The 121,896-nt window shown below is 52.4% G+C and overlaps 8 protein-coding genes across 19 annotated transcripts in view; 3 read left to right on the plus strand and 5 right to left on the minus strand.

The window, feature by feature from the left end:
* Positions 1 to 4,787, minus strand: part of TRIM28 (tripartite motif containing 28) — a 6,284-nt gene extending 1,497 nt beyond the window's left edge. The window contains exons 1-12 of the mRNA XM_010332375.3: positions 4,355 to 4,787; positions 3,912 to 4,024; positions 3,550 to 3,682; positions 1,687 to 1,822; positions 1,489 to 1,605; positions 1,296 to 1,410; positions 1,023 to 1,169; positions 811 to 925; positions 626 to 732; positions 485 to 521; positions 353 to 398; positions 8 to 260 (exon numbers count right to left, since the gene is read on the minus strand). Of these exons, the coding sequence (XP_010330677.2) occupies positions 8 to 260; positions 353 to 398; positions 485 to 521; positions 626 to 732; positions 811 to 925; positions 1,023 to 1,169; positions 1,296 to 1,410; positions 1,489 to 1,605; positions 1,687 to 1,822; positions 3,550 to 3,682; positions 3,912 to 4,024; positions 4,355 to 4,694 (1,659 nt within the window). The 5' untranslated portion in view covers positions 4,695 to 4,787. The remainder of the gene's footprint in view (positions 1 to 7; positions 261 to 352; positions 399 to 484; positions 522 to 625; positions 733 to 810; positions 926 to 1,022; positions 1,170 to 1,295; positions 1,411 to 1,488; positions 1,606 to 1,686; positions 1,823 to 3,549; positions 3,683 to 3,911; positions 4,025 to 4,354) is intronic.
* A 19,563-nt stretch (positions 4,788 to 24,350) lies between these two features.
* Positions 24,351 to 30,357, plus strand: ZBTB45 (zinc finger and BTB domain containing 45). Of its 4 annotated transcripts, XM_039466019.2 has the most exons (4): positions 24,705 to 24,813; positions 26,311 to 26,995; positions 27,164 to 27,589; positions 29,574 to 30,357. In XM_039466019.2, exons 1-4 carry the CDS (start codon positions 24,811 to 24,813, stop codon positions 29,828 to 29,830), a joined length of 1,371 nt encoding a protein of 456 aa, XP_039321953.1. In that variant the 5' UTR covers positions 24,705 to 24,810; the 3' UTR covers positions 29,831 to 30,357. The 4 variants fall into 4 exon arrangements, with proteins under 4 accessions (XP_039321952.1, XP_039321953.1, XP_010330675.1 ...); XM_039466018.2 differs by lacking the exon at positions 24,705 to 24,813 and adding an exon at positions 24,351 to 24,422 and having other exon boundaries at positions 26,311 to 27,589; XM_010332373.3 differs by having other exon boundaries at positions 26,311 to 27,589.
* Positions 30,358 to 31,957: 1,600 nt separating this feature from the next.
* Positions 31,958 to 52,287, plus strand: SLC27A5 (solute carrier family 27 member 5). Of its 4 annotated transcripts, none has more exons than XR_743966.3 (10): positions 31,958 to 33,056; positions 33,407 to 33,616; positions 34,307 to 34,465; positions 40,494 to 40,618; positions 41,193 to 41,387; positions 41,475 to 41,565; positions 42,186 to 42,384; positions 42,637 to 42,734; positions 45,720 to 45,823; positions 46,767 to 52,287. XR_743966.3 is itself a non-coding variant. In XM_003944435.4 (10 exons), the coding sequence occupies exons 1-10, from the start codon at positions 32,372 to 32,374 to the stop codon at positions 43,321 to 43,323; spliced, it is 2,070 nt and encodes a 689-aa protein (XP_003944484.1). In that variant the 5' UTR covers positions 31,958 to 32,371; the 3' UTR covers positions 43,324 to 44,895. The 4 variants fall into 4 exon arrangements, 3 of the variants coding, with proteins under 3 accessions (XP_003944484.1, XP_010330667.1, XP_010330668.1); XM_003944435.4 differs by lacking the exons at positions 45,720 to 45,823; positions 46,767 to 52,287 and adding exons at positions 42,927 to 43,057; positions 43,147 to 44,895; XM_010332365.3 differs by lacking the exons at positions 45,720 to 45,823; positions 46,767 to 52,287 and adding exons at positions 42,927 to 43,057; positions 43,255 to 44,895.
* ZNF446 (zinc finger protein 446) lies at positions 46,342 to 50,345 on the minus strand. The gene is made up of 6 exons (XM_010332367.3): positions 50,004 to 50,345; positions 49,738 to 49,927; positions 49,383 to 49,477; positions 47,848 to 47,932; positions 47,557 to 47,646; positions 46,342 to 47,396 (listed from the first exon to the last, which is right to left on the minus strand). The coding sequence occupies exons 1-6, from the start codon at positions 50,343 to 50,345 to the stop codon at positions 46,846 to 46,848; spliced, it is 1,353 nt and encodes a 450-aa protein (XP_010330669.1). The 3' UTR covers positions 46,342 to 46,845.
* A 1,950-nt stretch (positions 52,288 to 54,237) lies between the features above and the next one.
* LOC101031052 (zinc finger protein 324A) lies at positions 54,238 to 62,338 on the minus strand. The gene is given in 5 exon segments (XM_039466017.2): positions 54,238 to 55,914; positions 55,916 to 57,210; positions 59,251 to 59,367; positions 59,792 to 59,918; positions 62,211 to 62,338. Coding segments are annotated over 4 exon segments (1,605 nt in total). The 5' UTR covers positions 59,913 to 59,918; positions 62,211 to 62,338; the 3' UTR covers positions 54,238 to 55,842.
* Positions 62,339 to 69,784: 7,446 nt separating this feature from the next.
* On the minus strand, positions 69,785 to 86,134 carry ZNF324B (zinc finger protein 324B). Of its 2 annotated transcripts, none has more exons than XM_010332371.3 (4): positions 85,350 to 86,134; positions 74,276 to 74,402; positions 73,760 to 73,876; positions 69,785 to 72,429 (listed from the first exon to the last, which is right to left on the minus strand). In XM_010332371.3, the coding sequence occupies exons 1-4, from the start codon at positions 85,476 to 85,478 to the stop codon at positions 71,033 to 71,035; spliced, it is 1,770 nt and encodes a 589-aa protein (XP_010330673.1). In that variant the 5' UTR covers positions 85,479 to 86,134; the 3' UTR covers positions 69,785 to 71,032. The 2 variants fall into 2 exon arrangements, with proteins under 2 accessions (XP_010330673.1, XP_010330674.1); XM_010332372.2 differs by having other exon boundaries at positions 75,998 to 85,437.
* A 300-nt stretch (positions 86,135 to 86,434) lies between these two features.
* Positions 86,435 to 98,671, plus strand: ZNF132 (zinc finger protein 132). Of its 3 annotated transcripts, XM_003944432.4 has the most exons (3): positions 86,435 to 86,519; positions 88,736 to 88,904; positions 91,398 to 98,671. In XM_003944432.4, exons 1-3 carry the CDS (start codon positions 86,457 to 86,459, stop codon positions 93,281 to 93,283), a joined length of 2,118 nt encoding a protein of 705 aa, XP_003944481.1. In that variant the 5' UTR covers positions 86,435 to 86,456; the 3' UTR covers positions 93,284 to 98,671. The 3 variants fall into 3 exon arrangements, with proteins under 3 accessions (XP_003944481.1, XP_074241854.1, XP_074241855.1); XM_074385753.1 differs by lacking the exon at positions 88,736 to 88,904 and having other exon boundaries at positions 86,451 to 86,519; XM_074385754.1 differs by lacking the exons at positions 86,435 to 86,519; positions 88,736 to 88,904 and adding an exon at positions 89,330 to 89,627.
* Positions 98,672 to 110,224: 11,553 nt separating this feature from the next.
* ZNF584 (zinc finger protein 584) lies at positions 110,225 to 119,411 on the minus strand. 3 transcript variants are annotated; one of them, XM_074385756.1, is made up of 4 exons: positions 119,212 to 119,411; positions 118,322 to 118,407; positions 112,757 to 112,885; positions 110,225 to 111,727 (listed from the first exon to the last, which is right to left on the minus strand). In XM_074385756.1, the coding sequence occupies exons 1-4, from the start codon at positions 119,325 to 119,327 to the stop codon at positions 110,751 to 110,753; spliced, it is 1,308 nt and encodes a 435-aa protein (XP_074241857.1). In that variant the 5' UTR covers positions 119,328 to 119,411; the 3' UTR covers positions 110,225 to 110,750. The 3 variants fall into 3 exon arrangements, with proteins under 3 accessions (XP_074241857.1, XP_039321950.2, XP_039321949.2); XM_039466016.2 differs by having other exon boundaries at positions 118,322 to 118,448; positions 119,212 to 119,311; XM_039466015.2 differs by having other exon boundaries at positions 118,322 to 118,472; positions 119,212 to 119,311.
* Between the last annotated feature and the right edge of the window lie 2,485 nt (positions 119,412 to 121,896).

A 121,896-nucleotide genomic window follows, 5' to 3' on the forward strand; every position in this document is an offset into this window, starting at 1 on the left:
GGCATACCTTGACAATGGCCATGCCAGCCAGGGGTGGGGCACCAGGGGTTCCTGCAGGCACAGTCCCTGGCTGGCCGGCAGCTGCAGCAGCAGCGCCCCGTTCAATAACGATAAGGTTGTAGTCCTCAGTGGTACTGCCTGGGAAGACCTTGAAGACGGGTGGCTGGCTGTCGGCAGTGAGGTCGAGGTCCAGGCGCTCAAGGCTCACTCGTGGGACCTTGCGCATAAGGCCGCTCACCTCGCCCTCACCTGAGCGGGACCTGTAAGTGCAGAAACCTGGCATAAGCACAACTTCACCCTCCATCTACCTCCACCCATCCATTCTCCACCCCAGGGGAACTGCCATGCTCACCGTTTCACACCTGATACATGGGGCTCTGCACTTGAGTAGGGATCATCTGCTTAGAAAAATGGAGAAAGACTGGCAGGTTGGGGTACAAACAGCACTGAGGCCCTTCCCCAACCACCAGGCAGACCCACTCACCTGACCCAAAACCATAGCCTTCCTGCACCTCCATAGGCTGTGAACAAAGCAGAGCCCTCTGCCTCAGTGGAACAGGAACCCTACTACCCTACTGAACCCCATTCCCTGCCCAGCCCTCCCTGGGTCCTCTCTCCTGTTCACCTGGCTGCTGCCAGAGCCCTGCTTGCTCAGCGGCCCTGGGGCTCTTGGAGGGGCCATGGGTGCAGGGCCTGTCGAGTTAGTGCCAGGACGCTCTGCCACAATCTTGCCTGCACAAAGAGAGAAACAGAAGTAGGTGCAGCACGTGGGGCGTTAACAAGGTAGAGCAAGGTAGAGCTGGGACCCACCGAAGGCCTCAGCACTCTTGGTCCAGGCATTGAGGTCCCACTGAAACTTCATCTCGCCGTGTGGCTCCACAGGATCCACAATCATCTTGAGGGCCCGGTGCAGCTGGAAGTAGATCTGGTTGGGAAAGACAGGCAGGGGAGAATGAGCACACCGACCACCAACAGGGACGCGCGGCACTGGGACCCGCCGGCCAGGAGCCCCCGGCACGCACCAACTTCTTAGACAGCAGGAGGGCCGTGTTGTTGTCGCTCTCCAGCGCCCAAGAGGCAAAGCGCAGGATGTGCTCCTGGTGCTTCTGGATCTTGGTCATGGTCCAGTGCTGCCGTTCCAGGCGCTCCTGCTGCCCCTCAGTCACTTTCTGCAGACGGAAAGGTGTAAGAGGTAAGCAGAGAAGGCAGACAGCACTAGGAAGGCTCCTCGTCCTGGACAGCATCATGCATCAGCAGAGGGGGCTGAGGGACCCTCTCGCTGGCACAAGGCTTACCTGGGCATCGTTGACCAACACACGGCCCCGCTTATTCAGCTCCTTCATGATCTGAAGGATGGCCATCTTGACATCCACTTGCACACGCTTCTGTACGTCAGACACCTGGCGGATCCTAGGGAACAGAGCAGGTCAGGCCAGGAAAAGTCTTGCTGCTCTGGGCCATTCCCACAGCCCCAGAACTGACACTTACGAGCTGCGAACCTCCTTGGTGCTCTTCTGCAATGTGGCATGTTTGTCCCCAAGGCGCTTCACCAGTGAGGCCAGGAGCTTACGCTGGTTCCTCACTGCATCCTCTAAGAACTGGTATCTGAGAGCAGACAGATGTGTTCCTGAACACTGAACTAGGGAATGGGTGGCACCCACCCACCCTCTATGCCTTGGGACTCACTGGTGGTCCTTGTGGGCATTCAGCTGGCAGTCTCGGCAAGTGAGAGTATCACAACTCTCACAAAACAGCACAAGGGGTTCATGCTTGTGTACGTTGCAATAGACGGTACGTTCACCATCCCGAGACTTGGCTGGCCCTGGGAAGTGAGAATGATAAAGATGGACCTTGCCCTTCACCACCCCCAACTCAGGAAGCAGACTGAGCTTGGGACACATTTCCTGCCTGTTCTGTGACACTGGGCCATCTACTGGGAAGATGTAGAGGGTGTGGCCAAGGAAGAACACAGGCCTGCAGGCCCAACTCCTTGCTCCAAGAATCCTCTGCCCCAACATTGCTGAGAAATACATCCCTTTCTTCTAGTTTCTGAAGGTGACAACGATGTTAGGGTAAGGGTAACAACCTCTGGAAAAAGAGGGCTGCTCCCACCTTCCTCACACTGTTGCCCTCTCTACTAAAAACTTCTCCCAAGTAGACATACTCAGAATTCTGCCTATAAACCACCCTGGACTTTTTTCCTTTCCTTTCAGGGTTAACCTCCTCCCTCTTCCCTGACAAAAGAACACCAGGGTCTCTCACTTTTTTTTTTTTTTTTTTTGGGGGGAAGACACAGTCTTGCTCTGTCACCAGGCACCAGGCTGTAATGCAGTGGTGCAATCTCGGCTCACTGTAACCTCTGCCTCCTGGGTTCAAGCAGTTCTCCTGCCTCAGCCTCCCGAGTAGCTAACTGGGACTACAGATGCGTGCCACCATGCTCAGCAAATTTTTACATTTTTTAGCAGACACGGGGTTTCACCATGTTGGCCAGGATGGTCTCGATCTCTTGACCTCGGCCTCCCAAAATGCTGAGATTACAGGGGTGAGCCACCAAGCCCAGACACACCAGGGTCTCTTACAAACGAAGGGCCCAGAGAAAACCTTGCAAATGTCAAACCAGAACCCTCAGAATGGTGGTCGCACATCCCTCTCGAGCAGGATCTTGGTGCTCAGAATAATCCCACTCAAAGACCAACACATTAGTAACCTCCAAAAGCTGTTTCCCCATTAGAAAACTGATCAAGCACACTGGTCCCAACATACCAACCAAATCCAAAATAGGTAGCATCCCCAGAGCTCACTGGGCAAAAAGACTTCCCCAATGCCACCCACTCCTGCACCATCCCTTGCCTGGAACATCTGGAATCTAGGACACCATGCAGTCCCTGCCTATGCCTCCTGGCTCCTCAGGCCCCACAGCCACCATCTTCTCACCATCTTCCACCAATGCTATCCTCTGGGATGGGAAGAATCACAGTATGGCTAGCAAAAAGCCACTCATGGAAGAAATCTGGGCCAAAAACTGGGCTAGAGTCAAAAGACTCTCAGGTTCCTTTCCAAATCAAAGCTATGTATGTCTACAAAAAGCTGGAAACGCCAAATCAAACCTAAAACACTTCCAGAAATCATCGTCACTTACAGTCCACAGAACCACAAAGCCTCACTTTCCCTAGCAGTGTCTGATACCAGATGTGTGCCAGGGAACCACTAACCCAGTAAGCGCTTCACACCATGCCTTTCCCTGTTTGCACGTGCTGGGACCTTCACCACCAGGACTGAGAAGTCCCTGATAAGCATCCTTAACCCCTTTGTACCCCCCCTGCAGCACAGTAAGATCTCCCGTCTCCCATTCCTGTTCCCTCCCACCTACACCCCAAAGACTACACACCACAACCCCAGTTTTCCTGCTTTTGTAGTTCTGCCCCCAGGCCCTTCAGATGGCACCTCCTAGAGAACTCTAGAACCCATCCACCAGATGCAACCAACATTATCAAAGCAGCTGAGGGCACACTGGAGAGCAATTTCAATAGCCCCCTCAGCCTCACGTACCAGTAGAGCGCACAGTGTGGTCCTTGGTGTACTTCACCCGCTGGTGTGCCTCTACACAGGTCTCACACAGAGGCTCCGAGCACTCCACACAGTAGCTGGTGGCTGGGGCATTATCCTCACAGCTAGTGCAGCACTGCCAGACAAAAGACAAGGTAAGAGAAAGCAAGACAACCTGATAGGTCCACATTTTCATTTCAGGAAACACAACCCGAGATCAAGATTAGTCCCTGGACCCAGCCTAGGCAGCCCACCCAGAGCCTTGGGAAAAGGGAGGTAAGAGCCTGGAGCTGGTGCCAAGCTCCTCCTGGCCGCATGTCCCCTCCCCATAAGCTCATCCTTGTGGATGCTGAGGTAGGACGCACCTGGTTCGCATCCTGGGCGTCGGTGGCAGTCTTGCTGCCGCTATCACGCATGAAATAATTCTCCACGATGTCTTTGGAGAAGCACTGTTGCTTGCACACGGGACAGTCCACCACTTCGAGAGGCAGGGATGTGGGAGACTGTTACAAGTTCCCACCCAGGCTATGGCCCGCCACATCCCCCTGCTGGGGGGCCCCGACCATTATCCCCCAGCGAGCCAGCCCCTCCCCTCCCTCAGCCTTTTTTTCTACAACTTAAGTCAAATGTCCCATTTCAGCGGCCAGCCCAGACCCACGTTCCTATGCAGAACCCACAAAGTACTCCCCGCGCCCTGTCCGAGTCCCCATCATCTTGCCCAGGTGGCATCCTCATCTTTGCACCCAGTCGGAATCAAAGGCAGAGAGTGGGGGAGGGGTGGTCGGAGCCCTGACCACCTCGTACTTACCTGCGCCGTCTCCTGCCGCCCCGCCGTCCCCCGAACTGTTGGCGGAGGCGGGCGCCGCGGGGCCTAGGCAGGCACTACAGGCCGAGTGCAAACAAGGCAGCAGGCGGGGCTCCCTCTCGGGTCGCAGGCGCTCTCTGCACACGCCGCAGTGCTCCAACAGCTCCAGCGCCTCGGCGCCGCCCCCCGCAGGCGACGACGCCGCGGCCGAGGCCGACGCCGAGGCTGCGGCCGAAGAGGCGGTGCTGCGCTTTTCGCCGCCAGCGGAGCCCTCGCCCGGGCCCGGGCTGCCAGAGGCGGCCGAGGCCGCTGCTGCCGAGGCCGCCGCCGCCGAGGCCGCCATTCACACGCCGCCGGGGGCGCCCGGGGGGGAGGAGGGGCGCGGGGCCCGCCGCGCAGGCGCAGACGCGCTCGCCGCCAACTGCTGGGCCGCCGCCGCCGCTGCCGCCGCCGCCGCGAGGCCGATCGCCGCCACGCGCCTCCTGGGCTGCTGCCCACCGCGCGCAGAACGCTGTTACGACACGGCCAGCTGCTGCTTGCTCACTTTCCGAATGCGCCGCCCGCGCTGCTTCCCCAGCCACCGCCGAAATCCACACCACGCGCCACAAGCACAACCGCTCGCCCGCGCGCTGCTCGCAGAAAGAGCCGCGACCGAGGGGCGGGACAGAAATAACTGGCGCCGACGCCGCCGCGCACGCGCACGGGGCGCCGCACGCCCGGGGGCGGGGCCCAGGACGTCGATGCAGGGAAAAGCCCCCAGTACGCACGCGCCCACTCCGGGTCCTCGGCGGGGCTCCGATGGGAGCGGGGCGGGGCATTGTGACGTCACTGCCGCACTGTAATCCGCCAGCGGGGCGTGCGCACCTTTATGGAGTGAGAGTCCCCTCTCGGCTCCACCTCCAGACCACACCGAGGCGGGTCGCTGAGCGCCCAAGCGCATGGGCAGTCCGTACCAACCCCTCAACCAGCGTCTCTTCGCCCCGCGTAGTCTTCTCCAGCCTCGGCGTCGCTGAGAGTTCGGGATACGGGGCGGGGCCGAGGGGGAAGTGGGCGGGGCCAGGATCGAGTGCGGGGCTGCGCCCAGCGCAGAGGGGAGGAGAGTCTCCATCCTGCGAGGAGGGAGGCAGCCCCCGTGTGAGCGCAGACGCTGACTTTTGGAATTTAGCCACGTTATGGTTAAACTTGAGAAACACAGAGAGTGGGGAGGAGGTGAGGGGAAAAAAAAAAGAATAAAATAATCATGATGAGAAACACAGAAACTTGCAAATCAAATCTGGATCACGGCTGGGCGCCATGGCTCATCCCTGTAATCCCACCACTTTGAGAGGCGAGTCGGAGGCTCCATTTAGCCCGGGGGGCCGAGGCGCAGTGAGCTGGGACTGTGCCACTGCACGCCAGCCTCGGTAACAGATCGAGAAAAATGCTTTTGTTTTGCTCTGTCGCCTAGGCTGGAGTGCGGTGGCGCGATCTTGGCTCACGGCAGCCTCCGCCTCCCGGGTTCAGGCGATTCTCCTTCCTCAGCCTTCCGAATAGCTAGGATTACAGGCGCTCACTACCACGCCCGGCTAATTTTTGCATTTTTAGTAGAGACGGGGTTTCACCATGTTGGCCAGGCTGCTGTCGAACTTACGACCTCAGGTGATCCACTCGCTTAGGCCTCCCAAAGTGCTGATATTACAGGTGTAAGCCACTACGCCCGGTTCCCCCCCACCCAAAAATGTACATCACAAGAGGCTACAGAGCAATGAGGGTGAAATCCCACCCAGCCCCCACACCAGGCTTCTCTGCATGTTTTGGTCAGCAGCTACCCTGACTTTCACCCTTTTCCAGGTGGGAAAACAGCCTCAACAGTGGAGAGTCCCAAGGAGGGAAGGAAGCAGGCCTTTGTGGGGGGAATCCTGTCTGAGGGAAGCAGGGTCTGTGTGGGGAGTAGAACCCCGTCTGAGGAGGGAAACAGTGTCTGTGTGGGGAGAATCCTGTCTGAGCAGGGAAGGAGGGTTTATGGGAGAACCGTCTGAGGGACGCAGGATCTGGAGGAGAGGGATCCTAAGGGGAGAAGCAGGGTCTGTAGGTAGAGGCGAAACCGCCTGGGGACTATCAGCGCGTTGAAAACCTTGAGGCGGGTCCTGGGGAGCGGGAGGTGGGGGGCTGGGGAATTCAGCCCCCAGTGCAGGGTCCCTAGTGTCCGGCCTCCGGGCCAGGTGACAACGGCTGGGTGGGGGGCAGGTGGCAGCATCTGGAGAATGTTTGGAGGCCGGGAGGACTGGCGCGAACAACCATGAAACCCACTCGCCACTCCCGAGGTGCACACAGGTAAAGGCGGCGAGCCGGGCGGGGCGTGAGCGTAACGGGTCACAGACTCCCCAGGTTCCTCTCCCAGGTGCCCGCACGTGGCGGCTGCACGGGCACGTCCGCCGCTGGGCCGGGTGTGGCCTTTGTTCCTGACGGGGACTTGGGGCCGCGGGGCTTTGTCCCCGCCCCTGCCTTTGTTCCAGCCCTGGCGCGCTGCCCCCCAAATCCGGGCCCGCCCCCTCCGCGGCATAGTCACCGCCTCCACGCCCAGCCTGCCCCTTCTGGCGCCACGCCTCGCGAGCCGGCCCGCCCCCTCCAGCCCACCACCCTGACTAGGCCCTAGCCCCGACCCTCGCTTCCTTCCTCTGATAATGGGGGCAGTTGGTGGCAGAGGCTGACGCAGGAAGATCGAGGCTCAGGGGTTGACTGTAGTCCGCTATGATCGCGCCTCTGCACTCCTGCCTGGGGCGGGAAAGCGAGACCCTGTCTCTTTAAAAAAAAAAAAAAGTTGAAGCTGGCATGCAAAGGGCAAAGTGTGGGCATCATTTAGGAATAATTGGGGTGGCTGGGCACGGTGGCTCACGCCTGTAATTCCAGCACTGTGGGAAGCCGAGGCAGGCGGATCACCTGAGGTCAGGAGTTCGAGACCAGCCTGACCAATATGATGAAACCCGGTCTCTACTAAAAATATGAAAATTAGTGGAGTCTGATTACATGTGCCTATAATCCCAACTTCTCGGGAGGCTGAACAGGAGAATCGCTTGAACCTAGGATTCACAGGTTGCAGTGAGCTGAGATGGCACCACTGCACTCCAGCCTGGGCAACAAGAGCGAAACTGTCTCAAAAAAATATATATATATTTGGTGAGCACTTTCCATAGTCCTTGGTCCCGGTCCCAGCTACTTGGGAGCTACTGGTCCCCCACATCACTGGAGAGTAACCCACACCTGCCCTGGCCTCTAGAGCAGACAACAGTAACAGGGCCAGAAGATAAAATAGCTGGGCATGGTGGCTCATACCTATAATCCCAACACTTTAGGAGGCCGAGGCAGGTGGATCAGGAGGTCAAGAGATTAAGACCATCCTGGCCAACATAGTGAAACCCCATCTCTACTAAAATATAAAAATTAGCTGGGCATGGTGGCGAGAGTCTGTAGTCCCAGCTACTTAGAAAGCTGAGGCAGGAGAATTGCTTGAACCTGGGAGGCAGAGGTTGCAGTGAGCTGAGATGCAGGCTGGCGACAGAGCTAGACTCTGTCTCAAAAAAAAATAAGAAATAAAATAAATAAAAATAAGGCCGGGCTTGGTGGCTCACGCCTGTAATCCCAGCACTTTGGGAGGCCGAGGCGGGTGGATCACGAGGTCAAGAGATCGAGACCATCCTGGTCAACATGGTGAAACCCCGTCTCTACTAAAAATACAAAAATTAGCTGGGCGTGGTGGCGCCTGCCTGTAATCCCAGCTACTCAGGAGGCTGAGGCAGGAGAATTGCTTGAACCCAGGAGGCGGAGGTTGCGGTGAGCCGAGATCGCGCCATAGCACTCCAGCCTGGGTAACAAGAGCGAAACTCCGTCTCAAAAAAAAACAAAACAAAAAAAATTCACACAACATCAAATTTATTTTAACCAGTTTAAAGTGTACATTCAGTGGCATTTCATACATTCACAATGTTGTGCAACTACCACCTCTATCTATTTCCAAGTCATTTTCATTACTCCAAAAAGAATCCTCAGTAACCATTAGCACTCACTCCACAGTTCTCCAACCAGCCCCTGACAACCACTAATCTACTTTCTGTCTCTGTGAACTTTTTAACTTTTTGGTGGAGGCTTATGATATGTAGAGATAAATGCAGGGAGCACCTCAGGTAACCCACTGTGATAGCAAAGAACAGGACGTCTATAGCTCCCAGAAGCCCATGTCCCTTGTAGCTGCCACCCTAACTTCACAGACAAGCTTTGCCTATCCATGAAACACATGGGATTGCCAGACGTGGTGGCTAATGCCTGTAATCCCAGCACTTTGGGAGGCTAAGGCAGGCGGATCGCCTGAGGTCAGGAGTTCGAGACCAGCCTGATCAATATGGTGAAACCCCGTCTTTAAAAATAATAATAAAAATAAAGATTTAAGTTTAAAAAAAAAAACACATGGGGTTTTACTTCTCCATGCACATGTGTGAGGCCATGTTTGACCTTAGTTCGTCCCCTCCCCTTGTTGTGTAGAGTCTCATTATATGAATAACCTTCAGTTTGCTTACATCTTCTCTTGACTGCATTCTCCCTCCTGCCTGGGCTGTTATTAACACAGCTGCTACAGTGGGCAATACCGTATGTGGCTTTTGGCTGGGTGTTTTTTTAACTGTAATGAGGAGCCAACAGAAGGTTTTAGCAGAACGTGGCATGATCTGATTCCCATTTCAAGGGTTCCAGTTAGGGAATGCGTGGAAGCAGGACGGAGAACAAAAGATGGGTGTCCAACTAGATCTTCTCAATTGCTCTTTGGAATCACTATGATTCCTCTGTTAGTTTCCTGTGGATTTTGTACATATTACCACAAACTCGGTGGGTTAAAACAAAAATTTATTCTCTCAAAGTCCTGAAGGCCAGGAGAGGATCCTTCCTTGCTTCTTCCAGTTCCAGTGGCTCCAAGATTTTCTGGGCTTGTCACTGCATCCACTCCAATTTTGAAAGCTAACATCTTCAAATATCTCTGTTCTCACTTCGTATTGCCTGTCTTCCGTGCATTGTTGCTATGGACTGAATTGTACCCCTAAAATTCATGTGTTGGAGCCCTAATCCCCATTGTGATTATATTTGGGTTATAATTAGGGTTAGATGATGTCCTGATAGTGGGGCCCCCATAATGGGATTAATGCCCCATAAGAAAAAATGCCTTTAGGAGGCCGAGGCAGTTGGACTGCCTAAGGTCAGGAATAAGACCAGCCTGGCCAACATGGTGAAACCCTGCCTCTACTAAAAATATAAAAATGAGCCAGGTGTGGTGGTGGGCACCTGTAATACCAACTGCTCGGGAGGCTGAGGCAAGAGAATCACTTGAACCCGGGAGGCGGAAGTCGCAGTGAGCCAAGATCACAGTGCACTCCAGCCTGGGCAACAAGAGCAAAACTCTGGCTCTTCAATGGCACCCATCCAGATTAAAAAAAAGAAAAAAAGAAAAACCTCTGTCTCAAAAAAAAGAAACAAAGAAAACGAAAAGAAGAAAAGAAAAAATGCCAAAGAGCTCCATCCCAGCTTCCCCCAACCTAGCAAGAGGACAGTCCTCAGAATAAAACCTACTTTGCCTGCCCCTTGATTTTAGACTTCTCCTTCCAAAACTGTGAGAAATAAACTTCTATTGTTTGCACCATGTAGTCTATGTTATTTTCTTTTCTTTTTTTTTTTTTTTGGAGACGGAGTTTCGCTCTTGTTACCCAGGCTGGAGTGCAATGGCACGATCTCGGCTCACCGCAACCTCCGCCGCCTGGGTTCAGGCAATTATCCTGCCTCAGCCTCCTGAGTAGTTGGGATTACAGGCACGTGCCACCATGCCCAGCTAATTTTTTGTATTTTTAGTAGAGACTGGGTTTCACCATGTTGACCAGGATGGTCTTGATCTCTGGACCTCGTGATCCACCCGCCCCAGCCTCCCAAAGTGCTGGGATTACAGGCGTGAGCCACCGCGCCTGGCCTGTCTATGTTATTTTCTCCTCTGCCTCTCGCTTATGATTCATGTTAATTTACATGTAGAGCCCACCAAATAATTCAAGATAATCCCATTTCAAGATCCTAAGTCACAATTACAAATACCCTTTTTCCCAATAAGGTAACACTTCCAGGCTCCAGAATTAGGATGTATATATTATTGGGGCCGTTTTCAGTTACTTCAATCCCCATTTCACAGATGAGAAAAATAATTATCAGAGAGTAGAAGGGGCTGTCCAGAAGTCCACAAGCTGTATGAATCCAACCCAGTCCTGGACTTGTCTGTTCCCTTCCCAAAGCATCCTGCAGCTTCCAGAGAAAGGAGGGAGGGGAGAGGACAGGAGACATTCAGAGCCCAGAGTATCATCTTTTTCCCTGATCATAGGAACCAGGACTCCTAGGACTGTACAGGGATGGAACTATATAGGGAAAGTCCCAGCTGAGCCTGAAACACTTGTTACATTACAAAGGAAGAAGTGCCCAAAGAATGATGGAAATATGTTAAAAGGACATAGATGCCAAACCTGATCAAACAACTGGAGCATCAGAAAGAACAGTGACTGTCATCGGCTGATGCACAATGAATCCACACTACCCATGAGTGCTTAAGTGTTCTCAAAAAACTGAGATCCAGAAAAATAAACCATCTGTCACCATATGATGCTGATTTTAAGCCAGCCCCTCACTCTGAGAACTTGGCATCAATCCTGCCTTCCCAAGGGGAACTGTATTTCAGGGGAACACATGGCTCCAGTTCTTGCTTGCTTACAGAAGAATGCCCACCGATAATTAGATGCTACAATTTTAAAAAGCCTAATTTTCCAACCCATAATGAAATCCCTGCACTGGCCGGGATTATCTACCTACGTTATGAGGTATATGGAGGGTGTGGTATCAACATGGCTGCTTAGGGGAAACCCATAAGTGGACAGGGGACAGTCCGGCTGTCAGTGCCCCACATTAAGGTTGGTGATGTGCAGATCTCACCCTACAAATGCTGTATATATTTCATGGCATATAAATTAGACATCAATACAACTATTCAAAAAGGAGGAGATGAGGTTCAAAGAAGATATCCAAATGGCCAATAAATGCTCCACATCAGTGTTCATCAGGGAAATGCAAATCAAACCACAATGAAACACTGCTTCACACCCACTAGGATGGCTTAAAAATAACTGAAAATGACAAGTGAGAGTGAGGATGTGGAGAAATTAGAACCTTCATACTTTGCTGTGGGAATGCAAAATGGTGTAGCCACCATGGAAAACAGTCTGGCAGTTCCTCAAACAGTTAAACGTGATCCAGCAATTCACCTCCAAAGTATATACCCACGGGAATTGAAAACAGGTGTTCAAACAAATCCTTGTGCAGAAATGCTCATAGCAGCACTATTCATAATAATTAAAAGTAGGGCTGGGCACTGTGCCTCATGCCTGTAATCCCAGCACTTTGGGAGGCCGAGGTGGGCGGATCACCTGAGGGCAGGAGTTCAAGATCAGCCTGACCAACATGGAGAAACCCCGTCTCTACTTAAAATACAAAATTAGCCAGGCATGGTGCCTGTAATCCCAGCTACTCAAGAGACTGAGGCAAGAGAATCGCTTGAACCTGGGAGGTGGAAGTTTCTGTGTGCGGAGACAGCGCCACTGCACTCCAGCCTGAGCAACAAGAATGAAACTCCGTCTCGGCCGGCCACGGTGGCTCATGCCTGTAATCCTAGCACTTTGGAAGGCCAAGGCGGGTGGATCATTGAGGTCAGGAGTTCAAACCCAGACTGGCCAACCAATGAAACCCCGTCTCTACTAAAAAACTACAAAAAAAATTAGCCAGGCGTGGTGGCAGGCACCTGTAATCCCAGCTACTAGGGAGGTTGAGGCAGGAGAATTGCTTGAACCAGGAGGGCAGAGGTTGCAGTAAGCTGACATCCTGCCACTACACTCCAGCTTGGGCAACAAAGTGAGACTTCACCTCAAAAAAAACCTAAAAGTACAAACAACTAAAACGTCCGTTAGCTAATGAATTAATGAATGAATACAGAAAAGTGGTATATCCATACAATGGAGATGTGCACGTGCCCACGCGCATATGTATGCACGCATGTATGCTCTCATGGCAAGGTGTGTCATCCAGACTAGAGTGTAGTAGTGCCATCATGGCTCACTGCAGCCTCGACCTCCCAGGCTCAAGTGATCTTCCCGCCTCAGCCTACCCAAGTAGCTGGGTCTACAGGCATGCACCATTATGCTTGGCTAATTTTTTTTTTTTTTTTTTTAAGATGGGGTTTCACCATGATGGCCAGGCTGGTCTTGAACTCCTGACCTCAGGTGATCCACCCACCTTGGCCTCCCAAAGTGCTAGGATTACAGGCGTGAGCCACCGTGCCCGGCCACTGCTTGGCTAATTTTTATATTTTTTGTAGAGACAGGTTTTGTCATGTTGCCTAGGCTGGTCTGAAACTCCTGGGCTCAAGCGATCCACCTGCCTCGGCTTCCCAAAGTGCTGGTCTTATAGGTATCATGAGCCACCATGCCCAGCCATAATGGGGTCTCATTCAGCCATAAGGAGGAAGTACTAATATGTGCTACGACACAGTTGAATCTTGAAAACCTATGCTAAGTGAAAGAAGTCAGATACAAAAATCACATATTGCCTGGTTCAATTTATATAAAGTATCCAGAATCAGGGGTGGGTGCTAGGGGAGCCAGAGCATTAGGAGAAATACCTAATGTAGATGACGGGTTGATGGGAGCAGCAAACCACCACGCACCTGTATACCTATGTAACAAACCTCCACATTCTGCATATGTATCCCAGAACTTAAAGTATAATAACAATGAAACAGGCCGGGCGCGGTGGCTCAAGCCTGTAATCCCAGCACTTTGGGAGGCCGAGGCGGGTGGATCACGAGGTCGAGAGATCGAGACCATCCTGGTCAACATGGTGAAACCCCGTCTCTACTAAAAAGTGCAAAAAATTAGCTGGGCATGGTGGCGCGTGCCTGTAATCCCAGCTACTCAGGAGGCTGAGGCAGGAGAATTGCCTGAGCCCAGGAGGCGGAGGTTGCGGTGAGCCGAGATCGCGCCATTGCACTCCAGCCTGGGTAACAAGAGTGAAACTCCGTCTCAAAAAAAAAAAAAAAAAAAAAAAAATGAAACAAATTCCAGAATCAGCACATTTATATAGATAGAAATTTAGGTTAATGGTTTCCAGGGACTGGGAAGAGGGGAGAAAAGTTTTTACTTTGTAGCGAGAAAGTTGCTTTAGAACTTGATAGAGGAGGTGGTGGTTGTACAGCACTGTGACTATACTAGAAGGCACTGTATTATTCACTTTAAAATGGTTATTTACGGTCAGGTACAGTGGCTCACACCTGTAATCCCAGCACTTTGGGAGGCTGAGGTGGGCAGATTACCTGAGGTCAGGCGTTCTAGACCAGCCTGGCCAAAATGGTGAAACCCCATCTCTACTAAATTTTTTTTTTTTTTTAAGTAGCTGAGTGTGGTGGCGGGCACCTATAATCCCAGCTATTCAGGAGGCTAAGGCAGGAGAATCACTAGACCCCAAGAAGCAGAGGTTGCAGTCAGTTGAGATTGCACCACTGCACTCCAGCCTTGGTGATAGAGTGAGACTCCATTTCAAAAATAAATAAATAAATAAATAAATGAAAATGGTTACTTATTTATTTTTTGAGATAGGATCTTGCTCTGAGTGCAATGGCACTATCTTGCCTCACTACAGCCTCAACCTCCTCAGGCTCCTATCTCAGCCTCCAGCGTAGCTGGGACTACAGGTACATGCCATCATGCCTGGCTAAATTATTTTTGGTATTTTTTTGATACAGGGTTTTGCCATGTTGCTCAGGCTGCTCTCATACTCCTGGGATCAAGTGATCCTCCTGTCTTGGCCTCCCAAAGTGCTGGGATTACACATGTGAGCCACAACATCCAACGCCATCCTTGTTTTCAAAGGATGCTTCATGAGCTTAAAAAAGGAGTTCATCAACTGGGCGAGGTGGCTGTTGCCTGTAATCCCAGCACTTTGGGAGGCCAAGGCTGGCAGATCACCTGAGGTCAGGAGTTCGAGACCAGCCTGGCCAAAATGGAGAAACCCCGTCTCTACTAAAAATACAAAATTAGCCAGGCCAGTGGCACACACCTGTAGTCCCAGCTACTCAGAAGGTTGAGGCAGGAGAATCGCTTGAACCCAGGAGGCGGAGGTGAACCGAGATTGTGCCATTGCACTCCAGCCTGGGCAACAAGAGTGAAACTCTGTCTCAAAAAAAAAAAAAAAAAAAGAGTTCATCAATGTCTTTTTTATTTGTTTTCTTACAGAGTTTTACTCTGTTGCCCAGGCTGGAGGGCAGTGGCACAATCTCAGCTCACTACAACCTCCACCTCCCAGGTTCAAGTGATTCTTCTGTCAGCCTCCCAAGTAGTTGGGATTACAGGCATGCACCGCCATGCCCAACTGAGTTTTGTATTTTCAGTAGAGGCGGGTTTTCACCATGTTGGTTGGGTTGGTCTCAAACTCCTGACCTCAGGTGATCCACCTGTATCAGCCTCCCAAAGTGCTCGGATTACAGGTGTGAGCCACAGTGCCTGGCCCAAGGTCTTTTTTTTTTTTTTTTAATAATTACTTTTTAGGCCGGGCGCGGTGGCTCAAGCCTGTAATCCCAGCACTTTGGGAGGCCGAGGCAGGTGGATCACAAGGTCAAGAGATCGAGACCATCCTGGTCAACATGGTGAAACCCCGTCTCTACTAAAAATACAAAAAAAGTAGCTGGGCATGGTGGCATATGCCTGTAATCCAAGCTACTCAGGAGGCTGAGGCAGGAGAATTGCCTGAACCCAGGAGGCGGAGGTTGCGGTGAGCCGAGATCGCGCCATTGCAGTCCAGCCTGGGTAACAAGAGCGAAACTCCGTTTCAAAAAAAAAAAATTACTTTTTAAATTTTTATTTTATTAAAGACAGAGTTTCACCATATTGGTCATGGTTGGTCTCGAACTACTGACCTCCAGTGAGCCACCCACCTCAGCCTCCCAAAGTGCTGGATTTACAGGCATGAGCCACTGTGCCTGCCTGGTCCAATGTCTTAAACACAAAGCAGGCAGAGCAGAGAGCAGCCCTTGTAAAGAGGGAGGGGTCAAAGTCAGGGTGTGGCAAGTCTGGGCTGATCCTTCCTAGACTTTGGCCCTGGCCACCGGGGGTCCAGCAGGAAGATGGCTGGGAGAACAGGGCTGGGTGGCTGTTCTGCCTCAGTTGCCCGCTTTAGTAGGGAAGCACTTCTCAGACTAGCCACCCCTGAATGGAAAACACTGAACCACTGAACAATCTGACCAGACAAAATTCACAACATCCAGGTGGCACAGGAGCCTGAGACAAAGTGACAGGGCTGGAGAGAGCAGGGACCAAGATTTCATGTTGTGTGATTCCACTGACAGGAAATGTCCAGAACAGACAAATCAGTGATGACAGATTATTGGGGACAGGGGTGAACACTCAGTAAATGGGCTGAGCAATTTCATGGGGTGATAGAAATGTTCTAAAACAGGAGAGTGGTGAAGGTTACACACACAATAGACTACAAATGACCGAATTGTGCACATGGAAAATTATGACACAGTTTGTGTCTGCAGGTGAGAAAGGCTGTCCCTGGGGGCCGTAAAACAGGAGGTGCCAGGCTTACACCTACTGTGGGTGGTGGAATTCCTCACTCCAGGGCAGGGTATCAAGGAGCAGGGGGTGCAATAGAGAAAAACTGATTAAATGGAGAACGATTTTAACCTGGCTTCAGTGGATGTGTTATCTTCTCGTGATGAAGCTAGAGCTTCACTATGGCTTTTTGGGATGGAACCATCCAGGTATCCCACAATAGGGGATTGGGACTTTCCCCTTAGAGCTTTACTCAAAACAAATTTTGTGGCCGGATGTGGTGGCCCACACCTGTAGTCCCAGCTTCTCAGGAGGCTGAGGTGGGAGGATCCCTTGAGCCTAGGAAGAGGCGGTTTCAGTGAGCTGTGATCACAATGAAGAGGGAGATTCAGGCATCTCAGATCAACTTCCCTTTTCCTAAGACTGTAAACTTCCCCTTTTCATTCCTAAGACTGTAAACTCTTTTCATATGTAATTCCTAAGACTGTAAACTGAAATCCTTTTCTTTCTTTTTTTTTTTTTTTTTTTGAGATGGAGTTTTACTCTAGTTACCCAGGCTGGAGTGCAATGGCGCGATCTCGGCTCACCGCAACCTCCGCCTCCTGGGTTCAGGCAATTCTCCTGCCTCAGCCTCCTGAGTAGGTAGGATTACAGGCACGAGCCATCATGCCCAGCTAATTTTTTTTTATTTTTAGTAGAGACGGGGTTTCACCAAGTTGACCAGGATGGTCTCGATTTCTTTTTTTTTTTTTTTTTTTTTTTTTTTGAGACGGAGTTTCGCCCTTGTTACCCAGGCTGGAGTGCAATGGTGCGATCTCGGCTCACCGCAACCTCCGCCTCCTGGGTTCAGGCAATTCTCCTGCCTCAGCCTCCTGAGTAGCTGGGATTACAGGCACGTGGCACCATACCCAGCTAATTTTTTGCACTTTTAGTAGAGACGGGGTTTCACCATGTTGACCAGGATGGTCTTGATCTCTCGACCTCGTGATCCACCCGCATCGGCCTCCCAAAGTGCTGGGATGACAGGCTTGAGCCACCGCGCCCGGCCAGAGACCCTTTTCATATGTTAAACTATGAACCTAAGATTCTTCAACGTGTAACATCTAAAGTATAAGCCTATATAAAGAAGGAACCTTCTTTTGTTAGGGGAGCTTGGATATTAGGCAAATATGCCACCTGGCTCCCGGCCGAATAAACTCCTTCCTCCAATATTTGGTGTCCGAGACGTCCGTTTCCCACGGCCGCTCCTGCAACACCACCACTGCACTTCAGGCTGGGTGACAGAGTGAAACCCCTCTCTCAAAAAAATAGTAATAGCTGGGCATGGTGGCTCACACCTGTAATCCCAGCATTTTGGGAGGCTGAGGCAAGGTGGATCACCTGAGGTCAGGAGTTTGAGATTAGTCTGGCCAACACGGTGAAACCTTATTTCTACTAAACATACAAAAATTAGCTGGGCTTGGTGGCAGCACCTGCAATCGTAGCTGCTCGGGAGGCTGAAGCAGGAGAATCACTTGAACCGGGGAGGTGGTAGTTGCAGCGAGCCGAGATCGTGCCATTGCACTCCAGCCTGGGCGATAAGAGCCACACTCCATCTCAAAATGATAATAATAATCATCATCTTTTTCTGTGTGTGTATACTGTAATCAGAACAAAACAGGAACACTGGTAATTTGATCCTGTGAATGGTATACAATCAATGCTCCAGTCTGCGCTATACTGTCCTGTGTTTCCTGGGGTTTGTTTTGAGATGGAGTTTTGCTTTTGTTGCCCAGGCTGGAACGCAGTGACAAGATCTCGGACCACAGCCACCTGTGCCTCCTGGGTTCAAGCAATTCTCCTGTCCCAGCCTCCAGAGGAGCTGGGATTATAGGTGCCCACCACCACATCCAGCTAATTTTTGTACTTTTAGTAGAGACAGGGTTTCACCATGTTGGCTTGGCTGGTCTCAAACTCCCAAAGTGCTGGGATTACAGAGGTGAGCCAGTGCACCCGGCCTGTTTCTTGTTTATTTATTTATTCATTTCTTCTATTTTATTTATTTTTGAGACAGAGTCGCTCTCTTTAGCCAGACTGGAGTGAAGTGGCACCATCTCGGCTCACGGTAACCTCTACCTCCTGGGTTCATGCAATTCTCCTGCCTCAGCCTCCCGAGTAGCTGGGACTATAGGTGTGCACCACCAGGCCCAGCTAATTTTTGTATTTTTAGTACAGACTGGGTTTCAATGTGTTGGCCAGGTTGGTCTCCATCTCTTGACCTCGTGATCTGCCTATCTCAGCCTCTCAAAGCATTGGGATTACAGGCGTGAGCCACTGCACCCGGCCTTATTTTTAATTTAATCTATTTATTATTTTATTTTATTTTTTGAGACGGAGTTTCACTCTTGTTACCCAGGCTGGAGTGCAATGGCGCGATCTCAGCTCACCCCAACCTCCGCCTCCTGGGTTCAGGCAATTCTCCTGCCTCAGCCTCCTGAGTAGCTGGGACTATAGGCACGCGCCACCACGCCCAGCTAATTTTTTGTATTTTTAGTAGAGACGGGGTTTCACCACGTTGACCAGGATGGTCTCAATCTGTTGACCTCATGATCCACCCGCCTCGGCCTCCCAAAGTGCTGGGATTACAGGCGTGAGCTACCGCGCCCGGCCCCTTTTGGGTTTTTTAAACTCTTCAAAATTAATCTAAGTGCACAGTACAGGTCAAAGTGCTGGGACCCTGGAAAAGCAACAGTGGTTGTTGTGTCTTGATTATTGTTTCAGTTTAGGTCTCCTTCCTGAGTTGTCCACAGGGCTCCTAGTATATTCTTCCTTGTATTTTACATATGAAAGCACATTAAGTCTTTTCTCTTCTACCCCCACCTGCCTTTGTTGAGAGCCCTCAATACCTGTCTGGATGCTGTTACTTTTCTGATAAATCCCAAAGGCACCACCCATTGCTTCTACCACCTCCCTAACTCCACTGGATCCTGGGGCTGGGCCTCCCTCCAGCCCCTCCCTAAGCTGCAGCCTCAGAGGCCTTTCTGGAGCATACAGGGGATCCTGCCACTGCCCCTTCCCCGCCTCACACGGTCCCCATGTCTTCTCTGTCCCATCAGAAGGGCTCGAGTCCTCTGTAAATTCTTTTAGGCTGACTGATGGCACTATGGACTGCATGGTAACCTCTGTGACCTGCACATACACCTCCAGATGAGTTCCTGGAAATATAAAGTCTGAAGTAACTGGAAAACCACAAAAGGGAAGAATGACCAACCCCTGTGGCACCCAGTTAACTTTGAGACATTCTTCTCTCGTTCCTTATTCCCATCCCAACTGATAAGTCAACTGTGCTTACTAATGACCTTGGTCAACCTCCTGACTGCAGACCCCATGAACCCCTCCCAGCTTGCAAAAACAGCCCTGAACTGTAACTTCTGTAACTTTCCACTGCCTACCCCAAACCTCTAATATCAACTCCTACCCCACGCCCCCGAGCTGACTCTCTTTTTGGACCTCAGCCCACTCACACCTTGGTGAATAAACAGCCTTGTTGCTTACACAAAGCCTGTTTAGGAGGTCTCTTATTCAGAGCAAGTGTTTTAACATCTTTTTTTTTTTTTTTTTTTTTTTTTTTTTTGAGACAGAGTCTCACTCTGTCGCCAGGCACCAGGCTGGAGTACAGTGGCACAATCTTGGCTCACTGCAACCTCCACCTCCCGGGTTCAAGCAATTCTCATGCCTCAGCCTCCCGAGTAGCTGGGACTACAGGCGCACGCCACCACGCCCAGCTAATTTTTGTATTTTTAGTAGAGACGGGGTTTCACCATGTTAGCCAGGATGGTCTCGATCTCTTGACCTTGTGATCCGCCTGCCTCAGCCTCCCAAAGTGCTAGGATTACAGGCTTGAGCCACCGTGCCCAGCGTGTTTTAACATGCTAACTGCTGCTATTTGCCCTTCTAGGGACCACTCCTTAGCCTTTACTCCTATCTGCCTTGTACCAGGAAGGATTTCTGCAGCTGTATGCCTAGTGCCTGCTCCTGGGTATACTCATTTAGTATTTGAAATGCCTCCCTAAACACTGGGCATGGATCATGGAACCTGTATTCCACACCTGGCACAATCCAAACCAACTAGGATGTGGCCGGGTTTGTGGAGACAGGGACTTGAGTGTGACTGCCACAGAGGTGAAGCCTGGACAAAAAGCTGGCCTAGAAGGGATGGAGAAGGGAGGGAGGTTGGGACCTTGACTGAGATGGAATCAGGCACAGCTGAGGTCCTAGAAGACTCCTTGGTGGAAGCTGTCTGTTCTCTGACCCATGCTGTCAGAGTGGCCCTGCCTTAGCCAGCTGAGGAGTCCCAGTCACCCTGGAGCTCAGTTTCTTCTGCTCCCTTCACATCTGTGGTCACTGTGCTCTCACACAGTCTTCCCTCAATGGCCAGCCATTTCCCATCTCAGGCCTTAGGCTTAGCCGGGAGGTTTTAATATTTGCAGGCCACATTTTTCCCCTCCCTAGCTTGTTAAACCTGTGTTCTCAGGTACAGGTTTATTCCTTAAAAAAATGCCCCCACAACCAGTGATAAAGTCTTTGGGTATATATATATATATATATATATATACACACAACACATACACACACACACACACACACACACACACACACACACACAGATATATATTTTTTGAGATGGAGTCTCCCAGGCTGGAGTGCAGTGGCATGATCTTGGCTCACTTCAACCTCTGCCTCCTGGGTTCAAGGGATCCTCCTGCCTCAGCCTCCCAAGTAGCTGGGACTACAGGCACCCACCACTACACCTGGCTAATTTTTGTATTTATTTATCTTTTAAGATGGAGTTTTGGTCTTGTTGCCCAGGCTGGAGTACAATGGTGCAATTTCGGCTCACTGCAACCTCTGCCTCCTGGGTTGAAGCGATTCTCCTGCCTCAGCCCCCCAAGCAGCTGGGATTACAGGTGCCCACCACCATACCCAGCTAATTTTTGTAATTTTAGTAGACACGAGGTTTCACCATGTTGGCCAGGCTGGTCTCAAACTCAGGTGATCACCCGCCTTGGCCTCCCAAACTTGGGATTACAGGTGTGAGCCACCACACCTGCCCAACTTTTCTTTCTTTCTTCTTTTTTTTTTTTTTAGACGGAGTTTTGCTCTTGTTACCCAGGCTGGAGTGCAATGGCACGATCTCAGCTCACCGCAACCTCCGCCTCCTGGGTTCAGGCAATTCTCCTGCCTCAGCCTCCTGAGTAGCTGGGATTACAGGCACGCGCCACCATGCCCAGCTAATTTTTTTGTATTTTTAGTAGAGACAGGGTTTCACCTTGTTGACCAGGATGGTCTCGATCTCTTGACCTCGTGATCCACCCGCCTCGGCCTCCCAAAGCGCTGGGATTACAGGCTTGAGCCACCGCGCCCGGCCTTATTTTTAATAGAGATGGGATTTCACCATGTTGGCCAGGCTGGTCTCAAACTCCTGGCCTCAGATCTGCCTGCCTCAGCCTCTCAAAGGGCTGAGATTATGAGATTACAGGCATAAGCCATGACACCCAGCCTTGTGATAAGATCTTTAGAGAGAACAACCCAAATGCCTGTCAATGAAAGACTGGAAAAGAAAATGTGACACATATACACCATGGAATACTATGTAGCCATAAAAAACGATGAGTTCGTGTCCTTTGTAGGAACTTGGATCAATCTGGAAACCATCATTCTCAGCAAACTGACACAAGAACAGAAAGCCAAACACCGCATGTTCTCACTCATAGGTGGGTGTTGAACAATGAGAGCATGTGGACTCAGGGAGAGTAGCATCACACACTGGGGGCAGTTGGTGGGGTAGGGGAGAGACAGTGGGGCTGGGGAGGGATAACATGGGGAGAAATGCCAGATATAGTATGATCTTAAAAGAGAAAAGCAAAACAACTTGAGGCTCTCACCTCCCTTGGCTGCCTGACAGAGGTCAGGGTCTGGGTTTCTTTTTCCTATGTCCTTCCAAGCTTCTTGGGCCAGGTCTTCACCTCTATCTTGCCCTAATCCTCCAGGCCTCATCCCTTGGGGCTGAGACTTCCTCTAAAGCCACCCATGGCCAGGCGTAATGGCTCACGCCTGTAATCCTAACACTTTGGGAGGAGGCTGACGTGGGCAGATCACGAGCTCAGGAATTCGAGATCATTCTGACCCACATGGTGAAAACCCATCTCTACTAAAAATACAAAAATCAGCCAGGCGTGGCGGTGTGTGCCTGTAATCCCAGCTACTTGGGAGGCTGAGGCAGGAGTATCACGTGAACCTGGGAGGTGGAGGTTGCAGTGAGCAGAGATCACACCACTGCACTCCAGCCTGGACCACAGAGAGGAGACTCTGTCTCGAAAAAACAAATAAATAAAAAATAAAGCCACCAGTGTCGTCTCTTTCCTACCCTGAATCTGTTCCCTTCTGCTCTTCCCTGCTGTCAGAGCAGCTACTGTTTCCTACTGGGACTCCTGCATTTGCCACCCCACTAGGTGCACTGTCTTCCCTACAGCCCCTTAAACATGCTAATGGGACATAGCTTTCCCTCCCTCAACACACTGCAGTCCTGCTACTCAGCCCAAGGTTCACTCATCTGTCTTGCCCAAGGCGGGGCCACCCTCCCTCCTCAAAGCCCTCATGTACACCTTCCCAACTACCCTATGCTCTTCTCAAAACTCAGCCCAGTGAAAGCTGACTTAGGGGGCCCAGAAGGCCATGGTGTGAGTCTGAACAAAGACAATGATGGCTGGCTATCAGACTTGTATTTTAATGAGGTTTCCCACCTGGCACATATTTTCGTCCCCCTGACCTCCAAATACCACATCTATAACACAGCAACTCAGTAGTTGCACTGGGTGGGGGACAGGCATCCTGACCTGGTCTCTCTTCTGGAGTCTTTGTTCTAGTCATGCATTTGGACAGTTGGTTCTTTCACTCCTGAGACCCCTCTGTCCTCTGAGGTGCGGGAAGTGAGAACTGCTCCTGCTCCCTGAGGAATGAGATCACGAAGTGGCCTGAAAAAGGCTGGGAAGGCACAGAAATGAAGCTTTCAGCAAGTGGGAAATGTGAGGAATGCGTTCATCAGATGGGAAACAAATAGCGGCATTTACTGGACTCTGTGGAGGCCCTGGGTCTCAGCAGATGTATTTGTTTTATATCGTTACTGTAACAAACTACCAGAAACTCCAAAGATTAAAACAATATCCAACTATCAGCTCACCATTCTACAGGTCAGAAGCCCAGGCAGGTCTTCTGCGGGTCTCATAAAGGCTGAAATCGAGGTGTGCAATGGACTAAGCCGCTACCTGGAGGCTCTGGGGAATAACTTGCTTCCAAGCTTATTCCGGTTGTGGGCAGAATCTAGTTCCATGCACTTCTAGGACTGAGGTCTGTTTTCTTGCTGGCTGTTGCAGCTCTTCTCAGATTCCCAGGACGACACCCGTCCTGTTGCGTTCCCTCTCATGGACCTCTCTACTTTGAAAGCCTCTGGAACCCTTCTCCTACTTCCTGTTTTAAGACCAGCTAATGATTAACCTTAATGATTAGACTTGTCTGCAAAAACCCTTTCACCATGTAGCGTAACTATTCGTAGGTGAGATGATCCTATTTACAGGTTCTGGGGATTTGGGCACGGAATCTTGGAGGGGGCCATTGTCGGAATTCTGTCCCCCATACCAGATTAACTTGCAATGTCCCAGAATGTCACAGGGCCTAGCTCAAGGGAGACACAGAGCAGGGTGAAGCAGCTGTCTGCTCCCGTGTGCGTGGTAGCACAAGGTGCCAAGGCCGGGGTGGGGGTCTGCTCCCCGATCCCACCCTCGGCGGGCTGGCCAGGAGGGGCTGTGGTAGGGGTAGCTCGTCTGCGCCTCCTGACGGCCAGGGAGCGAGACCTAAACTCAGCTCTCACCCGTGTCACGGGAACAAGGCCACGTCCCCGGTTCGCAGCGGGGTTGAAACTGGCCGGAAGAGGTCGGCGACTCGCGCCGCGAACGGCCTTCCGGTCCTCCGTCGCAGGGCGTCCGCGGAGTGACCGCGCAGGCCCCGCCGCACGCAGGATCTCCTGGGCGACGCCGGAAGAGCGCTCCGGTCCAGAGATTCCTCGCGTCGCGGCAGCCCCAGCCTCTTTGACTTTGGTTCCGACTCAGAGGAGAGCCGGAGTGCGGACCGGCGGGAGCCGATCGCCATAAACATACCGGAAATGTGCTTCGGCCTAGGGTTTCCCCAGCGCCGCCGCGGCCGCGGGCTTCGGTTCCGTCGGCGTCGCGGCCCGGAAGTGCGGCCTCGGAGTCGGTGGCCACGGCCGGGCCTGGTGCCTGAAGGGGCGTCGGACGGGCATCCCCCCGCCACAGGGCTGCCCGGGGAGAGGCACCTGCGCTCCGTCCGGCGCGCACGCTGCGAACGCGAGGGGGCGCTGCGGGACCGGGGTACGGCGCGATCGCGGGTGGGGGGCGGCCGCGGGGTCCCAGGGGCGCTTCGGGCCTAGGCGCGGCGCGGGCAGTCGCACGGAGCGTGGGAGCGCGCGCTCGGAGGAAAGCACGCGGCGCGGCGGACGCGTCCCCAGGGCGGGCCTTTGTTCTGCGGGGTCCGGGCGGGCCTCGCAGGGCCGGGACCGAGGCGGCGGCCCGCCAGGGGCGGGGCGGGGCGGGGCGGGGAGGGGGAGGAGGGTCCCGGCCCGCGCGTTGCCGCGCACGTTTCCGTCCCCATCGCCCGGACACGGACTGGAAGCCGTCCAGGGGCCGGGTGGACGCAGACGGGGCGGCGCTGCCTGCCGAGCTCGCCTTCGCCGGGGCACAGGCCCGGCGCTTTGCAGGCATGGTGCGGAGGGCTCCGAGCGGGCCCGGGCGGGGAGCTGCAGCCCGGAAGGGCGCCCTCTGGCGGCCGCGTGGGGAACAGGGCGGGACCAGCCGGGTTTCCTCCTCGGTCCGGGACAGCGGGAAGCGGGCGGTGGAGGTGCTCGAAGGGGTCCAAGGGTCAGATGTGGGGCATACAAGAAAGGGAGGCGTCTGGCCGAGCAGAGGGACGGCGGATTGGGCATAAGGAGGCAGAGGGGTTGAATGTTGACACCCCCGTAGAGCCCGAGGGTGTAGGGGCAGCATCAAGCCGAGCCCACTCTGGGGCTTTGTGACCCCAAGGGAGAGACAGGCTGGTGGATCCCATACGGACGTCACAGTCCAGAGCTCCTACTCTTCTCCCTTAGACTGGAGGTGAGAGCAAGCTGGGTGCGGGATGAGCCGAAAATCTCATCCCTTGTTTGATAGACGGGGAAACAGGTCGAAGGACCACGGGTTTACCTGCTTGATGGAAGGAGTAGCAGAGCTCTTCAGATTCCAGCGGCCTCTGAGGACTACTCCCGCCCCTTTCTGGCGCCTGATGGGGGGCCGTGTCCCCGCTTGCTCCATTACCTTTCCAGTCACACACCCTGCTCATTCCACCCTTCCTCTCTCTGTGCCACACCCACACTCTGGGCCCCACAGGCTCCATCGAGATGGCAAGAAAGCTGGGGCTGTGGGAGGCACCTCCCTGCCTCCTATGCTAGGGTCTGCCAGGGACCATGTACTGGTTTCCCTGGGACATCTGCCAAGGTAATGTCCAACCGTTTACCCTCAGCCCATATCCAGAACCACGCTGTCCAGGAAGCAGGTCGTGCCATCCCACTCCTGCAAAAGCCTCTAAGCCTCTATACACTAGTTAAGGTTACCTCCTGAGGCAGCAGTCCTGCCTGTGCACAGGGTGTCATGTTGGGGGATGTGGCTAAAGGAATACAAATGGAGCTGCCAGCACGGGTGGAGGAGGAGGGGAAGCTAGCTGGGTAGAGAGCAAGGTCTACTCTGGGTGAGGCAGATTAGCCAGTTGGGATGGGGGTCCCTGGCCTCTTCTACACACAGGGCTGCCCTCTTGGAAGAGCACACGGGGAGGCTTAGGGTTATTGGAATTGGGGTGGGGTGGGGGAATAAGTCAAGATAGGGTAGGCCAAGTCGTGAACGTTTTTGGGGGCAGTGAGCGAGGCCGGGAAAGGGGAGACCTCTCATGTCCCCAGTACCTTCTCCTAGGGGTGTGCTAGGCTTTGCTGCCGTGGTGGGAGACTGTTGAGGGTCTAGCCAGGGCTGAGCTGGGGGGAGTGGGGAGTGCTGGAGTGTCCTGTGTTGAGAATGGGAGCAGCGAAAGGCAGCTGGGGAAGGATGGGTTGGGGAGGCCTGGGAGTGTGGTGCCCTCTTGAGTCCTGTCCTGCAACAAGGAGGGAGGGGAAAGGGGCTTTGGGACAGAGGAGGGTCCTCAGTTGACCTCTCCCTGCCCCCCTCTTATTTTGTGCAGATGGCGGCTGCAGAGGCTGTGCACCACATACACCTGCAGAACTTCTCACGCTCTCTGCTTGAGACCCTCAATGGGCAGAGGCTGGGTGGGCACTTCTGCGATGTGACTGTGCGCATTCGTGAAGCTTCACTGCGTGCCCACCGCTGCGTGCTGGCAGCGGGATCGCCCTTCTTCCAAGACAAGCTGCTGCTGGGCCACTCAGAGATCCGTGTGCCTCCGGTGGTGCCGGCGCAGACGGTGCGACAGCTAGTCGAGTTCTTGTACAGCGGTTCGCTTGTTGTGGCACAGGGCGAAGCCCTGCAGGTGCTCACGGCTGCGTCGGTGCTTCGCATACAGACAGTGATCGACGAATGCACGCAAATTATCGCACGCGCTCGAGCCCCGGGCACCTCTGCACCCGCGCCCCTGCCCACCCCTGTGCCCCCGCCACTCGCACCTGCGCAGCTTCGTCACCGCCTGCGCCACCTGCTGGCCGCGCGCCCCCCAGGGCATCCCGGTGCCGCGCACAGCCGTAAGCAGCGCCAGCCGGCGCGTTTGCAGCTGCCTGCTCCCCCGACACCTGCCAAGGCCGAAGGGCCTGATGCCGACACCTCACTGTCCGCGGCCCCTGACGACCGAGGTGATGACGATGACGAGGAAACTGACGATGAGACCGATGGCGAGGACGGCGAAGGTGGCGGCCCGGGTGAGTGCCAGGCACCTCCTTCCTTCCCAGACTGTGCTGCCAGCTTCCTCACTGCTGCTGCTGACAGCGCGTGTGAGGAGCCCCCTGCACCCACTGGCCTCGCTGACTACAGTGGTGCGGGGAGGGATTTTCTCCGGGGAGCTGGGGCAGCTGAAGATGTATTTCCAGACAGCTATGTATCCACTTGGCATGAAGAGGATGGTGCTGTCCCTGAAGGCTGTCCAACCGAGACCCCTGTCCAGCCCGACTGCATACTGGCTGGACCCCGCCCACCTGGCGTGAAGACCCCAGGGCCACCCGTCGCACTCTTTCCCTTTCACTTGGGTGCTCCTGGGCCACCGGCACCACCCCCTTCAGCGCCATCGGGGCCAGCCCCTGCGCCCCCACCCACCTTCTACTCCACGCTCCAGCCGGAGGCAGCACCCAGCACTCAGCTGGGGGAGGCCCCAGCTCCCTCTGCTGCTCCCATCACGGCCCCCTCAGGCACCCCTGTTCGCACCCCAGGTGCCGAGCCACCTGCCTATGAGTGCAGCCACTGTCGAAAGACGTTCAGCTCCCGGAAAAACTACACCAAGCACATGTTCATCCACTCGGGTGAGCCAGGGCGGGAGAGGAGAGGGAGCAATCAATCTCTCACTGGAGTTAAACCTGAGGGGGAACTGAGCACTAGGTACAGGGTATTGGCACTGTTCTGTTACTTTTAGGTAGCAGGGGACCTGGAAATTGAGCCTTCCCCCAAGTGCAAGCCATGTGAGGGAGGGGAAAGCCCCGCTATGTTGCCACAGTGGGCAGTGGCCTCTGTGGAGGGGGATCCTGAGGCTGGGTTGGGAAGCAGGAGCCTACCCTAGCATCTGGAAGGGCGGTGGTGGAGCCTTTAGCAGTCTAGGATGCACGTGATGAGGATGGAGCCTCACAGGGGGTCCTGGCCAGGCTGGGAAACTATGCTTCCAAGGAGCCTCCTGTGTCTCTCTGGTTGCCAGCAGTCCCGTTATGAGCTGGCAGAAAGGGAGGGTGGATTTACTGGGCCATGGTAGAAAGCCCTTAGAGAGGTGGCGGAATGAAGGTCCCAGGAACTCCTGAGATTGGGGCAGGAGAAGGAAAACATGGCTGCAGTGTGGGGACCCCTCAACTGCAGTGAACAGCCCCCGAAAGCTTCGGGGAGGGTCCCTCAGACCTTGGCTGTGTCAGGGAGGCTGCTCTGCAGGGCTGTCGGAGTGTGAGGATGGTACTGCGGGGTGTGGAAGCGGTGCTCCCTGGGGGCCGAGATGGAGGACAAGGGGATGGAAAGCAGAAGCCTGCTGCGCATTGTCAGAAAAAGCAAAAATCTGGCTGGAAGACCACAGTGGGAGTGAGGAGGGTTTCTTCAGGGGCTGGAACTTGGGATTTACTGTGAGCGGTGGGGAAGCCATGGTGGTCTAACCTGGGAGGTGACTGAGATGTCAGTTTAAAGTCACCTCTGGCTGCCCTGGGGACGATTGGGAGAAGCCAGGGGCCTGGGACTAAGGGAGTGGGGTGATGTGTGATCTAAGCCAGATGCCTGGGCCTGGTTAGTCCGGAGGACCCCCTGGCAGGCACTGTCTTTAAGTCCTCTGCCACTGAGAGAGGCATTTTTTGTTTTGAGAGACCAAGGCTTGCTCTGTTGCCCAGGCTGGAGTACAGTGGTGCGATCTCGGCTCACTGCAACCTCTGCCTCCCGGGTTCAAGTGATTCTCGTGCCTCAGCTTCCCGAGTAGCTGGGATTACAGGCGTGCACCACCACACCCAGCTCATTGTTGTATTTTTAGTAGAGATGGGGTTTCGCCATGTTGGCCAGTCTGCTGTGAAACTCCTGGCCTCAAGCGATTGCCCGCCTCAGCCTCGGAAAGTGCTGGGATTACAGGTGAGAGCCATCATGCCTAATTGACATAGGCATTTTGTTAACACCTGATGAATCTAGGGGCAGACCCAAGTTGCGTCCCCTCCCCTAACCCAGAATGAGGAGCTCTACCACACCAAGGACATTATAGTGACTAGCGGGCAGGGGTTCTGGGCAATGGGGGCTTCCCCGAGGAAGGTGGCAGATGTGCCCAGGTCCCTCCTTATGAAGGGGCACTGGCCTTGTCAGACTGAGTTTAGAAGGCTCTATGGGCATGGGTGAGGGGGGCCAGGCCGAGTGGCTCCCTCTGCCAGATGGGTAGGGGCTGAGGGGGAGGGTCCCTGAGGGTAGAGGAGGTCCCAGCGGGCAGTCCAGATGGGCAACTGTTCCAGACAGGCTGGGTTCCCTGCTGGCAGGGTACTTGCTGGATTTAGGGGAGCCCTGTCAGTAGTGTCCCAGGATGACAGAAAGGGGGTCTCTGCCGGGAAAGGGTGGGAAAGCCCGACCGTGAAGGGAGGTCCTGGAGAGGAGGGGGTGTCCCTGCTGGGCAGGAAGATCCCATAGTGAGGGGAGGGTTCCCTGACAGAAAGGGTGCCGGGGTGGTGGTTGGGGAGTGGAGCGGAGCCCCTGCCAGGTCCAGGCGCCCAGGGTGGGGGTGAGGTGGGGTTGGGAGGGGAGCTGTGGAGTCTGACTTGCGTTCGCGGCCCGCCCTGTCGTCCTCAGGGGAGAAGCCGCACCAGTGCGCCGTGTGCTGGCGATCGTTCTCGCTGCGGGATTACCTGCTCAAGCACATGGTCACGCACACCGGCGTGCGCGCCTTCCAGTGCGCCGTCTGCGCCAAACGCTTCACGCAGAAGAGCTCGCTCAACGTGCACATGCGCACTCACCGGCCGGAGCGCGCACCCTGCCCCGCCTGCGGCAAGGTCTTCTCGCACCGCGCGCTGCTGGAGCGCCACCTGGCCGCACACCCTGCGCCTTGATGGGGCTGGGCCTGGCCTCGCCCACGGTGGGTCCGCGGCCTCCCGCACAATCGTCCACGCCCGCTGCGGGACGCGTGGTTCCCGCCGCTAGGCCACGCTCCCTTGTGAACCCAGATCGTCTCTCTCCCTTCACCCCTTTCTCCATACCGGGGCCCACGTCTGCCTTACTCCTCTCCACGTACTTGAACCTTCCAGGTGGTGCCAGGCTGGAACTGGGACTGGTTAGGTACCACACCACCTCTGAGAACTAGATCATTTTCAGCCTAAACCGGGCGCTCAGGCCCTTGGACCCGCCCCAAAATTTGACTCCCGGTTCTCGCCCCGCCCTCTTCTGGGGTGGGGTCGGGGGCTGAGTCCACTCCCCTGCCCCACTGTTAGGCTGGGTGAGGTCCCTGGCTCCGTACCCAAGCTATCACTCCCTCATGGGGCACCTAAGGAGGATCGAGTGGACCCATCATATATGAGGGCTGGGCCTCGGGACCCTCACTCAAATAAAGGACTGCAGGCCATGGGGCCTCAACCACGAAGCTGTGAGCACCTGGATCCGTGCGCGCCTTGCCCTCATAGACAAGCTGTGGGTGTCAGGGCTTAGTGTCCCTGTTCTTGGGCGGCATCGATGCCACCCACAGGCTCTCCTGGGCAGGGACAGGATGACTTTGCCATCTCAGACCTCTATTCTGTAGAGGATACGGTGGGCTGCATATATAACCAGCACCTGGTTCTGTTGAAGCCCTTGGTCCTGTGGGGAGGAAGACAGGCAAGCCACATCTGAGGTGGGCTTCCCCTCCCCCACTCTGATGGACATGGCTGAGCACCTTACTTGCGGTGAGCCCAAGGGCAGTTGGAGACACCACCGCTAGTGGCCAGCCAGTGTCCCAGGCTCCTGCATCCAGTGCAGAGAGCAGCCACTCTTTGCCCCCACCCTTCTTCAGCACATTAGTGGCTCCTAGCCCAGGTCCCCAGCCCTAAGGATTTGGAGGTGGTGGAGTGGGCTGCGGCCTGGAGGGCCATGCCCCAGCCTGACCTGCCAGACTCCTAGGCCAATGGCAGCTCCTCTGGGTTGACCTTCTGAGACTGCCTCCTAGACGTGAGAGACCAGGGCTTTGACGATCCAACTGTGCATCACGGGCAGAGTTCAGTCTCCTGAATCCCAGGACTCCATCTTCATCAAAGCCAGAGGTGGGGCAGAGAGAGTCACAGAGCCAGCACATGGGTCGGGGGCAGAGCTGGGTTTGAATCCAGGCAATGCAAGTGTTCCTCTGTTTACTGACCACTTGCTGTATGCCTGGCAGGAGCCTACAGTTCCTGGGATCATGGGACAAGGGGCTAAGCCTGGCTGAGTCCCTCTCCCCAAGGGTTAAGTGGGTGCCATGGGAGGTGGTATGCAGAAGGGATAGGAGGGGAGGGAAGGGAGGCAGATGCCAGCCCTGGAGGGGGCATGGGGCAAGCAGAACAGCAGTAAGGAGGCTAATGGTGGGGCCCAAGGGGCAGAGACCTGGGAGCCCAGAGGCCAGTGATGGAAAGGGGTCACACCTGGCAAAGGAGGTGGGGGGCTTGTTGTGGAAATCAGGAGCCTAGAGAGACCAATGGGTGGAACAGGAGGATTTTATTAAGGTGCAGACCTGCTCAGTGGATGCTCACACCTGTAATCCCAGCATTTGGGGAGGCCGAGGTGAGTGGACCGCCTGAGATTGTGAGTTCAAGACCAGCCTGACCAACATGGAGAAACCCCGTCTCTACTAAAAATACAAAAATTAGCCAGGGTGTGGTGGCACATGCCTGTAACACCAGCTACCCAGGAGGCTGAGACAGAAGAACCACTTGAACCCATGAGGCAGAGTTTGTGGTGAGCCAAGATCGCGCCATTGCCCTCCAGCCTGGGCAAGAGTGAAACTCTGTCTCCAAAAAAAAAAAAAAAAATCCCCAAAACGGGAGCGTCGAACAGAGATAGGGCTTGGCTTTTATACACAAAATGCAGGAGCAGAACAAAGCAATTCATCAGACAATGACAGGTTTATAACTCAAGCTTACCCGTGACTTGCTGTGCGGCCCAGATGACCTTTATCTCGGTTGCACGGCTTCTCTTGCATCCTGCGCTATGGGGCCTACTTAGACGTGTCACACACACTGACCTGCGTTGCTCATATGGAAAACAGAAACTTAGTTATCAGCTATAGAGAATAAGAATACAAGAATCTATAAACTTATAAAACTTGCAAAGCAGTTCCACGGGAAGGGGTAAGGTCTCAGGGAAGTTGGCTTCTACCTAAGAAGGAAAATTTGTTTTTCTGCTCCTATCTCCCACCTCAGGCTGATGAGGCTGGCAAGCAGGCAGAGAGGGGCTGGAGCCATACACAAGACCATGCAGAGCAAACAAACATGTCGAGGAGAAGGGCTGGGGGCAAAGTCCTAGGAGAGGAGCAGCCACTGTCAGCAGTGCCAGGGCCACCACCCCTGGGGAGGAGCCATTGTGCTACTCTGAGAAGCCAGGGGTGAGCCTGAACATTCGACAGCTGCTGCTCCTAGGGAGGAGCTGGTACCATGGGTGTCAGGCGACGACTGGCCTTGCTGCTGCTGCTGCTGCTGCTCTGGGGCTTGGGGCAGCCAGTGTGGCCAGTGGCTATGGCCTTGGCCCTGCGCTGGCTCCTGGGGGATCCCACGTGCTGTGTGCTCCTTGGCCTGGCCATGCTAGCACGGCCCTGGTTCAGCCCCTGGGTGTCCCATGGGCTGAGCCTGGCAGCTGCGGCCCTGGCACTAACCTTGCTGCCGGCACGGCTGCCCCCGGGGCTACGCTGGCTGCCGGCTGATGTGGCCTTCTTGGCCAAGATCCTCCAGCTGGGCCTGAATGTCAGGGCATGCTTAGGCCGACAGCCACCCTACACCTTTGTAGACGCCCTCGAGCGACGAGCACGAGCGCAGCCTGGCAAGGCGGTCTTGGTGTGGACCGGGCCTGGGGCCAGCGCAGTCACTCTAGGCGAGCTGGAAGCCCGGGCCTGCCGGGCCGCATGGGCCCTGAAGGCTGAGCTGGGTGGCTCTGCGAGCCTTCGTGCCAGGGAGCCTGCTGCCCTCCTGGTGCTGGGTTCCCAGGCCATTCCAGCCCTGTGTGTGTGGCTCGGGCTGGCTAAGCTGGGCTGCCCAACAGCCTGGATCAACCCACATGGCCGGGGGACACCCCTGGTGCACTCTGTGCTGAGCTCTGGGGCCCGGGTGCTGGTGGTTGACCCAGGTGAGGGCCTTGGAGCCGGTGGAGAATGGAAGGGGGCAAGGGCTGGGACCATAGGACAGGGGTTCTGGTGGGACTGGCAGAGGCCCTTGCTCCCCACCCAGCCACTTTCACAGGCAGCTCAAGACTTAAAAGCAGAAAGTAGTTCACAGGTCACCAGAGGTTAATTTTCCCACAATGCTATTTCAATCCTTTTTGACCAAAAATAACTAACGATGGGATTCTTTACCAAACAACACGAACGTTTTTCTCTGCCAGCTGCTCCTCTGCCTACGTCTGTGGGTCTCAGATCCCGCCTCGTGACCTCTAAGGTAAGCACCTGCCTTTGTCTCTCCTCTGACCCATCCCTGCAGACCTCTGGGAGAGTCTGGAGGAGATCCTTCCCAAGCTGCAGGCCGAGAACATCCGCTGCTTCTACCTCGGCCATACCTCCCCTACACCAGGGGTGGGGACTCTGGGAGCTGCCCTGGATGCAGCACCCTCCCACCCAGTGCCTGCTGACCTGCGTGCCGGGATCACACGGCGAAGCCCTGCCCTCTTCATCTACACCTCAGGGACCACTGGTGAGGGTGCCCAACAGCCCTAGCACCAGCCTCTAAACTCTCAGGCTGACCTGACCCCACACTTGACTTGTGCCTCCATGTTGACCTGTGAAACCACTTTATCCTGTGTTTTGTTTGTTTGTTTGAGACGGAGTCTCACTCTGTCGGCCGGGCTGGAGGGCAGTGGCGTGATCTCAGCTCACCGCAACCTCTGCCTTCCAGGTTCAAGCAATTCTCTGCCTCAGCCTCCTGAGTAGCTGGGATTACAGGCATGTGTCACCATGCCTGGGTAATTTTTGTATTTTTAGTAGAGATAGAGGTTCGCCAAGTTGGCCAGGCTGGTCTCAAACTCCTGACATCAGGTGATCTACCCGCCGCAAGCTCCAAAAATGCCGAGATTACAGGAATGAGCCACTACGCCCAACCTTGATTTTGACATTTGGCCTGAACTCTGACCCCCAGTGTAATTTGAACGGTCAATGCCAGAATTCTTCCTGTGTCCAGTAAACAGCCACTGAAACCTTTGTTCTTGACATACTGCTCTCAGTTCAAATTCAGCCTGTGAACCCAGCCTCAAATACTTAACACTTGACTGCTCTGGGAGCCTCAAACCCCAGTGCAGGCCTGGCTGTTGGAGATCCATGCCTCTGGTCAGGCCCCTCTCCATGCTGTCATCTCACCACCCTACCCTTGCTGTGCCTTCACCCCAAGGCCTCCCGAAGCCAGCCATCCTCACCCATGAGCGGGTACTGCAGATGAGCAAGATGCTGTCCTTGTGTGGGGCCACAGCTGACGATGTGGTTTACACGGTCCTGCCTCTGTACCACGTGATAGGACTTGTCCTGGGGTTCCTCGGCTGCTTAGATCTGGGTAAGCCCACCTCTGAGGATCCCTCCAATCTACAGGACTACTGGAGTAAGTGTCAGGGAAGAGCTGTCAAGGTGAAAAGACCCTGTAGGTTACCCAGCACCCTTCGTTCTCACTTTTGAGAAGGGGCATCCATCCATGCGTACCAGGGCCATGTGGACAGAAACTTGGACACCCACACAGTCCCTGATGGCTGTGCTTTGGTCAGGAGGTGACACGACTGGATGTGAGTGATGCTCACAGGCATCCAAGGAAGGTGGGGTGCTCAGGAGATGATGGGGATGCTGGGCCAGATTTGTGACATGGCCCAAGGGGAGATGGAGTAGGAATGCTCCCAAGCACTTTATAGGGCTTTCTGGACACTTGATTCAGAATTTAGACGGGGACCTCTCCATAGCTTGCTTTTTCTTTTCTTTCGTTTTTTTTTTTTTTTTTTTTTTTTTGAGATGGGATCTCACTCTGTCACCCAGGCTGGAGTACAGTGGCATGATCTCAGCTTATTGCAACTGCCACCTCCCGGGTTCAAGAGATTCTCCTGCCTCAGCCTCCTGAGCAGCTGGGATTACGGGCATGCACCACCATACCTAGCTAATATTTGTATTTTTGGTAGTAATGGGGTTTCACCATGTTGGTCAGGCTGGTCTCGAACTCCTGACCACATGATTCACCCACCTTGGCCTCCCAAAGTGCTGGGATTACAGGCATGAGCCATCAAGCTCAACGTTTTTTTTTTTTTTTTTTAGATAGAGTCTCACTCTTGTTGCCCAGGCTGGAGTGCAATGGTGTGATCTTGGTTCACCACAACCTCCACCTCGTGGGTTCAAATGATTCTCCTGCCTCAGCCTCCTGATTAGCTGGGATTATAGGCATGTGCCACCACACCTGGCTAACTTTTTTTTTCCAAGACAGAGTCTGGCTTTGTTGCCCAGGCTAGAGTGCAGTGGCATGATCTTGGCTCACTGCAACGTCCACCTCCCAGTTCAGGCAATTCTCCTGCCTCAGCCTCCCAGGTAGCTGGGATTACAGGTGCCTGCCACCACACCCAGCTCATTTTTATATTTGTATATTTTTTTAGTAGAGACGAAGTTTCACTGTGTTGGCCAGGCTGGTCCTGAACTCCTGATCTTGTGATTCACCCACCTTGGCCTCCCAAAGTGCTGAGATTACAAGCATGAGCCACCAAGCCAAGGCTAATTTTCTATTTTGAGTAGAGATGGGGTTTCTCCATGTTGGTCATGTTGGTCTTGAACTCCGGACCTCTGGTGATTCACCTGCCTCAGCTTCCCAAAGTGCTGAGATTACAAGCATGAGCCACCACGCAGGGCCAAAAAAAAATTGTTTTTTCCTCAAGGGCATTACATCAAAAAATTTTTTTTTTAATTATGAAAAGTTTAGGCCAGGTGCGGTGGTTCCCGCCTGTAATCCCAGCACTTTGGGAAGATGAGGCAGGTGGATCACTTGCGGTCAGGAGTTCAAGACCAGCATGGCCAACATGGCGAAATCCCATCTCTACTAAAACTACAAAAACTAGCTGGGCGTGGTGGCGTGATCTTGGCTCTCTGCAACCTCCGCCTCCCAGGTTCAAGCAATTATTCTGCCTCAGCCTCCCGAGTAGCTGGGACTACAGGTGTGCACCACCATGCTTGGCTATTTTTTGTATTTTTATTAGACACGGCGTTTCACCATTTTGGCCAGGATGGTCTGAATCTCCTGACCTCGTGATCGCCTGCCTCGGTCTCCCAAAGTGCTGGGATTACAAGCGTGAGCCACTGCGCCTGGCCTCCATTTCTGATTTCTTTTTTTCTGTGGCTCAGGCTGGAGTGCACTGGTGTTATCTTGGCTCATTGCAATGTCTGCCTCCCGGGTTCAAGCAATTCTCTGCCTCAGCCTCCCAAGTAGCTGAGATTACAGGCGGCCGCCACCATGCCTGGCTAATTTTTGTATTTTTAGTAGAGACAGGGTTTCACCACCTTGGCCACGCTGGTCTTGAACTCCTGATTTTGTGATCCACCCGCCTCAGCCTCCCAAAGTGCTGGGATTACAGGTGTGAGCCACCAGACCTGGCCACTTCTGTTTCTTTCTAGATTGTATCACAGCAAATCTGAAACACTGTATCTTTATGCTGGTAAATATTGCAGTATGTATCTCTAACATATAAAGTGTTAAAAAACTGTAACCAAAGTGATTATCACACCTAACACCATTAATAACCCCTTAATTTCGTAAGATGCCCAGTCTATGTTCAGATTTCTGTAATGGGCTGTTTTGGCTTGGTTTTGTTTTTTGAAAGTCTTGCTTTGTCACGCAGGCTGGAGTGTAGTGGTGCAATCTTGCCTCACTTCAACCTCTGCCTCCTGAGTTCAAATGATTCTCATGCCTCAGCCTCCTGAGTAGCTGGGATTACAGGTCTGGGCCACCATACCCGGCTAATATTTTTTTTTTTATTTTTAGAAAAGACAAAGATTCCCCCTGTAAGTTCAGTCTGGTCTTTAACTTCTGTCCTCAAGTGATCCGACCACGTCAGCTTCCCAAAGTCCTGAGACTACAGGTATGAGCCACTGTACTCAGCCAACTGGCTTTTTAAAAACAAAAACAAGCCGGGCGCGGTGGCTCAAGCCTGTAATCCCAGCACTTTGGGAGGCCGAGGCAGGTGGATCACGAGGTCGAGAGATCGAGACCATCCTGGTCAACATGGTGAAACCCCGTCTCTACTAAAAATACAAAAAATTAGCTGGGCATGGTGGCTCGTGCCTGTAATCCCAGCTACTCAGGAGGCTGAGGCAGGAGAATCGCCTGAACCCAGGAGGCGGAGGTTGCGGTGAGCCGAGATCGCGCCATTGCACTCCAGAGCGAAACTCCGTCTCAAAAAAAAAAAAAAACAGTTAAACAGTCTTCCCTTTGTATTTGCTTGTAGGTCTCTGTTCCTCTTTCCTCCACACTTCTTGTTAAATTGGAAACTTTCTTTAGAGGCATTAGATTCCGTTTCAATTTTTTTTTTTTTTTTTTTTTTTTTTTTTTTTTTTTTTTTTTGAGACGGAGTTTCGCTCTTGTTACCCAGGCTGGAGTGCAGTGGTGCGATCTTGGCTCACCACAACCTCCGCCTCCTGGGTTCAGGCAATTCTCCTGCCTTAGCCTCCCGAGTAGCTGGGATTACAGGCACGTGCCACCATGCCCAGCTAATTTTTGTTTTTTTGTTTGTTTTTTTTTTTTGAGACGGAGTTTCGCTCTTGTTACCCAGGCTGGAGTGCAATGGCGCGATCTCGGCTCACCGCAACCTCCGCCTCCCGGGTTCAGGCAATTCTCCTGCCTCAGCCTCCAGAGTAGCTGGGATTACAGGCACGTGCCACCATGCCCAGCTAATTTTTTGTATTTTTAGTAGAGACGGGGTTTCACCATGTTGACCAGGATGGTCTCGATCTCTCGACCTCGTGATCCACCCGCCTCGGCCTCCCAAAGTGCTGGGATTACAGGCTTGAGCCACCGCGCCCGGCCAATTTTTGTATTTTTAGTAGAGATGGGGTTTCACCATGTTGACCAGGATGGTCTCCATCTCTTGACCTTGTGATCCACCCGCCTCAGCCTCCCAAAGTGCTGGGATTACAGGCGTGAGCCATCGCGCCGGCTTTTTTTTTTTTTTTTTTTGAGACGGAGTTTCGCTGTTGTTACCCAGGCTGGAGTGCAATGGCGCGATCTCGGCTCACCGCAACCTCCGCCTCCCGGGTTCAGGCAATTCTCCTGCCTCAGCCTCCTGAGTAGCTGGGATTACAGGCACGCGCCACCATGCCCAGCTAATTTTTTTGTATTTTTAGTAGAGACGGGGTTTCACCATGTTGACCAGGATGGTCTCGATCTCTTGACCTCATGATCCACCCGCCTTGGCCTCCCAAAGTGCTGGGATTACAGGCTTGAGCCACCGCGCCCGGCCCCGGCTTTTTTTTTTTTTTAAAGACAGGGTCTCATTCTGTCACCCAGGCTGGAGTGCATTGGTGCAATTTTGGCTCACTTCAGCTCCGCCTCCTGAGTTCAAGCAATTCTCCCACCTCAGTCTCCTGAGAAGCTGAAACTACAGGTGTGTAACACCACTCCTGGCTAATTTTTGCATTTATTGGTAGAGATGGGGTTTACCATGTTGGCAAGGCAGGTCTCGAACTCCTGACCTTTCAGGTGATCCACCTGCCTCGGCCTCCCAAACTGCTGGGATTACAGGTGTTAGCTACCGCGCTCGGCCCCCTAAATCTTATTAATCCACGTGTCCATATATCAATACATCCATACATACATCCACCAAGCCACCCATCCATCTACTCACCTACTTTCTTACCCATTCACCCTTACACATACCCATGTTTCTACCCACCTGCCTATGCATGTCACCACCCACCCATCCATCCATTCATTCACTAATCTAACTGTCCACCCAATCATTTCCATCCACCCACCATATCCATCCACCTGCCCACCCTTCTGCTTAGTTGGGCATTCATTTATCACAATCAAGAATAATTTGAGGGCCGCGCGCGATGGCTCACGCCTGTAATCCCAGCACTTTGGGAGGCGGAGGCGAGTGGATCACGAGGTCAAGAGATCAAGACCATCCTGGTCAACATAGTGAAACCCCGTCTCTACTAAAAATACAAAAAATTAGGCCGGGCGCGGTGGCTCAAGCCTGTAATCCCAGCACTTTGGGAGGCCGAGGCGGGTGGATCACGAGGTCGAGAGATCGAGACCATCCTGGTCAACATGGTGAAACCCCATCTCTACTAAAAATACAAAACATTAGCTGGGCATGGTGGCACGTGCCTGTAATCCCAGCTACTCGGGAGGCTGAGGCAGGAGAATTGCCTGAACCCAGGAGGCGGAGGTTGCGGTGAGCCGAGATTGCGCCATTGCACTCCAGCCTGGGTCACAAGAGCGAAACTCCGACTCAAAAAAAAAAAAAAAAGAAAATACAAAAAGTTAGCTGGGCATGGTGGCACGTGCCTGTAATCCCAGCTACTCAGGAGGCTGAGGCAGGAGAATTGCCTGAACCCAGTAGGTGGAGGCTGCGGTGAGCCGAGGTCGCGCCATTGCACTCCAGCCTGGGTAATGAGCGAAACTCCGTCTCAAAAAAAAAAGAATAATTTGATCTTTAAGTCAGTGACAAGTAAAAATAAAAATAAAAAATGTGGCCGGACGTGGTGGCTCACACCTGTAATTCCAGCACTTTGGGAGGCTGAGGCGGGGGAAATCACCTGGAGTTTGAGACCAGCCTGGCCAACATGGTTAAACACCCGTCTCCACTAAAAAAATAGAAAAATAAGCCAGCCGTGGTGGCGGTCACCTGTAATCTCAGCCACTGGGGAGGCTGAGGCAGGAGAATCTCTTGAACCTGGGAGGTAGAGGTTGCATTGAGTTGAGATTGTGCCACTGCACTCCAGCCTGGGCAACAGAGTGAGACTCTGTCTAAAAAATAAAAATAAAAGGCCAGGCGTGGTGGCCCACGCCTGTAATCCCAGCACTTTGGGAGGACAAGGCAGTCGGATCACTTGAAATTGGGAGTTTGAGAACAGACTGACCAATGTGGAGAAACCCCATCTCTACTAAAGATACAAAAAATTAGCCGGGCGTGGTGGTGCATGTTTGTAATCCCAGTTACTTGGGAGGGTGAGGTAGGAGAAGCGCTTGAACGCTGGAGGTGGAGGTTGCAGTGAGCCGAGATGACACCATTGCACTCCAGCCTGGGCAGCAAGAGCGAAACTCTGTCTCAAAAACAAATAAATAAAAATGAAAAAATTAATATTTATAGCCCTTATTTAGCAGTGCTCATTTTATACCAGGCACGGGGCTTTCCAGGCATTCTGGAGACAGGATTTGAACCCAGGCCTGCCTATGCTCTATTAATGAGGGCATTCCTGTGTGGGCCAGGGACCCAGAGATGAACTCAGTATTGTCCTGTTCCAGGGCGTGGGAGTGGGTGAACCCAGGTGCTAAAAGCAGCTTCTTACAACAACTGAGAAGCATGGCCCGAAACCCCGCCCCTCTCCTCCCTCAGGAGCCACCTGTGTCCTGGCCCCCAAGTTCTCTGCTTCCTGCTTCTGGGATGATTGTCGGCGGCATGGCGTGACAGTGATCCAGTACGTGGGAGAGCTCCTGCGGTATCTGTGCAACACTCCCCAGGTGAGGCTCTGAGATCAGGGCTCCCCGACAACACTCAAGTATGAAATCCCAAATGATAGCCCAGGTAAAGGTCTCAGGTAAAGATTTAGGCACTGAACTCAACCACGACCCTCAGATAATACACCCCATGCAAGAACCCCAGGTAATGAGCTCCACGCAAGGTTTCCAACAGTGATTTCTCCGACAGTCAGGTGTGCTACCTTGAGCCTCAGCGTCCTCATTTGGAAAACAGGGATCACCAAAGCCACTACCCCTATCATGAGAATTTCCATTATAAATTAATTAAAATTAAATTTCCACTAAATTAAAGTTCTAGGTAACTACTCCCAGGTAAGACCTCAGATGAGGCCTCCAGTCACCCCCGGTAACTCACCCAGGCAAAGCTCTCAGGTCATCCCTGCAGGTAACCCTGTACTTGAAAGACTCCAGTAACTACTCTCATGTAAGAAACCCAGGTAGCTCCTTCCAGGTAACTCCCAAGGTAAGGACCCAGGACGACACCGCCTCTAGGTAAAGGTCCCAAGGCTTGCCCCAAGAGCACCTCCTCCTCACCTTTCTGGGGACACTCCTGTAGCGACAAGAGGACCGGACACACACAGTCCGCCTGGCGATGGGTAATGGACTCCGGGCCGATGTGTGGAAGGCCTTCCAGCAGCGCTTCGGTCCTATTCGGATCTGGGAAATCTACGGCTCCACGGAAGGCAACATGGGCTTAGTCAACTATGTGGGGCGCTGCGGGGCCCTGGGCAAGATGAGCTGCCTCCTTCGAGTGAGTGTGCGGGTGGCCGGCGTGAAGTCGCCCTGACCGAGGCTGAGCCCGCGGGGCCTCTGTCGACACCCCCGCCCTCCACCGCAGATGCTGTCCCCCTTTGAGCTGGTGCAGTTCGACACGGTGGCGGAGGAGCCTGTGAGGGACAGTCACGGCTTCTGCATCCCTGTAGGGCTAGGTATGGGTTTTGAGGAGCCCTTCCTCGGTGGCAGGGGTGGCGACCCTCAGTCTTCTCCTTGGCCGGAACGGTCTGCCCGGAACCTCGACCCTGGTGCTCACTGGACGCAGGCTTCACCCGGACCCCCGGCCGGTGGCCGGTCTTAGCGTCACCCGGGGCCTCCGCCTCAGCCTCCCGGCTCTGCCCCGCTCCCCGGCCGTGTCTCCCGCTCTGCTCTGCCGGGTCTCTGGGTGTGCGGCCGGTGCGTTCCCTTCGGTCCGCGGAAGACAGCTTTCCAGGCGCCGCCCCCGCCCCGTGCCTTCTGCTACTGCCTTCTCCCAGGGCCTGGCGCGGTCCGGTCTCCTCTCCGCTCACTGCCGTTGGTCTCGGCCGCCTTCCGTCCCCTGTGGCCCTTTGGCTGTTTCTCCGGGGCTCCCCGGCGCCGCCTTCTCTTCCGTCTGTGTCTGCGTCCCTCGTCGCGGCCTCTCTGAGTCTCTGTCTCGCTAACCCTCGGACACGCCTGTCTTTGGAGCTGTCCCGGCAGGGTGCTGGGTGACCAGGAGTCCACCGTGGAGGAAAACCTCCGGCAGGGGGCTTGGCTGGTGGGCTCCAGGGGCTCTGCTTCCCGCTCCTACCCCCAGGGGAGTCGGGGCTTCTGCTGACCAAGGTTGCCAGCCGCCATCCCTTCGTGGGCTACCGCGGCCCCCGAGAGCTGTCGGAACGGAAGCTGGTGCGCAACGTGCGGCAGTCGGGCGACGTTTACTACAACACCGGGGACGTGCTGGCCATGGACGACGAAGGCTTCCTCTACTTCCGCGACCGCCTCGGAGACACCTTCCGGTCCGAAGCGGGGTTTCTCGGGGCGGGGCCGGGGCGGGGCCACGGCAGCTTTCACGTCCCAGAGGGCGGCCGGCTGGAGAGGCGGGACTTTCCTGCCGCAAGAGGGCGGAGCTTGGGGTCAGGACTTCCCACGCGGAAGCGAGGCTTCCCGGTTTTGGAGGGGGCGGGTCCCAAAGGGGCGGGGCGGGCGGGGAGGGGCGGGGCCTCTCCGCGCCGGGGGCGTGGCCACACGCGCAGGCTCCAACCCTGCAGGTGGAAGGGCGAGAACGTGTCCACGCGCGAGGTGGAGGGCGTGTTGTCGCAGGTGGACTTCCTGCAGCAGGTGAACGTGTATGGCGTGTGTGTGCCAGGTGCGGAGGGTTCTCATTTTAAGCTTCAAACAGCTTTGGGGGTGGAGGGTAGTTACTGCGATTTTACCGGTGGGGAAGCGCTAGGTCCGACTCGCCGGACCTCACCGCCAGGGAGCAGAGCTGGGCGGGGCGGGAGAGTCAGCTATGGGCCCTCGAGATGGGTTAGCCGAGAGTGACCGGACTGCTTCCTAGGGTGTGAGGGTAAGGTGGGCATGGCTGCCGTGCAGCTAGCCCCCGGCCATACTTTCGACGGGCAGAAGTTGTACCGGCACGTTCGCGCTTGGCTCCCTGCCTACGCCACCCCCCATTTCATCCGCATCCAGGTGAGCCCAGGGTGGCAAGGTAGGTGGGTGGAAGATCACAGCGGGGGGATGGGTGTCACAGTGAGGGGACTATGATCACTGCCCTGCAGGACGCTGTGGAGGTCACGAGCACGTTCAAACTGGTGAAGACCCGATTGGTGCGTGAGGGCTTTAACGTAGCGGTCGTGATTGACCCTCTGTTTATACTGGACAACCAGGCCCAGTCCTTCCGGCCCCTGACGGCAGAAATGTACCAGGCTGTGTGTGAGGGAACCTGGCGGATCTGACCACCTGGCCAACCCACAGGGGCAAGGATCAAAGCCGGCCACCCCCACCCCAACACACTCGGTGTCACTTTCATCACGGGCCTACGTCAATCCCAGCCTGGCCATATCCTCAGCCTCAGCGGGCTGGAAACGGCAGTGGGCCCTGTAGCAGTGGCAGAATAAACTCAAATGTGTTCACAGTAGTCTGTATGTCTGCATGTCTGCATGGATGAAGGATCAATGGAGGAGTGCAGGGGCTAGTGCCCTGAAGACCTTACTTGAGGGTCTTCCCTGTCTCCCAGCCAGGAACCCCAGCCTTTGCTGTGGGATGACCCTGTCTAAGGCCACGGGTAAGGGAGGAGCTGGCCACCCTCACAGCCACTCTAATGCAGAGATGAAAATCCTGATTCCCTCTGTGGGTCTTCTGTGGCCACTGAAGCGGTGGCTGGGCCTGGGTCACAGTGGGCCAGTGGATGTGGATAATTCCCCTGTATCGTGCTATGGATACACGATCTGACAAAGCCTGGAGGGTGCTGGACTGTGGCTAGAAGGCCAAGCAGGAAGTAACTGGCGTAGTGGTGTCCCTGGCAGTGTAAACAGCACATACAAAGGCCCTGGGGCAAGTTTAGCAGGTGGGGCGCAGCAGGAGCAGAGGCCTCTGGAAAATGGGAGTCTGCAGAGTCTCAGGAGTTGGCTGTGCTACTCGAAGCATAGTGGAGATGTAGGTAGGAGTGTATGGGTGCTGAGCCTCTGGCTCAAAGGCCATAAGTGCTTCTTGGAGCTTAGAAGGAACTACAGGTTAGGCTGCAGTCACAGGAACAATTGTGGTGGTGCCGGGCCAGTGCTCCATGGGTTAACTTTGGGAGCACATCTGGGGCAATGATGGTGGCAAAAGGAACCCCACAGCAGTAAGGGGCCATTGGTGGGCAGTGCTGCAGGCTGTGACCTGCCCATCCCTTGTGTGCACAGTACACACGCCCATTGGCAATGGCTCAAGCATACCTGAGAATGGCCCTATGTGGCAGATGCATCTGAGTGCCATTCACATTTCCTGGCTAAGGAATCTGGGAATGTCCAACTCAGAGATCATTCCTTACTTCTGAGGAACACCTGAGCCTTTGGCCTTGTCCCATGGAACGCTGGTGGTGCAAGGGATCCTGGCCTTTTGCTTTCAGTTAAATGAACGTTGCCGAGGGGAGAGTGTTAAATGAAAATGCTACATAAACTGCCTTTTTTTTTTTTTTTTTTGAGACAAAGTATTGCTCTGTTGCCAGGCTGGAGTACAGTCTCAGCTCACTGTAACCTCCACCTCCTGGGTTCAAGTGATTCCCCTGCCTCAGCCTCCTGCTGGGACTACAGGTGCACCCCACCCTGCCAGGTCAATTTTTTATATTTTAGTAGAGATAGGGTTTCACCATGTTGGCCAGGATGGTCTCCATCTTTTGACCTTGTGACCCACCCGCCTTGGCCTCCCGAAGTGCTGGGATTACAGGTGTGAGGCACCGCAGGCTTTCTGCAAATAGTTCTCCTGCTCAGTCCACTGTCCCTGGACTCTCCCCTGTATCTAAGCCCCCAATAAACCCTATTACCTTATTTGCTGGCTCTTGGTCTCTTCTTCTGCCTCTGGAACCTGGTGCCATCCCCCCTAGAGTCAATAGGAGTTTGGCACGATACTGCACTCTCCTGTGCCTCGGCCTCCTCCTCGTGCTATGGGCCACTGTGAGGACAGAACTAGCCTTGGAAGGGAGAACACAGGCAGCACCCCATCTGGGCTGTGGGGCAGCTGGGCTTCACAGAGTTCCTGGTAGCATTTGGGGCTCTTTCTGTCAGCCCTACAGTCTGGAGCTGAGACAGTACCCTTAGAGTCTGTAGTCATTTCCGTTTGGGTCCCACTATGAGAATCTGTTCATCACTGGTGGTGGCCGTGCACTGTAATTATCTTCTGTGAAGTGACAGTTGTTGTGACTTGCTATTTCTCTGCCCCACTTGCTCTCTGAAGAGCCCTAGCCCTTTCATAAACCTGGACTTGGGTCCAGGCCATTGTGGTCCTCCCCTGCACACAGTAGGTGGTCCAGTTCATTCATATTCCTCTTTGCTCCAGGAGAGACCCTGACCAGGAAGGGAGCTAGAGCTGTGTGAACATAGCATAGGCCCAGGCATTGCCCCTCTTGGGGAACAGTAGGCAGGGACAAGTGGATACCAAGGCCTTGGTATCAGCTGTGTTCACAGAAGTCTGTGTGTCTGCCAATGAAAGAACAGTGGGGAAGTGCAGGGGCTAGTGTCCCAAAGACCTTATTTTGGGAGTCTTTCTTGCTTTCCCACCAGGAACTTCAGCTATCCCTGTGGGATGACCCCATCTGGGCTTCCTCCTCCTGTAGCTAGGTTCTCAAGTTCAGTCGCATTCCTATTTCCTTCAGGAGGGACCCTGGCCAAGAAGTGAGCCTGAAGTTGGATGAACATAGCAGCAGATGTCAGGCTGGTCGCCCTTGCTGCTCCTCCAGCTTGCCTTCCCAGATGCACGGTAGGTAGCTATGCTTGAGAAGGAAATTCCCTTCATGTCTACTGAAGCCAGGAGTGACGAGTTCTAAGACCAGTGAAGCTGGGTGAGTGACGTGGGCAGCCAAGGAGAAAGGGAGGCTGGAGATCTGTGGCAACAGAGGTTTGGCCTTTCTGGTCTCAGCTGCCCTGTAGATTATTATTATTATTATTATTTTTTTTTTTTTTTTTGAGACAAGAGTCTTGCTCTGTTGCCCAGGCTAGATTGCAATGGTACAATCTCAGCTCACTGCAACTTCTGCCTCCCAGGTTCAAGGGATTCTCGTCTCAGCCTCCCAAGTAGCTCGGCTTACAGGCACGTGCCACCATACCCGGCTAATTTTTGTATTTTTAGTAGAGGTGGGGTTTCACCATGTTGGCCAGGCTGGTCTTGAACTCCTGACCTCAGGTGATCCGCCCACCTCAGCCTTCCAGAATGCTGGGATAACAGGCATGAGCCATAGTGCCCGGCCCAGAAATCAGGATCCTTATTGAGAAACTCTGTATTATGAAAGTGGAATTTATGTTAAAATTCTAACACACACACGGAGCAGGAGAAACAGAAGCCAACCTTGCTTTCCTGGGTCTTCTGCTGCCCTCCACACTGAGACCTCAAACCCAGCCTCTGCACAGAGGGGTAGGAAGGCACAGTTTTTGAACACCTACCTGAGGCAAGGAGGTCTCAGGAGAGGGAGTGTTGTCAGCCTGGGCCGTGACTCAGGAAGGGAGGGAGCCTGATGCTTGCCAGTCACCCCACAGGCACTGGCCAGTCATAGAAGGGAACCCAGACTTCCCTCCAGGAGGAAGGGGCAAGAAGGGAGGAAGCAGCTCCTTTTCCTTACACCCAGGTCTTTTGGGGGAAGGCAGCCCAGGGGAAGGGGACTGGCTTGGGACCCCTTGTTCACTCCAGCATCCCCTGCTGCCTCCAGAGTCTTCTGCTGGTGCCCCAGAGGCTGCTTCCAGGCTCTGAAAACACGGAGGCCCTGAGGGACTGCACCGTCTGGCTGCTCACGGAGCCTCCGGCCGGTGACTCTTAAGATGGATGACCAGCTGTGACTTCCAGTCGAAGGCGCGGCCGCAGTCACTGCAGAAGTGGCGCCGCTGGCCCGCGTGGCTCTTGCGGTGGATGACCAGCTGCGACTTCCAGCTGAAGCTGCACCCGCACTCCTCGCATGGGTAACTCTGGGGGCCTGCGAGTGACCGTCGCGGGTGTCGCGGAAAGGCCAGCTCCCCTTGTGGCGGTTTCTCTGTGCCTTCGCCAGTGGCTAGCCCTGGGGACTGAGAACCTGGCCTGCCTGTGTGTGTCCGGTGGTGGATGACAAACACTGACTTCCAATCAAAGCCGCGGCCACACTGCTCGCACATGTAGGGCTTCCTGGGGGTGGCGCCCGGCTCCAGTCGCGTCTCTGTGGGTGTGGGCGTGGCCGGCGCTGGTGGTGTCCCTGGGCGCGCAGTGGGGGCAGGAGCTGTGGCCCCAGATGGGCCATCCCAGGCCGCAGGACCCGGGCCCTGGGGTGGCTGGGCCTCTGGGCAGCCCGGCAGACCCTCATTCTCATCTCCTGGGGGCAGGGGCAGACCAGGTGAGTCCCCGCACTCTGCACTTGTGATGCCGCCCACCCATCCCTCAGGCTTGTGGCTGCGGCACAAGATCGTACCGTGTGACTCAGGACCCACCCATCCAGGAGGAGTGGTTCAGGCTGCACGGTGTGGGGCACTCACCTGAGCCCATGTTTCTGCAGACGCCTGCCCCCGTGAGCAGCATCCCCAACTCCGACTGGGCCTGTGCCTCCGGCTGGTGGGGTGGTAACCCTGCCCGGGTGGGAGGCACAGTCAGGCGAGGGGTTTGCATGAAGGAGGGGTAGGGTGGGTTCCAACAGGTGACAGGTGTCCCTTTGGAAGGTGAGAGAGCTGGGTAGGGCTGGTACCACAGAGGCCCTGCCCAGCTAGGCCTGCTGCAGGATGGGTGCAGGCCCCAGGGAGAGGGGCGGGGTGGGGCTGGCTGGTCCTCACCCAGGGAGACCACCGTGCCGTACTTCTCCAGCATCGCGTCCCAGTACAGTTCCTTCTGTGAGCGGTCCAGCAGCCCCCACTCCTCCTGCGGACGTGGCCCATCACTGTAGGCACCCTGCCACCCTCCCTTGCCATGTCTGGTTCACATTATTACCTGGGGGAGCCAGCAGGTTACCTACACCTCATCGGCCCCTCTAGCTGAGAATGATCTTGAGGTAGGTGTTCGTAAGTGCTGGGGTCCTCCTTCAGATCACCTGACCAATGCTGTTGCCAGCACTCATCCCCCCAACTACCCCACCCTGCTGAGAGGGTGGGTTTGGCAGCATCAAAGGGACCTGAATGACTTTATCAAGTAGTGAACTCTCTGCCTGGGAGTCCGCCCTCCTTGTCACCTGAGTCCCATCACCTGGGGCTTTACTGGGTCGGGAAAAATAATCCTCCAAGACAAGCTGTGGCAAGTCCAGGGGCACGAGAGCAGCAGCTGTGAGGAGCCACAGCTGGACATGGATGGTGGTGGCTGGAGGTGAGGACCCTGTGGAAAGGGTAGCCTAGCCGCTCTCCTCACTTTCTGACTGTGCCATGGGGTTGTGAAGGGAGCCTGGAAAGACTTCTCCACCTTGAAGCACATCTCAACCAGCAATTCTGCTGCTGAAGCTCCCCAGTGGAGTGGCTCAGAAGCAGAGGAGACGAGAGGAAAAGGGCTCGCTACCCACACTTGGAAACCAAGTGATCCAGTAGCAGAGACGTCAAGCTGAGCTTCCAGGCCCAACAGGTCACCTCTGAGGAAACCCCTAGGAGAGAAGGGGCTTTGGGCATTTTACAGGAAGAGTCTCCATCTGTTTCAGGTGTTGGGGGAATCCCACCACAGCTGGTCTTCTCCCCTCCCCATCTATACACAAAAGCTCAAATCCCCAGGTTCTGGCTCAGGACCTCTGGGAGCAGCATACCTCCCAACTGACTTCTCTGGAGGTGAGAAAGCCATGCCTACTAGTTCCAGCCACTCTAAACTGGGTTTCCATGGCTGGAGGCCCAAATCCTTTTATTTTTGATTTTTGACATGGAGTTTTGCTCTTGTCGCCCAGGCTGGAGTGCAGTGGTGTGATCTTGGCTCACTTTGACCTTTGCCTCCTGGGTTCAAGCGATTCTCCTGCCTCAGCCTCCCTAGTAGCTAGGATTACAGACACATGCCACCATACCCGACTAATTTTTGTATTTTTAGCAGAGACACGGTTTTACCATGTTGGCCAGGCTGGTCTTGAACTCCTGACCTGAGGTGATTTGCCCACCTCGGCCTCCCAAAGTGCTGGGATTACAGACATGAGCCACCTTGCCCTGCCCCAAATCGTTTCAATAATAGATCACCAGTCTGTCCCTGTGCCCCAGGTCCTGTCGGGGGTACGACTGCTACACACTCCACTTCTGGGCAGCAAAGAGCCACTAGCCAAGGAGCCTGCAAAACCACAGGGCAAAGGGCAGCCATGGGGACACTCCCTTCCCACACCTCTGGCCTACACTTCCCACCTGGAGCTGCTTACCTGAATCCTGGGTGGGTGGAAGGAGGTAGAGGCTGGTTCTTGGTGTCCATGGTGCCCCTCAGGGGACTGAGCTGCAAGTAGAGGGCTGGAGGGTGCTGGAAAGTGGGGCAGATGGGAGGCTGGTGTCAGAGGCTGCCCAGAAGAGCCATGGCAAATGAGGAACTCCTCTGCTGTGTGACACAGCAAGTAGCCAGCCCTTTGCTCCTGCCTCCCAGGTCCCCATCCCAGACGGGGACATCCGCATTCATTTCAAGAGTCCCAGCCTTGACACGCCTCTCCCGGGACTCCCACCCGAGCCAGGAATGTCCACACTTCTTCCAGGAGGTGCTCATCTCTGGTGGGACCCCAACCTCACCCATTTCCTGTCCATCAACATTGGGCTCCTCCTTCACACTGCAGCTGAGCTGGACAGACCCCTCTATTCTGATGTCCTGGGGACCCTCCCCAGGGGACTCCACTGTCCCTGAGGGGTGGGGACTCCCCAGTGAGTCCTCTGTCTTCTGGGCTGCAGGGAGCACCTCCTGCTTCAAGACATGGGCTGTGATCTGAGGAGAAGAAGTCAGTCACAAGGGCTCTAGCCTGGGTCTGTCCCTCCAAGAAGCTGATGCCGGCCACACTCACCCAGCCCAACAGCTGCCCAGGGTCATGCTGCAGTCCTTCGACCAGGGCAGCAGCCTCCTCAGGACTGCCTGGCCGCTGACCTCGCACCCAGGCCTGGATCTCAGGAGGCAGTGTGCCCAGGAACTGCTCCAGCACCAGCATCTCCAGCATCTGCTCCTTGGAGTGTGCCTCAGGCTGCAGCCACTGGTGACACAGCTCACGCAGCCGGGCCAGGGCTTCTCGGGGACCTGCCACCTCCTGGTAGCAGAACCCTCGGAAGCGGAGGCGGGCAGTCTCAGGCTCCTCGAGGGTGGTCTCTGGGTCCATGAGGGGCAGGCATGGGGGACCCAGAGGGGATGGCATTCTTTTTCAAGGGGGTGTCTTGGAGTCGTTAAGACGGGTCTACAGAAAAGGAAGGGTCCAAGTGTCAGCCAAGAGAATCTGGCCAGGGGAAGGCAGACACGAGGCCCAATCCAGGGGGCTGAGACCAGGACCAAGTATACTCTGAGGTCAGAGGAGGTAAGGCCAAGAAGCTTCATGGAAAGATAAGGGTCACAGGAGCTAAATAATGATGGCAAGTGAGAGCCGGAGGAAGCCTTGGGGACAAATCCTTGGAGGCAAGGTGTCCAGGGAGCTTCCAGGAAATTGCAAACAGTTGGGTCCAACAGGGGGCTGCTGGAAGATGACGGTAAAGAGGTGGATAAGGACAATCGTCGCAGGGTTCCAGGGCCAGGCTGGGGAGCCCCAGGCGGTGCTGAGCAGAGGTGAGAGGGGCGTGGGCAGCTGGGCGAGTGGGGCCGTGAGCCAGGGTGAGCAGGTAGAAGGTGGAGCCAGGCTGTCATGTACGGGGGCGAGCCTCCCTCCACGATCTCGGGGATGCCGACTGAAGGGCTCTGGGGAGCGATCCCGGGGGGCCTACACGGCAGGTCCGGGCTGATGTGGACACCGCGCTCGCTGACCACAGCGGCCTGGGCCCACGCGTGGAAAAACGAAAAGCGACGAACAAGAAAAACGGAGCCAAGGCCCCGGAGGTCCGGCGTGAAACACGGCCGCCCGGAGCGGCCTGGGAGCCCAGCCTGACACCAGCCCGTCCGAAGGATGCCCGAACTCCGGGACCTATCCCCCAAAGGGGAAGAGAACAGACGCGTCCGGCCTCGACACCCGAAAAGGCCTGCGCGGAGGCTGCGGTGACGCGCGCGGCCGGCGGGGAGGTGGGCGGGCCCCGCAGGGCGCCGGGAGCCGGGGGCCTGCAGGCCCGAGGGCGGCCCCAAACCCTCCCACCGGGTAGGAAGGCCGCGCCCCGCTCAGGCAGCCTGCGCTCACCTCTGCCCCGGAGCCGTCGCTGGGAGGCCGCTTCCCGGAAGTGGCGCCGCGCAGCCCGGGTGTTGCCCCGGCGACGCCGCACGGACCAATCCCGCGCCTGCACCGGAGGGACGGCCCACGCCCTTTAAACTACGTTTCCCATGAGCGTCAGCAAACGCGGAAGGGACCGCGGCCCCCGGACTCGCATTTGCAGAGGCCTCTGACGCCTGAGAGGCGCTCTGTTCCTCCAGGAGGTGTCGCAGTGTTCCAGAGTTACATGGGCTCCCCCCGCTCTGGGAGCAGCTCTCCCGTCCCATGTTATGAGCCTGCGCGTCTGTATAGTGGCCCGGTTCCTATTGGCAGGTGAGGGGAGAGGCGGGAGGTTTTGCCCAACGAGAGGTGGCGCTTGCCCGGCCCCGCCCCCACGACATTCCGCTCGACCAGCCACCAGATAACGGGCCGGGCATATCCGCCAGCCTCCAGCTGCTCTCATGACGTCAGGAGCGTTGCCTCGACTTCCGAGGAGGCCGGAAATGGTGGCCCAGTGGTCTCCTGGGTCGAGTAGTTCGCTGTGACTCTTTCCAAGTGGTCCCGGGAGAGCCGGGGTCGGGTGTGGACGACCACCTGAGCTTGGGCTTTCTCCCTCCTGGAGGGTGCAGGGGGCTTCTTTGGCCTCTGTTAAGCGCCCTGCGGTCACGAGGGGGCAACAGCGACCCTGAAGAGGTTCCGACGGTTGTGACCGCTGTCTCTGACGTCTTCGGATGTCAGCCCTGCAAAGTCGGGGGCGGAGGTTTCCCTCCAGGCTGATGGGACTTGCTCAACCGTTTATTTACCTTTTATTTAATTTGGGGAGAACTAGGCAGGGTGCCACTAGTTTCTCCCAATAAGCAATGTTACAGTTTTCTAAATCTGTGGGATCAGTTTTGCTTCCACACTTTAAATGGCCGAGCCATGACTTATTATCAGTCGTAAATTACACCACCTGTTTTGGTTTCTTTGGATACTTGGCAATCTCTGCTGCCTGCTCTGGATGCAGAGCAATGGTCTTAATCACAGATTGGAAGCACTGAGCACATGCATGGTGGGACTTGTCAACTCTGAGCTTTCCAGAGGCCTCCTCAGGTTGTTTTTGGGGATGGGGTGCTTAGACCTTTTGTCTGGGGCTGTGCAGATTCCCAGGAGAAAAAAACAAACAAACAAACTTTTACCCTCCACCAGGTGGGGAGAGCATTGGGTCATTAAGGGGTTCTTCAGTAGCTGTTCCCCAGGCAGCTTTGTTATAGGTCTCCCGTATCCGGGCTGCTGGTTCTCTCAGCCTTCTGCTGTTTTGCCATCAGCCGGGTGGGAACTCTCTCCACTTCCCCAAGTGGCCACGCAGTATATGGCCTTCCCTAACTTAGTGACAGCTCCCATCCACTTCTAGCTTAGGAATGCCGTTGCTGCTGACTCATCTTTCACCATCCTCATACTTGCTGATTTGTGTTTTATTTATTTATTTTTTTTTGAGACGGAGTTTCACTCTTATTACCCAGGCTGGAGTGCAATGGCAACCTCCGCCTCCTGGGTTCAGGCAATTCTCCTGCCTCAGCCTCCTGAGTAGCTGGGATTACAGGCACGCACCACCATGCCCAGCTAATTTTTTGTATTTTTTTAGTAGAGACGGGGTTTCACCATGTTGACCAGGATGGTCTCGATCTCTTGACCTTGTGATCCACCCGCCTCGGCCTCCCAAAGTGCTGGGATTATAGGCGTGAGCCACCGCGCCCGGCCTTGATTTGTGTTTTAAATGCTCCCCTCTGTGGTTTCAGTGGAATTCTAAGTCCAGTGAGATGTTATGTGTTCGGTCTGACCTTTTGACAGACCTTTTGACCTAGAAGCCCAGGGACACTTTTTACAGTCACTGCCTATTCAGTATTAAGAGCAGAGGGGGAGGCTGGATGGAGATCAGCTAAGGGGCCAAGACCTGGGTGGAGGCGGGAGCCCAAGTTGGGGGCCACCGACCAGTCATGGGTTTAGGGAGGGCAAGATTGGAGGAGGGTGGACAAACTGAGAGACAACAGGGACACAAGCAGATGTGGAAAGGAGCCCGTTGGAGGGAAGAGCTGGTGGGAAGACAAGGTAGGGCACTGAGCCCAGCCTAAGGCGTCAGGCGGGCTCAGGGCAGAAACTTCAGTGTCTGTCAAAGGCACAGAAACGATTTCATGTGACTCTCTGGGTATCCACTTGTTTGACAGATGCTTCTGCTCCTGACTCCCATGGCCTCCCCAGAAAAATCCTCTTTCAGACAGGGAAGGGTTGTCTGCATTTCACAGCTCTGCCGACTTAGTGGGGGACAGTGGTTCGGGGACTTACTGGGATCCGGGAGGTCCAAGTCTGGCAGGCTCCGGGAGAGCTGGGTCCTGCATGTCTCCACTCCCTGCAGGAACCTGTGAGGTTTCACAGGTGGAATATCAAGTGGGTGGGGCCTGAGTTTCTGCTCTTTGTGTATAGAGTGGGATCGCTGCAAGGCTTTGGAAGCCATGGGATGGAGCGACCACTGGTCTGGAGTCAGCCTTGCAGGGTCATCACACGTGGCCACACCCTCTATCTCAGCAGCAGGGGAACACAGCCCTGCTTTGGCTTCTCCACCTACCATCATCCCATCAGCAGGATCCACCAGGACTCATCACCTAACAGAGCTGCTGCTCCAGGCAGCCCCACCCCATCCCACTTTATCCCGCTTCTGGCTCCCCCACCCACCTCTGGCCCTGAAAAGGATACAGGTATCCCACTCCCTCACTGGACCGCAGACAGGCTGCATCTCTACTCTGGCCTCTTGAGGGTGCCCAGGTTGAAGCCAAGTCCAGGAACTTCTGTGACGATGACACACGCTGATGGCATGTCAGGGTATGTTCAATATCATCTGCATTGTATAAGGGTGAAATGGGTGTTGGGTTGCTACTGTTCACACAAATGTTTAAAAAGAAAGCTTTATCAGAGAAGCTCTTTGAACTGTTATTAAAAACTGAACCATGCTCTGGAGTAGGGACAAGAAGCTGTGCTGTAGCAGCCCAAACTGCTGTACAGGAAACTGCAGCACCTACTCCGAGTTGCAGATGCTAGTCTTTTTTTTTTTTTCCATTAAAGAGACCTTGAATTTCCTTGGAGGTGATGCTCCAGGTAGGGACAGGGCCTGGTCTGCTGAAGGCCACAGGAAGCAAATGGCCCCCAGTCCACCCTTCTGTTCCTGCCATGCAGGGCCATTACACTGGGGTGGGGAGGTCCTCAGGAGGATGTCACGCATGGCCTTAGGTAACGGCAAGTCGTCCGTATTCAGTTCTCTGTCCAGCCTCCAACTGAGGAGGGATAATGGGGGTAAGGTGAGACGGGGGTGTGAGGGGGAAGTGGCCACCAAACCCAGCAAAAATGAGCAGCTCCATCTTGTCCCCTCAGAAGTAAAGGCTCCTCATCACATCCATTTTGGTAAACGGGTCAGTGACAGGCCTTGGCCAAGCTGAGACTTGGACCAAAACCTGAGCAAGTGCCACTGGAAAGCCATTGTCATAGCTCTGTCCTTCCAATGCTGAGAGCCACATGTTCCCCCATGGGCATCCCTATCCTGAGTCTGCTGTGTGTGTGAAGCCAGGACAGGCCCTCACACCTGGCCAGACTGCAGCCCAGGAGATGAGGTATCTGGACGCTGGGTCAGTCCACCTGGGCTTGGGTGCCAGCTCTGCTGTGTGCCGTGGCAGCTCACCTCCGCCTCTGTGCCTGCTTCCTCATCTTCCAAGGGGGGATACCAGCCACAGCAGCCATCTCTCAGGGCTTCAAGAGAAATTTCCCAGCACTTAGGACAGGAGCCGACGGTGAGCACATGTTGGCTCTCATTAGGACCCCACCTGTCAGTATCTGAAAACATGTTTGGTAGACCCAAACCTTTCTTTTTCCCAGAGGCGGTGGCTGACACTCTGAGCCCACACCTTGATCCCATCACCTGTGGTCTCCTGTCTGCTGGGCTGGCCCCTAGGAAGCCTTGGATGAACAGAGGCAGTGGTAACGGGTGGGGGCGGGGGTAGGAGAATGCCTCGGCATCTATCCAGCAGCTAGTTTGTGTGGTGGTTAAGTTTCTTTGGGTCACACAACCTATGTCCGCATGCCCCTCACCTTAGCACCCACTGTCATAACACATGAAGCAGTACGGTATTGCAGCGCTATGAAGCAGTACGGTATTGCAGCAGCGCTGTGACTGTCGGCCTCCTACTGATTCTGAATAGTACCGGCCCCACTAGAGTTTCAGCCACCATGTCCTCCTGCTGATGTTTCTACCGTGCTACTTCTTTGTGGATGCAGATACTGGCAAATTCTGTCCCCACGTGCAAATGAAATCACAGCCGAAGGAGCTCCCTCGTCCCTGACTAGCAAGTACAAGGCTTTTTCTCTGCTGTGGATCTGCAGAGGACATATGCCCTTTAGCTGCGGAAGGGATTCACAGAAGGCCAGGGCTGCAACCTGTGACCTCAGACCTCCGCTGGATCGGAGACTGCGGCTGGGCCCAAGGCGGGAGCGGGTTCGCTTTCCTTCACTGGCGCACCTTCTGATGATGCCCCAGAAACAGACCTGGCCTGGGGCTGCAGGCTGGCCCTGGATCGCCGGACGGTCTTCTCACCAGTATGTATCCTCTGGTGGTGGAAGAGGGCTGGGCGCTCACGGAAGGCGCGACCACACTGCGTGCACACGAAGGGCTTCTCGCCCGTGTGGATGCGCCGGTGGCTCAGCAGCACAGCGCCCTTCGCGAAGGCCTTGCCACAGTCCCCGCAGCGGAAGGGCCGCTCGCCCGTGTGCAGGAGCTGGTGCTGGGTCAGGTTGGAGCTGTGGCTAAAGGCACGGCCGCACTGTGCGCAAGCGAAGGGCTTCTCGCCCGTGTGCACACGCTGGTGCTTAAACAGCGAGGAGCCCTGGCTGAAGGCGGCACCGCAGAGCGCACACACGAAGGGCTTCTCGCCCGTATGCGTGCGCTCGTGCTGGATCAGGTGCGAGTTGCGGCAGAAGCGGCGGCCACACTGTGCACAGGCATAGGGACGCCCGCCCGCGTGTATCTTGCGGTGCTGGCTGAGGTTGGAGCCGTGGCTGAAGGCCTTGCCGCACTCGGAGCAGCGGAAGGACTTCTCAGCCGTGTGGATGCGCTGGTGCCGCACCAGTGAGGAGCTGTGCCTGAAGGCCTTGCCACACGCGGGGCACGCGTAGGGCGTCTCGCCGCTGTGGATGCGCTGGTGCTGCGTCAGGTGCGACGTCTGGCTGAAGGCCTTGCCGCACTGGGAGCACTCGTAGGGCCGCTCCCCGGTGTGGGTGCGTAGGTGCTTGAGGAGGTCGGAGCTCTTCACGAACACTTTGCTGCACGCCCTGCATTCGAAGGACTTTTCCCCAGCGTGGAGAGCCTCGCCCAGCTCATCCCAGGTCGAGGGCTCCTGGCCACCGAGGAGCCTCTGAGGCTCCTGCCAAGCCGAACTCATTCCGTGATCCCCCTGACTGCTGGCAGCCTCCAGGTCCAGGGCGTTCCCAAAGGCTCTCCCAGGGACCTCTTGTGCACATGGCTTCTGCCGCTCAGGCGTCCTGGGCTGCCTCCCAGGCACCGGGTGCTCTGTGAGGGTCTCTTCCCTAAGCTGGCCAACCTCAGGAGGCCTGAGCGGGGACGTCAGTCGCAGGCTGATGCTGGCTTGCCCACTGCCTGAGCCTAACAGGAGCCTCTCCCAGTATATCACCGACACCCCCGTGGGTTTTCTCTCCCGAGATGGGGAGGCACCCCGTTGTTGCTGCAGGCCTTCTGTACTGTGGCAGGCACCGGCAACAGGGAATACGCTAGTAGTCATTATGGGTAGGGTATCTGGAAAAGCCCGATGCCTTGCTGCTTCTCCAGAAACATCTCCATCTTCTGCCAAACTCCAGGAACCTGAAGGTAGAGAAACGGTGGTTGCCTGGGACATCCTGGTTAGCAGAGGACCAGGGTAGGCTGAGTGGACATGCAAAAGGGAAGGTGGGGGCTGGCACAAAAGCTTAGGGGAAAAGTAGAGGCGAGGCTGGCCCTGGAGGTTTGGGGAAAGCATCTGCCCTGACAGGTGTGACACTGACTGCAGTGGGAACTCCCATGATCAAGGCGGCAGCCCCCAGACACCAAGGATGTGGGGCTGAGGGAAACTGCAGCTGCTGTGTGCCTTGTACATCTCTACACTGGCTGTTCCGCCCACTCCCTTTCCATTGCTCACCACCTTCTCCCTTGGTGCCCCCCTCTCGGGCACCCACTCCCTAGCCTGCTCTTGCAATGGCCTCCAGCCAATGCTCTAGATCAGGCGTCCCCAGACTTTTTACACAGGGGGCCAGTTCACTGTCCCTCAGACCATTGGAGGGCCACCACATACTGTGCTCCTCTCACTGACCACCAATGAAAGAGGTGCCCCTTCCTGAAGTGCAGCGGGGGGCCAGATAAATGGCCTTAGGAGGCCGCGTGTGGCCCGTGGGCCGTAGTTTGGGGACGCCTGCCTAGATTGTACTCCTGAATGCTGCTTACCGACAGCCTCTCCCACGACACCCAAGCCCCACAAAACCAGGACCAGGATCGGCCTGGTTGAGGTTTTGTCTACATTGCCTGGAATGGACCTGGCCACTGTGAGCACTCAGGAAACATTTGCTGAACACAAAGATGAATGATGGGTTAAAGAAATGGCCCATTGGCTGAGCGCAGTGGCTCATGCCTATGATCCCAGCACTTTGGGAGGCCGAGGCGGGTGGATCATAAGGTCAAGAGATCGAGACCATCCTGGTCAACATGGTAAAACCCCGTCTCTACTAAAAATACAAAAATTAGCTGGGCATGGTGGCACATGCCTGTAATCCCAGGTACTCAGGAGGCTGAGGCAGGAGAATCGCTGGAGCTCGGGAGACGGAGGTTGTGGTGAGCCGACATCGCGCCATTGCACTCCAGCCTGGGTAACAAGAGCGAAGCTCCGTCTCAAAAAAAAAAGCCGGGCGCGGTAGCTCACGCCTGTAATCCCAGCACTTTGGGAGCCCGAGGTGGGTGGATCACTAGGTCGAGAGATCGAGACCATCCTGGTCAACATGGTGAAACCCCGTCTCTACTAAAAATACAAAAAATTAGCTGGGCATGGTGGCGCGTGCCTGTAATCCCAGCTACTCAGGAGGCTGAGGCAGGAGAATTGCCTGAACCCAGGAGGCGGAGGTTGCGGTGAGCCGAGATCGCGCCATTGCACTCCAGCCTGGGTAACAAGAGCGAAACTCCGTCTCAAAAAAAAAAAAAAAAAAAAGGTGGAGCTGAGCACGATGGCTCTAAAATCCAAGAAGGTTCTAAAATCCAAGAAGGTTGGCTTGGTGGGGTAGCTCCCGCCTGTAATCCCCACCCTTAAGGAGACTGAGGCAGGAGGATCACCTGGGTTGAGGAGTTCAAGACCAGCCTGACCAACGTAATGAAGCCCCACTTTTACAAAAATACAAAAAATTAGCTGGGCATCGTGGCGCATGCCTGTAATCCCAGCTACTCAGGAGGCTGAGGCAGGAGAATTGCCTGAACCCAGGAGGCGGAGGTTGTGGTGAGCCAAGATCGTGCCATTGCACTCCAGCCTGGGTAACAAGAGTGAAACTCCGTCTCAAAAAACAAAAACAAAGAAATGGCCCATTAATCATGGCAGTGACTAGGCCATGGAGGGTTTGAAGCCGCACAGCCCAGCTGATGGCAGGACTCTGAGCTGGTCTCACCGTAGCCTGAGGCCCCTTCTGTGTCAACCCAGCTTCTGTGCCCTTGGAGCTCCCCCTTCAAGGGCAGCTAAGGCTGCAGCCTCCAGGAGAGGCTGATGATGAAAGAGAAGTGAATCGGGTGGGAGGTAGGTGAGGAGGGTGCTTCTTGGGAGTATAGGAAGCAGGGACAGAGGCATGGCGACAGGTTGGTACCAAGTTCACCCCACCCTGAGCTCCCACTCACCAGGGTTGCGCCTCCTGTGGGCGTTCCTGGACATGGTCATGTCCGTTCCACTAGGAACCCAGGGCTCCTCGCCACGCTCGAGCTGGATGACCACACGAGGTCGAGTGGTGGAGAGTCCTGTGAGGAGGTGGTGCAGGTTAGAGTCCAGCCCCAGCTCAAGACAACCCACCTCCCAACAGAGGGCAGGAGACAGGGCTTCATGGAAATAGAAAACGTCATCTGTGCAACCAGGAGAATTCTAAAGATGGTACAGGGCAAGGGTATCACAGGAATAGCTCATTCATCGCCAGGGCAGTAACTGTGCCCAGAACACCAAAGGAAGGGGACTGAGCCCAGGCACGGAGAGGCCACAGCTGGACAGGGCCACAGGGAGTGGTTGAGCCAACCAGATTGCATGTCTACAGGACCAGCCCCCTATCATTCCACATGGCCCCTGGCTGCAAGAAGGGCCTGCTCCTCAGCCACCAAGGAGGTGAGGGGGCAGTCCTGGCCAGTCAGTTTGTCATCAATAGCCCATGTGATGGAGTATCCAGGGCCTTACCCAGTGAGGCCACAAGTGCGAAGTTGTCTAGCATCACGCGGCGGTACAGGGCCCTCTGGGCTGTGTCCAGGAGCCCCCACTCCTCCTGGGAGAAGTACACAGCCACATCCTCGAAGGCCATCTGGTCCTAAAAGAGCAGGGAGGGGGAGATAGGCACGGTCTAAAACTGAGTTATCCAAGCTTTTGGCTTCCTGGGGCCACACTGAAAGAATTGTCTTGGGCAACACATAAAATACACTAATACTAATAACAGCTGATGAGCTAAACAAAAAAAAAAAATTGCAAAAATATCTCATGTTTTAAGAAAGCTTAAGAATTTGTTCTGGGCCACATTCAAAGCCATCCTGGGCTGGGGGTTGGACAAGCTTGGTTGAAGGTATGACTGTGAGCCAGGATCAAGCTCCCCAACCCAACGGCCACTTCCCATGATGTCCCTCAGACACTCATCCTCCTTCCCTGGATTCCGCCCCCACTATCTTCAGATGGCACTTCCCTCATGTCTGGGACCCCTCCCTTCCTGTCCACACCACAGATGCCTTCTTGGCCTCCCCACTGGCCATTCCATACACAAGCAGTCTAGAGCAAGTCCTGGCTGGGCCCTCGGTTGCCACACCAAGAGCAGCCGCAGGTGTCCACTCATGACTCAGTATGACTGCTCATGACCCTCCTCAGATGTGCCCTTTCTGCTCTTGTAACAATAAACTGTTTAAGTCCCAGCTGGGGCTTCCCGGGAATATCCATCACTGGTACCCTCCCCTGCTGAGCCTGCTTGCCTGACATTGCCAGGCTGCTCATGCAGCCTGAGAGACTGGATGATTTTTTTTTTTTTTTTTTTTTTTTTTTTGAGACGGAGTTTCGCTCCTGTTACCCAGGCTGGAGTGCAATGGCGCGATCTCGGCTCATCGCAACCTCCGCCTCCTGGGCTCAGGCAATTCTCCTGCTGCAGCCTCCTAAGTAGCTGGGATTACAGGCACGCGCCAACATGCCCAGCTAGTTTTTTGTATTTTTAGTAGAGACGGGGTTTCACCATGTTGACTAGGATGGTCTCGATCTCTCGACCTCGTGATCCACCCGCCTCGGCCTCCCAAAGTGCTGGGATTAAAGGCTTGAGCCACCGCGCCCGGCGAGACTGGATGATTCTTACCAGTAGCCACTGGGGAGCATCCCAAGAACCCGTGAACACAGAGGAACTGAATCCTTTCTTCCTTCCTCAGGGTGCCCCCTCTATTTCTTTCCCTCTCTGTTGCCTCCCTCCCCTCCTCAGCCGGCTCCCCTCCTCCCCTTCTCCTGATAGCCCCAGGCATGGCAGCTGGTCTTCTTTACCCTCAAGCCATAACTGCCCACACCTAGCTGAGTCTCTACCCACTCCTCAGTTCAATTCATAGGCCCTGTCCAGAGCCCAGGACACCAACAACGTCAGATCCAGTGACATGACCAACCTGGGACATCCCAGACTCCTGATCTTTTCCCTGGAGGAAACCTGCTTTCCCTTTAATCCTCCTTTCTGTTTACAGCAGCTCCCTTCCTCCAGGCGCTCAGGCTGAACAACATGGGGTAGTTCTTCGGCCACCCCACACGTGATGCATCCGCAGATGCACCTGGAATTACCTGATGTCACCTCTACAGCTGCCCAGACAGGTTCTTCCATTCACGCCGACACCCCTGCATGTCTGTTCTCCACGCGGCAAACGGTAGGACCATTTTAAAACCCCAACTCAGAGGATGTCCTGATTCTGTTCAAAACTTTCCACGTCTCCCGACGCCCTCGAGATCAAGCCCACCTCCTCGCCGGCTACTGCAGCCACACACAGCCCACGGTTCCCCGAGCTCCACGTCGAGCGCGCTCCGTCCCGGAAGCACCTGGGCGCGAGCTGCCCTCCCAGGTTGTGCACACTCGGGGCTCTCCCCTCCCAGCTTCCTTCAGGAGTTCAGCCGCTTGGCTGCCAGAAGTCGGGAGCCCACCAGTGCCCTGGACACCGGGGTTTGCACTGACCCCCTAAGCACCCAGGGCAGGGAGAGGAAACACGACGAGGCGAGGTCTAGAAAGCGGCCTCCCTCCGTGGGAGCAGGGGCTCCCCCGCCTCCCCGGCGCGGGCCTGTCAGCGCCGCCGCCGCAGCGGAACCGGCAACTGGGAGGGAAGAAAGGCGTGGACCACCCGGCACCGCCATCCCCACCCGCAGCATCCCCGGGCCACCCCGCGCCTCGGCCTCCCCGGCCGTCAAGGACACGGAACGCCCGGCGCGCGGCCTCCTGGGCTGCCGCACGGCGGGAGAGCGCGGTGCTCCCGCTGCGGCCGACAGTCCCCGGAACGCCCACGACGCACTGAGAACCAGAGGTTCAGGGGGCGCGGCCGGCCGCCGGCGCCCTCGGTCACGACGCGTGCGCAGGGCGGGCCCGACGCGGGCCCTCCGCCAGTACCTTCCTCGCCGCCCGCCTCGGGCCCCGGGAACCTCCTGGAAAGCGGCCCCGACCCGCGGGCCCCGGCCCGGACCACCGATGTGGCCTGACGCGAGCCGCGAAGTGACAGCCTCGCCGCCGGAAGTCCAGCCCTCCGGTTCCCATTGGACCAATGCGCGCCGCGGATGCTGGCGCACAGCCTTCGGGGTCATGTGGTTCCCGCCAGTTTCTCGCCGTAGAGGCGGGGCCCTTACCGGTCTCCATGGCAACGTCCAAGCGCCGCCGCGCGGGGCGCTGGGAAATGGAGTTGCCTGGCTACCCCGGGCTTTCAGGGTCTCGGTGGCGCCGGTGGACTCGCCTGGTGGGTAGTCCTGCCTTCGGGTTACGGGTTGCCGGCGCCCACCCAAGCAGCCCCGAGACTAAACCCTGCAGGTACGAAAGCAGAAACTGCCAAGGTTCCAGAAGGCAACACCAGCAGGGAGCACGAGGGAGAAAACGCACCGGGTAGGGCAGGGGGAGGTGGAGGAGTCGTTGCCTGGAGCTCCGGGTTCCCTTCCCAGCTCTGTCTCTCACTGACCGTGCGTACTGGGCACGGGTTTGACCTCTCTCTGTGTCAGTGTCCCGTAAATGTTTAAGTTTTTTTTTTTTTTTTTTTTTTTTTTGAGACGTAGTCTTGCTCTTGTCGCCCAGGTTGGAGTGCAATGGCACAATCTCGGCTCACTGCAACCTCCACCTCCCGGGTTCTAGTGATTCTACTGCCTCAGCCTCCAGAGTCGCTGGGATTACAGGCGCCCGCCACCACGCCTGGCTAATTTTTGTATTTTTAGTTGAGACGGGGTTTGGCCATGTCTACCAGGCTGGTCTCAAACTCCTGACCTCGTGATCCGCCCGCCTCCGCATCCCAAAGTGCTGAGATTACAGGTATGAGCCACCGCGACCGGCCTAAGGTCAGTTTTTCAACCTCTACGCCAAGAATTCTCAGCCTGTAAGCCTGTATTTGTCTTGCGTCTGTGATTGTTCTAGGACGCTTACCCAAAGCGTCTGTTTTCCTGTAATTCGGATGGGCAGAAGGTACTTCCCCAGGCTTGCTTTCCTTAGATCATCTACTTTTTGTCTGGCCCCACACATCACAATACTGATTCTTTTTTCCTTTTTTCTTGGGACCAATTTTTTTCTTGGGACCAAGTTTTTGTTTTGTTTCGATTTTTTGACAGGATCTTGCTCTGTTGCCAATGCTGGACTGCAGTGGCGCGATCTAGGCTCACTGCAACCTCCGCCTCCAGCTTCAAGTGATCCTCCTGCCTCAGCCTCCCTTCTAGGCGGGACCACAGGTGCACACCACCACACCCGGCTAATTTTTGTATTTTTAGTAGAGATGGGGTTTCACCATGTTTGAAAGGGTGGTCTTGAACTCCTGACCTCAGGTGATCCGCCTGCCTCAGCTTCCCAAAGTGCTGGGATTACAGGCCAATTTAAGTGTCTTTGACAGATAAAAACGAAAGGCAGCGCAGTCTCAATGTAGACTGTCCCTGTTGGTGGAGAATAAAAGCTTCTCTCTTTGTCTTGTTTTTGGGACCTGTAGACAGTTCTCAGGTGTGAAATTCCTTAATTCTTTTTGCCTCCCTCCCTCTATACCTACCTCCCTCTATACCTACCTCCTCTATGCCTACCTCCTCTCTGTCTACTGTCAGCTATAACTGTCCACCTAATTGATTCTACTTGTAAATCCTTGTAGCGCAAGAAGGCTCATCAGGTTTGGAATGTTTTAATATAAATTTTGTTACTTTGAAATAATTTAAACTTTTTTTTTTTTTTTGAGACAGCACCTTGCTCTGTTACCCAGGCTGGAGTGCATGGCGCAATCCTGACTCACTGCAATCTCTGCCTTCTGGGTTCAAGAGATTCTCGTACCTCAGCCTCCCGAATAGCTGAAATTACAGGTGCATGCCACCACACCCAGCTAATTTTTTTGTATTTTTAGTAGAGACAAGGTTTCACTATGTTGGTAGGGCTGGTCTCAAACTCCTGACCTCAAGTGATCTGCCTGAATCTCAGCTCACTGCAACCTCCGCCTCCTGCTTCAAGTGATTCTCCTGCCTCAGACTCCCAAGTAGCTGGGACTACAGACACACCACCATGCTCAGCTAATTTTTGTATTTCTTAGTAGAGACGGTGTTTCACCGTGTTGGCCAGGATGGTCTCGATCTCTTGGCCTTGTGATCCACCCGCCTCAGCCTCCAAAAGTGCTGGGATTACAGGCATCAGCCACCATGCCCAGTGCTGAGTGATATTTTCTAATACATTTTCCACTTCTCATCCTGGTTTGAACAACAAGATGACTGGTATATGGTATGCTATCAGTCATAATTATGATTATTATGTTTTCAGTCACAAAAAATAAAGTGACCATTTTTTTTCTTTTTTTGACAATCACATCTTTAACCACGGCCATTTTAAGTTTTGTCCTCTTCTTTCTTGGGGAGTGGGACAGCCTCAGTTCGCGATCTACAGTGATCCAAGATGTCTACTAAAGCAGGGCTGCATTTTTTAAAAATGAAAAATACAGTCTGGGTGTGGTGGCTCACGCCTGTAATCCCAGCACTTTGGGAGGCCAAGGCAGGCAGATCACAAGGTCAGGAGTTTGAGACCAGCCTGACCAACATGGTGAAACCTCATCTATGTAAAAAACTGACACAGTTGAAAGGCAGAGCATCTAGCGCTTCAAAAATCAAGAATCCCACTTTTATATGGAATCTTGAGTCCCCTACAAGATGGAAATACCACAGGACGGGGCCATGCTTCTACAGTGCACATCACTGCATGGACATTCCCTGAGGCTGGTGGGAGACCTAGCACCAATTAGCCCACTCTGTGATCAGCCCGTCTCCCACAGGGTTCTTATCCCTTGGTGATGAGTGTTTCTGTAAGTCTCCAAGTGTTCAAACAATGGTTTTCTTATTTAAACATGCAAAGGAATTAGTAGACCCTGCAGTAATAACCACTCACTGACAACTGCTATCACCTACCACCAAAACTGCAGCCCTTGCCAGTAACTTGCCAGCCATTACTCACCCAAAGATCATGTTTTTTCATAGAACCCCCCCCAAGCCAAAACATCAGAGAAATCAATGTAAAAGAGATCAGAGCTTTAGACTTAAAATAAACTGCCTGCTACTCTAGGACTCCATGAGGAAGACAGAAGACTCCATAAAAGGTATATGTGACACTTTTTCTGTGTCCCTCAAAGGGTCTCAGGGACATTAGAAGACTCTCTCGGATTCCTTTATGTGGTATCAAAGATAGCAAAAGGAAGAAAAAGTAGAAGAAGGTGGAAGAACAACTCTTAAATAAAACAATTTGGAGAGATTTTAAGTTTTTCAGAAGGCCAGTAAAATTTTACATCAAGGGCTGGGCGCGGTGGCTCAAGCCTGTAATCCCAGCACTTTGGGAGGCCGAGGCGGGTGGATCATGAGGTCAAGAGATCGAGACCATCCTGGTCAACATGGTGAAACCCCGTCTCTACTAAAAATACAAAAAATTGCCGGGCGCGGTGGCTCAAGCCTGTAATCCCAGCACTTTGGGAGGCCGAGGCAGGTGGATCACGAGGTCAAGAGATCGAGACCATCCTGGTCAACATGGTGAAACCTCGTCTCTACTAAAAATACAAAAATTAGCTGGGCATGGTGGCACATGCCTGTAATCCCAGCTACTCGGGAGGCTGAGGCAGGAGAATTGCCTGAACCCAGGAGGCGGAGGTTGCGGTGAGCCGAGATCGCGCCATTGCACTCCAGCCTGGGTAACAAGAGTGAAACTCCGTCCCAAAAAAAAAAAAAAAAAAAAAAAAAAATACAAAAAATTAGCTGGGCATGGTGATGCATGCCTGTAATCCCAGCCACTCAGTAGGCTGAGGCAGGAGAATTGCCTGAACCCAGGAGGTGGAGGTTGCGGTGAGCCGAGATCGCGCCATTGTACTCCAGCCTGGGTAACAAGAGTGAAACTCCATCTCAAAAAAAAAAAATTTTTTTTTACATCATACTCACAAGGAAAGAAGGAAACAGAGGGACCAAACACATTTAAAAAGTAGTTTCAGTCAACTAAGAAAAAAAAAATTCTGGCTGGGTACAGTGGCTCACACCTGTAATTCCAGCACTTCGGAAGGCCAAGGCAGGCGCACCAGGAGGTCAGGAGATTGAGAGGTCAGGAGATTGAGAGGTCAGGAGATTGAGATCATCCTCACTTTTATTTTATTTTATTTATTTTATTTTATCTCAATTTTTTTTTTTTTTTTTTTTTTTTTGAGATGGAGTTTCGCTCTTGTTACCCAGGCTGGAGTGCAATGGCGCGATCTCAGCTCACCGCAACCTCCGCCTCCTGGGTTCAGGCAATTCTCCTGCCTCAGCCTCCTGAGTAGCTGGGATTACAGGCACGCGCCACCATGCCCAGCTAATTTTTTGTAATTTTAGTAGAGACGGGGTTTCACTAAGTTGATCAGGATGGTCTCGATCTCTTGACCTCGTGATCCACCCGCCTCGGCCTCCCAAAGTGCTGGGATTACAGGCTTGAGCCACCGCGCCCGGCTTATCTCAATCTTTTAAGATTGAGATCATCCTACTCTTTTAGTAGAGACACAGTGAAACCCTGTCTCTACCAAAAATACAAAAAATTAGCTGGGCATGGTGGCAGGTGCCTGTAGTCTCAGCTACTCAGGAGGCTGACGCAGCAGAATCGCTTGAACACGGGAGACGGAGGTTACAGTGAGCTTAGATTGCACCACTGCACCCCAGCCTGGGCAACAGAGCTAAACTCCATCTCAAAAAAAAAAAAAAAAATCGGCCAGGCGCGGTGGCTCAAGCCTGTAATCCCAGCACTTTGGGAGGCCGAGGCGGGTGGATCACGAGGTCGAGAGATCGAGACCATCCTGGTCAACATGGTGAAACCCCGTCTCTACTAAAAATACTAAAAATTAGCTGGGCATGGTGGCACGTGCCTGTAATCCCAGCTACTCAGGAGGCTGAGGCAGGAGAATTGCCTGAACCCAGGAGGCGGAGGTTGCGGTGAGCCGAGATCGCGCCATTGCACTCCACCCTGGGCAACAAGAGCGAAACTGCGTCTCAAAAAAAAAAAAAAAATTATCTCTCTCTCTCTCTCTCTCTCCTGAATATCAGCTCAGCTTTTAATTAAGCTGACATCTGATGATAGAGCTCTTTTTATTTCACCCAGGCTGGAGTTTGCGTTCAGTCTCGGCTCACTGCAACTTCCACCTCCCAGGTTTCACCCTGTCCCCCAGCCTGGAGTGCAGTAGTGCAATCTCGGCTCACTGCAACCTCCACCTCCCAGGTTCAAGCAGTTCTCTGCCTCAGCCTCCTGAGTAGCTGGGATTATAGGCGTCCGCCACCAGGCCTGGCTAATTTTTGTATTTTCCTTAGTAGAGACCGGGTTTTACAATCTTGGCCAGGCTGCTTTCAAACTCCTGACCTCGTGATCTGCCTGCCTTGGCCTCCCAAAGTGCTGGGATTACAGGTGTGAGCTACCATGCCTGGCAATTCACTCTTTTTTGTGTCCTGGAATCTATGATCACCTGTGTTGGCAGAGTGCTCGAAGTACCAGATGACCAACCTTTATGTGAACCTTCTGGCTGAGCCAAAGTCCCTGAAAGTGGTGTTCTTGCAGAAGTAGGGAGACCCTGTGAGGCCACAACACATCATGAACAAACATCCCGCCACCTTCGTAAATCTCTAGTCACCTAGAATTGGGTTTAGAGGGAGCAAGTGCCTCTTCACTTAGGGACAAGAAAACTGATATGGTTTGGATGTGTGTCTCCTCGAAATCTCATGTTGAAATGTGATCTCCAGTGCTGGACGTGCGGTCTAGTGGGAGGTGTTGGATCATGAAGTATATGAAGCCATTCCTGTATTACTATAAAGAAATACCTAAGGCTGGGTAATTTATAAAAAGGTTCAATTGGATCACAGTGATGGTAGGATGAAGTGGGAGCTGAGAGCAGGAGCAAGAGATAAAGGAAGGAGGTACCACACACTTTTAAATAGCCACATCTTGTGACAACTCACTGTCATGAGGACAGCACCAAGACATCCACCCCCATGACCCAAACCCCTCTCACCAGGCCCCATATCCAAAACTGGGGATTACATTTCAACATGAGATCTGGAGGAGACAAACATCCAAACTATAGTATGGGGGCAGATCCCTCATGAATAGCTTAGCACCATCCCCCTTGATGAGAAATGAGCTCTTGCTCTGAGTTCATGAAAGATTTGGTTGTTTAAGTGTGTGACAGCTGGGTGCAGTGGCTGATGCCTATAATCCCAACTCTGGGAGGCTGAGGCGGTAGATCACTTGAGGCCAGAAATTTGAGACAAGCCTGGCCAACATGGCAAAACCCTGTTTGTACTAAAAATATTATATGAAAATTAGCTGACATGGTGGTACACACCTATAATCCCAGCTACTCAGGAGGCTGAGGCAGGAGAATCACTTGAACCCAGGAGACAGAGGTTGCAGCGAGCTGAGCTCGTGCCATTGTACTCCAGCCTGGGCAACAAGAGTGAAACTCTGTCTCGGAAAAAAAAAAGATGTGTGGCACTTCCTCCGTCTCTCTCTTGCTTCCTGTCTTGCCATGTGATATGACAGCTCTTCCTTCACCTTCCATCATGACTGCAAGCTTCCTGAGGTCCCACCAGAAGCCATGCAGATGCTGGTGCCATGGCTGTACATCCTGTAAAACCATGAGCCAATTAATCCTCTTTTCTTTATATATTACCTAGCCTTAGGTGTTCCTTTATAGTGATACAAAACAAACCAATACCAGAACTCACTCTCATGCACCTTTCAGTTTGAAACAGAAATTGGTTACCACTAAAAAGATAAGACTGAGTTGCAAGCAATAGGGACCACTGCAACTTTAAAATCATGGTACGTAGGCAGGCAGTGGCTCACGCCTGTAATCCCAGCACTTCGGGAGAACAAGGTAGGCCGATCACTTGAGGTCAGTTTGAGACCAGCCTGACCAACATGGTGAAACCTCGTCTCTACTAAAAATACCAAAATTAGTCAGGTGTGGTAGTGGAAGTCTGCAATCCCAGCTACTCAAGGTGCTGACACAGAAGAATGGTTTCAACTCAGGAGGCGGAGCCGAGATTGCCCCACTGCACTCCAGCCTGGGCAACAGACTGAGACACTGTCTCAATAAACAAACAAACATGGTGGCTCACGCCTGTAATCGCAGCACTTTGGGAGGCCGAGGTGAATGGATCACCTGAGGTTGGGAGCTTGAGACCAGCCTGACCAACATGGAGAAACCCTGTCTCTACTAAAAATACAAAATTAGCTGGGTGTGTTGGTACATTCCTGTAATCCCAGCTACTCAGGAGGCTGAGGCAGGAGAATCACTTGAACCCAGGAGTTGGAGGTTGCAGTGAGCCAAGATCGTAACATTGCACTCCAGCCTGGACAACAAGAGCAAAACTACGTCTCAAAAACAAACACACAAACAAAAAAGACTGAACCATGCCCTGGAATAGAGACAGGAGGCTGTGCTGTGGAGGTCCACACTGCTGTAAAGGAAACTACATCTATTTTAAGTTGCAAATGCTCATCTTTTTATTTTTTCCATTGAAAAGACCATTAATTTCCTTGAAAGTAAGGTCCTAGGTAGGGATGCGGTATAGTAGGCTTAAGGCCACAGGAAGCAAATGGCCCCCAGTCCACCCTTCTATCTCTGGACAGGGCCATTACACGGGGTGGGGAAGTCCTCAGGAGGGTGTCATGCATGGCCTTAGGTAATGGCAAGTCCTTCCTATTCAGCTCTCTTGTCAAACCCCCAACTGAGGAGGCATAATAAGGGTAAGATGAGACAGGGAGTTGGATGGGGGAAAGTGGCCACCAAACCTAGCAAAAATGAGCAGCTCCACTTTATCTGCTCTGAAGCTATCACTGTCCTTTCAAGTGTAAAGCCTCCTCATCACATCGACTTTGGTAAACAAGTCCGTGACAGGCCTTGGCCAAGCTGAGACGTGGATGAGCACCTGAACAAGTGCCACTGGAAAACCATCATCCTAGATTTGTCCTTCCAGTGCTGAGAGCCACATGCTCCCCCACGGGCATCCCTCTCCTGAGTCGGCTGTGTGCTTGACCCCAGGCCAGCCCCTCACACTTGGCTGACCAGAGCACACACAGCCCAGGAGACGGCAGTGAGCACAGGTTGACTGTCATTAGGATCCTGCCTGTCAGAATCTGCAAACATGATGCTGAAAAGACCCAAGCCTTTTCTTTTTCCCAGAGGAGGACGCTGATACTCATAGACCACACCCTGATTCTCAGCCCCCTACCGTCTCCTATCTGGAGGGATGGCCCCCACGAAGGCTTGCACAGAGGCCTGGGGGGAAAATGTCCTCAGCGTCTGTACAGCAGCCAGTTTGTATGCAGATGCCCTAAGTTTCTCTGGCCACCCCTACCCCACGTCTGCATTCCCCTGACTTCAGCATCCAGTATCATCACACATGAAGCAGCACCATCGTGCACTGCTGATTTTGTCAGCCTCCTATGGCTCCAGCTACAGCCTCAGTCCCACCAGAGTCCCAGCTGACATGTCCTCACTCTGATGCTTCTGCAATGTTACCTCTTTGGGGATGGAGGTGTGAGCTATGAATAAACTGGCAAATCCCCTTCCCACCTGCAAATGGAACCACACCCAAAGGGTCTCCCTCTTCCCTGACTCAGGCACAGGGCTTTTCCCCATCGTGGATTTGAAGAGGACATGGACTCTTTAGCTATGAAAGGGATTCACATAAGGCCACGAAAGGGTGAGGCTGCAACCTGTGACCTCAGACTTTCGCTGGCTTCAGGATTGGGCTGGGCTTCCCTCCCCGACGCACCTTCCGACGATGCACCTGAAGGAGTCCTGGCGCGGGGGTGCAGTCTGCTGCTCCGGCATTGGTCTTCTCTGTGCTGTGGATCCTCTGGTGGTGCAAGAGGGCTGGGCGCTCACAGAAGGCACGGTCACACTGCGTGCACACGAAGGGCTTCTCGCCCGTGTGGATGCGCCGGTGGCTCAGCAGCACAGTGCCCTTGGCGAAACCCTTGCCACAGTCCCCGCAGCGGAAGGGCCGCTCGCCCGTGTGCAGGAGCTGGTGCTGGGTCAGGTTGGAGCTGCGGCTAAAGGAACGGCCGCACTGTGCGCAAGCGAAGGGCTTCTCGCCCGTGTGCACACGCTGGTGCAAAAAGAGTGAGGAGCCCTGGCTGAAGGCGGCACCGCAGAGCGCACACACGAAGGGCTTCTCGCCCGTATGCGTGCGCTCGTGCTGGATCAGGTGCGAGTTGCGGCAGAAGCGGCGGCCACACTGTGCACAGGCATAGGGACGCCCGCCCGCGTGTATCTTGCGGTGCTGGCTGAGGTTGGAGCCGTGGCTGAAGGCCTTGCCGCACTCGGAGCAGCGGAAGGACTTCTCAGCCGTGTGGATGCGCTGGTGCCGCACCAGTGAGGAGCTGTGCCTGAAGGCCTTGCCACACGCGGGGCACGCGTAGGGCGTCTCGCCGCTGTGGATGCGCTGGTGCTGCGTCAGGTGCGACGTCTGGCTGAAGGCCTTGCCGCACTGGGAGCACTCGTAGGGCCGCTCCCCGGTGTGGGTGCGTAGGTGCTTGAGGAGGTCGGAGCTCTTCACGAACACTTTGCTGCACGCCCTGCATTCGAAGGACTTTTCCCCAGCGTGGAGAGCCTCGCCCAGCTCATCCCAGGTCGAGGGCTCCTGGCCACCGAGGAGCCTCTGAGGCTCCTGCCAAGCCGAACCCATTCCATGATCCCCTCCACCACCGGCGGCCTTCAGGTCCGGGGCGTTCCCGGAGGCTCTCCCAGGGCACTCCGGCGCACATGATTTTTGACGCTTGGGCACCCTGGACTGCCTCCTAGGCACTAGGTGGTCTGTGAGGGTCTCTTCCCTGGGCCGGCTGCTCTTTGGGGGCCTGAGCGGGGAGGTCAGTCGCAGGCTGGCCTGGTCCCTGCCTGAGCCTAGCAGGAGCCTCTCCCAGTATATCACCGACACCCCCGTGGGTTTTCTCTCCCGAGATGGGGAGGCACCCCGTTGTTGCTTCAGGCCTTCTGTACTGTGGCAGGCACCGGCAACAGGGAAGACACTAGCAGTCATCACAGGTGGAGTATCTGGGAAGGCCCCTGGCCATGCTGCTTCTCCGGAAACATCTCCATCCTCTTCCAAACGCCAGGAACCTAAAGGCAGAGAAATAGTGGTTGGATGGGGCATCCTGGTTAGCAGAGGACCAGGGTAGGCTGAGTGGACAAGCAAGGGGGAACTTGGGGGCTGGCACAAAAGCTTAGGGGAAAAGTAGAGGTGACGCCAGCCCTGCAAGAGGGGCTGGGGGTTTGGGGGAAGCATCTGCCCTGACAGGAGTGGCACTGACTGCAGTGGGAACTCCCATGATCAAGGCGACAGCCCCCAGACACCCAGGATGCTGGGCCGAGGAAAACTGAGCAGCTGCTGTGTGACACCCAGGTCTCCGCACTGGCTGTTCCACCCACTCCCTTTCCATAGCTCACTCCCTTCTTCCCTGGTGCCCCTGTCTTGGGCACCGAATTCCCAGCCTGCTCTTGCAGTGACCTCCATCCAATGCTCTAGACTGTACTCCTGAATCCTGTTTACTGAGTGCCTCTCCCCATCAGCCCCACAAAGGTAGGACCAGAAGTGTCCTGGTCAAGGCTGTGTCTATAGTTCCTGCAAGCCCTCAAGAAACATTTGATGAGGCCGGGCATGGTGGCTCATGCCTGTAATCCCAGCACTTTGGGAGGCTGAGGCGGGCGGATTACCTGAGGTTGGGAGTTCAAGACCAGCCTGACCAACATCGAGAAACCCTGTCTCTAAATAAAATAAAATAAAATAAAAAACACCTGGCCAGGCACGGTGGCTCAAGCCTGTAATCCCAGCACTTTGGGAGGCCAAGGCGGGTGGATCACGAGGTCAAAAGATCGAGACCATCCAGGTCAACATGGTGAAACCCCGTCTCTACTAAAAATACAAAAAATTAGCTGGGCATGGTGGCACATGCCTGTAATCCCAGCTACTCAGGAGGCTGAGGCAGGAGAATTGCCTGAACCCAGGAGGCAGACGTTGCGGTGAGCCGAGATTGCGCCATTGCACTCCAGCCTGGGTAACAAGAGCGAAACTCCGTCTCAAAAAAAAACAACAAACAAACAAACAAACAAAAAAAAAACAACAACAACAACAAAAAGGAAACATCTGATGAATCCAAAGACGAACGATGGGAGAAATAAATGACCTATCAATCATGGCCACTAGTCATGGAGGATTCAAGGCCACACAGCCCAGCTGAGGTTAGGCCCTTCTGTGTGAACCAGCTCCTGTGCCCTTGTAGCTCTCCCTTCAAGGGCACCTACTAAGTCTCCAGCCTCCAGGAGAGGCTGAAAGAGAAGAAGTAAGGTGGAAGGCAGGAGAGGAGGATTTGTTTCCAGAGTCAGAAAATGGGAGACAGAGGCTTGGCCACAGGTTGGTCCTGAGTTCACCCCACCCTGAGCTCCCACTCACCAGTGTTGCACCTCCCATAGACATTCCTGGCCAAGGTCATGTCCTTCACACTGGGAACCCAGGGCTCCTCACCACGCTCAAGTTGAATGACCACAAGAGGTCGGGAGGTGGAGAGTCCTGTGAGGATGAGAAGCAGGTGAGAGCCCAGCCCCAGCTTAAGACAACACACCTCCCAACAGAGAGCAGGAGTCAGGGTTCCATGGAAATAGTCATTGGTGCAACTGGGAGATCTAAAGATGGCACAGGGCAAGTGGATCACAGGAGTAGCTCATGCGTCCCCAGAGCAGAACTGTGCCCAGAGCACCAAAGGAAGGGGACTGTGCCCAGGCACGGGAGAGGCCACAGCTGGACAGGGCTGCAGGGAGTGGCTGACCCAACCGAACTACATGTCTACAGGACCAGAACCCTGTTCCACACGGCCCCAGTGAGATTTGACCCTGCTCATTGGCCAGGAGGGAAGTGAAAAGGAAGTCCCAGGTCACCGACTGCACTTTCCAGGAGCATTCAGGGCCTTACCAAGTGAGGTCACAAGTGTGAAGTTTTCCAGCATCACGTGGCGGTACAGGGCCCTCTGTGCTGTGTCCAGGAGCCCCCATTCCTCCTGGGAGAAGTACACAGCCACATCCTCAAAGGCCATCAGATCCTAAAAGGACAGGGAGGTGGAGGTAGGCATGGTCTAAGGTATGGATGTGACCCAGGACCAAGCTCCCCATCCCAACAGTCACCTCCCCTGAGGTCTCTCCTTCCCTGGGTTCTGTCCCAGGATTATTTCAAGTGGCACTTCCCTCTCCTCTGCTCTCTTGGTCCAGGCCCCTGATGGACCTCCCCACTGGCCACCCCTACACAAGCAGGCTAGAGCAAGCCCTGACTGGGCTGTTAGCTGCCACATCAAGGGCGGTCCCAAGTATCCACTCATGTCTCAGCATGACCACTCATGTCCCTCCCCAAATACGTCCTTCTTGCTTTTGTAATAAGCAACTGTGTGAAGTCCCAGCTGTGGACCCCACACACATGCCCATCACTGAGATCTTCCCCTGCTGTGCTTGCCTGACAGCCTGAGGAAAAGGATGATCCCCACCAGTCATCAAAGGGGAACAGCCCCAAGAACCTGTGAACACACAGGAATTCAATCCCTACCTCCCTCCGCATGGCGCCCCTCTATTTCTTTCCCACTTTGCTGCCATCTTCTCCTTTCAGTCACCTGCTGAACGCCTCCCCTGATAGCCTCAGACCCCCCAGGCAGTTTTCTTTACCCTCAAGCTTTAACTGCCCAGGCCTGAGTCACTGCGGCCTTCCTCAGTCCAGTTCATATGCCCTGTCCTCAGCCCAGGTCACCAACGTCAGGTCTAGTGACATGACCAATCTGGGACATCCCAGACTCCTGATCTTTCCCCTGAAGGAATCCTGCTTTCCCTTCAATTCTCCTTTGTCTACAGCAGCTCCCTTCTTCCAGGCGCTCAGGGTGAACAACGTGGGGCAGTTAATTCTTCAACCACCCCACACCTGATGCATCCACAGATTCACCAGAATTCACCTGGTCGCCCACCTCCACCGCTGCACAGACTGTGGCAGTAGGTTCTTCCATTCATGCCGATACCCCTGCATGTCTGTTCTCCACGCAGCAAGCGGTGGAACCTTTTTAAAATTCCAAGTCAGAGGGTGTCCTGATTCTGTTCAAAACCTTCTATGTCTCCCGACGCCCTCGAGATCAAGCCCACCTCCTCGCGCGCTACTGCAGCCACAGGCGTCCCCTCTCCCCGAGCTCCACGTCACGAGCGCTCCGGCTCCCCTCCCAGGTTTTCCACATGCAGAACTCTATCAGGACCTCAGCCCACAGGTGCCTTGAACACAGGGGTCTGCCCTGACGCCCCAGGGCAGGAAGAGGAAAGACGACCGGGCGAGAGGTCTAGGAAAGGGCCTCCCTCTGCGGGAGCAGGGGCTCCCCCGCCTCCCGGCGCGGGTCTGTCAGCGCCGCCACCGAAACCGCAGCTGGGCGGGGAGAGAGGCGTGGACCACCCGGCACCGCCATCTCCGCCCGCAGGGTCCCGCGACTGCCCCGTGCGCGCCTCAGCCTCCCCGGTAGTCTTGGGCGCAGAATGCCCAGTGCGCCCCCTCCGGGGCTTCCATGGCGCCGGAGAACGCGTGGCTCCCGTTGGGGTCCGACTGCCCCCGGGTCGCCCACGCCGCACTCGAAGAAACCGAGGCTTGCGGGAGCCAGCGGCTGCTCGCGGTCAGTACCTTCCTAGCCGCCCGCCTCGGCCCCCACCCGCGCGTCACAGCCCAGGCCACCGGTATGGCCTGACGCGGGCAGCGAAATGACAGTCCCAGAGCCGGAAGTCCAGCCCCCTCAGCTCACATTGGCCCAATAGGCGCGCAGACGCTCGCGCACAGGCTTCTGGGTCATGTGGTTCTCGCCTGTTTTCCGGCGTGGAGGCGGGGCCATTACCAGTCTCCATGGCAACGGCCAAGCGTTGCCGGGTGGGGTCGGGAGAGATGGAGTGGAGCGCAGCCGCCCCGGGTTTCCAAGGTCTCCGTGGCACTGGTGGAGTCTGCCCGGTTCCTGGCGCCCACCTAAGCAGCCCTGGAGACTTAAACCCTGCAGGTGCGAAAGCAGAAAGGGCCGAGATTCCAGAAGAGAACACCCGCAGGGAGCACGGAGAAGAAAACGCACTGCTTAGGGCAGGTGTAGCTGGAAGAGCCGTAGCGTGGAGCTCCGGGTTCCCTTCTCAGCTCTGCCTCTCGCTGACTGTGCGTCCTGGGCGCGGGTTTGACCTCTCCGTGGGTCAGTGTCCTGTAAAGGTTTAAGGTCACAAAGAATTCTCAGCCCGTAAGACTACATTATTCTTGAGTCTGCGATTGTTCTTGGACGCTCACCCAAAACTTTTCCTTGTAACTTGGATGAACGGAAGGTAATTCCCAGCCCTGCTTGTCCTTAGGCTATCTAGTTCTTGCCTTGCCCCACACATCACAAAATTGCTTCTTTGTTCCTTTTTTTCTCTGGACCAATCTAAGTGTCGTTGACACATAACAACGAAAGGCAGGTCAGTCTCAATGTAGAATGACCCTGTTGTTGGCAGAGAATAAATGGTTCTCTTTGTTGCTCCCCTGTAAAGGTCTTGTTTTGAGGATCCTTAGACAGTTCGCAGATGTCAAGTACCCTAATTCATTTTGCCTCCCTTTCTCTATACATACCTCCATCTTTAAATATCTGTCTGCTTTCAGTTATAACTGTCCACAGAATTGACTCTACTTGTAGATCCTTGTAGTGTAAGATAGCTTGTCAGTTTTTGAATGTTTTTATTTAAAATTTTCTTGTTTTGAAAAAATTTAGGAACACAAGGTATAGTTGTGATTTAATCAAATGCTTAGAGGTGTTAACAATTCAAGCAATTTTTTTTTTTTTTTTTTTTTTTTTTTTTTTTTTTTTTTTTTTTGAGACTGGGTCTCACTCGGTCACCTAGGATGGAGTGCAGTGGTGCATACTCAGGTCACTCCAACCTCTGCCTCCCAGGCTCAAGCAATCCTCCAGCCTCAGCCTCCTAAGTAGCTGGGACTACAGGCAGGAGCCACCGTGCCTGGTGTATTCGTCTGTTTTCACGTTGCTGATAGAGACATATCTGAGACTGGGTAATTTATAAAGAAAAAGAAGTCTAATGGACTCAACAGTTCCACATGGCTGGAGAGGCCTCACAATCATGGCAGAAGGTGAAAGGTACATCTTACATGGCAGCAGACAAGAGCAAATGAGAGCCAAGCAAAACAGGAAACCCCTTATAAAACCATCAGATCTAGTGAGACCTATTCACTACCATGTGAACAGTAGGGGAGAAACGGTCTCCATGCTTCAATTACCTCCTGCTAGGGGCCCTCCCACAATATGTGGGAATTATGGGAACTACAATTCAAGATGAGATTTGGGTGAGGACACAGCCAAACCATATCATTCTGCCCCATCCCCTCACAGATCTCATGTGCTCACATTTCAAAATTAATCATGTCTTCTCAACAGTCCCCCAAAGTCTTTACTTATTTCAGCATTAACTAAAAAGTCCACAGTCCAAAATCTCATCTAAGAGAAGGCAGTCCCTTCCACCTATGAGCCTGTAAAATCAAAAGCAAGTTAGTTACTTACTAGATACAATGAGGGTACAGACTCCACTAGGCAGTGCCACAGCGTGGACTCAAACCTACATTTCCCTTCAGCACTGCCGTAGCAGAGGCTCTCCATAAGGACGCTGCCCCCACAGCAAACTTTTGCCTGGCCATCCAGGCATTTGCACATATCTTCGGAAATCTAGGTGGAGGTTCCCAAACCTCAATTCTTGAGTTCTGTGTACCCACAGGCTCAACACCACGTGGGAACTGCCAAGGGTTGGGGCTTGCACCCTCTGAAGCCACAGCCTGAGCTGTACTGTGGCTCCTTTTAGCCGTGGATGGAGCATCTGAGATGCACGACACCAAGTGTCTAGGCTGCACACAGCAGGGGGAGCCCATGAAACCATTTTTTTCCTCCTAGGCCTCTGGGCCTGTGATGGGAGGAGCTGCCATAAAGGTCTTTGGCATGTCCTGGAGACATTTTCCTCATTGTCTTGGTGATTAACATTTGACTCCTAGTTACTTACACAGATTTCTTGAATTTCTCCTCAGAAAATGCATTTTTCTTTTCCATTACATGTCAGGCTGCAAATTTTCTGAACTCATATGCTGTTTCCCTTTTAAAACTGAAGGCTTTTAACAGCACCCAAGTCACCTCTTGAACGCTTTGCCACTTAGAAATTTGTTCCACCAGATACCCTAAGTCATCATCTCCCTCAAATTCAAAGTTCCACAAATCTCTAGGGCAAGGGCAAAATGCCACCAGTCTTTTTGATAAAACATGGCAAGCATCACCTTTACTCCAGTTCCCAACAACTTCCTCATCTCCATCTGAGACCACATCAGCCTGGATTTCTTTGTTCATATCCTTATCACCATTTGGTCAAAGCCATTCAGCAAATCTCCAGGAAGTTATAAACTTTCCCACATTTTCCTGTCTTCTGAGGCCTCCAAACTGTTCCAACCTCTGCCTGTTGCCCAGTTCCAAAGTCAATTCCACATTTTGGGGTATCTTTAGAGCAGTGCTGCATTCTACTGGTACCAATTTACTGCATTAGTCTGTTTTCACGTTGCTAATAAAGACATACTTGAGACTGGATGACTGATGAAGACAAAGAGGTTTAATGGATTCACAGTTCCATGTGACTGGGAGGCTTCACATTCATGGCAGAAGGTGAAAAGCACGTCTTACATGGTGGCAGGTAAGAGCAAATGAGAGCCAAGCCAAAGAGGAAACCCCTTATAAAACCATCAGGTCCACTGGGCGTGGTGGCTCAAGCCTGTAATCCCAGCACTTTGGGAGGCCGAGGCGGGTGGATCACGAGGTCGAGAGATCGAGACCATCCTGGTCAACATGGTGAAACCCCGTCTCTACTAAAAATACAAAACATTAGCTGGGCATGGTGGCTCGTGCCTGTAATCCCAGCTACTCAGGAGGATGAAGCAGGAGAATTGCCTGAACCCAGGAGGCGGAGGTTGCGGTGAGCCGAGATCATGCCATTGCACTCCAGCCTGGGTAACAAGAGCGAAACTCTGTCTCAAAAAAAAAACCATCAGGTCTCTTGAGACTTATTCACCATGAGAACAGTATGGGGAAAAACAGCCCCCATGATTCAGTTATTTCCCACTGAGTCCTCCCACAGCATGTGGGAAGTGTCAGAGCTACAATTCAAGATGAGATTTAGGTGAAGACGTTGCCAAACCTTATTACCTGGCTAACTTTATGAACTTTTTTTTTGTAGAAACCACCATGTTGCTCAGGCTGGTCTCGAACCCCTGTACTCAAGCAATCCACCTGCCTAAGCCTCCCAAACTGCTAGGATAATAGTCATGACCCATCATACCCAATTTCAAGTAATATTTAACGTTTGAAGACATTTAACTTTTTTTTTTTTTTTCCGAGACGGAGTTTCACTCTTGTTACCCAGGCTGGAGTGCAATGGCGCGATCTCGGCTCACCACAACCTCCGCCTCCTGGGTTCAAGCAATTCTCCTGCCTCAGCCTCCTGAGTAGCTGGGATTACAGGCACGTGCCACCATGCCCAGCTAATTTTTTGTATCTTTAGTAGAGACGGGGTTTCACCATGTTGACCAGGATGGTCTCGATCTCTTGACTTCGTGATCCACCTGCCTCAGCCTCCCAAAGTGCTGGGATTACAGGCTTGAGCCACCGTGCCCGGCTCTGACATTTAACTTTTTAAACACTTTATTTTTACATTATTGCTCTAATGTGTAATTTTTTTTTTTTTTTTTTTTTGAGACAGAGTCTCGCTCTGTCACCCAGACTGGAGTGCAGTGGCGCAATCTCGGCTCACTGCAACCTCCCTCCAAGTCCTGGGTCCAGGTGATTCTTCTGCCTCAGCCTCCCAAATAGCTGGGACTACAAGCTCCCACCACCACGCCCAGCTAATTTTTTGTATTTTTAGTTGAGACGGGTTTCACCATTTTAGCCAGGATGGTCTCAATCTTTTGACCTCGTGATCCACCTGCCTCGGCCTCCCAAAATGCTGGAAAGTGCCCATGCTGGAGTGTAATCGCACAATCTTGACTCACTGCAACCTCCACCTCCGGGGTCAAGCGATTCTCCGGCCTTAGCCTCCCAAGTAGCTGGGATCACAGGCGCATGCTACCATGCCCAGGTAATTTTTTTTTTTTTTTTTTTTTTGGCATTTTTAGTAGAAACAGAGTTTCACCATGTCAGCCAGGCTGGTCTTGAACTTCTGACTTCAGGTGATCCGCCTGCCTTGGCCTCCCAAAGTGCTGGGATTACAGGTGTGAGCCACCATGCCCGGCCTAAAGCTTAGATTTTATAAGTAATCACAACCTAATAAAGACAACACAGAAAAATGTCTTAATAGGATGTAAAATCTTTGCTGCTTAGCCCAGCTACCAAAAAGGTAAAAAACAAAACAAAAAACCCTCTGCAGTGCATTCTTCCTTATGGGAAAATAAGATAACCTGGAAGTCAAACTTGATTTTAAAAGGGGGTAGTTGGGCCAAGCACGGTGGCTCACGCCTGTAATACCAGCACTTTGGGAGGCCGAGGCGGGTGGATCATGAGGTCAGGAGATCGAGACCATCCTGGTCAACATGGTGAAACCCCGTCTCTACTAAAATACAAAAAAATTAGCTAGGCGTGGTGGCTCACGCCTGTAGTCCCAGCTACTCAGGAGGCTGAGGCAGGGGAATTGCTTGAACCCTGGGCGACAGAGGATGCCATGAGCCGAGATCGTGCCACTGCACTACAGTCTGAGCGACAGAGCAAGACTCCATCTCAAAAAAACAGTGGGGGTGTAGTGGGAAGGTACCTGAATTTAATCACACACAGGAAGAACATATAAGGTTATGAGTATATGCCATGTTATAAAGGAATATAAATAAGAAAACTAATACTTAAACAGAGAAGTGCATGGCTCTTAGTAACAGGAAGGTATGTTTCCTGGTTACATGGAATAATTCAGGCATATCAAAAAAAGTCAAGGATATAGAATCAAGGTATATTGAAAGAAAACATCTTCATTTTAGGCCCTGAAGATAAACTGTTAGTGTCAGGCCATAATAGCAGAGTTAGAATCGGCGGGGAAAAGTTACAGGAGCTGATGAAAAAGCTGAAGAAGAGAGCTCTCGTCTTAGGCCTTCTGAAGGGAAAAAAAGTTGAAGACAATGTTGTTACCAGAAAAGCACATGTAGCAAGACACACAAAAATTCTGTTTCTGATATATGAATCTGATAAACCTCAAAAGTAAAAATTTAGTTCAAGAAATGAAATTACCATTTTAAGAGGACAGCATTTTAAACCTGAAACTAAGGAAATTAAATTGATCTCAGGAAGAAGAATCTATTAAAAAATAGATTCTAGAGGCCGGGTGCAGTGGCTCACACCTGTAATACCAGCACTTTGGGAGGCTGAGGCAGGCAGATCACTTGAGGTCAAAAGTTTGAGATCAGCCTGGCCAACATGGTGAAACTCCATCTCTACTGAAAAAATAGAAAAATTAGCTGGGCATTGGCGCATGCCTATAATCTCAGCTACCTGAGAGGCTGAGGCAGAAGAATCACTTGAACCCAGGAGGCAGAGCTTGCAGTAAGCCAAGATTGCACCACTGCACGCCAGCATGGGCAACAGAGTGAGACTCTGTCTCAAAACCAAACCAAACCAACCAAACAAACAAAAAACAGATTCTAGAATTAAAATAAAAACCTTTTGCAATTTTATTAAAGCCAGATCAAAACTTTAATAAAATCTTGTTTAAATATATAGGACCAGACTTCCATCTTCTACTAGTGCACCCCAACATCTATGTTTAATTTTAATATTTTTTTTGGCTCTAGTACTTGCCATAATTTTAATTTTTTATTTTACCTTTTCATAGGTATTGAAGTTTAATTTTTAGGAAAATATATACTTTTCCAATCACAGCCATTTAATCCTTTTATTTATTTACTTATTTATTTATTTATTTATTTATTTTGAGACGGAGTTTCGCCCTTGTTACCCAGGCTGGAGTGCAATGGCGCGATCTGGGCTCACCGCAACCTCCGCCTCCTGGGCTCAGGCAATTCTCCTGCCTCAGCCTCCTGAGTAGCTGGGATTACAGGCACATGCCACCCTGCCCAGCTAATTTTTTGCACTTTTAGTAGAGACGGGGTTTCACCATGTTGACCAGGATGGTCTCGATCTCTCGACCTCGTGATCCACCTGCCTCGGCCTCCCAAAGTGCTGGGATTACAGGCGTGAGCCACCGCGCCCGGCGCTATTTATTTATTTTTTATTTTTTTTATTTTTTTTTATTTTTTTATTTTTTGAGACGGAGTTTCGCCCTTGTTACCCAGGCTGGAGTGCAATGGCGCGATCTCGGCTCAGCGCAACCTCCGCCTCCTGGGCTCAGGCAATTCTCCTGCCTCAGCCTCCTGAGTAGCTGGGATTACAGGCACGTGCCACCATGCCCAGCTAATTTTTTGCACTTTTAGTAGAGACGGGGTTTCACCATGTTGACCAGGATGGTCTCGATCTCTCGACCTCGTGATCCACCCGCCTCGGCCTCCCAAAGTGCTGGGATTACAGGCTTTAGCCACCGCGCCTGGCCCTATTTATTTTTTTTAAGAGATGCAGGCTGGTCGTGGTGGCTCACGCCTGTAATCCAAGCACTTTGGAGGCCAAGGCAGGTGGATTACCTGAGGTCGGGAGTTCAAGACCAGCCTGACCAATATGGTGAAACCCCGTCCTTAAAAATAATAATAATAGCCGGGCGCAGTGGCTCGCACCTGTAATCCCAGCACTTTGGGAGGCCGATGTGGGTGGATCACGAGGTCAAGAGATCGAGACCATCCTGGTCAACATGGTGAAAACCCGTCTCTACTAAAAATACAAAAAATTAACTGGGCTTGGTGGCGCGTGCCTGTAATCCCAGCTACTCAGGAGGCTGAGGCAGGAGAATTGCCTGAACCCAGGAGGCAGAGGTTGCGGTGAGCCGAGATTGCGCCATTGCACTCCAGCCTGGGTGACAAGAGTGAAACTCCGTCTCAAAATAAAAAAAAGAAATAATAATAATAATAATAAAATAAAGAGATGCAGTCTCACTCTGTTGCCCAGGCTGGAGTGCAGTGATCCTACAGAGCTCTGATCAAGTGGTTTGTGAGAAGGCAGCACATGCCACGGGAACCACCCCATGAAAAACCACAGTAGGTGAAGATCACCCTGTGCAGGTATATGGCTGGGAAGAACTGAACACCGCAAAGTCAATGCTCAGTGATCCCACAATCAATGACCATGTCATTGCCCACTGGGACTTACAAGAGACAGCTGGCAGAAAACTTCTACTAGAATGAGGGAATGTGGCAGAAGGGACAGAAAAGTCACAGATCCTTACAGGTAACCTGGCCAGGAAAAGACCCAGCTGCATGTGATATGCCACACAGGGCGTTGAGGGGTGGGACTTCTGGCACCGCCATCACGGTCCTCATTTTGCCGCTGGTGGGTTGGGCTACAGGAGGCCTCAGGAGCCGGACAAGGGCGCAGGAGTGGGTGCAGGGACTGTCACTGTAGCTTTGCAGAAGGTGTTATTTATGCAGCAGCTAGGGATAAGTAGCAGGACACTGGCCAGTGCCAGGGCCAGCAGCACCTCCCATAGGGAACAAGGGAAAGGCAAAGGAAAACAGATTTCAAATGCAGGGGAAAGAGGAGACACAGTAGCCTTACCTAGTGAGCACAGGAGTACAAAGCTCTCTAGTATCATGCCACTGTAGAAGCCCCCCTGGACCTCCCTAAGGAGCCAACATTTTTGGAAGCTGTACTGATCTTGTCCTCAAAGGTCACCAAGCCCTGCAACACCAAGCCAATGGGCAGACAGATGAGATATAACCACTGGGCACGAGCCCTAGTCATTGGTCCTTAGTTTCAACACTTTACACTCACCTCGAGGGTGCATCTGTAGCTGCAACCTAAAACCCTCCTTCCCATATCCTACCTTCAGGCCCTTCCCTGGTCCAGACCACCAACATAATGCAGTCTGGACTTCGTGAAGCCGCACCAGAATTTGATGTATCCAGGGGCTCATTTGACACCCCCACTCACAGGTCTCCAGACAATTTACATTCTATACCTACAAAATCCATCCTCCTCCTGCCAACCGCCAACCTCTATTCTCCATAGGAGGCATCCTAATTCTTCCTAAATACTTAGGATGGTTCTTCACCCCTACGCATGCCTACTCTACTTCTCTAAGGTAACAAGAAATTCCATCAAGTCTACCTGGAAGATGTATTAGGATCACTTCTCCCATCACTCTCGCTTCCCTTCTGGACAGGCCACTATCATAACCGTCCGGAACAATACTGAAATAACCTCCCCATAGTGTCCCTGCTTCCAGCCCCGCTACAACCACCTTCTCCAGTAGTGTGTTCATTCAGCAGCCACTGGAATACTTCCAAAATTCTGTTTTTTGTTTTTTTTTTTTTTGAGACGGAGTTTCGCTCTTGTTACCCAGGCTGGAGTGCAATGGCGCGATCTCGGCTCACCGCAACCTCCGCCTCCTGGGTTCAGGCAATTCTCCTGCCTCAGCCTCCTGAGTAGCTGGGATTATAGGCACGCGCCACCATGCCCAGCTAATGTTTTGTATTTTTAGTAGTGACGGGGTTTCACCATGTTGACCAGGTTGGTCTCGATCTCTCGACCTCGTGATCCACCCGCCTCGGCCTCCCAAAGTGCTGGGATTACAGGCTTGAGCCACCGCGCCCGGCTATACTTCCAAAATTCTAACTCAGATCATGCCCATCCCTTTTCCGTCCAAAACCTTTCATGGCTCCCAGCACCCTCAGTGTCAGGAGAGGCAGGACTCCTCCTTCGCTCTCCACTGGCTGCCGAGGGGGCACGGGAGCCTTCCTGAACGCTCGGCTCAGTCTCACGTCTAAGTCTTCGCATATGCAGATCCCTCCTCCTGTACCCTCCACGCCTCAACAAACTGGATTCTGAAACGGTGACACCCCCTTCCCCCACCTGTGAACGCTCCACACTGTTCGGTAGGGCCGCGGGGGACCTGGGCAGATACTCCTCAATCAGAGAGTTAGGACAATGGGGATGAGTCCAACCGAGTGGGTGCCAGGAGACCCTTGGCACACGTTCCATGCCTGGAGCTGTCCGCACGCTGGGTCAAGACCGCCAAACGCTTTTCTTGGCTTCGGCCTCGCGCCCCATAAAGCCGACACAACTGCCAGTGACGACCCCCGGAAGCCGCGGACACCTCCGCGCGGTGCGGCCTGAGGGTCCCACTGGGCCGGCTTTATCTACGGCAGCGGGGAACGCTGGGGCTCGCGGGGGCGACATTCGTCGCGGCAGGGGCGGAACTTCCCCGAGTCTCGTGCCTTCCTCGCTCCTTTCATGGGCCCAGAAGGCTCCCAAGATTACGTCCCTCGCCTGGAAACGCGGTCCCTTCCGGTGCAGACAAAACCGATAAATGCCAAAGTGATAGTCCGAGGACGACGACGGAAGTCCCGCTTGCAGGCTGTGATTGGCCATCGTCTTTACGCCCCGCCCGGAAGTGCCCTTCTCCTGGGCTGCCAATGCCAGCTCCGGTGCTCTGCGAGGGTCCTTCTGGGTAATGTAGTTTGCGTTGCGTGAGCGGCGACGCGTCACACGCAGTTCTTCAATCCCCTTGGCAACGACATAGACGCAGAGTGACGAGGACAGGGAACAGTATCATAGTCGGTAGCGTGCCCTGAGCCAATGAAGGCTCCGACGAGGGGCGGGACTTCCGGCGCCGCCGTCGCGGTCCTCAGTTTGAGGCTGGCGGGTTGGGCTGCAGCAGGCCTGCGGAGCTGGACCACCGCGCGGGAGTGGGTGCAGGGCCGTCACCGCGCATGCGCACACACCCTAGCCCCAGACTCACGACTCTGCTTTTCTGAACCAAGGTGATCCCGAAAGTTGGAGCCAGCGCCACGGGTCTCCGGAGTCTCCTGACCCAACTTTCGTGCCTGCGGTGCCCGGAGGCGGCTCCCTGTTCCTTGTATCTGGGAAGACAGGCCCCGAGTGCGACCGTCAGCCCATGTTCGCGCCACCCAGTGGAGGTGTGAGGGTCCGGCTGAGCGAGCCCTGGCACCTCCTGTTATGGCACTGCCCAGCCCACAGGTTCCAGTGGGGTTGCCGGCGTCGCTGATGGGCCCGGCGCAGGTGAGTGGAGTGTGCCCCGGGTCCTCTCCGCTGGGATTCCGGCCCTCAGGATCCTGAAGCCCAGATACAGGGGATGTTGGTGTCCTGGGAAGCCTGGCTGTGTCCTGTCCTCACACATGGGTCTTGGGCCCTGTGTGAGGGTCACTTACCCTTGCGATCCTGAATCCAGGCCAGGGGTTATATCGAGGGATTCTCATTTCTGGAATCCTATGGAATGAAATCGGGAAGGCTGTCCCAGGCACAGGGACCCGGCATGTGTGCCTTGCCTAGTGGTGATGACATGGAAGCATCCCAGGGACTGCAGATCTCCATTTAGTCTGGTGGAAACAGAGCACGTAAACCAGACTTAGGCCTGGAATGGCAGCCTGAGGAGCTGGGCCTGCATTCTGATGGTGGTGTCAACCATGGAAGGTTTGGAGCAGAGGAAGGAGGTGCTCTGACTCCAGTCTTAACAGACTCCCTATAGATGCCTAGTGGAGAGCAGACTGGAGGGATGCTGAGGGTGGAGCAGGAAGGCCAGTGAGGGGCTGACGGACGTAGTCCAGATGTGTGCTTTGGGCAGCTGGACAGCAGGGTACCTGTGGAGGTACGACAAATGCTTGGCTTCTGAATCTGCCCAAATTGGGCCGTAGATTACCTGATGTGGGACAGTGAAAGTGAGATGTTGAGATTGACCTTAGGCTGGGCGCAGTCGTATACGCCTGTAATCCCAGCACTTTGGGAGGCTGAGGCGGGCAGATCACTTGAGGTCAGGAGTTTGAGACCAGCCTGGCTCACATGGCGAAACCTCATCTCTGCTAAAAATACAAAAAAATTACCTGGGGCATGGTAGCATGCACCTGTAATCCCAGCAACTTGGGAGGCTGAGGCAGAATTGTTTGAATGTGGGAGATGGAGTTTGCAGTGAGCTATTAGGCCACTGTACTCCAGCCTGAGTGACAGACCGAGACTCTGTCTTTAAAAAAAAAAAAAATTGACGTTTCATCTTTCAGATGTGGAAGTTTGTGTGAGGAATAGATTTCAGGGAGAAGATCAAAAGAGTTGGATTTTGGCCATGTTGTATTTGAGATGTCCCAGAGACTGCCAAATTGAGGTGCCAAGTGGACCTCTAACATGCAATTATGAAATAACGTCGGGTTTAGATTGGAAACATCCAACGGATGGATGCTTGTGTGTGGACATTGCATGCGATTGTTGGTTGGGTCTGAGATAGTGGCCAAGCCTCCTGAGCAGAGAGTAGGTCCAGGACAAAGAGGAAGCACAGCAATAGAAGCATGAGAGCTGGGCTTTGGTTTAGGTTGACTTACCTCTCTGCAGCTCACTGCATTTTTGTGGCCTTCCTTTTTATGGTCAGGGCATGTTATCTCCTCTTAAGTGGGATCCTGGGGTTTTTGTCAGGCTGGTGGAGTGGCAAGATCACAAAGGGTCAGCCTAAGCTGAGTCCCCAAGCCAAGGTGGGGCCAGTTGAGTCTTGGATTTGAGTGTTAGGAATAGCAGAGACAGCTGTGACTAGGAAGGAGACAACACATACAAAGGCAACGTTGTAAGAGGGAAAAGATATTTGAGATCTGCTTTTGATTCTCGGCAGCTGATGGTTGAAGGAACAGGGCAAGGAAGGGAAGCATTGACTTCAGGGCTATGGCTGCCTCTGGCAGTGGAGTATTTGGAACTCTATAGCTGGCTTGGACCAGGATTGGATCCTGGTTGTGTCTGTCAGGAATCCTATGCACATGGTGAGATGCTAGGGAGAAGCCTGCAGTATGAACAGGGAGGGATGGAAACAAGAATTGTCTGGTCTGAGGAGTGACATGTAAAGGTGAGGGAATGTGAACCATTGGACCCATGGCCCTGGTACAAGAGTCATAAAGAGAAAGGAAAGCCCAGATTTTCTTGCTTGGGAGGTATGAGCCAGAAGACACAAGGAAAATTGGCCAGTAGGAGGGAGGAGGCAGCATCCTTCTGCCCATCGGCCTGTTGCTTCTCTAGGTTGGGTTGTCCTGGATACAGTGACCAGTCAGACTACTAGGAGAGGGAGGGACACCATTAAGTCCAGGGCATGTTAAGTGAGGCCCTGGGGAAGATAAGCTGTGGGTGAGTAGTAGATGGACTGAGAGAATCATAAGAAAAAGAGATGTCAGTGGTAGATGTGTCAGAATTGTGAGTCACATGGCAAGGGCCTACATATTTCCATTTGATCATGTTTGTTTCTTTTTCAGCATACCTGTTGGCCCTGTGGCTCAGCTGTCCCCTCATTGAAGAGCCTGGTAACCTTTGAAGATGTGGCTGTATATTTCTCCCAGGAGGAGTGGGGGCTCCTTGATGCAGCCCAGAGGCACCTGTATCACAATGTGATGGTGGAAAACTTTGAGCTCATTACCTCACTTGGTAATGCCCTGCCCCAGCATGGTGGTGACCAGCTTATGCCCTGTGTCTCTTCCCCATAGAAAGTTCTGTTCATGCCAAAGCCAGATCATGGGTACTGCTTCCTTCTCAGGTTTCCTGTTGTAGGTGCTGGGGTGCTGAGACTCTGCTATGTGTACTTCCTCTGTCTCTCTTCTGAGTAGCCTCACGAGCTTTCCTAATAGCTGTTGCCCAGGAGCCTTGTGGAGGCAAAGGTTGGAGATCAGACATCTCCAGTCTGCCTAACAGATCCCACTGAACTTCACCAATCCCTGGTTCGGTTACCTAGTATGAGGCCATGCCCAGATTCTGTTTCTTTCCCCAATGAGATATTTTTAAAAGATAGTTTTATTAAGATAAGACATACATTCACCTTTTTTTTTTTTTTTTTTTTTTTTTTTTATCCGACACGAAGTCTTGCTATGTCTCTAGGCTGGAGTGTAGTGGTGCGATCTTGGCTCACTGCAACCGCTGCCTCCTGGGTTCAAGTGATTCTCACCTCAGCCTGCTGAGTACTTGGGAGTACAGGCGCATACCACCACACCTAGCTAATTGTTGTATTTTTAGTAGAGACGGGGTTTCCCCATATTGGCCAGGCTGGTCTCAAACTCCTGACCTCGTGATCCGCCTGCTTCAGCCTCCCAAAGTGTTGGGATTACAGGCGTGAGCCACTGCATCCAGCCACTATTCACCCTTTAAGGTATACAGGTTAGTCTCAAAAAAAAAAAAAAAGTATATAGTTCAGTAATTTTTATGTTTTTGCATGGTATAATCATTGCTATAATGTAATTTTAGCATGTTTTCATCAGCTAAAGAGAAACTTTAGGTCTCATTAGCAGTCCCATTAGCTGTCACTCCCCATCTTCCCTTATCCCTTCTTTCCCCCTGGTCCTAGGCAACTATGAATCTACTTCTTGACTATATAGACTTACCTTTCCTAGCTATTTTATAGAAATTGACTCTTACCATGTGTTTTTCTGTGACTGGCTTTCTCTTAACATGGTTTTGAAGTTCATCAATTTCGTAGCATGTATCAGTATTTCATTCTTTTTTACAGCCAAATACTCCAGTGTATAGATAGGCTACAGTTTGTTTATCCATTTATCAGTTGATGAGAATTTGGCTTGTTTCCATTTTTTTAGGTATCGGAAAAATGCTGCTGTAGAAGCTGGGTGAGGTGCCTACAATCCAGCTGCCCAGGAGGCTGAGGCAGGAGGATAACTTGAGCTCAGAAGTTTGAGACCAATCTGGGTGACATAGCAAGACCTCCATCTCAATTTTTAAAAATATACTGCCATGAATGGTCTTGTACACATTTTTGTGTAGATATGCTTTTAGTTCTCTTGTGTAGCTCTGTAGGAGCACACTTGCCAAACTGTTTTCCAAACTGGCTACCCCATTTTACATCCCTATCTGCAGTGTATAAGTGCTGCAGTTTTTCTACTTCATCTCCATTTGTTGCTGTTTATTTATTTATTTATTTATTTTTTTGAGACGGAGTTTCACTCTTGTTACCCAGGCTGGAGTGCAATGGCGCGATCTCGGCTCACCGCAACCTCTGCCTCCTGGGTTCAGGCAATTCTCCTGCCTCAGCCTCCTGAGTAGCTGGGATTACAGGCACGTGCCACCATGCCCAGCTAATTTTTAGTATTTTTAGTAGAGACGGGGTTTCACCATGTTGACCAGGATGGTCTCGATCTCTCGACCTCATGATCCACCCGCCTCGGCCTCCCAAAGTGCTGGGATTACAGGCTTGAGCCACCGCGCCCAGCCGCTGTTTATTATAGCTATGCTAGTGGGTGTGAAGTTGTATCTGACTGTGGTTTTGGTTTGCATGCTCCTAATGATTAAGGATGCTGAACTTCTTTTCAAATGCTTATTGATCATTTGTGTCTATCTCTTCTTTTGGGGAAATGTCTATTTAAGTCCTTTGACCCATTTCTGTGTCCTTACCCTAGTGAGGTCTCCCTTATTCTGTTGCTTGGCTGGTCCCTATCCTGCATAATAATGCGCCCTTCTTCACCCTGATGATGGTCCTGTCGGCCTGTCAACAATCCCTGGGACCTCTTCTTGGGTGTGAATTCCTGGGTAACACATTTCTTTTTTTTTTTTTTTTTTTGAGATGGAGTTTCGCTCTCGTTACCCAGGCTGGAGTGCAATGGCGCGATCTCGGCTCACCGCAACCTCCGCCTCCTGGGTTCAGGCAATTCTCCTGCCTCAGCCTCCTGAGTAGCTGGGATTACAGGCACGCACCACCATGCCCAGCTTGTTTTTTGTATTTTTAGTAGAGACGGGGTTTCACCACATTGACCAGGATGGTCTCGATCTCTCGACCTCGTGATCCACCCGCCTTGGCCTCCCAAAGTGCTGGGATTACAGGCTTGAGCCACCGCGCCCGGCTGGGTAACACATTTCTAATGAAGGCATCCATTACCACCAAGTGGAATACCTACTTACCTGGCATTTCTCTACTTTCAGGTTGCTGGCATGGAGTAGAGGGTGAGGAGGCCCATCCCAAGAAGAATGCTTCTGTAGAAGAGGTGTTAAAGGTCAGGATTGCAAATGCAGATCCCTCCACCCAGAAGGCTAACCCCTGTGACATGTGTGGGTCATTCTTGAAAGACGTTTTGCACCTGCCTGAGCATCAGGGAACATACTCTGAGGAGAAACTCTACTCATGTGGAGCATGTGGGAGAGAGTTTTGGTTGAGTGCATACCTTCACCAGCACCAGGAGTATAGTAGAGGGAAGCCCTTCAGATGGTATAAGGACAGAGAAGCACTTATGAAGAGCTCTGAAGTCCACCTGTCAGAGAACCCCTTGACTTGCAGGGAAGGTGGGAAGGCCATCCTGGTCAGCCGTGACCTCCTCCAGCTTCAAGCTGTTGACAGCAGGAGGAAGCCATATTCCAATCTTGGGCAGATTCCAGAACTCTGTACCACACAGAAACTCTTCAAGTGCAGCAACTGTGGAAAAGCGTTCCTGAAAAGCTCCACTCTCCTCAACCATTTGAGAACTCACTCTGAAGAGATAACATTTAGATGCCCAACAGGTGGAAATTTCTTAGAGGAGAAATCAACCCTTGGTAATCAAAAACTTCACACTGGGGAAATAGCCCACGTGTGCAAGGAGTGTGGAAAGGCCTTTGGTCACCCATCTAAGCTGAGGAAGCACCAGAAACTTCACACTGAAGTAAAATATGAGTGCACTGAAAGTGCGAGAACCTTCAACCACAAACTCACATTTGTTCATCATCAGAGAATTCACCCAGGAGAAAGACATTACGAGTGCAGTCAATGTGGGAAAGCCTTCAATAGCAGATCACACCTCATTAGACATGAAAAAGTTCACACTGGAGAAAGGCCTTTTGAGTGCCTGAAATGTGGAAGAGCCTTCAGCCAAAGCTCCAATTTCCTTCGGCACCAGAAAGTTCACACCAAGGTCAGACCTTATGAGTGTAATCAGTGTGGTAAATCCTTCAGCCGAAGCTCTGCTCTCATTCAGCACTGGAGAGTTCACACTGGAGAAAGACCATATGAATGCAGTGAATGTGGAAGAGCTTTTAATAATAACTCCAACCTTGCTCAGCACCAGAAAGTTCACACTGGAGAACGGCCTTTTGAGTGCAGTGAATGTGGAAGAGACTTTAGCCAAAGCTCCCATCTCCTTCGACATCAGAAAGTTCACACTGGAGAACGGCCTTTTGAATGCAGTGAATGTGGTAAAGCCTTCGGCAATAGCTCCACCCTCATCCAGCACCAGAAAGTACATACTGGGCAAAGGCCTTATGAGTGCAGCGAATGTAGGAAATCCTTCAGCCGCAGCTCCAGCCTGATTCAGCACTGGAGAATTCACACTGGAGAAAGGCCTTATGAATGTAGTGAGTGTGGGAAAGCCTTCACTCATAGTTCTAGTCTCATTGAACACTGGAGAGTTCACACAAAAGAAAAGCCTTATGAGTGCAATGAATGTGGGAAATTCTTTAGCCAAAACTCCATTCTCATTAAGCATCAGAAAGTTCATACTGGAGAAAAGCCTTATAAGTGCAGTGAATGTGGGAAATTCTTTACCCGAAAATCTAGCCTTATTTGTCACTGGAGAGTTCACACTGGAGAAAGGCCTTATGAATGCAGAGAATGTGGAAGAGCCTTCAGCAATAACTCCCACCTGGTTCGTCATCAGAGAGTTCACACAAAAGAAAGGCCCTATGAGTGCATCCAGTGTGGAAAAGCCTTTAGTGAAAGATCTACACTTGTTCGGCACCAGAAAGCTCATACCAGAGAAAGGATTTATAAGTGTAGCCAGTGTGGGAAAGTCTTCGGCCATCTTTGTAACCTTGCTCAGCATAGAAAGATTCATACCTGAGTGGAGCCTTATGGGAGTGGTCTTTATGAGAAAATCTTCAGCCAAGTCAAACTTCTGCAGTAAAATCCCCATATTAGAATTTATCTGTGTGTACTCCTAATGTGGAAAAGTGTTTAGAAGCTACTCTGTTCTTTCTCACCAGCCCAGAAAACTTTGCAGGGCCATTTCACCCATGGAGCATAAGGCAGAAGCCATAGCCACTTTCCATCTTGCCTGGATCCAAAAATTTGCAGCAGTCCTGTCCTCATGCATGGGAAAACAGATCCCTGAGCCTCCCTTACCGTGTCCTGAAGGGATTCAGGATGGTCCTCAGCTCACTAAAGTGGTTTGATTCCCATTGCCTCTGAGAGGGTTAGGCACTGAACTGAACCCATGCTGGTCAAGGAGCCTTGAGGGAAATCTAATTTGAGCTCAGGAAGAAATCAAGTCTGTGTTTAACCCCTAAGATTGTCCATTGAGACCACAAATCGCCCCCCACCGGAATAACCTACCTTGTCGGCACTATAATGTGTGATAATAAAGACCTTATTGACGAGGTCACCTTTTAGTCTTAGGGATTCTGTTGGAGTAGGTTGAGAAAATGAATGGATAGAGTCGGGGCACGAAATCTGCCTAAGGGCACAGTAGAAGAGCAGGTAGTTGCCCTGTCCTGTTGTAGCCTATTTCACATTGCTATGTGAAGGACTGGGAAAGACTGAAAGGCTCTGGACCGAACATAGTGGCCTATGTTTCAGAGTTACCTTAGGGCCCAGAGCTTACCCTGAGGAAAAATAAATGTCTACAACACTAAAATAGTCACAGGGTCACCAAGGCAAAACCTAGAGGGAAAAAAAATTTAAAAATAGAAGAAGAAAAAAAAAAAACCAGGCCGGGCGCGGTGGCTCAAGCCTGTAATCCCAGCACTTTGGGAGGCCGAGGCGGGTGGATCACGAGGTCGAGAGATCGAGACCATCCTGGTCAACATGGTGAAACCCTGTCTCTACTAATAATACAAAAAAAAAAAACTAGCTGGGCGTGGTGGCACGTGCCTGTAATCCCAGCTACTCAGGAGGCTGAGGCAGGAGAATTGCCTGAGCCCAGGAGGCGGAGGTTGCGGTGAGCCGAGATCGCGCCATTGCACTCCAGCCTGGGTAACAACAGCGAAACTCCGTCTCAAAAAAAAAAAAAGAAAAAAAAAAACCTAGAGGGGCCCAGGGAGTACTCCATGTGCATAGAGAAACACTGGATGTGAGGTAATAAATAGGGATTTGGGGAGACTGTAGTAAACTAGGGCACATGCTATCCTGGACAAAGGAATAGCCATAGTTCCCCATCAACTGTGACTGCAGGGTGAGGGTGTGCAGAACAACTCCAGAGCTGCAGACCTTCATATTTGCCAAGTTAAAGTTTCTGCCACAGTTAAAACAGATAAATGCAATTTTGTGTGCATTCACTTCACTTCTCTTGAACTGTATCTTGGCACCCATGACTCCCCAGGTAGGAACTGGGGACTGAGAAAAGTGACAGCCTATAGTCCAGGAAAGTGGTTTTTATAGTCTGGCCAGGGTTTCTGGTCAATAACACACACTTCGTGGTTTCACAGTCTTGCTGGCCAACAGAGTGGGCACAGGCAGATGGGGGTATTTAACACAGTTGACAGATCTGGTATTTTAGAAAAAGCTTGAGATCCAGAACCTTGTAGAATATGGTGCTTGGCACCTATTTTTAAAAGCTTATTTACCATGTAATTTCAGCATAATCTACATGTGAGCTGTTGCTGTTTCCCTGACCTCCCTCATACAAGGAAGTACTCATGAGAGCATTGGCTGGGATGTGAATAGGAGTCCCCATAAGGGAGAGATCTGGCCAGGTGCAGTGGTGCACACCTACAGTCCCAGCCACTTGAGAGGTTGAGGCAGGAGGATCTCTTGAGCGCAGGAGTTTGCGTCCACCTGGGCAACATGGCAAGGCCCCATCTCTAAAAAAGAAAAGAGTGGGCTGGGTGCAGTGGCTCAAGCCTGTAATCCCAGCACTTTGGGAGGCTGAGGCGGGCAGATCATGAGGTCAGGAGATCAAGGCCATCCTGGCCAACATGTTGAAACCCCATCTCTACTAAAAATACAAAAAACAAAATTAGCTGGGTGTGGTGGCGCACGCCTGTAGTCCCAGCTACTCAGGAGGCTGAGGCAGGAGAATTGCTTGAACTCAGGAGGCGGAGACTGCAGTGAGCCGAGATTGTGCCACTGCACTACAGCCTGGGAGACAGTGCGAGAGCCCGTCTCCCAAAAAAAAAAAAAAAAAAAGCAAAGGGTAGCCTGGGCTCACATCATTGAACAACAGTTTCAGTAGCCACTGCTGCTGCCAATTTGTCCTAGATCCCTCTCTGTTCTCCCTGCCCATGTGAATGTCACTGAACAGGCTCAGCAGTGGGGTGTGTGACAGGGCCAGTACTCCATGACTGGTCATTCCTCACCCTGACCATGGCACCCTTAGCCTGCCAAAGATTGTACTCCTGGCTGAATGTTAGGCAGGATACTCCAGAGAGAAACCCCACACAGGAGTGGTTCAAACCTTCAACAACATTAATGGTGGAGATGTGACACGGCTCACAGTCTGAATTGTAAAGAGCACTTTTCATGCACAGCAGAACTCACAAGTGAGAGGACTCTAGGGCCAGGCATTTGTGAAGACTTTCCAGGGTAACTATCCCCTTTCCAGCACTGGAGTACCAGAATAATGAGAAGCTCAAAAGAATGTGGAAGGCCGGGCACGGTGGCTCATGCCTGTAACCCCAGCACTTTGGGAGGCCGAGGCAGGTGGATCATGAGGTCAAGAGATCGAGACCATTCTGGTCAACATGGTGAAACCCTGTCTCTAATAAAAATACAAAAATTAGGCCGGGTGCAGTGGCTCAGGCCTGTAATCCCAGCACTTTGGGAGGCCGAGATGGGTGGATCACGAGGTCAAGAGATCGAGACCATCCTGGTCAACATGGTGAAACCCCCGTCTCTACTAAAAAATCCAAAAAAAATTAGCTGGGCATGGTGGCGCGTGCCTGTAATCCCAGCTACTCAGGAGGCTGAGGCAGGAGAATTCCCTGAACCCAGGAGGCAGAGGTTGCGGTGAGCCGAGATCACGCCATTGCACTCCAGCCTGGGTAACAAGAGGGAAACTCCGTCTAAAAAAAAAAAAAAGAATGTGGAAATGCCTTCCTTTCTCCATCACCAGAGCACCCATGGCACAGGGAAGCCATTAAGAGCTGAGTAGGAAGATGTTGCCACACAGCTCCAACATCAGTTAACACTGGGCAGGCCACGAGAAAGAAGCCCTTCAAGAGCACTGGCTACGGGGAGCCTCCATGAAGACTTCAGCCCTCTTTAACCACCTAAGAACCCACACTGAAGACTCTTGAAACACTTGGTATGAAGAAAGACACTCAAGAAGAAATCAATCCTTATCCATAACCAAAAATTCACATTAGAGAAAACCCCTGCATGTAAGGAATACAGGATGGTCTTCAGTCACCTCTCCTATGTGAGAAACCAATATAAAATGCCTATGGGAAAAAGGCATTACAAGTGCAGTGAAAATGGGAAAGCCTTGAGCTATAGACACCCCCTTTCAAGAAGAATCACCAGAGAATTCACAACAGAGTTACGGAAAACAAATGTGGGAAAGCCACAGCTCCCAGAATCTTAGGCAGCACTCTATTACTGCTGCCTAAGAGTAACAGGTAACTAATATAGATTAGTAATAGGTAACTAATACAGAAAGGTTTCTCTTCATGGACTTTTTTTTGCATCTACATGTGACACTTGGGAATGATTTGTTTAGTCTCAATGACCCAGACCTAGATCTGCCTGTCTCTGAGATAACAAAGGCCTTGATGATTAGCCGCTTGCCTCAGAGGTGGTGAGGTGAGTTTAAAGACTTTTTACGGGGGGCACTAAGTGAGTGTCTGATTGGGCTGAAAGAGCTCTCAGTCCAGATTTGGTTGAATTTGCCTTGTTGCCCTAAGGCCTCCTGTGAAAGACTGACAGGCTCTGTGGACTGAATCTTGTAGTCCGGACACTAAGAGTCACTGTGGGGCCAGACAGAGCTAGCTCTGAAAAATGGGGTGCTTTCTTTGAGAACCTCCAACAGCAAAAGTCTGGTCCTCTGTTCCCAGTGCATGTCCTACTTTATTAGCTATGTGCCCCAGGACCTGCCCCTGGTCATGACTCATGAAATATAGAACTCAGTAGGCAGGTATAACTGGTTCACACCTGCCAGGGCTATGTGGAAATTATCATTGGTACAAAACTCTAGGTGTGGAGAACACTGGTAAACAAGAAGGGACATGTCTGTTCTAAAGGCACATTAGAAAATGGCCAAGTGACATAAGGGTATATACAACGTCTCAGGACATGCAGACCTACCTGTCACTCCTAACTGAAATCCAGATAAATGCTTTGTGGATTCCTGTGGACTCTGGGCTGTTCATCTCATGGCCATCAGTGCATAGGTAGGAACCTCAAGACAGAGAAGACAGAAATCATGGTCTAGAGTGGCTTATGTTAGTAGCCAGGGTTTCTAGAGAGTCACATGGCCAGGGCCTTCAAAATTCCACTTACGGCTGAAGAGGTCTGCCTCTCTTAAGGTGTGGGGAAACAATATGGTGGAGTCTTCCTGGTTTTGCAAGAAGAGCCAAATATTTGGATTTTTATGTGGCATCTGATTTCATAAATGTTGAAAATCATTTCCAAAAACATTTCAATACAAACTCAGTTCACCAAAACTATAAGTTGGCTTTGTATATTTCCCTGGGTCCTCCTGAGGCCTAGGGGAGAAAAGACCAGAAATCCCCTGACATGAAGCTCTTTGGCCTGTGGTGTCCATCCATGCTATATGACAGGAGGCCACTGCAGCTGCCACCTCTCTCGGAGGCCCCTGAGGGGATGGATAATGATAACTACGTCATGAGCAGAAGCCACAACAGTTCTGCAGACAGCAGAGCTTACAGCAGGGCTTCTCAAGTACTCCCCAGCACAGTGAGGTGTCTGGGGGATCCCTACGCTGCTCAGGCTTGCCTTCCTGAGTATAATGTCTCCAATACGGAAGACTCATGTGGGATCAGAATTAAAGGCCAGCTGAGTCACATGGGGGCTTCTAAGCAAATAAAGTTAGGGTAGATACGTCATCAGAGCTCAATCCTCTCTGTGACTGGCCAAGATTAGATCTCATAAAGTGGTGCTGGGCATGACAGTAGCATGCCTGTTCCCAGCTATTTGGGAGACTGAGGCAGGAGGATCACTGGATCCCAGGACTTAAAGACTGCCATGAGCTAGCTACGTTTGCACCACCGTACTCCAGCCTGAGCAACAGAATGAGACCTTGTCTCTAAAAAAGGAAAAATAAAACGGTTCCCAATATATGAGTAGAGTCCTATGTATTTCTGCTGAACCTGCCTTCTGATCTCCCACTGGGGCTCAGTGTACAGCAGCCAACCTGTTAGGGGAAGGGAGATGTTTGCCAATAATGCCAGAATATTCCAGGCAAAGTCCTGACGGCTCTGACCTTTGAGCTGTGAGGTTACCAGCTTTTGTGGGATTCAGTGCTTCCATTGCTTTCAGACTATGCTCAACCCAAAAGGCAGTTGTCTTCCACCTGCTGAGGCAGTATACTGTCTACCCCAGGCATCCCCAAACTGCCGCCCCCTGAGGCCATTTATCCAGCCCCCCGCCGAACTTCAGGAAGGGGCACCTCTTTCATTGGTGGTCAGTGAGAGGAGCACAGTATGTGGCGGCCCTCCAATGGTCTGACGGACAGTGAACTGGTCCCCTGTGTAAAAAGTTTGGGGACGCCTGGTCTACCCTGTTATTTTACACTCTGCTGTAGCCAATGGTAGTCCTATTCTGGGATCTACTGAGCAGTTCCTTGCCCCTGGGCCTTTGCTTGTGCCCTCCCACATTGGTGACACCCCTGAAAGGCTCGTCAACCTCTCCAATCATACCTCCAGATCAGCTGCAATCTCTCCTCCATGCTAGTCTTGGCATCTGTCTCCTCTTTGATGCCTGTGTTGATTCCCTCATCTCCAACTCCCAAGCTTTGTGTGAATTATCCAGAATATGGGGGCTGTGAAATCTGAAGAGTAGTAGATTAAGGCCAAGGGTGCCAAAACACTCAGTAACCCTTCCGGCTTGGTTCAACTTGGACTCCTACTGCTAATGAATTATGTGATCTTGAACACAGACTCCTAAGCTTCAGTTGTCTCATCTATAAAATCCATGAAATCTGTGCTCACAGTGCCTACCAGAACTTGACAACGCTAATGTAAAGCTCCTGACACAGAAAGCTCCCCATCAATATGAAGCACTTTATATCTGAGTGGGAATTACTACATTTACCTCAGGCCACACCCACTAACCAGTGCTCCAACTATCATACCCAGATGGCAGTTGTCCTACTCTCACCCTGGACCCCAATTTTGACATTTCTAGACTTGCCTCTTGTAAAACCCAGATCCTCTCCCCACCTGGCCGCCTTTTGACACTCAGAGCAGTCTAGCTTCAGTCGTGTGATGGGGTAGGCTCGGTCTGACAACCAATGACTCAGAGCACCCAGTCTCCGGCTTCTCCAAAATGCCAAGACCTCGTCTATCTTCAGACCTTGTAACCCTCAAGGAATCACTATATCCTTAATAGGTATGAAAATAAGACACCGCTGTGATTCAAGGTGATCCCAGGAGGGAGCACAAGCTTTATAACCAAGATATTTCGACATGGGAGGGGGAAAATCTAGAGGCAGGAAGAAAGGAGTAAACAGTAGAAACATTAGACCCAATTCACCTGCCTTAAAATCCCAGCTCTGTTTCCTGCTAGAGCGTATCTGCTATGTGACCTTTGTGTTAGGCCATTTTTGTGTTACTATAAAGAACTATTTTGGGCTGGGTACAGTGGCTCATGCTTGTAATCCAAGCATTTTGGGAGGCTGAATCAGGTGGATCACCTGAGTTTGGGAGTTTGAGAACATCCTGGCCAGCATGGTCAAACTCCATTTCTACTAAAAATATACTAAATTAGCTTGATGTGGTGATGCCTGGCTGTAATCCCATTTACTTGGGAGGCTGAGGCAGGAGAATCACTTGAACTTAGGAGGCAAAGGTTGCAAGGAGCTGAGATCATGCCACTGCACTCTAGCCTGAGCAACAAGAGTGAAATTCCATCTCAAAAAAAAAAAAAAAAGGCTGGGCTAGGTGGCTCATGTCTGTAATCCCAGCACTTTGGGAGGCCAAGGCGGGTGGATCACAAAGTCAGGAGTTCGAGCCAGCCTGGCCAAGATGGTTAAACCCTGTCTCTACTAAAAATACAAAAATTAGCCAGGCACATTGGTGGGCGCCTGTAATCCCAGCTACTTGGGAGGCTGAGGTAGGACAATCACTTGAACCTGGGAGGCAGAGGTTGCAGTGAGTCGAGATTCCACCACTGCACTTTAGCCTGGGCAACAAAGCAAGACTCCCATCGAGAAAGAAAGAAAGAAGAGAGAGAGAGAGAGAGAGAGAGAAGAGAGAGAGAGAGAGAGAGAGAGAGAGAGAGAGAGAGAGAGAGAAGAAGGAAGGGGAGGGCAGGGAAAAAGAAAGGAAGAAAAAGGAAGGAAAGAAGGAAAAGAAAGAAGGAGGGAGGGAAGGAAGAAAGAAAGGAGGGAGGGAGGGAGGGAGGGGAAAAGAAAAGAAATATCCCAGTCTAGATAGTTTATAAAGAAAAGAGGTTTGGCTAGACGTAGGGGCTCAAGCCTGTAATCCAAGCACTTTGGGAGGCCAAGGCAGACGGATCACCTGAGGTTGGGAGTTCAAGACCAGCCTGACCAACATGGTGAAACCTCGTCTTTAAAAAAAAAAAAAAAGAAGAAGGCCGGGCGCGGTGGCTCACGCCTGTAATCCCAGCACTTTGGGAGGCCGAGGCAGGTGGATCACGAGGTCGAGAGATCGAGACCATCCCGGTGAACATGGTGAAACCCCGTCTCTACTAAAAATACAAAAAATTAGCTGGGCATGGTGGCGCGTGCCTGTAATCCCAGCTACTCAGGAGGCTGAGGCAGGAGAATTGCCTGAACCCAGGAGGCGGAGGTTGCGGTGAGCCGACATCGCGCCATTGCACTCCAGCCTGGGTAACAAGAGCGAAACTCCGTCTCAGAAAAAAAAAAAAGAAAGAAAAGAAGAGAGGTTTGGCCAGGTTTGGTTGCTCATGTCTGTAATCCCAACACTTTGGGAGGTGAAGGCAGGAGGATCACTTTAACATAGGAGTTTGAGACCAGCATGGGCAACACAGCAAGATCCCATTTTTTTTTTTTTTTTTTTTTTTTTTTTGTCTGAGACAGACTCTCACTCTGTCACCCAGGCTGGAGTACAGTGGCACAATCTTGGCTCACCACAACCTCTGCCTCTCTAGTTCAAGTGATTCCTCTGCCTCAGCCTCCCAGGTAGCTGGGATTACAGATGCCTGCCACCATACCCGGGCAATTTTTTTTTTTTTTTTTTAGTAGAGACAAGGTTTCACCATGTTGGCCACGCTGGTCTCGAACTCCTCACCTCAGGTGATCTACCTGCCTCGGCCTCCCAAAGTGTTGGGATTACAGGTGTGAGCCACTGCACCCAGCCATCTGTTTGTTTTTTTTTTTTAAAGGATATTTAAATGGCTCATGGTTCTTCAGGCTTTTACAGGAAACATGGTACTGGCATCTGCTGCCAGTGAGGCTTCAGGAAAACTTACAATGACGTAAAGTGATGGGGAGCCAGCAGGTCATATAACGAGAGTAGGAGCAAGAGAGAAAGGGGGGAGGGGCCACACTCTTTTAAATAACCAGATCACATGTGAACTTAGAATGAGAACTCACTCATTATCATTAGGACAGCACCAAGCCATTCTGAGGGATCTGCCCCCAAGACCCGAACACCTCCCACCAGGCCCGACCTCCAACATTAGGGATTACATTTCAACACAGGATTTGGAAGGGACAAACATCCAAACCATATCAACCTTGGAGGGTACTTCTGTGTTCCAGTCTTCTTATTTGTACAATGGGAATAACAATAGTTCCCAACCCATGCAGTTTTTCTATTAAGTGCATTTCTACACACTAACTGCAAAGTATTAGCTCTTATTCACGTAATGAACAATTTTGTAAGTGTAAATTCAATGCAAAGGAATGACTGTTGAAATGTGTTTGTCTTGCCGGGCGCGGTGGCTCAAGCCTGTAATCCCAGCACTTTGGGAGGCCGAGGCGGGTGGATCACGAGGTCGAGAGATCGAGACCATCCTGGTCAACGTGGTGAAACCCCGTCTCTACTAAAAATACAAAAAAAATTAGCTGGGCATGGTGGCGCATGCCTGTAATCCCAGCTACTCAGGAGGCTGAGGCAGGAGAATTGCTTGAACCCAGGAGGCGGAGGTTGCGGTGAGCCGAGATCGTGCCATTGCACTCCAGCCTGGGTAACAAGAGCGACACTCTGTCTCCAAAAAATAAAAAAATAAAAAATAAATAAAAATAAAAATAAAAAAAAGAAATGTGTTTGTCCTATATTTTTTCTTTTGAGACAGAGTCTCACACTATTGCCTGAGCTGGAATGCAATGGCGTCAATCTCGGCTCACTGAAACCTCTGCCTCCGAGGTTCAAGCGATTTTCCTGCCTCAGCCTCCCAAGTAGCTTGGATTACAAGTGCCCCCCACCATGCCTGGCTAATTTTTTGTATTTTTAGTAGAGATAGGGTTTCACTATGTTGGCCAGGCTGGTCTCAAACTCCTGAACTTGTGATCTGCCCGCCTCGGCCTCCCGAAGTGCTTGGATCACAGGCATGAGCCACTGTGCCTGTCTTGTCCTGCATTTTTACGCATTTAAGAGAGATGCAGTAAAATTTTATCAAAAATATCATTAATTTTCATAAAGTCTGAATGTTTACATACATTTCTATGATTTCTAGTAAATGTTTAATTTTTTTTTAAAGAAACAGCACATTCAAATATAATTGGCTAAAAATAAACTGTGGGTATATCTTTTTATTTGAGACAGGGAGGCTGAGGCAGGAGAACTGCTTGAACCCGGGAGGCAGAGACTGCAGTGAACCGAGATTGTGCCACTGCACTCCAGCCTGAGCGACAAAGCGAGGCTCTGTCTCAATAAATAAATAAATAAATAAATCCAATGTTCATTAATTTCCTGTCTAGATGATCTAGCTAATACTGAGTGGAGCATTAAAGTCCCTGTTATTTTATCAGAGTCTACTTCCAGCTTTAGATCAAATAATATTTGCTTTATGTATCTGGGTGCTCCAGTGTTGGGTACACATATTTTGAGAATTGCTATATCCTCTCGCTAAGTTCATCTCTTTATCGTATAATGATATTCATTGTCTTTTTCTTTTCTTTTTGTAGAAACAGGGGTCTCACTATGTTGCCCAGGCTGGTCTAACTCCTGGCTTCAAGTAATCCTCTCACCTAAGCCTTCCAAAGTGCCGGGAATTTAGGTGTGCACCACCATACCTGACCCTCTTTTGACTTAAAGTATGTTTTATCTAAGTATAGCTACTCCTGCTCACTACATTTTTTATTTGCATGTAATATATTTTTCCATCATGTTACTATCGGTCTTTATGTGTCTTTACAGGTAAAATCAGGCAGGCTTTTTTTTTTTTTTTTTTTTTTGAGACAGAGTCTCACTCTGTCGCCAGGCTATAGTGCAGTGGCACAATCTTGGCTCACTGCAACCTCCGCCTCCTGGGTTCAAGCAATTCTTCCGCCTCAGCCTCTCAAGCAGCTGGGACTACAGGCGCACGCCACCACGCCCAGCTAATTTTTTATTTTTACTAGAGATGGGGTTTCACCATGTTGGCCAGGATGGTCTCGATCTCGTGACCTCATGATCTGCCTGCCTCGGCCTCCCAAAGTACGGGGATTACAGGCTTGAGCCACCATGCCTGGCCAGGCAGGCTACTTCTTAGGCCTACAGGTGGCTTGTTCAAGTGCCAGCAGTGGCAGAGGTGGACCAAACAGGTGTGTGGGTCCTTGGACCCCTGGAAATCATGTGTGGCATGAGTAGCAGCAGTGGCAGGACAATCCTCAAGTTCCTAGGCAGCATGCACAGGCATTACCAAGGTCTACAACAGGCAGGGCTGGCCAGTCCCCAGAACCCCAGGTGGCATGTGTGGGTGGGTGCTGGTGGTGGCAACAGACTGGGTGGGCAAATCCTCAGGCCCCAGGAGGAATGCACAGATGTCAGCAGTGGTGGACAGGGAAGGGTGATGACTAGGGCCCCAGGCAGTGTGGACATCACTCAAGCACACTGTATGGAGCCCTAGGAATCACCAGTGCTTCCCTGTTCACCACTGCTGGCATCTGTGCCAAGGAGAACCTGTCCTCAGGATGTGTGCAAGTGTGTGGTAGCCCTGCTGCTTAGTGGGGGTAGGGCTATTAGTGGCAGCAGCCCCACGCAAGCAGCTCTCAGGCTCTGGGGGGTACACACTTTGGCTCCCTTTGTCCCCAGGGCAACCTCCCAGGTGTACTACACTGCCTTGGGTGTGGAACACTGTAGGTGCTAGAGTGCAGGGCAGCCTACCACACTGCTGGGTCCAACCCGTGTACAGCCACTGCAGCCTTAAAGATGGATGTGGGGGGATGTCAGAGGGGCTCCAGGGTTGTGTAGACGCAGGGGCTGTTGGGTCCCAAGACAGGATACAGTCTGGTTGGGGCCTGGTCTCTCAAAATATGGCCGTGTGGCATCTGACCTTAGATCCAGCAGTGAAGAGGATGGTGTGGGGGGAGGTGGGACACCACATGAGCTCCCTGTATGGAATAATGTCACTGTGCAAACTCTAGACAAATCCCTATGCTAGTCTTAGGACCTGTGACAATTAAGAGGGGGAGGAGGCAGGACACCACATGAGCTCCCTGTATGGAATAATGTCACTGTGCAAACTCTAGACAAATCCCTATGCTAGTCTTAGGACCTGTGACAATTACGGGGATGTGGCCAGGTGCTGTTGCTTTACCCCTGTAATCCCAGCACTTTGGGAGGCGGAGGCAAGTGGATCAATTGACGTCAGGTGTTCAAGAGCAGCCTGGACAACATGGCAAAACCCTGTCTCTACTAAAAATACAAAAATTAGCTGGGCATGGTGGTGGGCGCCTGTTATCCCAGCTATTCAGGAGGCTGAGGCAGGAGAATTGCTTGACCCTGGGAGGCAGAGGTTGCAATGAGCCGAGATCATGACGCTGCACTCCTGGGTGACAGAGATTCCATCACAAAAAAAAAAAAAAAAAAGTCTAGTGAAGCTGAATGAGGTAGCTCATGCCTGTATTCCCAGCATTTTGGGAGGCTGAAAGGGGTGGATAAATCACTTGAGGTTAGGAGTTTGAGACCAGCCTAGCCAATATAGAAAACTCTGTCTCTAGTCTCTACTAAAAATACAAAAATTAGCCAGGCATGGTGGCAGGCACCTGTAGTCCCAGCTACTTGGGAGGCTGAGGCAGGAGAATCACTTGAACGGCAGGCAGAGGGAGGCAGAAGTTTCAGTGAGATGAAATTGCACCACTGCACTCCAGCCTGGGTAACAGAGTGAGTCAAAAAAAAAAAAAAAATACAAAAAAACAAAACAACCTAGTGACATTTTTATTGAGACTGCATGGAATCCACAAACCAACCTGGGGAGGATTAACATATTAAGACTTCCAATTCATGAACATAATAAATGTCCTCATTTACTTAGGCATTCTGCAATTTATCTCAGCAATGTTTTGTAGTTTTCAGTGTACAAGTCTTGCATAATTTTGCAAAATTTATTTCTAAGTACTTCATAATTTTATGCTCTTATAAATTACATTTTTTTTGAGAGAGAGAGAGTCTTGCTCTGTAGACCAGGCTGGAGTACAATGGCACAGTCTATGCTCACTGCAACCTCCACCTCCCGGGTTCAAGCGATTCGCCTGCCTCAGCCTCCTGAATAGCTGGGACTACAGGTGTGTACCACCACACCTGGCTAGTTTTTGTATTTTCAGTGGAGATGGGATTTCACCATGTTGGCCAGGCTGTTCTCAAACCCCTGACATTGTGATCTGCCCACTTCAGCCTCCCAAAGTGTTGGGATTACAGGTGTGAGCCACTGTGCCCGGCCACAAATTACACTTTTAAAATTACAATTTGAGTTGGCTTCCCTTCCCCCTAAAAAAACAGCACAGAGCTTTCCATAGGCAGCAAGGTGGTCAATATCCTATCGAGCAGCCAGTCCTGAGTGTACAGCCCTGGACAGTGGGGGAGCAATGGAAAATGAAGATAATTCCTCCTTCATGGGATTTTTCTGAAGCTGAGGTAGGAGCCATATGGGAATCTACTCCAGACCAGATTGAAGACACTGAAATCAGGAAGAGGCAGTGAAAGCACTTCCCCATAAGACATGCCCACCATTGCCATGGCAGTTTGCCATTGTCTTGGCAACACCCAGGAGCTACTGCCCCTTAGCAGGGCAACATCTGGAAGTTACCACCCATTTTCCAGCCCGTTCTGAATAATATTTGGCATGTCGCATGTTATTAAAAGTGGGTAGGCCGGGCTCGGTGGCTCAAGCCTGTAATCCCAGCACTTTGGGAGGCCGAGGAGGGTGGATCACGAGGTCAAGATATCGAGACCATCTTGGTCAACATAGTGAAACCCCGTCTCTACTAAAAATACAAAAAACTAGCTGGGCGTGGTGGCGCGTGCCTGTAATCCCAGCTACTTAGGAGGCTGAGGCAGGAGAATTGCCTGAGCCCAGGAGGCAGAGGTTGCGGTGAGCTGAGATCGCGCCATTGCACTCCAGCCTGGGTAACGAGAGCGAAACTCCGTCTCAAAAAAAAAAAAAAAAGTGGGTAAATAGGCCAGGTGCAGTGGCTCATGCCTGTAATCCCTTTGGGAGGCTGAGGTAGGTGGATCATAAGGTCAGGGGTTCAGGACCAGCCTGGCCAGCATGGTGAAATCCCATCTCTACTAAAAATACAAAAATTAGCCTGGCATGGTGACGTGCACCTGCAATCCCAGCTACTCAGGAGGCTGAGGTAGGAGAATCGTTTGAGGCACAGGTTGCAGTGAGCCAAGATCACACCACCGCACACCAGCCTAGGCAACAGAGCAAGACTCTGCCTCAAAACAAAACAAAATAAAGTGGGTATAAGCTGGGCACAGTGTCACACCTGTAAACCCAGCACTTTGGGAATCTGAGGCTGGAAGATCACTTGAGCCCAAGAATTCAAGATCAGTCTGGGTACATGGCAAAACCCTGTCTCTTAAAAAAAAAAAAAAATTTTGCGCTAGGCATGGTGGCTCAAGCCTGTAATCCCAGCACTTTGGGAGGCCGAGGCAGGTGGATCACGAGGTCAAGAGATCGAGACCATCCTGGTCAACATAGTGAAACCCCATCTCTACTAAAAATACAAAAAATTAGCTGGGCATGGTGGCGCGTGCCTGTAATCCCAGCTACTCAGGAGACTGAGGCAGGAGAATTGCCTGAGCCCAGGAGGCGGAGGTGGCAGTGAGCCGCGATTGCGCCATTGCACTCCAGCCTGGGTAACAAGAGCGAAACTCCGTATCAAAAAAAAAAAAAAAAATTTAAAGAGATGGTGTCTTGCTATTTTGCTGAGGCTGGTAACGAACTTCTGGGCTCAAGCAATCCTCCAAACTGAGTCTCCCAAAGTGCTGACATTACAGGCATGAGCCACCAGTCCTGGGCCCCCATATATATATTTTTTGAGACAGTCTTGCTCTGTCACCCAGGCTGAAGTACAGTGGCCTCATCTACGCTCACTGCAACCTCTGCCTCCCTTGTTCAAGCGACTCTCCTGCCTCAGCCTCCCAAGTAGCTGGGATTATAGGTACCCACCCACCACGACTGGTTAATTTTTTTGCATTTTTAGTAGAGACGGGGTTTCACCATGTTGGCCAGGCTGGTTTCAAACTTCTGACCTCAATTTTCTGCCTACCTTGGCCTCCCAAAGTGCTAGGATTATAGACATGAGCCACTACGCCTGGCCTAAAACATTTTTTTTAATTAGCTGGATGTGGTGGCATGCAACTGTAGTCCCTGCTACCTAGAAGGCTGAGGTGGATAGAGCAACATGGTTGCATTCCAGGCTGGGTGATAGAGCAAGACTGTTTTTGTTTTTTTTTTTTTTGAGACGGAGTTTCGCTCTTGTTACCCAGGCTGGAGTGCAATGGCGTGATCTCGGCTCACCACAACCTCCCCCTCCTGGGTTCTGGCAATTCTCCTGCCTCAGCTTCCTGAGTAGCTGGGATTACAGGCACGCACTACCATGCCCAGTTGATTTTTTTTGTATTTTTAGTAGAGACGGGGTTTCACCATGTTGACCAGGATGGTCTCGATCTCTTGACCTTGTGATCCACCCGCCTCGGCCTCCCAAAGTGCTGGGATTACAGGCTTGAGCCACCGCGCCCGGCGAGCAAGACTCTGAAAAGGTGCCATAAACCACAAGATCTGGATCCATACGTTGGTTATCCCACCTGTTAATCCCTTGAGCCCCAGAGGGAGTGCCCTGACACTGTGACAGCAAAAACTTGACAATGACAAAGGCCACAGCATCCAGAGACACCAGAAGCACTGGATGGGTCACAAAAGGCACATCCCAGGACTACAGAATCTTTCAGTCTCACGGTAATGGCAATGAGAGGTAAGCAGCCCAGAGAGGATATGAGAATCCAGAAAGCCTATAGATTATCTGCTGACAGTAACCTTGCCACAAATAACAGGTCTGTAATTGCTGAGAAGTTCTGGTATCCTCACCCCATAAAACCTCAGTTGCTGAACATTTGTGGATGCCTCTTTAGAGTAGGCGCAAGCCCTCTTGTTTACCAGATACTTCACTCCATACTACTTACTCGGTATTTCTATGCCCACTTACTGTACCCAACAGGCCCCTATAAGTTTTATAGTCAGTCTAGAACTTACCTCCATGTTCCAGATTTTGGAGAATATGGCTTCTGAGCTGAATCTGGAAACAGCTCCTTCTGACCATTGCTGGAAGTTCTGGAACATTCCCTGGGAACAAGGAACCCAATGTTTTCTGTCCATAAACATACAGATCTCACACCAACTATCCCCTTCTTCAAGGTGAGCTCTGGACCCACAAACATGCCTGACATCCAGGCTACAGGTCTTTCTTTCTCTGAATGACTCAGGGGCCAATACAAATTAGGCCAACTTGACTAATTAGGCCAACTTGTCATCCTGCCATCCCCACTGAGGCAGAAAAAAACTCAAGAGATCACCTCCACAAAAGCCACTTCCTCAACCTATGGCGATAGTGCCTGATTCTATTCTCAATCTCTCCACACACAGGGATCAGAACCTCAATATTAAAAGTGACTTGGTGGAGCACAGTGGTTCACAACTATAATACCAGCACTTTGGAAGGCTGAGGCAAGAGGAGTGCTTGAGGCAAGGAGTTCATGACCAGCCTGGGCAATGTAGCAAGATCTTTCTCTACAAAACATTTTTAAAATTAGCCAAACATGGTGGCACGCAAGTGCAATCCTAGCTATTCGAGAGGCTGAAGCAAGAGAATCACTTGAGTCCAGGAGTCCAAGCCCACAATGAGCTAGGATCATACTACTGCACTCCAGCCTGGGCAAGAGTGTGAGACCCTGTCTCTAAAAAAACTAGGCCAGGTGCAGTGGCTCCTAGCACTTTGGGAGGCCAAGGCAGGAGGACAGCTTGAGGCTCAGAATTTGAGACCAGCTTGGGCAAAGTAGGGAGACCCTGTCTACCACAATTTAGCCAGCTGTGATGGTGCGCACCTATAGTGCCAGCTACTTAGGAGGCTAAAGCAGGAAGATCCCTTGAGACCAGGAGTTCGAGGCTGTGGTCAGCTGTGATGGCACCACTGCACTCCAGCCTGGGCAACAAAGCAAGACCATCTCAAAAAAAAAAAAAAAAAAAAAAAAAAAAATTTTTAAGTGGCTTAAGCAATAAAACCTTTTTATTACCACAGTCCAGTGCAGTATGAGACAGTCCGTGCTAGGGCATGACAAATACCCCATGTAATATCAACCATTTCCATGAAAATGGTAAACCTTCTCAACAAGCCCCCAGCATATACCAGCTCAGCTCCTCTGGCCAGAGCTGGATCATGATCACAGCTAAACCATTCAGGGGTAAGGAAAGAGCTGTTTTGGGCTCCACCATTAATGACTGTCTACAGTTCAGAGCAAGGAGCCCAAGGTCTGCTGTACCACTCGCTGCAGGGACCTTACAGGATGGACAGAAGTGGATGGCTTCTATCACAGAAACTGACAGTGACATGACACTGCCAACAGCCCAAGGAAAGTCAGAGTCCAACGTGGCTCCTGAAAGGTTCCCACAAACCAGGCACACACGGGAACTCTCCCCAGGGTGAGATACACAAGGTTAAGCTTCTTTCACATGGCACTCTCATGGTCACTCTCCTCAATCTTCTTTCTGGAATAAGACCTTTTCTAGCAGCTAACAACTTTCCCACGTGACCTGTCCTCCTGAGGCCTTTCTGAAGTATGAACTTTCTTGTGCTGAAGGAGAGAAGAACTATGTTTGAAGGCTTTCCCACATTCTGTACATTCATAAGACCTCTCTTCAGTGTGGAACTGCTGGTGCCGATTTCGGTAGGACCTAGTAGTAAAGGTTTTCCCACACAGGCTACATTCATAGGGCCGTTCCCCAGTGTGGACTTTCCAGTGCTGATAGAGGCCTGAACGAGTCACGTAGGCTTTCCCACACTGCTTGCATTCAAAAGGCCTTTCTCCAGTGTGAACTCGCTGGTGAAGAATGAAGCTATTACTGTATTTAAAGAACTTCCCACATTCTGCACACTCATAGGGCCTTTCTCCAGTGTGCACTTTCTGGTGCCTAATGAGGGTAGACAGAACACTGAAGGTCTTCCCACATTTGCTGCACTCATAAGGCCTTTCTCCAGTGTGAATCCTCTGGTGTAGAACAAGTGCATCTTTGCGGTTGAAGGTTTTCCCACATTCACTACACTTAAAAGGTTTTATGCCTGTGTGAACCTTCTGGTGTTTCCTCAGCTTAGACGGGTAACTGAAGGCCTTCCCACACTCATTACACACATGGGATGTTTCTCCAGTGTGAATTTTTCGGGGGTTAATATGAGTTGACTTCTCCCTGAAAGCACTTCTGCCTGCTGGGCATCTGAAGGGTCTCTCTTCAGAGTGAGTTATCAGATGATCAAGGAGGGCAGAGGCCTTCAAGAACACCTTCCCACAGTCACTGCATTTGAACAGCTTCTCTGCCACATGGACTCCTTGCTGTTGCCCACAACTGGAACTTGGTGGGAAGGCTGCCTTACACTCAGTGTACCTTCTTGGTTTCCCCTCAGTACAAGTGTCTTGGTGCTGGATGACTCTGTAGCTCTTCATATGCTTGGGAGGGGCTCTCTCACCCTCCACTCTACACAGACCATCTGAAAGCAGAGATGAATCTATTACTGAGAGTTGAACTCGAGGGAGGAGGTACCTTCATCCCCAATGCATGTTAGACATACCCAAAAGGACTTCATAGAATTGCTGAAAGATTGCTGGGAAAGGTCTGGGTTAGAAAAGGCTGGCCCAACTGAACATGGCTCCATCAGACTACAGAATAAGAAAGATCACTTAAAAAAAAAAAAAAGAAGGGCCGGGCGCGGTGGCTCAAGCCTGTAATCCCAGCACTTTGGGAGGCCGAGACGGGTGGATCACGAGGTCAAGAGATCGAGACCATCCCGGTCGACATAGTGAAACCCCGTCTCTACTAAAAATACAAAGAATTAGCTGGGCATGGTGGCGCGTGCCTGTAATCCCAGCTACTCAGGAGGCTGAGGCAGGAGAATTGCCTGAACCTAGGAGGCGGAGGTTGCGGTGAGCCGAGATCGTGCCATTGCACTCCAGCCTGGGTAACAGGAGCGAAACTCTGTCTCAAAAAAAAAAAAAAAAGAAAAAAGAAAAAGAAAGATCTCAACTGAAATGAGGGCACAAGATAGGGTGCAGTGCAGGGAGAAGAGGTGGGGTCACCAAGTCACGCCTCTGCAAAGGGTTTCAGCAGGACTTTGGCTGCTGGGGACAGGAGAGCACTGTGAGAAGGCAAGTGTCTAGTTCCAGCAAAATCTGATTGCAAAATAGTAGCTGGTGTTTAAGTATTAATTAAGGGTTGGCTGAAGTTCAAATACCTATTTAACGATATACGCACATCTCAAGTCATGCACTGAGTGGCCAATAGTAGACAGCTCTGCATAGATACAGAGAAGGGCAATCAAGCGACCAAGGCCAAAGAGGCAGGAACACACAGAGCCTCAAAGTCACAGTGGAGATGGCAGACTGCACCACGTTCAGATAAGAGGAAAGGTGGAAATAAGGTATGGTCACTGCCCTCAACACCAAGGTATGAGTGTATGCAGGTACCCAGCATTCTGTGAGCCCACTGCTGAAACCAAGGTATTCCCCTCTGCTCCACTCACCAAGACCAGCACCAGGACCTCTGCTGGCTTCTGTTCTGCTGACTAGAGTCACATCCACCCAGCTGGGCACGCAGGACTGTTCATCATCCACCAGTTGGGTAAACACAGGGGATCTTGAAGGCGCAAGTCCTGGGGTGGATAGGTAGTAAAAGAAACAGGCTGGGCATGGTGGCTCATGCCTATAATCCCAACACTTTGGAAGGCTGAGGCAGGAGGATGACTTAAGGCCAGACATTTGCAACCAGCCTGGGCATCATAGTAAGACCCCATCTCTTCAAAAATTATATAATTTTTGGGTGGCATGGTGGCTCACATCTATAAGCCCAGCACTCTGGGAGGCCGAGGCAGGTGGATCATGAGGTCAAGAAATTGAGTCCAGCCTGGCCAACAACGTGAAACCCCGTCCCTACTAAAAAATGCAAAAAAGTAAAATAAAAGAATTAGCCGGGCATAGTGGCATGTATCTATAGTCCTAGCTACTCGGGAGCCTGAGGCAGGAGAATCACTTGAACCCGGGAGGTGGAGGTTTCATTGAGCTGAGATGGCACCACTGCACTCCAGGTTGGGCAACAGAATGAGACTTTGTCTCAAAAAAAAAAAAAAAAAAAAAAAAAATCAAAACCAAAAACCAAATCAACAACAGAAATTTGGGAAACTCATACATTTAAGGAATTTAAAGAAAACTTTCCTAAAAATCCAGAGTCAAAGAAAAAAAAGCACATGAAAATTACAAAGTACTTTGAGAGGAATGAAAATTAAAACACAACAAACAAAAAACTATGGGATGCAGAAAATGCAGTGCTTAGCGGGAGCATTACAGCTATAAATACCCATATTTTTAAAGATCTCAAACCAGTAACCTAACTTTACACCTCAAGAAACAAGAAAAAGAAACTAAAGCCAAAGATAGCAAAAGGAAGGAAATAGTAAAAATCAGAGCAGAAACAAGTGAAACAGAGAATAGGAAAATAAAGAGAATCAACAAATCAAAATTTGGTTATTTGAAAAGATAAACTAAATTGGCAAATGTTTACCTAGAGTGAAAAAATAGAGAGTAGACCCAATATTACCACAAACAGGAATGGAAAACGGACATCACTAGTGACCTTATAAAAATTAAAAGATTATCATGAAGGAAGCCTGGCGCAGTGGCTCAAGCCTGTAATCCCAGCACTTTGGGAGGCCGAGGCGGGTGGATCATGAGGTCAAGAGATCGAGACCATCCTGGTCAACATGGTGAAACCCCATCTCTACTAAAAATACAAAAAATTAGCTGGGCATGGTGGCACGTGCCTGTAATCCCAACTAGTCAGGAGACTGAGGCAGGAGAATTGCCTGAACCCAGGAGGCGGAGGTTGCGGTGAGCCGAGATCACGCCATTGCACTCCAGCCTGGGTAACAAGAGCGAAACTCCGTCACAAAAAAAAAAAAAATTATCATGAAATACTATGTACAAATGCATGCCAACAAATAAGGTAACTTAGATGAAATGCACAAATTCCCAAGTTGACTCAAACTACCAAAATTGATTCAAGAAGAAATAGAAAATCTAAAAAAACACATAAAAAAAAAAGTTTTCTTGTTGTTATTAAAAAACTTCCCCCCACCACACACACAACCCCAAGCCCTAATGACTTCAATGGTCAATACTAACAGTAAAGAATAAGAATTAACACCAGGGCCGGGCGCAGTGGCTCACGCCTGTAATCCTAGCACTTTGGGAGGCCCAGGCAGGTGGATCACGAGGTCAAGAGATCGAGACCATCCTGGTCAACATGGTGAAACCCCGTCTCTACTAAAAATACAAAAAATTAGCTGGGCATGGTGGCGGGTGCCTGTAGTCCCAGCTACTCAGGAGGCTGAGGCAGGAGAATTGCCTGAACCCGGGAGGCGGAGGTTGTGGTGAGCCAAGATTGCACCATTGCACTCCAGCCTGGGTAACAAGAGCGAAACTCCGTCTCAAAAAAAAAAAAAAAAAATACAAAAAAAACAAAAAAAGAATTAACACCAATACTTAATAAACTCTTCCAGAAAACAGAAGAGAAGGAAACATTTCCCAAATTATCCATTGAAGCCAAAATTACCCTCATATTCAATACAACAACATTGTAAGAAAACTACACTGTCAGGTATGGTGCCTCATGCCTGTAATCCCAGCACTTTGGGAGGCCAAGGCAGGCGGATCATGAGGTCAAGAAATCGAGATCATCCTGGCCAACATGGTGAAACCCTGTCTCTACTAAAAATACAAAAATTAGCTGGGCATGGTGGCGTAGTCCAAGCTATTTGAGAGGCTGAGGCAGAAGAATCGCTTGAACCAGGGAGGTGGAGGTTGCAGTGAGCTGAAGGTGGCAGTGAGCCGAGATCTTGCTACTGCACTCCTGCCTGGCAACACAGCAAGACTCCATCTCAAAAAGAAAAGAAAAGAAAAAGAAAATCAATTACTGTAATACACCACATTAACAGAAGAAAGGACAAAAATCACATGATCATTTCATTAGACATTGGAAAAGCATTTGACAAAATCTAGTGACCTTTCCTTTTTTTTTTTTTTTTTGGTAGAGTTTTGCTCCTGTTGCCCAGGATGGAGTGCAACAGCGCAATTTCAGTTCACTGCAACCTCCACCTTCCAGGTTCAAGAGATTCTCCTGCCTCAGCCTCCTAAGTAGCTGGGATTACAGGCATGTGCCACCATGTCCAGTTAATTTTGTATTTTTAGTAGAGGTGGGGTTTCACCATGTTGGCCAGGCTGGTCTTGAACTCCTGACCTCAGGTGATCCGCCCACCTTGACCTCCGAAAGTGCTGGGATTATAAGTGTGAGCCACTGCACCTGGTTGTGATCTTTCTTTTTTTTTTTTTTTTTTTTTTTTTGAGACGGAGTTTCGCTCGTTACCCAGGCTGGAGTGCAATGGCGCGATCTCGGCTCACCGCAACCTCTGCCTCCTGGGTTCAGGCAATTCTCCTGCCTCAGCCTCCTGAGTAGCTGGGATTACAGGCACGCGCTACCATGCCCAGCTAATTTTTTTTGTATTTTTAGTAGAGACGGGGTTTCACCATGTTGACCAAGATGGTCTCGATCTCTTGACCTTGTGATCCACCCGCCTCGGCCTCCCAAAGTGCTGGGATTACAGGCTTGAGCCACCGCGCCCGGCCTCTTTTTCTTTTTTTTGAGATGGAGTTTCGCTCTTGTTACTCAGGCTGGAGTGCAATGGCACAATCTCGGCTCATCGCAACCTCCACCTCCCGGGTTCAAGCAATTCTCCTGCCTCAGCCTCCTGTGTAGCTGGGATTACAGGCATGCACCACCATGCCCAGCTAATTTTTAGTATTTTTAGTAGTGACGGGGTTTCACCATGTTGACCAGAATGGTCTCGATCTACACTCTTAAGACAGGAAAAAGGAAGTCCCCTCTCCCCATTTCCACTGAATAAAGAACTGGAGGGTCTAACTAGGTCAGTGAGGCAAAGGAAGAAGCAAAACTGTGTCTATTCATAGATGCCATGATCTTATATATGGAAAATAGGAAGGAATCCAATAAAAACCATTTGAACTAATAAACAGATTTAGCAATGCTTCAGGAGACAAGATTAGTATACAAAAAATGACTCTATTTCTACAACTAGCAATGAACAATCCAAAAGTAAATTAAGAAAGCAATTCCATTTAAAATAGCATTAAAAAGTCTGGGTATTGGCCGGGCGCGGTGGCTCAAGCCTGTAATCCCAGCACTTTGGGAGGCCGAGGCGGGTGGATCACAAGGTCAAGAGATTGAGACCATCCTGGTCAACATGGTGAAACCCTGTCTCTACTAAAAATACAAAAAAGTAGCTGGGCATGGTGGCATATGCCTGTAATCCAAGCTACTCAGGAGGCTGAGGCAGGAGAATTGCCTGAACCCAGGAGGCGGAGGTTGCGGTGAGCCGAGATCGCGCCATTGCACTCCAGCCTGGGTAACAAGAGCGAAACTCCGTCTCAAAAAATAAAAATAAAAAAATAAAAAAATAAAAATAAAAAGTCTGGGTACAAGGCCGGGCACGGTGGCTGACGCCTTTAATCCCAACACTTTAGGAGGCCCAGGCAGGTGGATCACGAGGTCAAGAGATCGAGACCATCCTGGTCAACATGCTGAAACCTCATCTCTACTAAAAATACAAGAATTAGCTGGGCATGGTGGTGCACGCCTGTAGTCCCAGCTACTCGGGAGGCTGAGGCAGGAGAATTGCTTGAACCCAAGAGGCAGAGGTTGTGGTGAGCCAAGATCGCACCATTGCACTCCAGCCTGGGTAACAAGAGTGAAACTCCGTCTTAAAAAAAAAAAAAAAAAAAAAAAAATTCTGGGTACAGTGACTCATGCCTGTAATACCAGCACTTTGGGAGGCCAATGTGGATGGATCACCTGAGGTCAGGAGTTCAACACCAGCCTGGCCAACATGGCGAAACCCCATCTCTACTAAAAATACAAAAATCAGTCAGGCGTGGTGGCACACACCTGTAGTCCCAGCTACTCAGGAGGCTCAGGCAGGACAATTGCTTAAACCCCAGAGGCAGAGGTTGCAGTGAGCTGAGATTGTGCCACTGCAATCCAGCCTGGATGGCAGAACAAGGCTCTGTCTCAAGAAAATAAAAATAAAAACAAAAAAGCATCAAAAAGAATAAAGTACTTAAGAATAAATTTAACGCAAGTACCTTTGTACACTGATAATACAAAACATTATTTAAAAAAACAAAACAAGGCCGGATGTGGTGGCTCACGCCTGTAACCCAGCACTTTGGGAGATCGAGGCGGGTAGATCAAGAGATCCAGACCATCCTGGCCAACATGGTGAAACCCCATCTCTACTAAAAATACAAAAAATAGCCGGGCATGGTGACACGTGCCTGTGGTCCCAGCTACTCGGGAGACTGAGGCGGAAGAATCTCTTGAACCCAGGAGGCGCAGGTTGCAGTGAGCCGAGATTGCGCAACTGCACTCCAGAAGACAAGATTAGTATACAAATTATCGCCTGGCGATAGAGTAAGACTCCGTCTCAAAAACAAAAAACAAAAAACAAAACATTATCGGAAAAGTAAAAGAGCTAAATAAATAAAACATATCCCATGTTCACTGACCTAAAGACTTAATATGAATATTAAGATGGTAATATTCCCCAAACTGTTCTGATCAAAATTCGTGGTTCAAGGCTGGCCCAGGGAGTTCCCTGTAAAATTTCTTCTATAGAAACGGAAAACCCGGAGCATAGAGAGGCCATGTCTTCAACAGTCACAAGGCCAGGAAGAGGCAGAGCTTGGTGGGATTTGGAGGGCAAACTATGAAACATCTGACCCCCAAAACCTGCTCCACTAGCTCCTGGGGCAAGAGGTGTTGACACTGCTAACAGTACTGCTCAGAGAAAGGCAGGGAAAAAGCCAGGAAAAAGCCAGCCTAGTGCCAGTACCCACAATAACTACAACAGGGAATCTGGGAAGGAAACAGTCCCTGTGGTCTGACTTCGGTATGGACCGAACTTCCCATGGAGAAAATGCAGAGGTAGTCATTGTGCTGGGGGACAGTGTGAGAGACTTACCTAGTGAGCTAAGGAGTGCAAAGTTCTCCAGCATCACATCCCGGTATAGGCCCTTCTGGGTCACATTAAGGAGCCCCCACTCCTCCCTGGAGAAATATACCGCCACATCCTCAAACATCACCAAGCCCTGCAATGATGGGTCCAACTGAGCCTTGGGGTCAATGATGGGCAGAAAAAAACAACGAAAATACGGACAGATGGACACATACATGCCCTTGACCTGTGTCTGAGGGTCCTATCGGATCTCCCAGCGACATTACCTTTCCCTAGGAGCCCCAAGCCCTTCCCCGCCATCCTCCCTACACCTATCTTCCTTCTCCTGCCTCAGAGGAATACCAGAGCTGCTGGTGTCACTGATGCCTCTAGTGGTACTACTGGACGCTGTGTCCCAGCACAAAGTGACAACAGGCTGGTGACCAGACCAATGCCATCTATGTCCAGGGCCAGGCACACAGGCCCCACTCTATCTCCTGCCTGCCACTTCCAGTCCCGGAGATCACAACTCTCAGATGCAACCAAACCTACGCTCATCCTTCTCCCTTAGGTGCCAAGTACCTGGTCTCAGGGCCCAGTCTGCCCTCCTGCTCCCCAGGCACACACTCAGCAGCAGCATGCCTACAGCCCTACACCCTCCAGCACAGCCTCCCCAGCTCGCCTACACCGCCTGGCCTTCCACCCTGTTCTGCACCTGCGCCTCGAGTGCCCGACACAGCCACAACCCCATCCCGCCCCAGTCCTGCGGCACATCTCCAGGGCCTCCCACTGCCACGAGCACGCCCCAGCCCTGCATCAAAGACTCCGAGACCCCGCCCCCCTCCAGCTCTGCCCTGGGACACGCCGCCCCCCGACCCGGCGGCCCTCCTCATTCCTCGGAGGCCCCCTGCGCTCACCTGCACCGCCGCGGCCATTGGACCCTCGGCCTCCACGGAGACGCGTCCGGGACGCGGGGGCCCTCGGCAGCCGCGGAGTCTTCCCGGGAAGCTCTCCCCGCGCGGGGGAAATGCATCCGAAGACAGGGAGCCACTTCCGGGAGCCGCGGGGCAGGCGGGCGGCGCAGGGGCCCGGGAGGCCCACGGCGCCTGTCCGCGAGCGGCAGGTCTGAGGGAGAGGAGCCGCTCGCCGCGGGGGCACGGCGCGCGGAGGGCGCGGCGAGGGTCCCTGCCTTTCACCTCGCCCAGGAGATCACGAGGAAGGCACCCGGGTCCACGCGGGGGGCCTGAGGCGCCGGAACTCCGGGGACTCTGGGAACTCCGTGCCCTGCGCCTCCGCTAGCTCGGCGCCCCTCAAGCCACGACCTCCACTCCCGGCTCTCCTAGCGGCGCGGCGGGGTCGTTGCCAAGGCGACAAGGGAGGACGCCGCTAGCTCTCGGAGGGGGCCGTGAACTACATTTCCCATAAGGCGTCTCAAGGTGCGGCCATGCAGACGTAGCCAATGGCGGCCCAGGAAGGTGAACGGTCTGGCGGGCCTCGTGGGGGGCGGGGCTTCCGGCGTTGGCTTCGGGCACTCTTTGGCGCGGTGGGATGGGTGGGCGGTGGGCGGAGTGGAGGCTCCGCTGGTCCCCAGGAACAGAAGCGAAGGCGCGAGTGTCGGGAAGTTCCGCCTCGGGGACCTGTCGCTGAGCCCCGGTGACCCCGCAGTGGGCGGGCGGCCCCGTGGGGCCCTCGGACCGCGCAGCGCCGGGGCCTCCGCAGAAGCCCTCCTGAGCCCGCAGCCGCCTCGAAATCCTCGCCCTGGTATTGTGTCCGCTTTACGGAGTCCCCACCAAGGCTCAGAAAAGCGTCCCAGCCAGGGCCGGGTGCGGTGGCTCACGCCTGTCATCCCAGCACCTCGGGAGGCCGTGGCGGGCGGATGATGAGGTCGAGAGATCGAGACCATCCTGGTCAACATAGTGAAACCCCATCTCTACTAAAAATATAAAAAATTAGCTGGGCATGGTGGCGCGTGCCTGTAATCCCAGCTACTCGGGAGGCTGAGGCAGGGGAATCGCTTGAACCCAGGAGGCGGAGGTTGCAGTCAGCCGAGGTCACGCCAGTGCACTCCAGCCTGGTACCTGGTGATGGAGTGAGACTCTGCCTCAAAAAAAAAAAAAAAAAGTGGCTGAGTGGACACCCTACACATTCTACCCAAGGGCCATGAGTGGCCAAGATCGGGGCTCAGAAGTCTCTGAATCTTCACAGCACGGCAGGTCCAGCTCAGTCACTTCCCGTAAGATGCCAGGGACTGCATGCACTGACATGGGTGCATGTGGGGCCACGGGGCGCTGCCTGGGAGCCTTCCCTGGATGTTCATGTTGTGAAGTTCTGTTTTCCTGGGAGTAAGGATTATTCTCGCTTGCTGAGATCTGTCATGGTGTTTTTGCCTCTCCTGGACTGGACTCTCACAAACTCGTCATCCTCTATAGGCCCGATGGTACATTCCCACCAGCAGGTGGACCACATGAACTCAAAACTAGTTGTGGCAGAGGGACCCTGAAGATAATGACCCCAGAAGTGGACTGTTCTCACACCTGGTGCCCAGCCTGTGCCCTCACAGGTCTTGGTGCCTCCTTGATTCTGTTGGTTTTTCCACCCTCTTGACAGCTCCCCAGTTCCAATCTTCTGGCCGTGTCCCAACTCTGTGCCCTCCTCTTTTCGTAGTGCCTAGCTGTGCAATGTTTGTCTCTCCTTAACATGTTCTCAGCTGATCCCGTATCCTCAGATAGTCCTTGCAACCCTGTTCCTCAGTAACACCTGTGTATTCTCTCCAGTGGAAACAGGTGGGACTCCCCCAGGCTCATAGTACATGCCTGTCATCAGTAGCCCTGGACTGTCATGGTGGGTCAGTCTGCCCTAGGCTGGACTCACCAACCTGTTCATTCCCCACAGGATTGTCCTTTACAGTTCATGACTTCCCCCAACTGGAGTGCAGACAAGAGCACTGACTGACAGACCAGGTAAACTTAAAACCAGGAATAGCACCAAAGTTATCAAAGAGGCTCAGCCACGGAGATTGCATGCTGGGGATGGAAGTATCCCTGGAGTTGAGCTGTTTCCACAGCTTGTACCCGAGTTATACCTCTGGTGTCTGGGTACCAAGGTCACTAGCCTTGCTGCTTTTCTATGTTCCTGATTCCCTACTAAACAGTTCACCTTTCTGCCTACTTCTCCTGACTCCTGTACCCTGTCCCCTACTTGTCCCCTCTTGCTGCCTAGTTGAAAGACATTGGTAATCTCCTAACATGTCCTGGGCTAATACTTATCCTCAAATCGTTCTTGAAAATCTGTTCCTCTGTGAGATGGGCCTGATCTCTCCCATGGGTGGAGAAGAGGAGTAGGGAGTCCAGGTCCTGAGTCTCTCATAGGCTAAGTATTTCCCCTGAGTCATAAGGCCGGTGGGAGGCAGTGCTGTTTGATTCCAGTAAGTCTCAGACCAAAGGTCTCACTTTTTTTTTTTTTTTTGAGAAAGTTTCGCTCTTGTTGCCCAGGCTGGAGTGCAATGGGACGATCTCAGCTCACCACAACCTCCACCTCCTGGATCAAAGTGATTCTCCTGTCTCAGCCTCCCGAGTGGCTGGGATTACAGGCATGCGCCACCA

Source organism: Saimiri boliviensis, chromosome 14, assembly GCF_048565385.1.
Source record: "Saimiri boliviensis isolate mSaiBol1 chromosome 14, mSaiBol1.pri, whole genome shotgun sequence".
Taxonomy (NCBI): Eukaryota; Metazoa; Chordata; class Mammalia; order Primates; family Cebidae; genus Saimiri; species Saimiri boliviensis.

Bases quoted from the DNA above. Each gene is read 5' to 3' on its own strand.
- ZBTB45 (XM_010332373.3), top strand. The intron at 27,590-29,573 runs GTGAGCCAGGGC...TGTCGTCCTCAG, and splicing joins GCACATGTTCATCCACTCGG to GGGAGAAGCCGCACCAGTGC.
- SLC27A5 (XM_003944435.4), top strand. From the start codon at position 32,372: ATGGGTGTCAGGCGACGACTGGCCTTGCTGCTGCTGCTGCTGCTGCTC. The intron at 33,617-34,306 runs GTGAGGGTGCCC...CTTCACCCCAAG, and splicing joins CTACACCTCAGGGACCACTG to GCCTCCCGAAGCCAGCCATC. The intron at 43,058-43,146 runs GTGAGCCCAGGG...ACTGCCCTGCAG, and splicing joins CCCATTTCATCCGCATCCAG to GACGCTGTGGAGGTCACGAG.
- ZNF446 (XM_010332367.3), bottom strand. From the start codon at position 50,345: ATGCCATCCCCTCTGGGTCCCCCATGCCTGCCCCTCATGGACCCAGAG. The intron at 47,933-49,382 runs GTAAGCAGCTCC...CCACGTCCGCAG, and splicing joins TCCACCCACCCAGGATTCAG to GAGGAGTGGGGGCTGCTGGA. The intron at 47,647-47,847 runs GTGAGGACCAGC...CCACCCGGGCAG, and splicing joins CGGCACGGTGGTCTCCCTGG to GGTTACCACCCCACCAGCCG.
- ZNF324B (XM_010332371.3), bottom strand. From the start codon at position 85,478: ATGGAACGTGTGCCAAGGGTCTCCTGGCACCCACTCGGTTGGACTCAT. The intron at 73,877-74,275 runs GTAAGGCCCTGA...TCATCCTCACAG, and splicing joins CACACTTGTGACCTCACTTG to GACTCTCCACCTCCCGACCT. The intron at 72,430-73,759 runs GTGAGTGGGAGC...CTCTGCCTTTAG, and splicing joins CTATGGGAGGTGCAACACTG to GTTCCTGGCGTTTGGAAGAG.
- ZNF132 (XM_003944432.4), top strand. From the start codon at position 86,457: ATGGCACTGCCCAGCCCACAGGTTCCAGTGGGGTTGCCGGCGTCGCTG. The intron at 86,520-88,735 runs GTGAGTGGAGTG...TTTCTTTTTCAG, and splicing joins CGCTGATGGGCCCGGCGCAG to CATACCTGTTGGCCCTGTGG. The intron at 88,905-91,397 runs GTAATGCCCTGC...CTCTACTTTCAG, and splicing joins TGAGCTCATTACCTCACTTG to GTTGCTGGCATGGAGTAGAG.
- ZNF584 (XM_074385756.1), bottom strand. From the start codon at position 119,327: ATGCATTTCCCCCGCGCGGGGAGAGCTTCCCGGGAAGACTCCGCGGCT. The intron at 112,886-118,321 runs GTAAGTCTCTCA...TATCCACCCCAG, and splicing joins TGCACTCCTTAGCTCACTAG to GACTTGCGCCTTCAAGATCC. The intron at 111,728-112,756 runs GTGAGTGGAGCA...CTCTGCTTTCAG, and splicing joins AGGTCCTGGTGCTGGTCTTG to ATGGTCTGTGTAGAGTGGAG.